The sequence below is a fragment of the Anas acuta genome, chromosome 8 (assembly GCF_963932015.1).
Source record: "Anas acuta chromosome 8, bAnaAcu1.1, whole genome shotgun sequence".
In the NCBI taxonomy this organism is placed as follows: domain Eukaryota; kingdom Metazoa; phylum Chordata; class Aves; order Anseriformes; family Anatidae; genus Anas; species Anas acuta.
The window spans coordinates 17,581,074-17,725,252 of NC_088986.1; the positions used below are offsets into that span (position 1 = coordinate 17,581,074).

Below are 144,179 nucleotides of genomic sequence, written 5' to 3' on the forward strand. Positions count from 1 at the left end.
CAGTTTGAGATGGTTTTTTTATGAGACAATAGTCACTTTTTAGCCTGTATGGATTGAAATCAATAAACAGAACGAATTTAAGGGTGAGGAATAGTGTACTTGGAAAGAAAGGAAAGACAAATATTTCTGATTTAGTAACATCCTGCTCTGTCAGACCTTTTCCATGGAAGATTTCTCCCTGTAACTTTCTGCCTCTAAAAGTCTGCTCTGTTTACAAACTCACTCACTGCTTATAAACTCAGATTGTGTATTCCACGCAACATGAGATTCTAGCCTAGTTTAAGTAAACCCATGCTCTAGCTTTGAGGCTTTCTTCTTTTAGAAGAAACTGATAGGACCCACAGAGAAATATTGTAATAGCCATTGAATGATGATCGTAGGGTCAAGGCTCCAGAGGAATTCAAGCTATGCATATCTATAGGTGTAAACAGCCAGCAGACCTGCTCCTCCTCGTCCTGCTGTTCAAGGTGTTCAGTAATGCCTGCAGTTGTGCCGAGTAGACAGAGGCTTCTGCAATAAAAACTTTCTCCTACCGATCTCGATAATACTATAAAAATAACATAAACACCATGCAGATTTTATCCTTCGTCTTCCACCTATCATTATTGCCTCATCTGTTATCTCCTTATCTAATCTTGCCGAGGCGATCTGCTCCAGGGCAGACGCGTTCTGCAGCAGAGTGGGGGAGCGGGCAGGCAGGGCTAATTTTTCCGGCACCGACGCCACTCGAGGGAGCCGCCAGGACCCGGCAGCCCTCGCGAGGGAGGTGAACGAGGTGAGAACGAGGCGTAGGCGGAGCCAGCAACGCCCCCTCCCCGGCCGTTCAAAAGCTGCCCCTAGGGAGCGCGAACAACCAGGACGGGCAAACAGCGCGTGGCGCGTCAGAAGGGAGTGGCGCGGCGGTTCGTGCAGGCAGGGCGCGCAGGCAGGGCAGAGCGTTCCCCCCCCCCCCCCCCCCCCCCCCCCCCTCACCGCCCATACGAACACCTCCTCTAACGGCGGTCTACCGCTAGCTCAGCTGCAATGGTCTCCACCAGGCACGGTGCTCTCTCTAGGATGTCTGTTCACATCCAGTCTTGACTGCCCGCTCAAAACTGCGGCAGTTCAGGTCTCCGAGTGCACATGGTAGCCTGTTGCTACCACCTGCGGGGGGCAAAGAGACTGTGTGCGTGAGGTGTGAGCAGGTGGACGACCTGGTCTGCCTCATGGCAGAACTCAAGGAGGAGGTCAAGAGGTTGAGGGATATCAGGGAGCGTGAGCGGGAGAAAGACTTGTGGAGCAACTCCCTGCGCAGCCTGAAGGACAGGTACCAGGGTGAGACACCCCAAATGGGGGTGAGCCCCCTGCCCTGTTGCTGTTGGGCAGAGGGAGGGGACCTAGGATTTGAATGGAAACAGGTCCCTGCTCAACACTGCAGGCGATGCCCCCACTCCTACCGGCCCCACCTTCCCAGGTGCCCTCATGCAACAGGTTTGAGGCCCTGCAGCTTGAGAGACCGGTAGCTGAGGAAGAGGTAGAAAGTCTACCCAGGAGGATGCTTAGGGTGAAGAAGTCGACTCCACGCCTCAGGACTGCATCCACCAGGACAGAAAGAAGGGTGATTGTTGTGGGTGACTCCCTTCTCAGGGGAACAGAGGGACCTATTTGTCAGCCTGACCCTACCCGTAGGGAAGTCTGCTGCCTTCCTGGGGCCAGGGTCAAAGACATTGCCAGAAAGCTTCCCAACCTGGTTCGCCCCTCTGACTATTACCCTCTTTTAATAGTCCAGGCTGACAGTGATGACACTGAAGAGAGAAGCCTGAAGACTATCAAACAGGACTTCAGGGGACTGGGACGGTTAGTGGATGGAGTGGGAGTACAGGTGGTGTTTTCGTCCATCCCTACGGTGGCAGGGAGGGGTACAGAGAGGACACGGAATGCCCATTGGATAAACACATGGCTCAGAGGCTGGTGTCAACACAGAAATTTTGTTTTTTTTGACCATGGAGCACTTTACTTGGCACCCAGCCTGATGACTGCAGACAGGTCCCTATCTCTAAGGGGAAAACAGATCCTAGGCCAGGAGCTGGCAGGGCTCATTGAGAGGGCTTTAAACTAGGTGAGAAGGGGGACAGGGCTGAAACAAGGCTTGTTAGAGCTGTGCCAGGGGGAACAATGGCAAGGCTGGGAGAGAAGGCAATGGCCCGACTGAAGTGCATCTACACTAATGCACGCAGCATGGGTAACAAACAGGAGGAGCTGGAAGCCATCGTGCGGCAGGCAGGCTACGACTTGGTTGCTATCACAGAAACGTGGTGGGACCACTCTCATGACTGGAGTGCTGCAATGTCTGGCTATAGGCTCTTCAGAAGGGACAGGCAGCATGGAAGGGGTGGTGGTGTGGCTCTCTATATCAGAGAGTTTTGAAGTCATGGAGCTTGAGGCTGAGAATGATAAGGTTGAGTCCCTATGGATTAGGATCAACGGGAAGGCCAACAAGGGAAGCATCCTGGTGGGGGTCTGTTATAGACCGCCGAACCAGGATGAGGAGACTGATGAGGAGTTCTACAGGCAGCTGACAAAAGTTGCAAAATCATCAGTGCTTGTTCTTGTTGGGGACTTCAACTTCCCAGACATATCCTGGAAGCACAACACAGCCCAGAGAAAGCAGTCTAGGAGGTTTCTGGAGAGCATGGAAGATTGCTTCCTGACTCAGCTGGTTGGTGAGCCTACCAGGGGAGGTGCCCTGCTAGACCTTCTCTTCACAAACAGAGAAGGACTGGTGGAGGATGTGGTGGTTGGAAACTGTCTTGGGCAGAGTGAACATGAAATGGTAGAGTTCTCTATTCTTGGAGAAGCCAGGAAGGGGACCAGTAAAACCACTGTATTGGACTTCCGGAAGGCTGACTTTGAACTATTCAGGACACTGGTTGGTAGAGTACCTTGGGAGGCGGTTCTGAAGGGCAGAGGAGTCCAGGAGGTCTGGGTGCTCCTCAAGAAGGAAATCTTAATGGTGCAGGAGCGGTCTGTCCCCACTTGCCCAAAGATGAGCCAGCAAAGACTGGCCTGGCTGAACCCACAAGTTGTGGCTTGAGCATAGGAGGAAAAACAGGGTGTACAATCTTTGGAAAAGAGGGCAGGCCACTCGGGAGGACTATAAGGATGTTGTGAGGCAGTGCAGGGACAAAATTTGAAAGGCCAAAGCTCATCTGGAGCTCAATCTGGCAACTGCCATCAAAGACAACAAAAACTGTTTTTTACAAATACATTAATGGAAAACAGAGGACTAAGGAGAATCTCCGGCCTTTACTGGATGCAGGGGGGAACTTAGTTACAGAAGGTGAGGAAAAGGCAGAGGTGCTTAATGCCTTCTTTGCCTCAGTCTCTAGCAGCAAAACCAGTTGCTCTCTGGATACCCAGTACCCTGAACTGGTGGAAGGGGATGGGGAGCAGATTGTCACCCTCACTATCCATGAAGAAATGGCTGGCGACCTGCTACAGCACTTGGATGTACGCAAGTTGATGGGGCCGGATGGGATCCACCCGAGGATACTGAGAGAACTGGCGGAGGAGCTGGCCAAGCCGCTTACTTTCATTTATCAACGGTTCTAGCTATCAGGGGAGGTCCCAGTTGACTGGCGGCTAGCAAATGTGACACCCATCTACAAGAAGGGCTGGAGGGCAGACTCAGGAAACTGTAGGCCTGTCAGTTTGACGTCAGTGCCAGGGAAACTCATGGAGCAGATTATCTTGAGTGTCATCACGTGGCACTTACAGGGCGATCAGGCCCAGTCAGCATGCGTTTATGAAAGGCAGGTCCTGCTTGACGAACCTGATCTCCTTCTATTACAAAGTGACGCACTTGGTGGATGAGGGAAAGGCTGTGGATGTGGTCTACCTTGACTTCAGCAAGGCTTTTGACACTGTTTCCCACAGCATTCTCCTCAAGAAACTGCTCGTGGCTTGGACTGGCATATGCTTTGTTGGGTTAAAAACTGGCTGGGTAGTCGGGCCCAGAGAGTCATGGTGAATGGAGTCAAATCCAGTTGGAGCCTGGTCAGTAGTAGTGTTCCCCAGGGCTCGGTACTGGGGCCGTTCCTCTTTAATATCTTAATCAGTGATCTGGGTGAGGGGATCGAGTGCACCCTCAGGAAGTTCACAGATGACACCAAGTTAGGTGTGTGTGTCAATCTGCTTGAGGGTAGGAAGGCTCTGCAGGAGGATCTGGATAGGCTGGACCCATGGGCTGAGGTCAGTTCTATGAAGTTTAACAAGGCCAAGTGCCAGGTCCTGCACCTGGGGCACAATAACCCCAAGCAGAGCTACAGGCTGGGAGATGAGTGGTTGGAGAGCTGCCAGGCAGAGAAAGACCTGGGAGTATTGGTTGGTAATCATCTAAATGTGAGCCAGCAGTGTGCTCAGGTGGCCAAGAAGGCCAACAGCATCCTGGGTTGCATAAGAAGCAGTGTGGCCAGCAGGTCTAGGGAAGTGATTGTCCCCCTGTACTCGGCTCTGGTGAGGCTGCACCTCGAGTACTGTGTTCAGTTTTGGGCCCCTCGCTACAAGAAGGACATCAAGGTGCTTGAGAGAGTCCAGAGAAGGGTGACAAAGCTGGTGAGGGGTCTGGAGAACAAGTCTTACGAGGAGCAGCTGCGGGAGCTGGATTTGTTCAGCCTGGATGAAAGGAGGCTCAGGGGCAACCTTATCACTCTTTGTAAGTACATTAAAGGAGGCTGTAGAGAGGTGGGGGTTGGTCTGTTCTCCCATGTGCCTGGTGACAGGACCGAGGGAATGGGCTAAAGTTGCGCCAGGGGTGTTTTAGGTTGGATATTGGCAAGAACTTCTTTACTGAGAGGGTTGTGAGGCATTGGAATGGGCTGCCCAGAGAAGTGGTGGAGTCACCATCCCTGGAGGTCTTTAAAAGATGTTTAGATGTTGAACTTAGCGATATGGTTTAGTGGAGGACTTGTTAGTGTTAGGTCAGAGGTTGGACTCAATGATCTTGAGGTCTCTTCCAAGCTAGACAATTCTGTGATTCTCTGTGTGGACATATACAATTTATAAGTCATATTCTTCTCTCTACTTACTTTTAAACCATTCTGTCAACTTTTTAGGTGTTGGAAATGTAGTAAGTCTATATAGACATCAAATGGCTGACGTACGTGTCCATCTGACCCTTACTACAGCAGCATGCTAGATCAGAATTCATTGCAATATTACTGCTACTCACAATACTCAAAGATCACAGAAAAGCCATAGACTAAGACTTTGTCTTAAAAGTAAGCATAAATTCTCTTCAAAATCAACTTTTTTTTTTTTTTTTTTTTTTTTCTCTCCCTAGAATCTAGTTAAATATGGAAATAAATTGTAGCCAGTTCTGGTATGGAAGAAGGTGCATGGTCATTGAAGGAAATGCAGGGAATTGTCCTTTGGTCAGTTACCAGATGGCCCAGAAGAATTAATTGTAACCCCATGCCCTCCCACATTAGGGCTTCTGCCTCCCCTGCATTGTTCTCCTTCCTCATCCCTGCAAGACAGAAAGCCTGGAAGATCATTAGCAAGAGTGTATCCACTACATGGATTTAAAAGTGTTTAAAGTGCTTTTTATGTTCTGTTAATCCACTTACTGAATTATCCCATACAGCACACAGGGAAGATAAACCTGCCCACAAAAGCAGCTTAGTGATGAATTTTTTATGAAAAAAGAGACTCTAAAAAAGAATATTTAAAGGTGCAGCCCCACAGTTCTGGAAATCCTAATTTAACTTTCAGGGTAAGTGACTTGGCTAAAACTCATAGACCAAACCTGCCTCAGAATGGGAAACCAACCTGAACTGATCCTCATTGACTTCCTTAATCTCCAAATAAAAACAAACAAAAGCCCTTCCCATTTAACCTTCTACCAGTCTTCCAAAAAGTATGCTCTTCTAAGTTAGTTTTTAGTGCTGTAGAGAAAAGCACTACAAAGAAGATTCATTTGAGATTTTAAAATATGTTTTGTTTTGTTTTTTCTGTACAGGTAACAGATCAAATGTGTAACAGCCTCAGTTTCCATGCATCACAAAAGTAAATGGAACCCACACAGGTTGATAAAAATCCGACATACTGTCAGATGCTGGTAGCTAAAATTGCATTGACGGGAAAGGAAGGAAAAACGACATTATCATTTTCTACTTGAAGTTCATATAACTAATGCTAAGGAATTAGTGGTCATCATGATCACCTAGCAGTCATTCAACTATAGCAAATACAAATGCTCTAGATGTGGATAACTGCAAATGAAATCAGGTCACAGCAGGTTAGGAAATAATCTCACCATTCATACTTTGCAACCCCATATACATCTTACCAATCCAATTACTTAATTCATAAAAGAAATGAAACAATACAGCCCTACCAAAATGAACGTATCTGTAAAACAAAATACTTGTAGCAGCCAGTCATGACTATCCATATTTTCAAGCTGTGTATGTACCTAATTGGCTTTTGATTTATTCATACTGCCATGTTACAAGATCACAATTAAACAGTTAGAGCTTATTTTTGTTTACTTTTTTATATATTTTTTTTCACCTCATGTAGCTGGCCACTATTAACTGGCACTCAGAGCTGTACTGACTGAAATGATACAAGTGATGAAATCTCCTTTAAAACAAGGATATCAAAATACACTTTACAATGTATATTTGAATGTTTAGCTTGATCTAACTATAAATTATTTAAGTTACGAGTATTTTAGTATTTTTCTTGAAAATCTAGAAAATGAAGTTGATTCTATTTAACTACCCTAACTTCTTTCCTGGGTTCTAAGTATCTACAGGTTTGTACCTTTCATCTTAATCCACAGAGTTTCTGTGTCAAGTGTATAGTCAGCTCCACTAAAGGCTGAATCAAAGCTCTTATTATGACAAAGAAAGGTAATGTACTTCCTCCAGTGTATTACCTTGAATAAACTCCATGAAATCTCAGGGCCTCAGGTTTCTTTTTTCGTATCGTATGCTAATAGCAGGAAATTATTGGCAGTGGGCAGAAGAGCTCAAATACCAGACTAATACTGTAAGTGCGCCCATTTAATACTTGTGTAAATAACTACAGAAACTTTTGCAAAGATCATGCATGTTCCTAGAGCAATAAAAAAGCACTCTTTTATTGATCAGAATTAATGGAAATGTTGCAGTGACATGAAAGCTATTAGAAATGTCCACAATGCAGAAAGATTGAATGAAATTGCTTCTATTGTGATAACATATAAATTACAAAGAAATTCTAGCATAAAAAAGCTATTCAGTCATTGGACTGAGCACAGAAAACATTTGAACCCAGATCTAAACCCATTATTTTTCAGAGATACCTACATTTTTTCTTTAAGTGTCTTAAGCCTAAGTGCTTAAGTTAAGTGCTTAAGTTAAGTGCTTTAACTTAAGTGCTTAAGTTAAGTGCTTTCCTCAGGTGGGATCAGTGTGAATTGTACATATTTGTTATTTTGGGATATTAAAGTTACTTTGGGATTCAAATAATAGCATAAGACAGGAGTAACAAAGCTCCCCGCCTCCATTTAAGTTAGTTTCTGTGTAAAGAGGCAGCCCCCAAGCCCTGAGAGTCAGGCCAACTGAAGTTTCAAAGGGAGTTGCCTTTGGCTCTGAGAGTGCCAAGCAGCCATTTCCAGTAGTCTGAACAGTGAATGGAGAAACGCATAGACCATTAAAACAATGTAATTCTCTTCCATTCATTCTGATGCTTTGCGTAGAATAGATACAATAAATTTGAGACTTGACTAAATTGTTTGATTTCTAGCCAACACCTTAGCAACATTTCCATTCAGCTTAGAGGAAAGCAACATATATTCAGTGCAGAACTGGAAAATTATTTATGACTAAGTGAACTGAATCTCAAAAGTTTTTGGAGAAGAAACACCATCAGTAGTGGATAGTACTGCATAATTTTAGGCTACTGTCACCTAAGTTTTATTTGACAGGAATGAAAATATACTCTGCATTTGCCTACAATGACTTCTTATTGCTATGCAATAACGTCTAATGCCTTCCAGATGCATTCAGGACAATTTGTTCATTTCACTCAGTAATCAAAATGTGTTTTGACTAGTAAGTCTATTTATTTTTTTCTGTAATCATTTTTCTTAATGGGAGTATTTTCCAGATGTTGTGTTAGTCTAGTCATCTGGGACCTCTTCCAATTCATGTGGAAAGTTTGCTGTCATAGGCTGTCATTGGCAGTTTTGTTTAACAAGCAGTCTAATTAGTTAACCCCAGCATAGTTACAAAGAGATATATAAGGCATTTGAACCATCCCTGAGGGCAGACATATTCTCTGTTAGGTAAGTGTAATGCCTCTCTCTACTCTGAGTGAATGCCTCTCTCTACTCAGAGTGTTCTGATCAAAGTGCTCTTCCTCAAAAGGAAAATGATGGTCTGGAAAAAAATACTTTTCCTTTTGAAAGAAGATTTACTTTTATCCTACATTTCCATTGACTTGCTTAAACACTAATATTTTGATGATAGATTATGGTTTATAAAAGTATGCTGCTTAATAATTGTTTTGACAGTTTAATAATTAATTTGACAGTTTAATAATTGTTTTTGACAATTTAAAAATATAATAGATCTATATTTATCAGTATTATAGCCTTAGGGACCAGTGTACTAAACTCCATCAAGGTTAAAATAAAAGGAGTAGACTGTGACTGTAGATTTTACCTAATACAGTTCTGCAAAAAATACTTCCATTATTTGTTAATAGTGAATTTTCCAAGTCCTATTACAAACCTTAACAACTAATCAACTAATAAGCATGAGAGAATTTATGGAATAATTCTAAATTACTAACTTGAATAATATTAATATGAATTTTATGTTGCTATGAAACTCATATTATGTATAAAGATATGCATTTCAAGTTTAATTGGTTCATTATTTAAAAAAAAAATAAATTGCATGTAGTGATGTGAAATTATTCTTTTTAGGGATGATGTCGTACCTGAAAGTAAATATCAGATGGAACGTACTTTGTGTATCCTTGGTGATCCTTTCATTGACCCTGATTCAAGAAGTGTCTTCTCAAGGTACTGTAACATACAAAGTTGAGGGGAGGGTGTCTAGGATATCTGACAAATAGTACGAAAGCTCCAAATGTGTCCTCATAAAAATACTAAATTCTAGAACTTAGTATTTATTTGACTGTCTATGTATTCAGACAGGCATTCTGATTCAGTTTTATCATCACTGATTACTTTCATACCTAAATTTTGGCACAGTGTGGTCCTCTTTTTTTTTTTTTTTTTTTTTTAGGAATAACATAAATATGAATATTATGCAAGATACATATAAGCCTATTTCTTTTTCTGTAGACATAGTCTACAGATCCTGTTGTTCTTAGGTTGACATATTTAACCAAAGTGATTGGCAATATGCTTCAAGGAGAATCTTGAATTATAACACCCGTATACTTTAGTTAGAAATGTTTGAATAGAAGAATGGGCTGAGGGAAAGGAACATGCACACCATGCTAAATTCTTTGCCATTAAATACACTGTTCTTATCACTGCCAAGGCAGTTTTCAGCATTTAGGTGTCTAATACTACAGAATTTATTTTACTCCCAATCTCTGTAGCTGACCTTTGATGAAAGTAGCACCATTATGAAGAAATGAAAGAATCTACAATCTGGCAAATCATGTGCTGTCATGGTTCTCAAGTGGCTCTCATGTCATTACAGTGATAACATGGTGTACCACTTGCTAGTAAATTAAAATTTATTACTGCTTGAGCGTAGAAGCATAACATTTGTCCGTCTGAGCAGCTCATCACAGAGCACAGGTGTCAGGCTTTACCTGCAGGTCAGAGGCGTCTGGTACTGCGCCTTCCACAGCCAGAAGAAACTTCCTGCTAGCTTAACAGAAACCAGACTCATGCCAACAGCAGCTAGAACCATTTGGGCATTTTCCTTACAAGTACCTTCACAACTTCCAAGTCATAAACTTAAAAAAATAAACAGATGAAAAGGCATTCTTTTCTGGATTTATCTATATTTTCTTCCCCCAAGGCAAGAAAGGTGCAGCATACTGAGCACATACCCAGGAATGAAGATGTCTAGCTTCCCTCTACAGCTGTCCTATTACGAGCCCATTAACTCACACCCACTGACTTCTCCATTTACTCCCCAACTCCCCTGTGCTGATGACTTGTTATCAGGGCCCCAGCAGTCCTCTTAAGAATGGTAGCACTTATTATTTGTAAAGAAATGGTAAAAAATGTTATACCTAACTGCTGAAAAAAAAACTATATAGATTAACAGGCTTAATTTTTTGTTATCTTAGGGTCTTCCTTAATACACACATGCAGAATGTGTGCTGTTATAAATTATTGTGTTTGGTGTTGTGTTGTGTTACATGTTATTCCTTGTTATTTTCTTGTTGTTCCTCAGTGTTTCAGCTAATTATCCAAAGTCTGTTTTAGCTTGCTGATTGTTCAGCTTCTTTGTTTGTATTTAGGGGCACTCTACTTGTGGTCCTGCATGTTTCATTTCCAGAAGAAGCTGTTAGTGCGTTACGTTAGCAGAGATTTCACATAGGAGGGGGAGTTGTTCCAGGCAAATATCTGATATGGCAGATATTGAAAACTGACAAAAATGGCCCCAGGGACCTGTATTTATCATAACAATGCTCACCAGTTTAAAAACTAAGCTGGTTTTGATATGAATAACTTTACCAAAAGTACAATTCGGACAGACCTAATCTGTCTGTCGGGTAAGCTGGCGCAGGTGCACTTCTATCACCATGTGTAGGGTCTTAAGACAGAAAATAAATCAGCAAAACAGTATAGTTTTGGCTGATATGTTGCCTAAGTCAAGCCTGAGTCTGTCTGGATGCTAGATGTAGTGCAGCCCCTCTCTCACCCAGAGGGGCCACTGAGCAGCCTGGGGCTGGGCCCTCTCTGCAGGCCACTGGGCGGCACCGGGCCTGCAGCTCCATGGCTCCCAGAGAAGAGACAGCTTTCTTTAGGAGAGGGTGAATCTTCCCACCTTGCCCTTCAGTGTTTCCTTGAGTAGCATTTTGGTTTGGCAACGTTCACACTGGTGTCGTGTGATTTTAGATTTATGGAGCTGTACAGGGAGATGTGGGGAAGGGTATTCTAGAGAGCATGGCTGCCACTGTGATTATAACTGCCAATACTACATGGAGTGCTGCGCTGACTTCAAGAAAGTCTGCACGGTGGGTAAGTTCCCAAACACAGCCAGCTCCTGTCAGCAAAGGCTTCTCCTCCTGCTTGCACCAGTGTCTCTCTGCCGAATGCTTAAATGTTTCTTCCACTTCTCTGCCTCCTTGTTCTCCTCTCATATGTGTGGTTCCCCCCTCTAAAAGCTTCAGTGATAACCTCTCATGGACCATTCAATGAAAATTTTGTATCTGCAGTTTATCACCAAGAAAAGTTTTGCTTTTTGGAAGAGCAGAGCAAAAGGGAGATTTTCCCAGCTGCTTGCTTTCTCCTTCTTTGTGCATTTGTACTGTGTCTGTTTGTCTTTAAAGCAACAAAACTGTTCAAAGCAAATTCAGGAAGGAAGGAAAGTTTCAGGGTTTTCCAGAGAGAAATTCTGGGACAATCCTATTCAAATGTAACAGATATGGAGACTGGACGGTCTAACCCAAAGTCAGAGGGAGTCCTTCCACTGACAGAAATTAACTCTGGGTCATAACCATGTCTGGAGCGTGACAGAAAAGATGACTGGACAAATATTATTTATATGCAATATAAAACTGTATAGTGTAAATAAACACAGGTATTCCAAACTGTTCTACTGAAGAATTTATCAAATATATGATATTCTTATAAATTATCAATATGTCAAAAATACCAGTGATTTAGATAACTGTAGTTTGTTACACTACACTGTAGTTCTAATAAGATTGATGGTGTAAGATAAGACTTCTTAGATGTAGCAATACAGGCTGAGTATTAAAACTCAAAAGCAGCATAACCTAAAATGCTAATTCTTTAAAAAATAAAAACAATTCTCACATAGGCATGTGGAACGAATACACTGGCATCAACAGATTACACCATCTCTACACTGGTCAGAAACTCTTCAAAATCTGCCTACACAGTAATGCTAACTTTGATAGATAATTACTTAATTATAAAATAGGATTTTATGCCCTGAGTGCCAGCAAGACGCTGACTTCAGAGGGACTCATGCACAGTAAAGATACAGGACAATAGATCACATGATAATGCTGGAAATACCAAGTGATAGTTAATTCTCAGCTCAATTCTATGAGATGCTAAGCATCTTAAAAGATATCCACTGCAGGTCTAAACGTACTCCAATTTAGCTATCAACTAAGTACCTATTAAAGATATTACTAAATTTCAAGAAATAGTTTGTAATGCAAACATTTAAGGGCAAACTTAATTCTTGACATATATAGCAAGCATGTTTTGCTCAAGTCTGTAATAGTTGCACACACACTTTCCAAAACAATCTGGTCATTATTTAGTACAAAACAGACATACCGTGGTCACTAAGGTTATCAGATGTTAACCACTAATGTAATATTAAAAACATGGTTATTAGTCATCAGTCAAAACATGGCAGATACTCCTCTAGTATTCATAATTTAAGAACTGTATTAAATGGGGATAAAACCTAAAAAATAGTGACTTTGTGTAACTTTGTAGTAATTCATATAACTAAGTTACAGTATTTGCCTGTGGACACCTGGTACACTTAGTCATAATTTACACAGGCCAATTCTTTTTCAGAAATACTTTGGTAGACTCATCTGTGTTGCTGCAGAGTGGTGCTCCGAAGCACCATCTTTTTGAAAATGTGGCCCAGAATTACTTTCTTACTGAATTCAAAAATTATTGAGATAGCTGCTGTTTGATTAGGGAAATGGCACAGGCTACCCACAGAGGCTGTGGGGGCTCCTCCTTGGGGAGCTTCCAGTGCTGCCTGGACATGGGGCTGGGCACCAGCTGGGGGGGCCCTGGTAGGGCAGGCCTGGGGCGAGGTGACCTCCAGAAGTCCTTACTGGCCTCAGCCAGTCTGGGAGCCCTTCTGTGATGGGGCCTATCTAAAGTGAACTCCGAGGCTGTTTCATTCTACTATGAATTCTAAATGGTCTCACTACATCACCATGGCAAAGTGCTGTTCTGGTTACGTGATTTGATCCAAAACTTGATGTCTCAACTAGTTAAGCAAGTTTTGGATCAGACCAGAGTAACCACCTTGGCAGCTGTTCTTTAAATCAGCTAAAGCAAGCGACTTCACTATAGAAAGGTCCCAATGTTAAATGTGAGCTAGACAAAAATACTAACTCCCTTGTTCTGCCTTAATGTAGCAGTCTCCTGCAAAGGACGTTGCTTTGAAGCCTTTGAAAGAGGAAGAGAATGTGACTGTGATGCAGACTGTGAAAGATACGGCAAATGCTGCCCCGACTATGCAAAACACTGTAAAGAAGGTAAGAAATTTCTGTATCGCAAATTTTTTCCTACATATATTTATAACTTACGTTGCCATAAAATATAAACCACATAGACTTTGTTCTTGGTATGATCCACATTAGTTCTCAGGTGAACCTTTCCATAAAATTCAGCTATGCTACTACACCCACAGCATGACAGCCCAATAAACAGGAACCAGGAGGCAGAGACTACGTAAATGTTTGCTAACAATTCCATACCACAGAGATCCTGCACAACTTATTGGTCTTGTCTAAAATCACCAGCACTCAGCATCAGCTATACATAGCATTAGCTGTACAAAAACAAAGAAAATGAAATGAAACAAAAATCATTTTAGAAATAAATTGGCCATTTTCTGAAGTGTGAACACTGAAGCATATAGGTAGATATACTGACATCCATCACATGATATGAATTCCACAGGGAAAGTTTTATTTTGTCTTAGCCTCTCTGGCACTCCATACCTTAGTTCACTATCAGAACCATTACTCAGAACAATACACATAAGGCCAGGTTTGACACGTGTATTTCCACTCATGCTACTAAAATTATATCAATAATATAATTCAAAGACAGAGGCTGGGCAAAAATGAATGATGCTTTGCAGTAAAAAGTCTAGGTCATATATGGAGAAGTGGTAAGGTAGGTCCAAACTCCCTTAAATTGCCCTGCAACCCACCCAGACGTGTGTAATAGCCAGTCCCTGCACTGGGGATAGCACTACTTGAACCTTCAGACCATTTGCTTGTGGTTGCTGCAATCACTGGAAGCACATGGGCAGATCGCCCAGATCTTTCCCATCTTGAATCCAAAACAGGAAGAGCAGCCCAACATAGAACCCCCTCCTGGGGGGGTGAGGAGGGCCTCCCTGATGAGATGTGGTTGCACGTTCACACTGCAAGTGAGACATTTTAAGAAAGTCCCCATTTAGCCTTCAGGCTGTGAATTCAGTTCACCGAATACTTATACTGCCCCACAGTCAAGTCACTTTTGTTTATCCAGCCCTTCACAGACTAGACAACCTAGAAGGCAGCCAATTTTCAAAGCCTGTCCTTTAGCAGACAGGAAAAGTGTTAGGGATTATCATTTGGTTCAAATTACCAACCACTCCCAGTCCCCAAGCCCTGTATAGCTGCTCGGTTTTGCTATTCAGTTGCATGGTAATTTATACTGAAATAGACTCTGTATTGAGCACTTTTGACTGGATGTCTACAAGATAATGTCTTAAAAGGGTCATGAGCTGAATTTGCTACCTTTGAGGTTGCTTCTTTCAGCTGGACCTACCAGGATGCCACTTGATTTAAATGACGTTATCTACTATTTTATCAGTGATTACATTCCTTCTTCTTTTTCTTCTTGCTTTCTAATCCCTGCTGTGAAACTCCTTCAGTTAGAGCAAGATTCCCAAAAAGGTGTACAAGTGTAACACTGGGACTGCAGTGTACAAAGATGACACTAGAGTACCCTGCTTAGAGCTGCCTGATTGACCAAGTATCTCCTTTTGGCTCAGAAATCCCCTAGGAACTTGTAGCTCTGCCTTCAGGGAATGCATAGACCCATCCTGGCTTGATACCTGGCTCTGTCTCAGCTTTAGGGATGCCCAGAGATCATTGCCATTACATTACATAGCATGACATTAGAAAAGAAAAAAGAAAAATTCTGCTGGAAATCTTAGACACACGTGTGATTTATCTGATGTTTTTCAAAAAAAAACCTCAGAGAACAGTAGCAGTGGCATTCCAGGCTCACGAAATTTCCATTGCACTAGTGCAACCAATTTGGAAGTTCAGCAGTTCAAGATGCATGAACACCCACAGGACATACTTAGCTGTGTCACTTGTTCTTCAGTTCAAGCATAAAGAAATATTATCCAACTGCGCATGGTCTTAGAAAGTTTCTTCTAGGATTTTAGTTTCTTAGTTTTTCTATTAATGTTTGTCAAAACAAACACAAAACCAGACACCCCAAATACACCCTACTCAGTACCCAGTACTTCAGTATTTTTGCTATCTCTGAGTAATTAAGGAACATTTTAAACTTTTTGGAATAATGTAATAACTTAAGGCATGCAGTTACCTTTCACTTTGCTCTGTCTATATATCATGACCACTTTTTTCTGGACAATAGAGCTAAGTTCATCTAGAGATCATTTTTATCTTTCCATTACTCCAAAAGCCCTCTACCCCAGAACATATACAGAGAATTAAGGACTGATCAAATATCCCTACATTGACTCATCTGAAAGCTGATTCAGCTCCCAGAGCGATTTTGTTCAACAATTGCATTTTCTCTCTCTTTCCTAATAAAAACTTCAGGATATCTGTGCAGAATTATCCCATGTCTGAAGAACTACATCATAACTAAATCTTCAAGGGAATATCAAAGATGGTAATACACCATCTCTCAGATACCCACTATAAAAAACACTCACAAGATAGCCCTAAGATATCTGTATTAAGGAAAAAAAAAAAAAAGAAAGAGAGAAATTCTCAGAGTATAAAACTCCACTCAGAATTCTTCTTTTTCCCAGCTGAAAATTCCTGTTAGCTAGGAATGCCTCACCTCACACTTTTGGGAAAAATATTTCTCTGATCTATGACAAACACTTAGGGATCCAAAAGATATTTTTGTCTTTTTTCACAAATAATATTTTAAAGAATATTATAGATGGGGAAAAAAATAAAAGACACGTGGAAAAGGGACACTGAAATTCTGTATCACTTTCTTCTTACACCAAACACCTAAAAACACTCCCATTAACAGATTATTTCATTTCTTTCAGCACACACAGAAAAGACAACACCCAAGACTCCTCCACCAAATAAATCAACATCTAAGAGGTCATCTGCAAATGAAGAAAAGAAGCCAGAGGAAGTAACACAGCCCCATGAAGTTATAGAAGGTAGGAAAGAACACAAATAAAACAGGATGGGTGTTACTTGAAGGAATATTAGAGACCATTTTCCTGCTCTGGAAATAGAAGGGCAATGTGAGACATTACCAGACAGTTACCAAGCTTGGAACCACTCAGTTTATAAACTCATTACCTCACCTAGTTCTCAAGAAAGACTGTACTGATTTTGCAGCACTCACTTCAGACAGATGTTAGATTGCGGTGATGTCTCCCGCGTCTCTATTTGATTTCCACATGTATCTTCAAAAACTACATTACATGCCATTGTCAATTTTGGATAAAATCCATGGCTGGAACAGGAAGGGTGTTGTATTTTGGGACAGTGAAAACTGGCAAAACCAGGCCAGGAAAATCTCCTAACAGGTTTCTCTAGCTTTAATCAAGCCCAGCCTCATGTGCCTTCAGAAAACATGAAGAATTTATTTTTATTTTTCAGAATGGAAAACATGTTGCATTCCTGTGTTCTTTGATATTCTATTCCAGCATTTAAAATGATAATTTGGGAGATCAATGTGAACTTGAAACCTGAAATAACAACAATGAAACAAGGCTAGAAGTCAATACTGGCCAATACTTAAACTCTTTTAGTATTATTATTGCTATTATTATCATCATCATCATCAATAATAATAAATTAATATATTATATATGTATTATTATATATTAATATATTATTATTATTATTATTATTATTATTATTATTATTAGGAATACTTACCTTTCTGCTGTGGTAGTTTCCTTTTACGAAATCAATACAGCAGATCAAATGAAACAAAATTAAGGAAATTCAATCAACAAAATCCCACTGGATTTACAGAATTACATACACTTTGGGAAGGAGGAATACTATTCTGTAATGCTCTGCTTATACTACACTGTTTCTACAATACATTTACACAGGAATTATTCCTCATACTGCAAGATCCTAAGTGTTTCCAGTCTGCTGAGAGAGGCGTTGCATCAGTACATTCATCAGGCCATGACTGTCAGCTCAGATCTTGAAAGATTTTTTCAGAATACTTGTTCAAAAGATGAACAACATGACCCCAAATCACATGATGCTGCACTTGATTTTCTCAGGTTTTCAAGAACCAAGTGTCAGCTCAGTGATAATGGTAGATAGTAAGGAACCATAGAAGTAAGAAGCAAACAAACTAACAAAAAACCTTGAAAACAGAACTAAATGGAAAAATATCACAAAGGTAACACTGAGAGATCAAAAGACTAAATGCAAACATTTAATGTTAGCTTCTGCTGAATATATCTGTAATTTCATTCAAGTTCATGTAACTACATATAAAAGTAGACTCTTAAAGCTGTAAATCACAAAGAGGAAAAATACCAAGGATATAGAGTATGAGATGTATGCATGTGTCTGTACTCAAAAAGTTTGTTTTCCTCCCGTTTCATTAATCCTCTCCTTCAAGTCCAGGTCACAGGTGCAGGCTTTGTTGTAATTACAGCCAAAGGAACAATTCAAAAGTACAAACTGGGAAGGGAAGTGTCCTATTAGAAGAATTATATAAGGTGGTTCCCCTTCCATGAAAAAGATAGAAACACTATGTGGTCTCACATACAAACACTGAATTAAAATCTGCTGTGCTGCGTTCATAGGTGCTACAGGTTAATCAAAGGTATTAGTTAAAACTTAGTGGACTGCTGTGAAGTCCCAGGAAGGCAAAGGAAATATACAGTCCAAGTTAGTCTGGATCTCTAATATATATATCTTTTGGCAGTTACGTAAATCCATAACTGGTATTTATCAAATTGAACTTGGGTTTCCATGTATTTATATAAACACACACACAAAAATTGCAATTTTACACATAAGGCTTTTTCTATTTTTAAGCAAAGACACAAAAACAAGATAACACTCCTATTCAAAAAATAAGAAGCTACTTCTAATCAGCATACTAGAAAAAAAACAAACAATCACCAAAAAACAGGTGTGTGCATTGAAATTAGAATGTCTTAACATGTATTTTTTCTCATAGATATGGGCAGTGAAAAAATGGTGACTAGTCCTCCTCCAACTACAAAACAGCCTGATACAACACCACCAATCAAAGCAACCACAATTAAACCATCTACTCCAAAACCTAGTTTAACACCTACCACAAGTATTACCACAAAACCAACAACTTCCAAAGCTGAGGAGACAACCCCTGAAGACACAGAGGCTCCAACAACTGAGGAATACCCTACCATCACACCCAAAGAGGAAGAGATAACCCCTGAAGCCACGGAGGAACCCCCGACTGATACAGACTCTCCTGTTAGCCCTGAAGCTGAGGAGACAACCCCTGAAGCAACAGAGTCTCCAACAACTCCAAAAGCCGAGGAGACAACCCCTGAAGACACAGAGGCTCCAACGACACCGAAAGCCGAGGAGACAACCCCTGAAGACACTGAGGCTCCAACGACTCCCAAAGATGAGGAGACAACCCCTGAAGCCACTGAAGCTCCAACGACTCCCAAAGCCGAAGAGACAAGCCCCGAAGCCACCGAAGCTCCAACGACTCCCAAAGCCGAAGAGACAAGCCCCGAAGCCACCGAGGCTCCAACGACTCCCAAAGCCGAGGAGACAACCCCCGAAGCCACCGAGGCTCCAACGACTCCCAAAGCCGAGGAGACAAGCCCCGAAGCCACCGAGGCTCCAACGACTCCCAAAGCCGAGGAGACAAGCCCCGAAGCCACCGAGGCTCCAACGACTCCCAAAGCCGAGGAGACAAGCCCCGAAGCCACCGAGGCTCCAACGACTCCCAAAGCCGAGGAGACAAGCCCCGAAGCCACCGAGGCTCCAACGACTCCCAAAGCCGAGGAGACAACCCCCGAAGCCACCGAGGCTCCAACGACTCCCAAAGCCGAGGAGACAACCCCCGAAGCCACCGAGGCTCCAACGACTCCCAAAGCCGAAGAGACAACCCCCGAAGCCACCGAGGCTCCAACGACTCCCAAAGCCGAGGAGACAAGCCCCAAAGCCACCGAGGCTCCAACGACTCCCAAAGCCGAGGAGACAAGCCCCGAAGCCACCGAGGCTCCAACGACTCCCAAAGCCGAGGAGACAAGCCCCGAAGCCACCGAGGCTCCAACGACTCCCAAAGCCGAGGAGACAAGCCCCGAAGCCACCGAGGCTCCAACGACTCCCAAAGCCGAGGAGACAAGCCCCGAAGCCACCGAGGCTCCAACGACTCCCAAAGCCGAGGAGACAAGCCCCGAAGCCACCGAGGCTCCAACGACTCCCAAAGCCGAGGAGACAACCCCCGCAGCCACCGAGGCTCCAACGACTCCCAAAGCCGAGGAGACAACCCCCGCAGCCACCGAGGCTCCAACGACTCCCAAAGCCGAGGAGACAAGCCCCGAAGCCACCGAGGCTCCAACGACTCCCAAAGCCGAGGAGACAAGCCCCGAAGCCACCGAGGCTCCAACGACTCCCAAAGCCGAGGAGACAAGCCCCGAAGCCACCGAGGCTCCAACGACTCCCAAAGCCGAGGAGACAAGCCCCGAAGCCACCGAGGCTCCAACGACTCCCAAAGCCGAGGAGACAAGCCCCGAAGCCACCGAGGCTCCAACGACTCCCAAAGCCGAGGAGACAAGCCCCGAAGCCACCGAGGCTCCAACGACTCCCAAAGCCGAGGAGACAAGCCCCGAAGCCACCGAGGCTCCAACGACTCCCAAAGCCGAGGAGACAAGCCCCGAAGCCACCGAGGCTCCAACGACTCCCAAAGCCGAGGAGACAAGCCCCGAAGCCACCGAGGCTCCAACGACTCCCAAAGCCGAGGAGACAAGCCCCGAAGCCACCGAGGCTCCAACGACTCCCAAAGCCGAGGAGACAAGCCCCGAAGCCACCGAGGCTCCAACGACTCCCAAAGCCGAGGAGACAAGCCCCGAAGCCACCGAGGCTCCAACGACTCCCAAAGCCGAGGAGACAAGCCCCGAAGCCACCGAGGCTCCAACGACTCCCAAAGCCGAGGAGACAAGCCCCGAAGCCACCGAGGCTCCAACGACTCCCAAAGCCGAGGAGACAAGCCCCGAAGCCACCGAGGCTCCAACGACTCCCAAAGCCGAGGAGACAAGCCCCGAAGCCACCGAGGCTCCAACGACTCCCAAAGCCGAGGAGACAAGCCCCGAAGCCACCGAGGCTCCAACGACTCCCAAAGCTGAGGAGACAAGCCCCGAAGCCACCGAGGCTCCGACTCCCAAAGCCGAGGAGACAACCCCTGAAGCCACAGAGGCTCCAACGACTCCTGAAGCCACTGACGCTCTAACGTCTCCCAAAGCTGAGGAGATAACCCCTAAAGCTGAGGAGACAATCCCTGAAGCCCCTGAGGCTCCAATGACTCCCAAAGCTGAAGAGACAACACTGAAAGCCACCGATGCTCCAACGACCCCCAAAGCCGAGGAAATGATCCCAAAAGTTACCAAGGCTCCAGTGACCCCCAAAGCCACGGAGGCTCCAACAACCAAGGCTGACTCTTCCACCACCCCTAAAGCCACTGAGGCTCCAACGACCCTCAAAGCTGCGAAGAAAACCCCAAAAGCTACCAAGGCACCAAAAACTGAGGCTGAGTCTCCCACCACCCCTAAAGCAAAAGAGACAACTCTTAGGGCCACAGAGGCACCAACAACCAAGGCAGGCTCTCCCACCATCCCTGAAGTTGAATTCACTACCCCTGCTCTCCTCAACAGTAAATCAGACACAACTACTTCAGGTGAGAAGTCTGCAACTACACCTGTTAAAAATGACAAAACAACAACTAAACCTGTAACAACTCCTGTAACCAAAGAGACAACAACTAGAAAGGAAACAACCACAGTGAACAAAGAGATAACAACACCCAAGAAAGACAAAACTACTCTACTTAAAGACATTTTAACAGCAGGTAGGAAAGACACAACCACTGTAACCAAGAAGCCTACCATGGCTGATGACTCTCCTGAAGGTACAGACAATATTCCAAGTATAACTCCTGCAGCCAAACAAGTTGTAACTACAGCAGCTGAATTAGAAGCAACTACTGTAGACAAAAAGACTGCAGTGGCTACAGAAAAAGAAGCAATCCCGGCTAGAGAAGACAAAACTCCCAAACCGAGAGAGATTTTAGCACCAACAGTTAAGGAAGAAGAACGTCCAGTGGGTACTGTGATTGTAACAACACCAGCAGCTACAACTCCCATGCGCAAGCCCACCATGCTGCCAACAACTGCCAAAACAGATTCAGCTCCTAAAACCAGGGAGATTGTGACAACAACTAAAAGTGATACAACTACAGAGAATAAACAGACTGTAGCAGCAGCACCTAATGAGTGTGTAATTACCACTAAAGAAACAACAACAGCTGGTAAAAAAGAGATAACTACCCTCACTGATGAAATTAGCTACACAACTGAAAAAGAAATAGAAGATGCCACTGAAAAGGCCCCTAGTTTTGACAAGAAAGAGGAAACTACAGTTACCAGAGAGAGAACTACAACAGATAAAAAAGATACAATAGAAGAAATGTTTATTGTTTCTAGAGGGACATCCAAGCCAGATATACATTTCCAGGAGGTTACTGACACACGTGATGAGCCTCATCCAGCCAACCCTGAAACCATGCCAGTAAAAGAAGAGCCTGATATAAACAAGCCTTTAATACAAACTGTGGACTTGCCAGTTCTACCTGGAGAAACACAAGGTAAGTGTATTCCAGTAGGTACAAAAACTGGGAGCACAACAAAACCTCAAGTGAAGGATGTGCAAGACCTTTCTATCCAGTGTCAGAAGGAGGCACACCTATCTCAGTGGTTAACTGTGACTGTGGTGATGCAGCTGTCAGCATCTTGAACACTGGTACCTTAATTTTCAGTTGTATTGTTACTGAAATTCTCCACCTCATTTATAGCATGATCTCATTTCAGCAATTGGTCCTGCTGAAAAATATTTGCTGTAAATACCGTGGTAGATGCAGACAAAAACAACAGAAAAAGGAAAAACAAGTTAAATTTCTAAGTCTCATGGAAACACTGTTAGAGCATCAGGCTGAATACCCACTATTAGTTATAGTACCTAACCTGAGATTTTGTAGGCTCATAAGAAAAACAAGAAAGCTTTTCCTTATATTCTTTCTCTGTGATTTTTGCCACATGTCCTATTTTTCATGTCCTCACTGTTGATTATATATTAAGATACAGCCCATGAGGTTCTTGGGCATTTTTTCATTCATGTTTTGACAGATGATTTGCAAAAACAAAGAAGGGGTCTTCTAGGTTGAAAATATTTGTATTTTTGTCTGAAACATATCCTTCCTTTACATTCAACCTAAAATAAATGTAAATCCATTAAGAATGAAGGAGGGGAAACCTACAGAAGCTTGGAGAAAAGAGTAAACATCCATAAGCATGAAGAAATTAAGTATGAGACAGCATATGATGCATTTATAGATATTTTTATGAATTACGTAAGGTAAACAATAAATGACTAGCTGTACCTAGTTATATAATCAGCTAGTCTTATGCTTCTCAGAACAAATCATGAGAGTTAAACTTTTTAACAATATATCTTGAATAATTAAACTGTTTGTATGAAAAAACCTCAGACAGATCTGAGGAGAGCCCTGAACACCATCCTACACACAAAAATCCCATTTAAATCCGGCCAATGCTGCTTCAAGTGGGCAGGGGGAGGCAATGCCCTTTTTTGTTTAAAAACAAACAAAAACTAATCTGAACTATGCTATTTTGCAGTGGGCAAGACCGACGAGAAGGACCTGTGCAGCGGGAAGCCGGCGGACAGTATGGTAGCCCTACCCAATGGCACCCTGGCTGTCTTCCGAGGTATGTTGGTCCCGCAGCCCTCTGCCCCGGCCTTCACTGGTCCTGGCCTGCCTCCCTGGCTGCCACATTGCCACCTCAGGGTGGAGGCGTGAGGAGCAGGGTCCTCAGGGAGGACTGTGAGGAGAGGCAACACAGGGGCGTCCTGCTTTCTAATGCTTTTCTCCGCTTTTCTCCCCATGTCTGTCTGTCCGCCTACGTGTCTCACCATGCGGGCTGCTGTCCACTCCCACCTGCAGGTCACTACTACTGGCTGCTGAATGGCAGGAGCCCGCCGACCACCAACCCCCGCCGGATCAGCGAAGGCTGGGGCATCCCATCCCCCATCGACACCGTCTTCTCCCGGTGCAACTGCGATGGGAAGACCTTCTTCATCAAGGTGGGGAAGTGCAGATAGGCTTTGAAATGTCGTCCTGCTGCACAGCAGCTCAGTGCAGCCCTGTGCTCCAAGGCCACATTGCTCATTTTATAGAATAAGCAGCATTTTCACACTTAGAATTGAGTGGGTAAACTGAACATATTCCTTCTCCAGCCCCACCTCCACTGACTTGGCATTGTGCTTCTCAAATAGACTTAATCCAGTGTTTTTTCCCCGTAATTGGTTACTGACCGACTAACTGATCATTATCAGTATGAGCAAGTTAAAAAAAAAAACCCACAACAAACAAAACCTTTAAAATCTGATTATTACTTTGTTTAGTAACCATTATTACAGTTCATTTCCAAGATTTTTCCCGTACTCAAAGGCACAGTTAGAAGACTGCAGAAATTTTGTGATGTTGTAATAGCTTGTTTTTGTGGACATAGGAATACTTGCAGCCAGTTCTACATGGTAGTTATCAAAATGCTAGCATTACCATTAATTCTAATGTCTGTATTGAAGCTCAGTTACCATGAATGAATTTCTTCTGAAGCTCGTCTTTTGCTTAAACCACTAGGGTAACCTATACTGGCGTTTCACTAATGGCGTGATGGACAAAGGCTATCCCAAACCTCTTGCAAATGGATTTGCAGGGTTAAATGGGAAAATGGTAGCAGCACTCCCTGTGGCAAGATACAACAGCAGACCAGAATCAGTTTATTTTATCAAAAGAGGTATGTACTGTAGCTCACAGACGATCAAAAGTTGCTTGAATTGCATTAGTGAGGAATAAAACACTGTTTCTCTTGACTGTTTTTTGTTGTCTGTTTTGAACAAAATATGTCTAAGTGATGTAAGAGGACACTAGGTAGTCAAACCATAGCCTGAGGCTTTAAAAAAATGTATTAGAATGTTTAAGCGCTTTTTAAAATTAGACCAGACCACAAGGGACATAATCTTTGCAAACAAATATTGAGGTAAGTTTTATCTGGTGGTATTTTTTTTTTCCAATCTCAAATTAATCTGAGATGGAAAGACTTTAAATAAGCTTATTAGTTCAGAACTATGCATGGAAGTCTCCTTCTGTTCTATTTCTCATTTCATGCTTAAAGTGAATGTAATTTCCTTACCTAATATGAATGATGCACTGCCAACATAAGAATGATCTAAATCAAAAAAAACTGAGGTTAATGAAATGCAAATCTTTTTTCTGGACTCTAGCCTTCCTCTTGTGTACCCCAAAGCTATGGTCTTAGCCTCCTCTTTGATAAATAGGTGTGACAGCAGTAAAAGCAGTTCCACTGGAATTGTACTTACTGTAGGAAATTTAATGAGGCTGGAGGAGTTATTGCTACATTTAGAAGCATATATTGGATTTAGAGAGCAACGCTTTTCCATTGCAAGATGTAGGAATGCATAGAAAATGGTGCAGGTTGCAACAGCATTAGACAGCTGTAGATGTATTAAAATGATGCTATTGACTTTCTGCCTGTGATATTGATGATACTGTGATCTCTGATTTAGCTTTTATTTTTTATTTTTTAATTACACTAATGTCTCTTTTAGATGGTAACATGCAACAGTATGTATACAGACAAGAGCCAGCCAAGAAGTGCCAAAGGAAAGCCCGCATTACCATAAGATACCCAGCTTTTGTCCCAAGACTTGTAATAAGGAGACGCTTTCAACGTGCAGTAGGATTGCCAACCGTTATTCAGACTGTCAGAATCAATCCATATCCATCCGGTATCTTATGTTTATTAAGTTTCTTTTATACAATTATTTTAATCTGAGTAGTCTCTGAATAACAACTTTGTTACAGTTTTATTTCCTAACACAGTACTTTACTGTTTTTCAATCTGATGATTCTTGCTTGCTGTAGATTGTATAAACAGATGACAGATTTTGTCAGTCATGCTGTAACACTTTCTAAATGTGACACTTTGTTTTGTTTGCAGGAGTTCTGCGTAAAGAAGTAAAAATGACTGCCTACTGGAGAGGACTCCCCAAAGTAATTCATTCAACTATATCAGTACCCAACTACAATAAGCCAGACGGCTATGATTATTACGCCTTCTCTTACAGTAAGTTTGAGCTAATGCAAGTTACTCTGTATTCCAAAATGCTCAGTGATAGGAAAGAAAGAAGCCCATGTACCTATGAGTGTTCTACAGCACAAAGTTACCACGTACTTATGAGTCTGCAAAGCTAATTTTGAGCAAGCACTATTAAGCAGTTCTGAGAAATAAACCATTGCCTGTAACAGAGATATTTCTGTTCAAAATCGAGTTACAGGACAGCTAGTAGCAGAGAGGTACAATCATTCAGAATAGCCCTTCATGGAATGCATTGCCATAAGAGTACAGGTTTATAAAATGACAAAAAAAACCTGACAACTAAATACACAATCGTATTAATGATAAAATGAGATCCTTGGACCATTATACATAAAAAGATTTTTCACTAGCTTCTACAGAACTACGTTTCTGACAAAACAACAATAAAAATACAGGGAGGAACACAAAACATTTAGTTTCCCAGGAAATAACTATTTCTAATTCAGTGTTAGGTAGATCCTTTCCCTCTCACCAGGCTCATCTAAAAGCATTTGTCAGAATTTTCTTGATTATTCAGGGGGGAAAAAAAGCTCAAATACTAGACTATTCAAATACAGGATACTAAAGTAAGTCTCTGCCAGTATGATAACTGTATAACCTTCACATCGGCTACTTCACACTCATGGACCACAGAGTTCTCATGTTTACAGTAGTGCAGGATTATTTTTAGTTTGATTTCCAAATACTTAAACATATTTCTGTGTTGTAGCAGTACAAGTGTAACTCTTCTGTACTCCCTCTTCTTGCAGCAGATTTATTTATTAGCAGCATTGTAAAACTAAGCTGAACACAAAGAAGAACAGATCAAACAGTTGAGGCCAAAAATGGATTTTTATAGCCTCTCAATTCCATATATACATGTGAAATGAAAATCTGCTATTAATCCCTAAATGTAATTAAAAGGCAGGCTTTAATTTCAAGATTCTTTCTGTATACTAAATGTAGCTTCTGGAATTTAATTTTGACATATCTTCATTTCAGATCGGTACTACAGTTTGGATGTGGGCAAAAGAATAGCAAGACCTGTTACCGCTCTCACAGGAAAGACTGTATCCAAAGACTGGTATAACTGTCCTGAAAAGTGATGCAGAGCAGAGGATTTTTTAAAAAAAAAAGATGCCATTTGAATGTTGACAGTTTGTCTGATTTTATTAATAAAGACATTGAAGTGTGTGCACACAAAACTAAGTATAAAATGCTGCTTTAAGCTCTGGCTTCATTACACTAAAGCAACCACGGGCAAACTGGCACATTTGTATACACAGCTGTAATTACTTCACAGATCATTTAACTAATATTGCCTCTGTTCAGGCCTCCTCTGCCTCCCATTGCATGAGTTACACCTGTGTTGGGAAAGAAAACAAATGCATTAAGAGAAATCCTTCTTACCCTTTTAATCAAATATTAGTACAAATGATATTCATCCTTCTGTAAAGAATTTCTACTGCAGTGGAACACTTCCCTTCTGTTAAAATTCAATCTCCTTACTCCCCTAGATCCTAGTGATACAGATAGCCTATGGTTCTGTCATTTAAGGGAATGTTGTTGACTTGTGATCCTGTCTCAGGCTCTATGCCAAAAGAACAAGTACAGGGCTCACGTCATATTTGAAATGAGTTAGCCCCCTCAATAAAGAAATGGTGATAGAGCATAGTGGAAATCTATCCTAGGTCATCTTCCTCATTACTTTTTCTTTCACTTTTTAGTTTAACAACTACACTATATTTCAATACTCATGTCAAATCTTATGGAATGTTAAAATAATGCTAAACTGAATACAATTAATATAAAGATTTTTCTGAATACAGGAATTGCAAACAATTTATTTTCCTGGTTTAACACTACATTGATTAAAAAAGCAACTGTAATGCTTACTTAAATTCCTTTTAAAAAACAAACAAATAAAAATAAAATCAGCATAAGACATGGTGAGATAACTGGAACTTCTTGTGTGCCAAGCAGGAAACTGATATATAATCTTAAAAACAGATTTATAATCTTATATTCTACTATTAATTTTTAAAGCTTCTTTTAAAATTTTGGTAAGGTCTACAGTGCCATTCACTTTCTCTCCACTGATAAAGCAAGTGCCACAGGAAAAGTTTGCCTATTATAAAAATGCTCAGAATAATATACTAAAAAAAAACAACAAAAAAAAAAAAACAGAGTTTTTAGGGCAACATACTGAAAGCTAGGGCAGGGTTGCTGTATTATTCAGTGTCTTACAAGCAAACACAAGCATATAAAGTACTGCATATATGGTCAGCAAAGAAGAAAGCAATAAAAACTGGTTTGAAAGAGAAAAGGAGCCTGAATTTGAGCAACCACACTTACCCCTCTGTCTGTTGAACTGACGGCCACGAACTCCGGTTCTTAATGTTGGTGGCTGAAGTCTAACACGTCGAAATGGTTTAGGCTGGTTACTACTTGTGTCTGTGAAGAGGTGGAAATACAGAAAAGAATGTATTTTTCTGGCGTGGTTTTGCACTGTTAATGTTTACATGACTTGATACGTGTTACGGTCTTGAATTTACCTTAAAATTATTAAGGTGAGCACTATTTCATTGACACTTCTGATATAAATAAAAGCCTCACAACAAGTAAGTGTGGCATTTCATTCATTATCTTGTGCTAGCTGGTAAATGGGTAACTGAACAGTCATTTACTTATATTCTGTGATAATTTAATTGAAAACTATTTTAAATCTGACATCAAATGTAACAGTTGATAGATTGATGAGATTCATGCATTGTTCATGTATCAGCAGTAAGTCTTGCTCCTTGAAGCATTATTCTTAATATGGATTACTGTAGTCCAAGTAAAAGTGATTTGCCATCAAGACTAAAGGCACCTAAACACGTTCTTCTATTCTGAGTTGATAGCTTCTGTTGCATACGCACAGCAGCAGCACACAATGCTAGTCCAAAGAAGTTCCTACATTTAATGATATAGTTGAAATAGTTGTTTACAGCAATTAACCAGTACCTGCAGATGAACTAGAGGGAGGATCTTGACTAGTAGAAGGAAGATCTGACTCATCAGATGCTTGAACAGATTCTTCTTCTTGCTGGCTATCAATCTCTAGGCCAGCTTCTGAAGTAATTCTAGAAGGGGGCGGCGGATTAGGATGGGAAGAGAGAGAATTGTATTTATACTGACAAAAAAACTCAGGGAAAGAAAGCATTATTTTAGAGCAGACAGATTACTTTCCAAACATCCTTCCACAGAAATTTTCATGTTTTCTTCAGCTTTCCCCGCCCCCCTTAATTATAACAAGTTTAACTGGCTTTTAGAAAAATAGTGATATAATCCCCTTGTTATGTAGGCTAACTCCACATGTACATCTAACATTAATCACCTCTCAGAGAAAGTTATATAAGCTATTTAATAACAACGACTAAAATCAGAACATGATAGTTGTATGCACATTTAGACAGGGGAAGGATAAAGCTGAGTGACATCTACTCAGTGGTGCAATATCTAAATTTTTTGGACTCTGTCTTTTGAAGACAAAAAAAAAAGCAGTATGAGGATGGAAGAGAAAAAGATAATTAAACATTCCACTTAGTTTAAATACAGCTTGCTTTTTGGTATACATTTAATAATAATAAATAATAAATATATTAAATAAAAAAGAATATATAAATAATAAATATATTTTACATAATAATAATAAATTTATATAAGAAATAAAATAAATAAATAATAGAATGATAAACTTACATAATAAAAATGTAAACATGTATAAATAAAATGTTAGAAGACAACTGAAACTCCTAAGATGCAGGAAATGCCTTTTCTGAACTACAAGCACTATTCTGTGAACCATTTAATTCATACGTGGATTTGTGTCTAACATGTCTAAGTGTTGTAGGAAACAATGTGATCTTAACATCAGAAAATCCATCCTCAGCCCTTGCTACTCAAACATGCAGACAGACGATAGTGATGCAGGTTGGTGCTGCATCAAGAGAACTACATGGCATATTCAACCTCCAGCAGTAACATTTCATTTACTTATGACCAAATCTCCTATAATCAGTACATGCAAGTTTGGGTAAATTGTGAGGCACACATCTTTTACAATTATGTAACAAATAAAATTAAAATATATCATAAAATATAGCCTCTGCCTCCTTTTAGATTTCTAATATATTTGATCATAACACATAATACAGTAATTATTATAAATATAAAAAATGCAATGGTAAAGTAGGAGACAAAGACATTTGTCTACCCCTTTTTAAAAAAAACATTAATTCCTCTCCCTTGTGCACTGGCTTAACTGAATGACTTCTGAACTCCTTTTTAGGAGTGATTTTTTCTACTGACAACCAGCAATGCTTTAGCCTTTATTCATTCAAACAGGGGCCTTTACGATCTATATTTGACTACAATGGAACCCTCTGCATTCTGAGCAAATGGGGAAAATACCTTTAAAGTGACAAGTATTAACTATGTTAAATTAGCAGAAGAAAAGCTTTGTTTTCACATGAAAAAGTCACAACACTTAGCAAAATTACTAAAGCCTGGTGGACTGAACTTTGTACCAGAACAGGTTAAATGGAAACTCAATGGATCACAGGCATACTTAAAATTAAAATTAAAACTACTATGAATTCAAGTCAAACAATGAAGGCACAGCTTACCCTTCAGATTCTGCCTCTGCAAAAACTTCATCCCCATCATCACCAGCTCCAGCCTCTGTAGTGGTGGACAGATTGCCAGTAGATGTTGTGACCATTGGAACAGACTGAGAAGCATGCTCTGAAGCATCAGCTGAGGTACTTTCAGTAAAAACTGTAACTGTACAGGAAAGGTAGTTCAATAAACAAAGAGTTTGCTTGGACTTCCATAGATTTTCTTTAGGAAATCTTAGGCCCATAAAGAAAAGAGCTACTGGAATGCTCCTGACAGTATATAATTAATTATAATTCCCACAAAAATGATCAGAGGCTGGAGCACCTTTCCTAGCAAGAAAGGCTGAAAGAACTGGGGCTTTTCAGCCTGGAAAAGAGAAAGCTCCAGGTGACCTTACTGCAGCTTTTCAATACTTAAATGGGTTTTATAAGAAAGATGGAGGGCAACTTTTTGGTTTTACTTAGATGATTGGACAAGTGGGAATGGTTTTAAACTAAAAAGGCAGGATTTAAATGAGGTGTTAGGAGGAAATCCTTCACTCAGATGGTGCTGAAGCACTGAACAGGTTGCACAGAGAGGTTATGGATGCCCCATTGCTGGAGGTTTTCAAGGCCAGGCTGGATGAGATCCTGGGCAGACTGATCCAACCCTGTGTCAGGGGGTTGGAACAAGATGATCTTTAGGGTCCCTTCCAACCCAAGCCGTTCTACGATTCTATGATAATTCATTTCTGGAAAACTGAAATTTCTAACCTTTACTTCAGCTTGCCAATTTCCTGCCACTTACCTGGTGCTGCTACTTGTAAAGGTGTTGTTGGAACACTACGACCACCTGATTCTTCCTCGTGAGCAAGGAAGAGTGGGGTTTCATACATTCCTAAACCTGCAACACACAAAGTTGTAGTGACAACTTATATAGCCAGAAAAAGTACAAATTAACTGCTTTCTTCTCTCTGTACACCTGACAGAATCCAGTGATAGGTTGTTAAGAATGGATATTTTTGTTATTACAAATGGTTTTGACTTACTGTCATAGCTAATTACAATTTCTTGAAAGGTATAAGCTTGATGAAAATACTACTACTAATTTTGATTTAGTCTTTTTCCTTACACCTCTGTTCTGCTGTCAGCTTTCTTCAAAAAATAGCAGACTGTTCCATGCTGACATGGATGCAGGGGAAAGAAACTGAGTCAGGACAATAGTAAAGACAATACAGATTGCCTGGCCATCTCCTAACAAGTAAGAATATATCTCAAAGATTTCTTTGCATTTGCAGATTTCCCCTGTTATTTATATCCTTCTGGACAAAATATCCAGGAAACAGCTAGACAAATACATAATACGGTGGGCAAACAATTGACTGACAGGTCAGGCTCAAAGAGTTATAGTAAGTGGAGTTGCATCAGGCTGGCAGACAGTCACTAGTGGGGTTCTGCAGGGCTCCATTTTAGTGCCAGTTCTCTAATGGTTTTAAAAAAACGGTCAGTATGCATTCAAGTCCTGCATCCAAATTAACTTTACTGATGATACTAAATTTAGAGGAACTGCTAAGGGTCGAGAGATCTTGCAAAAAGATCTTGATGAATTAGAAGACTGGGCAATCACCAACCATATGACATTTAACAAGAACAAGTGTTGGCTTCTGCACTGAGGCTGAGGCAACCCTGGGTAGGTACAGACTGTGGGACAAGAAGCTGGAGAGCAGCCCTGCAGAAAAGGAACGTGGTGTTCTGGTTGACACCAAGTTGAATACATGTCAAGTGTGCCCTGGCAGTCAAAAGGTTCGGTTGCATGCTAGGGTGCCTCAGGCATGGCACTGCCAGCTGGTCAAGGGAAGGAATCAACTCCTCTACCCTGCACTGGTACAGCCTCAGTTTGAGCACTGGGTGCAGCTTGGGGCACCACAACATTAGAATGACATAAAACCATTAAAGAGCATCCACAGGAGGGCTGCAAAGATGGTGAACGGTCTAGAGGGCAAGATGTCTGAGGAACACTGAGATCATTTGTTTTTTACAGACCAATGCAGAGCAGGCTGAGGGGAGGCCTCATGGCTGCCTGCAGCTCCCTCACGAGGGGAGCACGAAGGCAGACGCTGAGCTCTGCTCTCTGGAGACAGAGACAGGACCCAGGGGAATGGCATGGAGCTGGGACAGGGGAGGGTCAGGCTGGGTGTTAGGGAAAGGTTCTGCACCCAGAGGTGGTTGGACAATGGGAGAGACTCCCCAGTTCCAGTAGTCATGGCACCGAGCTGCTGGAGATCAAGAAGCATTTGGACAATGCTCTCAGTCACAGGGTCTGTTTTTTGTGTGTTCCTGTGTGGAGCCAGGTATTAGACTCAATCACCCTTGTGGGTCCCCTCCAACTCAGGATATTCTGATTATGTGACTTTATTGAGAGAAAAAAAAAAGAAAAAAAAAGAAAAAAAAAAGCTTATATCAACAGGAAAACTACAGTAAAAAGCGAGTCCTGAAATATTTCAGTTCTCCTTAAAATAAGTGTCTGGTGACCAGCAGGCAATTTGTCCTGTATAAAACTGCAGCTATGTTTCTTCAGTTCACAAGTCTGTCTCTTAGCCACAGAAGTATTCTATTTTTATTATCGTTTAAAAAAAGAAGTCTAGCATCTTGGAGGAAAACACCTTTTCATTTTACTATTAATCTTTCTGCTGACAATTATTTAGAAGTCAGAGGTTTCCACATTCCACATGTACCCAAAGGAGAACTGCATTTTAATGGCTGAACTTTATTCAAAACAAAACAAAACAAAAAAACTCAAACAACCCCAGAGGAGGAAGTATAGAAATGATTTACCTCCTTGTGATGCAAGCTGACCAAGGTCAGAGTGACTTGAACTAGTTTGTGGCATATCTTCAGGGGGTCCAAATCTGAAACGAGGAACTCCAGCTACCTGAGGGGAACTATGAAAATAAAGATTTTAATTTAAAAGAATTCTGCAATTTCCAAAGATCAGGGAAAAAAAAAATTACTAAACAAAACAAGAGAACAACTTACGTGTGAGACTAAATGAATTAACAGTAATAATCAAAAGAAAGCTAAACTACTACTAATTCAATAGTGATTAGTTTCTCAAACTTATTTGGACTGCATCCAAAAGCAATAAAAAGCAGTACAAGAGTCCTGAACAGAATATTATTTCCTTATTCATGTGATAAATCCTCACAATTTTAAGTGGATTAGTAGACATGTGCAGAACCATCCCAAATTCAAAAATGGAGGTGAACTTGTGCTACTGTTACTGGTCAGTAGCACATGTAACACAAAATTATCCATGTGTTACTAACTGTTAGAATATTAGTATGGGGGCTGAAGGAAACAAATATTGGAGGTGACCTGCCTCCTAATTTGCTGTTAAGTTTCATAATACATACTTCAATGTTTACTTAATAGAGATTAGTCATCTTGTATACATCATAGCATGTTACTCCCATTAGAAATTCATTTTGCTTGAATTTATTTTCATTCAAATAACAAGACTAAAAAAGATGTCAGAATTCTACTTGTTTTTTACATCTACTTACTGAATTGCTTCAGCAAACCCATCTGTACGATGTGGAACTACTAGAGTTGGTGTGCTTGGAACTGTTCTGTCCTCATCATCAAAGAAATGCTGCTGCTGGAAAAAAAGAGACTGATATGAGAGCCTACAATGTATTTCCAGTTCCTACCAAGCCAAGTTAAGGGGTCGTTTGCTTTTTCTACATTGTTGAGCAAAACAATGACAGATTTAACTGTAACACAAATTTTATGTCACCTCAGACATCTAAATCTGGGCCACATATATAGGTTGCCCTTACAAGTGACACACACACACACACACACAAAAAAAAAGAACACTTATCCATGACACCCAACATTTAAAGGATTTGTAGACATCTGCTTCAAGAGAAAACCCTGCCAAAGTGTCGACTACAAAGGAATCCTGAGGTGACTCATTCATAAACACATAGGAATTATCTGCCTTAGTTAATATACCTGGATTATGGGATTTTTCACAATGTGAATCAATTTGTATCTTTTGTTCCTACACTACCTACAAAGCCAGACACTTCCACTCCCTCTTCCCTCATCCGTTCCCAATCCATGAATCCTCATCCTCTTCATCTCCTTGTCCACATCTTTCAAACCTTTCCAAAATACCCAAGCTCCCTTCCATATGCTCAATTATTGTCTAGGCAAGAAAAACAGGTGGTTAGGCCAGTTCCAAGCAGCAACTGAATGCCAGGTACACGCAATGCAAGCAGAATAAAAATATACTGAGCTGATGCCTTTGAACATAGAAAGTATACTTTTTCATCACAGTCAATCTCTCCCCACCCTCAAAGAACTTGTACTTGTTCTGTCAAACATGGTTGAAATTAGATAAAGGGTCAGAATTAGTTGAAAGAGACCGTCAGAAATCATACATGAATTAGCATTGATCCTTTAGTATGAGGCTGAAAACACTTTTCAAATAATATATCCACTTAAGACTGATTCTAAAAACAAGTAATTAAATCTGACTTGGACAAAATCAGTTCAACATATTTTTTCTCAACGAAACTTTTCTAGTATTTGCATTCCATAATTAATATATAAACTAACAGCACTGAGATATTACTTGCAAGAATTCATCTCACTCCTGACCCCAGCAGCTACATTTTTTTTCCCTAAAGATGTCTAAGAGTTATGAATTCCCTCAAGTTAGTAGCAGTAGACTTTCATACACTTACCATCCCACCTATACCAGGAGTTAGCTGAAGTCCACGTCCCACTGACTGTCTTCGAGTCATCTGGATTCTCTTTATAGTAAAGAGAAAAAAAATGTAGTGTGAATGCCTCCCTGGAATTCTAATAGCACAGAGTTGTTCAATCATAGCCAAGTACAGTGGCTATATGAGTAAGAACATAACAATTGCATTTCAGTATAGAACACTGCTCAGTACACCATCACACCTTTTTAAAGAATAGAGCATGGCAGCAGATACCCAATAGCTCACATCTGCTGCCTGGCCTAACCATGAAAGAGAAGCATGTAGGTTTAAATCCTGGGTAAGTAACATTACGATTCTATTTTACTTTCTACTGAGGACAAAAAATTTCAGCACAGAAATTTCGTGGCTCTGAACCACAGAACAAGTTAATGGTAAAAGTACAGTTCCATAGTTAGATTATTATTTTATTTCTTGTAAAATTCAGGTTGTGACATTTGCATTTACAAAATCTATAAATCTATGTCAAAGCATAATCATCAGTCAGACACTTTTGTTGAAAGGTTTAGCTTAGAAAATGAGTAGCAACTTTCCTTTGCCCAGTTTGCATTGGGACAGAGACTAGTAAAAATCCCTACTAGTCTGAGTTACGTGTTTAAGAACTTTTTTTTTTTTTTTTTTTAAATAGTGGAAGTATCAGCCCGCATTAATAAATAACATTGGTATAATCATTTCAAGATATGAGTGCTTTACTGCTTTCAAATTCTCCAGCGATAATCTGTAGAATGAGACATGTTAAGTCATTTTGATCAGATTCCATTTTCAGGATGCTAAATAGATGTGATCTATTTTTACAATATGCAGAGTACTTAGACTTGATTTAGAAGAAATCATACACTTCTTCTGAACTCCTAGGGCTATTTTATACCTGTACTGGGGGACCCAGTTCTTGAGGAGGAGCATGAATAGTTAATCGTGGAGGTAATGGATGTGGTGGTCTGCGTGGTGACTGTGGGGGTCGAGGGGCCTGTCTCTCTGAGGCAGATGATGGTTGCTGTTCTCTTGAACTTTCATGAGGAAAAGTGGACTCAGCAGCACTTGTACTCCCTTCACCTAAAACATATGGAAATATGGAGCAGTAAGTTTATGCCCTCCTAATATTATCAATTCAGAAAAAAATTAAGGTAGATCTTCGAATTCCGCTACCACATTAAAAAGGACATTTTTACTCTTGCAGAAGTGGGGACAGCACAATACTGTTACCTCAAATCCTTTGAAAGGGAACTTGTGCCAGCTAAGCCAACACTAGTACCAAAACAAGCTACTGATTATTCAAACACTGATTCAGATTGAGGGGATTAATCTACTGAGCCATCCACAGCAGTTTCCACAGCAACCAGAGGCTGCAGGGTTATCGAAGGAATGTAGTATTATCTAGAAAAGAACATTTCAACAGAATCTACATTTCAGGTTAAAATGATCATTAGCACTTTGCCGTACATCCTTAAGAGCAATTTTTAACACATGCAATGTGACTTCTAGATTTTCCCCTTTACAAACAGACTTTGAATAAACATGAATCAACCATACCACTGTTTTGAGAATCTGCTGCCCTCTGGTTGCTTTCACCTCCTCCCAGGCTCTCCTCAGTTTCTGTTCCAGGATCTGTACCATCAGCACCCTAAAACCAACAAACATAGTGTGATTTAGCACCAAACACCCTCTGGCTGTAAAAAAAAAATATAGAAGCATTCAGAGAGTAAAAAAAATAAAAAAATAAAAAAAAATCAATGAAATCTTAAAATATTCCTGTAAATACCTATGAAGTTATGTACATGTATGCAACTGTATGAAATTTCAAAAATTTTGAGTATATGTGCATGCACAAATGTGAACAACATGGTCATCATCATTTAAAAACAGACAATGAAATATCCAGCTTTTGAAGACACTGCCTCACTAATGTGGCATCCACATTTTTTGATGCTGGCTCTTACACTTTCCATTTTCATTCAGTCTTACACATTCAAAGTTGATCTTTTTTGTGAAAAAATCAGTTATAACAGAAATTACTACACCTCCTAGCAACCTCAATTTTCTGGGATAAATGACTTTCAAGTATTCAAATGCATTACACCACCAATTTCTTCCAAGTAATTTAGCAGACTATAAAAAGGTACAAGTCTCACCTCAGCATCATCTGCTTCGTACCCATCATTCCCATCAGCACTACCAGTTCCTTCATTACTGTCATCACCTTCATCCCCCATCCCTGTGTCTTCATCATCATCCTCATCTTCCTCTTCCTCATCTTCATAATCCTGGAATAGTATCATAAAAATACATTCGGGAAACGCTGAAAGAGCGGCAGGAACACTTTGCATAGTCAAGTGGTAAGCTTCGCTTCATGGTACAGAGACCCCCTTTGTTTGTGGAACTCTTTCTGAAGACATTCAGTGTTTATTGCTCGTAGAGTAGACGCATGTATTTTTCAACTGCTGTTGTAGGTTTACCTCGGCTGGCTGCCATATACCCACCCAGCTGCTCTCTCACTCCCTCTCTTCAGCAGGAGAGGCACAAAATAATATAGAAAAGCTCAAGAAGCAAGACAAAGACAAGAAGTTCACTTACTGATTACTGTCACAAGCAAAACAGACTCAACTTGGAGGGGAAAAAAGTGTGAAGAGTCCTGTGGCTGGTATACTGTGATGGACAATTACAGACACTTTGGGAGAGACAGACAGGACAGATCAGGTGGAGGAGCAGCACTCTATGGAATGGGTTGGACTGTACAGCATTTGTAGTTGGGGACGACATGGTTGAGATCCATTAATCAGGATTATGAGGAAAGCTAATATAGCAGATTATGGGAGTCTGCTATAGATGACCCAGTCATGACGACAACATCAATAAAAAGTATTAAGGAAAATCTTTAACTTGTAAGGACAAGGGCAACTGATTTATTGAAACTTCCCAGACATTAACTGGGCTTATCATAGAGCAGACACCAACAGGGCCAGGAAACTCCTAAAGCACACTGAAGATGAATTTGACAGAGGGACTAAAGGAGCCAATAATGAAAGCTGCCTACCTCACTCTGTTGTTTGTGATCTTGTGGGTGAAGTGATGATTGGTGGCTGTCTTAGCCACAGCAATCATGAAATGGTTGAATTTAAAATCCTTTGGTTATACAAGGAAAACTATCAGCAAAACTGCTACTCTGGATTTGGGGAGAGCAGACTGTAGATTGCTCAACGAACTAGTTAGTGAGATCCGCTGAGGTCCACAAATGCTAGCCACCTGTAAAGAATGCAGGAGCAGGCAATTCCCATGTGTCTGAAGTGAAGGAAAGAGGGCACAAGGCTGGCCTGGCTGGGGGGGGGGTGTGAAATCTCCTTTTGGAACTCAGAGGCATTGTGGAATTTTATAACTTCAAAAAATCAAGTGGAATTAGCAAGTGTCTTTAAGACACTAAGTTGAGGCTACAGAAGTCTAGACAATACCTATACAGCCAAAAGGATGTTCCTAATTACACTGATTGTGCAAGATGAGCTTCACAATTTTATCTTTAATCAAATGTAAGTACAGTAACTGTTAAAGTAATTCTATGGTATACATACTTCCTGCTCGCCTTCATTTTCTTCATCATCATCTTCTTCATCGTCACTATCAATCACAATGACATCATCTCTCTTGGACTGACCATCCTGAGATGAAGAAGTATTTTGTTGATCTGACTGAAGAGGTCCAAGATCTATTGGTATAGACTGAGAAGTTTCTTCGCTATCCTCCATGGGAGTGTACTCTCCCTGTGTAACACCCTGTAAAATATAAAAGTAATAAAAGGAAAACAAAATGTAGCATATGTCAATCAAATACAGACAACTAAAAGTCTCCCCAGGATCAAGGAATAATCATTCCTCTTCTGAGCATCAACTCTGAGCTGCTGTTTTAGAGTTCTTTTAGTCTGGAGGAACAGTAAAGCAATTCGCATGATAGCCAGAGTTTTAAAATTTTCTCCTTTCATTCAGCACAAATGCATGTTCAAAACAGTTGAACTGAATCTGATAAATACGACCAGAAATGCTAAGTAAAAAAAAAAAAAAAAAGAAAAAAAAAAAAAAAAAAGCATCAAGAAGAAAAAGCCTCAAAAAATGAGAAAGAAATTAGGACTCTCCTAACATACTTTTTGTAGCATTCAGGACTTCTGGTTCAGGTAAGGTAACTAGTTTTTGTTATTTTCCAAACAATGTGTCGCTGTAATGTTTTAAATTCTGCTGTAAAACAGCGGAATTTAAAATAATCACATTGAGTACTAGAACTTTTAAAGAAAATTTAAAGATACCTGTGGAATAGACATCACACAGCCAGGATTTAGTGGGGGGGATAAACATCTAAATATATAAAGGTTATTGAGGGAAAATGCCTTACTAAAGACTCAATATCCACTACTACTTAAATGAAATAGATTCTACAACTCTACAGGAGACTTTGCTAATTTACAAAATTACCATAATTTGTACATGTTCCTTAAGAGAAAGATTAAATACACATTTTTCACTTGTATTTGGCTTCCTTAACTCTGCTACAATGTGCATTTTAAGTGGCTTTTATTTTAGTGTCTTTGTTTGTTGTTTAGCTCACCATGACCCATCTAACGCTAATCTTGCTCAAGGATTTGTGAAATCTTTCTCTAAAATTAAAGTCAGAAAGCAAAGGAGTAAATGAAGAAATGAAAATTCAAATTCTGTTTTAAGACTATGACACATTTAATCTCTACGTCTCAGTTTCACATCATAGAATTAATAAAAAGATACTCTGATTTCTAAACCACATTAAATTACATTCAAAATTGCAAAGCTCTGTTAACATTCCCACAGTTACTTATGTAGGTACATGCTGAGTCCAATAAAAATTCAGTATCTATCCTTGAACATAGGAAATTTAAACTTAAAATGATTTTAACTGCTTTCTATTGAAAATCTGCAAGACCCGATTTGAAATTTCTTTCAAAGACGTTGTTTGAAAAAAAAGCTTATTTTTGCTGAAATTATGATTTTCTTCTTTTCAAATATGCTTACTTCTCCAATCGAGTCTTGTGAGTCTTGATTGTATGTTTGAGCTTCTACCTCACCATCGGTGCTCTCTTCTGCTGTCACTTCCTCCTGAAAGACCATATATTTTTCTCATTTTAAACACATCATTAGTCCTAAAGTTTGATTCTTTAACATAGTAGAGATCATTATTATTATTTTATATAAAGCTTATCTTTTCCCACAAAGAAAACCGGTAACGTTTATTATTCTCCTTTAGCTCTGTTTTTATCTAGCACCTGAAGAAATACAGTTTTCCCATTCCAGTCCAGTGGACCTGTTCTCTTCTACATCTCTAAAATTTTTCAGAACCAGGAAAGAAGCCTTAGTCTCCTGCTCCATCTCCACCCTCCGAGCAAATTAAGTGATTATCTTCTTACAATCTTGCCCTTCTATGTTATGCAACATCTGTTTCCTACACAGTTAATGAAGTGCCTTTGTCTTGCTTAACATTTTTCATGAGTTGTCTGCTGTGAGGTATCTCAAGTTCAATCCATTTTTCCAGGATATCCCAACTCTCTCCCGTAGTATGTCACATGCATCTTCTCTAAGCTTTTCCATGAAACTTCTCATCTTTGATTTCTTGGCAGAATGACTGTAGATAATGACCTCCTAGACCACATTTAAAAATACTCTAAATTCTTCCTCTTAAATGCTAGAATATGGCCCCTCTCTCCATCCACACTACAGCCAAGATGTGAATCTCCCATTGCAACTGCAACAACCTCTGCCTTTTATGTTACCCAAACACACTTGCTTTCTTTACTGTCAGAAGAAAAAGTCATGTCAAAAATTAATTGACTTGCTTTGAAGTAAAACACTTTCTCTTCCCATTAAAATCAACCGAAGTGGCAGATTAAGTAGTAGCATTTTATGTTCCTACAAACCTCAGCACCAACTCTCTGCATGTTTCTCATTTTCTTTGGAAGAGGTACATCCACTGTCTCCTCTGAAATTTGTTCTGAGTTTTCCACAGTGTTATCCTCCTCTTCCTCTCGTGGTCGTTTAGACAGAGAAGAACTTGGGGTAGCTGAAACTTAGAAGAACCTCTCAGTTACTCTCAGAAGCAGAACTACAAATGCAGGAAGCAGAAAATCAAGAGGTTTGGTATTTTACTCTGGCAGACCACCTCTATTTCTGCACTGAAAGATAACAGAATCAATTTCATTTTGCTGTCTCCAACATCAAGGTTACAAGCCTTATGTTTTTGGATCCACATTCACTCCCTAATTGAACCCCAGTATAAGGTTCTCAGGATTATAGTTAAAATACTTATTCCAACATTTTTGCTTCTGACAAGGTCACCTAAGAATTAACAGAGTATCAGCTGGAAAACAAAAAAAAGCAGTTTACCAAAGTCTGTTTCGTGAAGTAAGTATTCTAAACCAAATTCTACACTGTGTGCAGCAAATAGACACACAACAATGCACCACACTGAGTAGTATGTGTTCTCTGTATTTCATATTCCAGCTTACGTAGTTTACTAATGACTCCTAAAATTAACCTTGCTCCAACAGTATGGTGGAAACAGGAGCAGAAGGGTTTAATGTGTTAAACCCCAACACCACTCTGAATAGATAAAGACGTGAATTTTTATCTTTAAGGAATATGGTGACATCAGAATTTCAGGGGTAGTGCTTTGGAATGTTCAAGAAAGGAGCCTACTTGTAAAAATGTGTAAAATTTGCAGTAAACTAAGGGGAAAAAAATCACAAGCAAATTCTTTTTCTGAAGCTAGGCCTGTTTTGACAGTAGAGCTACTTAAAATCAATGACTCAAAAAGTTAGACCTATAAAATGAAACCAACCTGTGCCAAACACTGCTGTAGAAGTGGAGGGCCTCTCTATTTGAGAGCTCTGTACAACTTCTACAATGGTAGGGGATGGCTCCTGATTAGCGGGCTCAATCTGAGGATGACTTTGCTGAGTGGGCTGCACAAATGCAGTCGCTTGAGTCTGCTGCTGAACAGTCAAGATGGGCTGAGAGAGAGATGTCTGAACATTAGGGCTGGTGGAACGCACAGACCCACTAGTGCTTCCAAAGACGGGAACGTGCTCCACGGGTCCTTCTGATTGCATAGCTGAAAGGCAAACAGTAGCACATTCAACTGACTTCATATTATCTAGCACAGTTCACTTTCTCCACTTCAGGATGCCCTGAACAGTCAAACTCAATGTTTCCTGGATTCAGTTAACATTGCTTCTCATAGCTGTCTTCAGGAATTGAGAACTTATGCACACTTCTGTTGCCTTAAAAAGCACAATATTTAAAAGAGATGCAGGGACAATGAAAGTACCTTCAAGTATCTTTAAACTAATGAGATTTCAAGGGAAAAGTAGCATTTATGTTTACTGTAGATCCCTGTACTACCCTAAAATGCTCACCTTCCTGAGTCTCCACCTGTGTTGTAGGCATAACTGTGGCAGTTGGAGTAGTGGTAGGATTAGTAACTGTAGCAGGAGTAACCATTGGACGGATACTAGCTCTTGGAGTAGACTTATTCCCAGCTATTGCTGCAGCAGTCACTTTACTCGGAGTTGACACAACCGGTGTTGGCTTAATATTTGCTGTTGGTGGATCTGAAGTGCTAGCACTGAAAGACAGGATTCATGATGGTAGCACACATTTTAAAGCAGATTTTAAAATATCAAGTTTAAATATATTATCATAACCATAGCCATTTTTTAACGGTTTTGAATTTAAAAACCTGCAAAGATGTAATGTCTTCCAAAATTTGCTATAGTTTAAAAAAGTGACCCACTACACCATTAGCAGCATTTTGTCCAGCTTAAAGGCTTGACAGATTTCTTAAAGGTTAATCAACTACAAAATCGTAAGCAGGTCAAAAGGTGCAGTGCATAGCTCATAACATAAGCTGCACCGGGTCTTTCTTATGATCAGTTACTAAAGCTAACTGGCTCATTCAATACAGAGCAACATGAAGTCTTGGTTGAGACAAAGATCAGCCAAATTATAAAATGGCATTTTTAAACATCACAGCCTTGGTTTAAATGAATGCTGTTATAAAAAATTAAAAGGGAGCTGTTTTTCTAAACTTAGTAATACAGTAATAATCTCCATTTTAGAGCTTCGTTGCTTTTTCATTTGACAATTTTATCTGTTAGGTGCCATCTATTTAGTGCATTTCTCAAGCTTGAGCTCTTTGCACAAGGAAGATTCCCTCCCTCAATAAGGGAAAGGTAATAATCATCTGTACTACTTAAAGATTCTTGAAGTCTGAAAACACTTAAAAAATATTTTATGTTCCACAAAAATCATGTTCCTGGTGATTAATGTAACAATTCAACACCTGACAGGATTGATTAAATCAATTTATTAATTTTTTTTCTTTATTGATTAAATGGGTCTAAGAAAGCAGGATCATGTCTCAACCAGTATCTTCCAAGTTGCTAAAGAAAATTTGTGAAAATCAGTAGTTTACTAAAAAGAAGAGTAAATAGATGAAGACAAACCCAAAAATCCCCAAATAGAGAAACTGCAAAATCCCTGAACCCTTTTAACTCACATTCCTCTTTCACCTGAAGCTGGAGTAGACTTGAGTGAGATCTGCCTCTGCTGTTCTGGGACCTACAATGTAAGATGTAAAAGTACGCTATGTAAATATGAAACAGAGTGACTTGGTGAAACACTTCAGCTAACAGATCTCTTCACTAAAAATTGGTAACATTAGTTAGATTTGATAATTACTGCAAGTTCTTCAAAATAAATCAAACCAATCATACCAAATATATCAACCCATTCAGTAATTTCTCAGATCTTTTCAGATATTTTTTGAAGCTATTGAGACATTCAGCACTGTCAAAACCTGCTGAACAGATGTATGAAAATAGAAAAATAGAAAACAGTGCAGTTTATTGGCTGATTCACAGTAAACAATACAACTGTGTGCTTGCTAACATTGGGTATTAGAATTTCCATCTGTTATTTAGGATGTTTAGAAAAAACATGTTCACGTAAATATTCTCAATAAATTAATTACTGTATAGATAAAAAAAACAAATTAATGGTGCTAGTGCTATGAGCTGTTTTTGTAGTTCAGTCATGGAACATTAAAGCAGTTTATTTGCTCTCACACAGCTTTCTAGAAGGATTTTGTACCTTATTTGTAGATTCTGGTGGCTCATCTCTCTGTTCATGGTGTCGCTCTTGCTGCTCTCTAAGCTCTCTTTCAAGACGGCAGATTCGACCTTCATACTGTGACTTGAGTGCACTCATCCGCACTTCCAGTTCAGTCTTCTGCTCTTCTAATGAACTACTCTTTTGCTTCCACTCTTCATTTTCTTTCGTTAGCTGTTCTTTTGTACCTAATTGAATAGGAAAGAATCCAGTCTTGTCACTGTAAAACTGACTACTCTGCATACTGGATGTCTGTCGGTTTTAAAAGGTTACTGAAGTATTTTGAAATCCTAAAAAAGTTAAGCTTTAGAAAGAGATCTTAAAAGTAAACTTCATGTGCCATTTTTCTATTTAATTGCAATTAACTAAAAATAAAAACAAAATATACAATAAACACATCCAAAAACTGAAAAAATGAGCAGTTATAGAATGCCAAGATGTTTTCAGCAAGTTCTTGCTCCACTGTTCCTCTCGACATCAATTAAAAATAGAATTGATATGTTTTGAACCTGTACATTATGGAAAGGCAGGAAAGGAGGGAAGAATTACCAAAGTAGTCAGTCTAATCAACAAGACTGCAAAAAAAAAATGGCTGGCCAAACTATGGCAAAATTTTAATTCCCCCAGCATACAGCTAGTTGTTCACTTGTATCATCTCCTTAAGGAATTTAAATTTCTAATTTTTAGAAAGATTCTGTAACATCCAGTCAAGAACATATTTTAGGGATCCTGTCTAAATACTTTCCACAGGCATAAATAAATAAATAAATAAATAAACACAAACAAAATCAAACAAACAGAAAACGACACCTTAAGAACATTAAAAAAAATACAATACCAGCTAACTGTGCAATTTTCTGCTTGGCTGCAAGCAAGGTTTTCCTAGTTTTCTCTTCCTTCTCAGTGATCTGCTGCCTAAGCTGTTCTTCCTGTGTAGCCTTCTCTTGCAGATCTTGATGAAAACGAGCAAGTTCTGATTGCAGCTGTGATATCTGCTCCTGAAGATTTCTAGCTTCAGTTTCCTTTTCTGCTATACTCTATAGAGAGAAATTGGCCACAATGAGCTACTCCAGCACATACAGTCTAACACGCTCCACAGTCCTATTATTAGCTGGACATCGTATAAAAAACTTTTAATCAACAACAACAAAAGGAGTCCAGTCCTCTCTGAATGCAATAGCTGAGAGAAGAACATTTTTTTCCCCCCACTTACTTAGTCCAAGAAGTCACTAGACACAAGACATAAGTCACAAGACATAAGTCACAAGACATAAGTCACTAGACACAGGATTTAAACCAGGTTTAAGGTCCATCTTTCCTGGCAAGGTAGAGGCATAGCTTGGTCATTTCACATTTGTGTGCACACAGATGTATGTGTACACATAAAAACAATGACAGCCTCGTAGTCTGCAGTTACTTATTTAAGATTCTAGTAGAATACAGTGTTTTGAAATTGCTCACTCTGATCTTACCTTTTGTAAACTTTCAACCTGATTCTCCAAAGCCTTTGTCTTCCCTTCAGCTTGGCCGAGAGAGTCTTTTAGCTCTTGTACCTCCTGGGCAGAAACTTGTTCTTCTTGTTGTTCTACTAAAGACTGAGTTGCTGCTTCGGCAACCATCTGAAATATGTCAAGTGGTATAAGGCTACAAGGTACTATCCAATTAGAATGTTATTGCTTCCACAAGCTGCTTCTGCATGCAAATGAATCACGTTTACTTAAACGAATTAAGTTCTGGGCAAAACATGCTCATGGAGCAGATCCTCCTGGAAACTCTGCCAACGCAGAAAATAAGGTGATTGGTGACAGCCAATATGGCTTCACTAAGGGCAGATTGTGCCTGACAAACCTAGTGGCCTTCTGTGATGGAGTTACAGCATTGCTGGACAGGGGAAAAGCAACTGGCATCATTTGCCTGGACTTGTACAAAGCATTTGACACTGTCCCCATACCCGCCATGATATCTTGTCTCTAAATTGGACAGGATGGACCACTCAGCAGGCAAGGAGTTGTCTGGATGGTCACACTCAGAATTGTGGTCAATGGCTCAACATCCAGGTGGAAACCAGTGATGACAGGTGTTCCTCAGGGGTCACTGGGACTAGTGCTGTTTAACATCTTTGTTGGTGACGAGGACAGTGAGATTGAGCACGCCCTCAGCCAGTCTGCTGGCGACACCAAGCTGTGTGGTGTGGTTGACATGCTGGAGGGAAGGGATGCCACGCAGAGGGACCTGGACCTTCACTCAGAGGTTGCTGAGGCACTGGAACAGGTTATCCAGAGAGGTTGTGGATGCCTCATCCCTGGAGGTGTTCAAGACCAGGTTAGATGAGGCCCTGAGCAACTTATCTAGTGGGTGGTGTCCCTGCCTATGGCGCGGAGGTCAAACCAGATGATCTTTGAGGTCCCTTCCAACCCAAACTGTTCTATGATTCTATGACAGCTTTGAGACGTGGGCCTGCGTGAACCTCATGAGCTTCAACAAGGCCAAGTACAAAGTCTTGCATCTGCTCCAGGGTAATCCTAAGCACACGTACAGGCTTGGCAGAGAATGGATTGAGAGCAGCCCTGAGGAGAAAGACCTGGAGGTACTGGTAGACAAGAAACTCGACACAAGCCAGCAACATGCTTTTCAGCCCAGAAAGCCAACTGCATGCTGTGCTGCACCAAAAGCAGCATGGCCAGCAGGGTGTAGAGATCTGCTCTCGTCAGACCCCACCTGTAGCACTGTGTTCATCACCAGGTGCCTCAGCAGAAGAAAGATATGGAAGTATTAGAACAAATTAGAATGGGAAGGCCACAGAGATGATCCAGGGGCTAGAGCACCTCTCCTACAAAGACAGGCTGAGGGAGTTGGGGTTGTTCAGCCTGGAGAAGAGAAGGCTTCAGGGAGACCTTATAGCTGAACTTCCAATACATAAAGGGAGCCTACAGGAAAGCTGTGGAAGGACACTTTTTCAGGGAGTTTAGTGAAAGGACAAGGAGTAATGGCTTTAAACTAAACAAGGGTAGATTTGCATTAGATATAAGGAGGAAATTCTTCACTCAGAGGGTGGTAAGGCACTGGCACAGGCTGACCAGAGAAGCTGTGGATGCCCCATTCCTGGAAGGAAGTGTTTGACACCAGGCTGGATGGGGCTTTGAGCAACCTGGTCTGGTGGAAGGTATCCCTGCCCATGGCAGGGGGTTGGAACCAGCTGATCTTTAAGGTCCTTTCTAATCCAAACCATTCTACAATTCTATGAAAACACAAGTATTTTAATGAACTCCAATGTTCTGTTAACAATGCTGCTAATAATTAAATGATATGCAGCTTATGATTTGTGGCCGTTTGAGCTAACAGTAGAATAAATTATGTAATTTTCTGCTTCTCTCTTTACAGATAAGTGTTCCTGTAGTGTTGTCATACTAAGTGAATGTGAAAATCCTTAGCCAGATTATACTTAACTCTAGATGAATTTCTTTGCAAACAAACAAGAAGTTTATCTACCTTATCATGCTGTGCTTTCAGCTCCTCATATTGAGTCTTATATCTTCGCCCAATTTTCTTGACCTGTGTTATAGTTTTCACTTTTTCTTGTATGTCAGCCACTTTAGCATCTAGTTCTTTCTGCAAAGTGTCCTTCTCTGTTCTTATTTTAGTTACTTCCTCCTTCAGGTTCTGAACAAGATTCTGGCTTGTAGTCAAGGACGCATTTGTTCTAAATAGCAAAAGATTGGAAGGAGATGCAAATAAGGTATTTGAAACAATACATTTCAATACTGCTCATTCATGTAATACCATGGGTATCATCTGTAGTGAACTGTGTTATTTAGGACTTCACAGTACAAACAGATAATGCACTTTAGAGCACGTTCAGTTAAGAGAGAACTTCAAAACAATTCATGTTTCATTTATGTATTATCAAGCTACAGTAAGAATATATAACAGCTACATTGGGATAGTTAGGAAAGTAAATTTCCAATTGGTGTTTCATTATAAATGAAGCTATGCACGGAAGTTTTTACTAATTGATTAAATACCATACCTGGCTATTTCTGCTTTAAGCCTGCCCGTTTCTTCACTCATTTGTTGTATACGCTTGGTGTTTGCCTCCTTCTCTGAAAGTAGCTTGCGATATTCTTCAAGATCAGTGTCCTTCTGTTGACTCAACAAATGCTGAAAGGTTGTCAAAACAGTTTGCATTTTCAGAAGATGACTACACAGTTACACACAAATTCATTTTTAATTAGAGTTGCTGGTTTTGTATTTTGACTTGGACTGCCAATGAACTAGAATAGCCTATTTTAAAACTGAATTAAAAAGCATTGCTCATGCAAATACATTTCCTTGGTTTTGACCACTTTTTGCAATATAGCTTACATTTTTTGTTATAAAAGAGCGAGCTTTTAGAACTCTTTTTCCCTCCCCAAGGGTTGATAATTTATTCTCCCCACCCTGCCCTCCCCCAGAACACCTTGTTTTAAGAGATGCATTTCCCACCTGTGTCCGGGCTTTCCAGCGTTTGACATCTTCTTCCAACAACTTTTTCTCTGCCTGCAACATTCCACTTTTCTCACTCAATTCAGCATTAGACTCCTGTAGAGGTAGAATGTCTGCCTCAAGCTTGCGTACCTGAAAAAAAGAATAGTTGGGGATTAAACTACCTGGATCTTTTAAGACTGAAGAAAATGGAATATGGTAAGCCTTGAATAATGCTGGTAAGAGGGACAGAGAGATCCAAAAAAAAAACAAACCCAGCACAAAACCACCCTCAAGAAGTCATGATATAGCTTCTTTTCCCACTCATTGCCCTTCAGTAGCCAACTGTGCGCAGGGAAAGCAACAAGGAGCAAAAGCAGGGTACAAGCCTACAGGGAAAAAAATTATAAGCACACCTTCACAATCTCAAGATTCTCACTTTGTACCTTGCAATAGTAAACAGATTATCAATTATGTATTAGAAGTCAAGACATGCTGCACTGGATTCTATCGAAGCAACTGGTATGCAGAAATGTGAAGAGGCAAGTATGTCCCTTTTAAATTCTTAGTAAAGCTATGGACTGCTTTGTATCTATTTCTGTGCCATTTTTCATTTACCTGTTGATATTGCTGTTATAACTTTAGCCAGATTTTCTCTTCCATTTAAATCAAACGGAACTTTCGACTTTCCAATACTCTAGGAGAAGCAGTGTCTTATAAAATTCTCAATTGAAATTGAGAATTGAGTGTCTTATAAAATTCTCAATGGAACATTTCCTCGGTTGTGTCTGATGTAAAGGAATAATCCCAGTTTAAATAACTAGCAGTGATATATCCAGACATTAACTGTCTGACTTGAATACACAGAAACAAGTGAAACACAGTACTAACCTTTGCTTGCATTTGTTGTAGCTCTTGTTCTAGCCTCTCCTTCTCTTCTCTTAGCATCTTGTTGGTTTCTATCAGTACGTTCATGGTCTCTGTTTTTTTCATTAATTCTTCATGCTGTGCAATGGTTTTTGCTGTTACCTTTTAAAAAAGATTGTACTTACTCATTTGCTTTGCTTTTGCTTACATACTTACTAGGATCTGTCTTACATAGCTATTGTGGCATTCCTTGTGTCACACACATGTTCAAAACAAGTAAATATCACTAACAAAAAAGGATGGGGGAAAAAAAAAATCAGAAAAGATCTTTATTTTCCCTATTTATGTGTTTTTGGGATTGCCACACTGCTTCATAGGACCCAGAACAAGACCATCCATTTGGCTACATACCAATCCCAGCTTAACAAAGGCAGTAAATGAGAGAAAGTAGAACACAGAGAATAGCCCTCTACTTACTGAAATCATAAGCAATAATATCCAGCCATACCTGCACCTTCTCTCTCTCAGCATTGAGACTGTCTTGTAGTTCCTGGAGTTCCCTTTCAAGGTGTTCCACTCTCTGACGATAACGCAAACTCTCCACCTGTGCCACCTCAAATCTAGTTTCTGCTATCTCCTTTTCTCGACGTATAAATCTGCAATAAGAAAATGAACAAAGCATTATGTCAATGAAAATGCAAGACAAAGCATTTTAAGTTGAAGTTGAAGCATCTTATATCTGAAAAATTACTGAGTTCAGAAAGATCAAAAAGAAAATCCTAGAAAAAAAAATATTCTAGAATAATTTAGATAAACTAAAAACAACAAGAAAATAATCCCTATGAAACTTGCTTGCCAATCGTATTTTTCCAAAATCTGCTTTAGCTTCTTGTCGAAATTGACTCTCAGTTTCTTTCTAGGAGTAGAAAGAAGTCTCCTTTATTGATGATGCAGGACAATCTCTACCAAGTTAAAGGGTACTTACATTTTACACACTGTGCTTGAAATATAAAGCAAGAAAGAACTATTTAATTTGGCAACTGAATTTATAAACACCACCAGAGGGAGCTTGGAGCTAAGTTTACCTAAGAATTTCCAAGATTTGTTCCTGGGATTTCCCTTCCTCGTTTAGAGAAACATTCAATGCAGATGGCATGGCTTCTTTCATAGATGTCACCATCTTGTCACTCAGACTTTCCAGTTGTTCATGTAATAATCGATTTTGTTTTTCCAAATCCTCGCAGCGGGATGCAAGTGTTGAAGCTTCATCCTACAACAAAATGGTTCAATGACTGAAACCTATATAGATTGGTAGATAAAAACACCTACTAGAACCATAAAAATGATCATACCTTCATCATTCTCTCTCTCTCTTCCCAGGAAGCTTTACACTCTAGCAACGCAGACTCAGCTTTCTGAGCAGCTTCTTCAAGCTGCTGCCGTACTGCTGTATTCTTGGCAACTTGCTCTTTAATAGCCTGTAATGCTTCAACATCAGCAGCATGAAGCATTAATTCCCGTTCATATTTATTTTGAGCTTCAGAAGCCATCTTTGCCTGCAGAAAAAAAGGAACAGATTCTGATATCCTTAACGTTAACATTTAATATGTACATAGAGATTCTCAAATGCTAGACAAAATTAGTGATCACTAATGAAAAACACTGGACAAAACCTCTGTAATTCTCAAGTATGAAAGAAACGGATATTCTTAGAATGGTTCCTTTAAAGGAACTATTATTTTTAAGAAAAGTTAGAATTTGTAATTATTTCCTTTAGTGGCTAGGAGGAGCTAGTCTACAACCAATCCTCCTGCTGCAGATTTTGCATGGATGCGATGCAGGAATTCTTTCAAGAACATCCACCGAATAGGCAAAGATATTTATCACATGAGGGTAAAAAACTTAAGACTGACTGCGGTCACAGTATTAGGTGAAAAAATGGAAATGCCTGCCTATTAAATTTTGGGTTGGGTGAACCAACAGCTAAAAGTTGTTCTCTATCCTTTACACTAATCAGTGTTGCTGGAGTTCTCACGTACAGTTAAGTAGCTTCACTGTGGAAACATGGCTAACAAGACAATCTTATCAGGTGCTGCTAAATACCATATTGCCTGCAGTTTTAAAATATGACAATTATGTTTTGGGTTAAAAAGGTATTTTCCCCACTGTTTCGTTGTGTTCATTTTCTTTTTCCTTCCCGCCTCAGAAGAGGGAACTAGAAATTCATTAAAAACAGTTAGCTACTTTCCACAATCAATCCTTTCATAATGAAATAGACCTTAGAAACAGTGAGTGGGTGGCACCCCTGCCCATGGCAGGAGTGTTGGAATTCGATCTCCAAAATCCCTTCCAACGCAAGCCATTGTGTGATTCTCTGATAGCACCTTCTGCTGTTTTATTTTTTTTCTTCCTTTTTTTTTTTTTTTTTTTAGTATGACAAAAACTATGCCTGCAACACTATATTATGTTCAACATCAGTTTACTCTGTAACACCAAAATGTTTGATAAGGTGAAACAACAAAGCATTAAATAAGCAGATGTTCACAAAATAGGGAAAGAATTTTAAGAACATCTTCTCTATCTGTCAGTCACTGATTGGAAACACAACCTTAGAAAATGTTTTGAGTTCTGGTAAAAAAAAAAAAAAAGATGATGAAAAAATTACATTAATTTTACTACCATTGGCTAAAGTAGTCAAACATTACAAACGTACTTGTTCCTGGCAGTCACGTCTGGCTTGCTGTTCGTTATTTAGAGCTGTACTGGCTCTCTGAAGGGCTTCCTGAACTTCTGACTGCATAGTTGTAAGACTCTTCTTTAGTTCCAATAGCTGTAGTGAAAAAAATGCAACCAAACAAAACAAATCTTAAAGACTAAATGGTAAAGTATTTTACAGAATGTTCAACTCTGCAATGCTTTGAATGTAGAGAGTTACAAATAATTTATAGCTTAAGTATTATTTTACAACAAGTTGAAATGTAAAATGAAATACTTCTATGGCTTTGACTTATAAACACTCAGAACTCGTTCCTGGCAGAAAAATATTACTGTTCTTTCAGAGTCGGGCTTGAAGCAATACTAGCTGCAGTCATCATGCTTCTTTTAAGACCAGTAAAAGCCCAAATGCAGAACAAATAAATAAGGGGAAAGACTGCTCCAGTTTTAGGGTATATGAACATTACAAATGCGTTTTTGGTTCATGTTACAAAAATGTTTTTCTGAAACCTTTCTCAAAGGTTTTTACTTGTGTTTTTTCTGCAACTAGTGCTCAAAGTTCAAGAGGACAGTGATATTTCTAAATTCACCACCACCCTAATGAAGCGATAAACTTAATGTACTACTCATGTTTGGTCATCTCATATTTAGTTAGGCTTTTGTATATTCTAAAAGATTTATTTTGGACACTACTATACCGTATTACCTCTACAAAAGGGAGCAATAATAAATCTATGTTTAGGAAGTTAAGTAAAAGCATAGTCTTGCAGACTCTTTGGAAAGGAGCTTAAGGGAGGTGGTATTCGATGCATACCTGTTGCTCCATATTCTCCACAGCTTTACGTTTCTCCTCTTGAAGTTCCTGCTTTTCTTTCTCTGACTCCATCAACTTCTTTTCCAGCTGTGCTTGATACTCTGAAGCTTCCTTCAGACGAGCTTCAACAGCTGCACGAACTTCTTCTGTCACCTTCATCAAAATTCATCATAAGAGGTCAGTATTTTTTGTCTTATTTTGCTTTAAGTATGGTATTCCAATGTGAAACCAACATTTCAGTGATATTTTAAAGTCAGAGCAGGTATTCTCAAGATCTAATTTAGAACATCACTGAAAATGTTGAAAACCACACATAGCACAGAAGAAAAAAAAAATCTGTTTTTTCAAAACTGCAATACAGCATGAAGTACATGTAAAAAGGAGTTTTAGGTGACTACATTCAAATACAGAGAAGCCAGCATACCTTCTTAGTACACACTAAAGTCTACAATACTTATAAAGCAAATGAAGTTACAATGAGATTTTTACAGAAAGAGAACGCAGATCAGAAGAGAACTGGATACTAGACTAAAAACATGCTGACATCTTCTGATGCTGTAACTTAAGCAGAAAATGAGAATTCTGTTTTCCCAACTCTTATTTTGACGTGCTGAACAGCTTAGAAGAAGGGGCCTTGTTCACCATTAACACGGTGAAGTATTTGACAGAAGGGAGACCACAAAGAATGTTTTCTTGCATCACTGAAGACCATAATATCTTGATGGAAAAGGTAGGGATTTAACTGCTTTTGACTGAGAGCTTATTAATTTTTTTAATCACTGATCTCAGTGTTATAGGAAGAATTTTTAAAAGATAATTCCACTCTTTCTTCTAAAGACACGGGCAGAGTACAGCTGAGTCAAATCTATGATCCAACATTTTAAAAATATGCTGCAAGAAGTATTTCTATCACTAGAAGTATTTTTAATCAAGTTTTTATTTTATTTTTTATTTTATTTTATTTTTTATTTTGGAACGCCTTCTGAACTAGCTTGACCTTCTTTGCAATGCATCCCATAATTCTACAGACTTCAATACGAACCAAAAATTACATCTTTCATTTTGCTTTATTCAAGAATGTTAAACGTTAACTACTTACTTGTTTTTCCTTATTAAGGGATTCCTCTAGACTAAGAACCATGGCCCTGTACTGTTCCACATTATTAGAACTAGTCTTAAGTCTTTCTCTCAGGTCATTAACTTGTTCGTCAGCTTGCCTTAGTCGAGTTAGAAGATCATCCACATCTTCACTTGTACTAGGCTGACCTGTAATATCAGAACATACTGTTAACTGTGGAAGACTAGTGCAGCTTTTAAACCACTGTTCTATTTAAAAGCTAAAGTCTTTCAAGGGTAACAACAAGAAAGAAAACAATAATAATTATAATAGTAAAAGACTCTCACAAAGTTTCTCTACAGAAAATTGTCATCCCTAATCGAAATAGAAACTTACAGTAAACAACTGTTTCGCAAAAAATGGCTTTTTAAGAATAGGTAACATTATAGATGGAAGAGCCTTAAAACAAAAATAAAATGGATTCTTACATAAGTTTGGCTTTAATTTTTTTCCTTTGTTAAAGTTGATCCGGGGTTAGATATTACTTTAAAAACTTATCCTGGTTATCTTTTGCTTGAATCTGTGGTTGCAATAACAAAGGTTTCTTATTTAGAGTAATGATCTTACTCTAAACGACAATTTTTATCGTTCTGCAGAGAGCAGCGTTTAACGTAAAAATTAAATGTAGGAAATTCAATGTAGGAAAACACCCTACCTTTCCCTAGAGCTCTCTGTGATGACTGAGATGCTAGCTGAGCCTCTGTATTATTAAGTTGTTGTTTCAACACTGTAGTTTCTTTCTGGGCATTCTTCAGAAGTTCCTTTGTGTTAATGTGACGGTTTGTCTCAGTCTCTAGTTGCCTCTTAAGATCCAGGATATGAACCTGAAAACACAAGATTTTTAGACTTGTATTTAATTCACACATGACATGAAGCCCCAACATGTTTGTAAATTTCATGTATGAAAAACAATGCAGTGTATGCTAGCACAAGCCATGCAACTCAGGTTTTATTTTCACTAAAGCAATTATTACATATTTATAATTATACTTGCCTCTTGATTTTTGGAAAGGGCATGTCTTTGTTCCACCTCATTTTCTAGTTTCTTCTTTAGCTGAGATATCTCACGCTCTAGCTTTTCTATCTGATTATTGAGTCTTTGTTTTGTTTCTGTCTCAGACCTCTCCAGTATTCCCTGATAAAAAAGCATCACACAGTATGCTTACAACACATTTCAAAAAATTTCTTCTGAATTACTGCAGTTCACAAAAGGTTATTGTCACAACAATTCTCTTATCCACAACATAATTACTGCACAGAACAAGAAATAAGAGGTAAACATAGAATACTATGAGAAGTCACATTTAAAATTTATGACTTGGTTTTGAAATATTCTTTAATAACATCAATACAAGAACTACTGCTAGAAGAAAATCCATTATCTAAGCAGTCTAATATTAGGGATTAAAAAAACAAAAACCGACTACAGAAATAAGAGTCAGTCACATGACAAAATGGGCAGCCTTCAATATTTACGCTGTATATAACTAAGTACACTTTAAAATAGAAAACAGAATTATAAAAAAATAGGTACCTTAAAACACTATAAAAACTACCAAGGTGGATATTTATTGTTATAAAAATTAATATATCTTGTTTTCTTTGTACTATTATTTCCTCTATATTTTACTGTGAAAACCCTGCTCCTTATCTAAAAATTCTCTATTTTATACGTGGATTAAGTCCTGAGTATCATAATTCAGGATAGGAATGACAAACTTGCTTAAACAAGTTACTCAAGTAATCTACAATCAGTGTCAAACTTGTAGTCAAAAAAAACCAACCTCTTTTCAGAACAAATGCTGAAGTCAATTTCAATTGGTATTTATTGCTAACTCAGACAGATAGACCAGATTTATCAATAATACCACATACCTGAATAGTTCGCAAATTAGTAAGTAGTAAGTTCTGTCCTCTTTGTTCAACCAGTAAAGACTCACGTTGCTGAGTCAAACGCGCATCTGACAACTTCAAGATATCCTTCTCTTTTTTTAAGTTTTCTGCTCTCACCTTTAAGATAACAATTAACAAGAACTTTGTTATCAATCCCAAATTTGTTTGTTAATTTTAATTTGGACAATACTAGTTTATAATCTGTTAATACTCATGAAAAAAACAAGCATTCTATGTAAGATTACAGATTGTAAATTAAGATCGCTCTCTACAGATACCTCAAAGGAGGCTGTAGAGAGGTGGGGGTTGGCCTGTCGTCCAAGTGCCTGGTGACAGGTCGAGGGGGAATGGGCTAAAGTTGCGCCAGGGGAGTTTTAGGTTAGATGTTAGGAAGAGCTTCTTTACCGAAAGGGGTGTGAGGCATTGGAACAGGCTGCCCAGGGAGGTGGTGGAGTCACCATCCCTGGAAGTCTTCAAAAGACATTTAGATGTAGAGCTTAGGGATATGGTTTAGTGGGGACTGTTAGTGTTAGGTTAGAGGTTGGACTCGATGATCTTGAGGTCTCTTCCAACCTAGAAATTCTGTGATTCTGTGATTTATGCAAATAGGCCAAGAACAGTAAGAACATAACTGTTTTACTAATCACTTTCTGTTTTCTCTATAGATACAAGTTTTGAAACACCTTGTACATTTTATTTCACTCCATCTTTAGTCAGTACTTAAGATTTTTTCTGGAATGTTACAAAGGCACCTATAAATACAATGACATACACGTACACAAACTGGAACAAATGTAATAGCCGGTACATTTCAAAAATCCACGCGTTCAGTTTTTAATTGTATGAAAAATTCTTCTACAAACTCGGAATATCTGAGACTATAACACAATATACTGCTCACCTCTGCCACAGCCAGTTTTTCATTAGCTCCCCTCAGGTCTTGAGTCATAGTGTTAATAATCTGCTCTTGCTTCTGAGTTGTTGCTGTGAGTTTCTGGGTTCTTTCATGCAGAGACGTTATTTCTCGACGATAGCCTTCAACATTATCCTGTAGCATCTCATAACTTAGAACAAAGTGAAGTATGTTTGTGATTTTTTTTTTCAAATTTATTTGTAAGAGGTCTAAGTACACACCTACGTATCATTTTCACGTGTATCTTTTCTGATAGCTTTCTGTGGCACACTCATCTAGAAAGTACGTTCTTGATCCCACCTTCATGATTTTGTGTTCTTAACAGAAATTGACAACTTTCCCAGAGAACCCTACATCAAGGAGTCAACGTGACTCTACTGACAAAGAACACACACATATGGTACTGCAATTAAATAACTGATTTACCGTTTGGATGCAAATTCCAGCTGTGTAGATATCTTTGCATTTTGTGACCTTAATTCTGTGACCTGCTCCTGAAGCTTTTCATTTTGTTCATTCAGCAGCTTGTCATTCTCTGCTTTTTCTTTTTTATAGTTCTCAAAAACTTCCTGCAACTACATTACAGAAAAGACGTTGAAGTGCTTACAAAAGTAAAAACAATGATAGTTTTCTACCATGTTTACTGAAAAGAATACCTGCTTAAGTGCAGCCTTAGCCTCCACTGTCTCCACTGACTCACTCATCGACACTGGAGCAGGAGTTGACATGGCCTGAGGTATGCTTGAGCGCTTTGGAGTAGATGTAAGAGAGATCTCCTCTGTTAGTATGCCTGATGCTAAAAAAAAATAAAAATGAAATAAAATAAAAAGGGTAGAAATGGGAGGGGCTTTTAAAGGCAACAATTGAATGAATGCTTGTCAAAGCATCATATAACCATATTTAAACATGGCTAACAACAGTACCACGTTTCCTAGAAAAGCCTTGGGCACTACTAAGAAAGCAAGTGGTTGTCCATTCTTTATAGTACAACATGCTACCAGATAACATATGTAGTCACCACTACAACTCAGTCGTTGTGTGGTAAGTTATTACACTGCACAAACAGAATCAGGTGCCGAAATCTAAAGTCATGGGTTTTCTAGCGAGTAAAAGTTGAATACCAGATTAACAAGTTACTGGTCACATTTCAGCATCATCACTGGAAGCTCATAACAAATAACAGTTTTAGTTCTATTTATTTTTTGAGTGGTACAGAAACGTGAAGCTTACCTTGCAAAGGAATGACAGCTCCTGTGGTCTGTGCCAACAATATGCGGAACATGTCACGCTGACGAACTATAGACTCAACGAGCTGCAGCTGATGATGACGTGATTCACGCAGTTTTTCTAGCTCATTGAGAGCTTCCTCAAGCTGACTCTGAAGCTCAGAAATTCTGAAACCAAGACCAGTTATTTTTAGTAGTATACACAGCAAGGTTTACCAAGATTACACATAATCCTTATATTTTGCCCATCCTACTAACTTGTAATACAGAATTATATTATCTGTGGGCTTTACAGCTAGTGAAACAGACGTGTGTGCATATACTCAAATTTTTCTCAGCTAACAAGAATGAAAACTTAATCTTCCTTGTTTGAAAAACAGCTCCGTGTGTAACTACATTCACTGAAATGAATATTCAGTGAAGTTTTTCAATAACTAATATTTTTCTTGAACAACACATTTTCGATTTTTTTTTCAAGGATTTTCACACAAATCTACTTCTATTATAAGAGACTAGCATTTCAGTGTGTGTTCTTGCATCTGTGGATTGAAAAAACAACGTTTAGGAAGAATTTTTGGAAGAAATATTATTTATCATTCCTTTTCATCAGTTTTTTATTTGGCTAAGGTATAAATCTATAAAGCAATTTTAATCTAAAAACCAAGACAATGTTGCTTAATTGCTGTTATGGATTACATAGTTGTTCATGAGCATACATGCACATGAATATACATAGTAAGTAACAATAAGAAGCAAAACGTACATGAATAAATCCCTGTTACTACTTAGCATAAGCACTTTACTAGAAGGAACAAATAATTTACTTAGATGATGTTGTTTCTTGCTCTTCTTTTTCTCTAGCTTCTCCCAGCTCTCTAAGAGCTACCAAGAGACGCTGATTCTGCTGCTGAAGTTCTTCAATATTTCTGTAAGACACTAGATGTTGAGATATTACTTCAGAAGAGCTACTAATGTCAGCAGAGCTCACTTCTTCATCACGAATCACATGATTGCCTCTAGCTTCTTCAAGTTCCATTAAAAGGACACGAATCTGGAAGAGAACATTCTAGCATAAGACACAGCTTTAGAAGTTTGCTCTGAAAAACAGTATTAGAAAGTGCTTGAAATTATATTTTTCTACAACACATGAACTATTGCTATCAACACATCCTTGTAAAATAACTGCATTATAGAAAAGTTTGGCAAAAGAAAACCACAACAGAAATGGACTATTCTTGGTGTTCTGTTCTTTGAAAATAGCACAGGACACTCCAATTAAGCAAACAAAACAAGTTACACTTTAGTTTTCCAGCCAGATGTTGAACAGTACTACGCTAAAGCAGCATCCCTTCCATCCATAAACTTACTCTAATTTAGCAGAAATGTAAATACATTGTCCCAAGGAGATTTTTTTTAATAGCATTAGGGCTCTCAAAAACAACTCTTCCAAGAAGACTTCATAAATACAGTATCATATTAAAAAAAAACTGTAAAGGGTACATTTTAAAGCCATAGCAACATTTGTTCTACCTGCTGTGAAAGGTCTTTTACTTGTATTCCCAGTCTCTGGTTTTCTCTTTCAAGCGTAGAAGCCTGCTTATTGGCTTTATCAGCAACCTCCTGCAATCGCTGGATTTCCTGCAATTCAGAAATATAAAGCAATTCATCCATTTCTTTCCATAAAGATATGTCAATAGCTCTCTTCAGTTAAAGCAAGTTACTTGAAGAAGTAAAGCTTTGGAGTTGCACTGTAAAGGTTAAACTCTACTTATTTAGGAATCAAAAGCCATAATGTTTTATGCTCTATTAGTGTGCTTATTAAAATTAATAGGAACTGTAGGAACTAGGCACCAAGGTGTTTTTTTTGTTTGTTTGTTTTATTTTAATTTTTTGACAAATACTGATATTTGCTTATAAAGAATTCTACTTTCACAAAGAATTCGAGATAAGTCACTGCATTTAAGCCTTCAATGTAATAATCGCTGAAGAATGCTGTTTCTGTGAAATACAGCGTTTCAGGAAAATAAATCTCAAGCTAGAAAGTTCAATGGACATTTTCCCCACAGCAACAGCTGACCAAAAGATCTATTTTATACATATAGGATTAAGGAAGGATTATATGCAGGATTAAGGAAGTACTAATCAATTTTTTCAATATTTTTACATGTTCTTTTCTCCTTCTTTTATACTAACCTTCATAGCTTGTTCAAGCTTTGCAGACAGACTAGCAACAGCTTTTTGGGAACGCTCAAATTCTTCACGCTGACGTTTTAAGATTGGTGCTTTGGCTTCCACCTCCTGCACTATTTCATCCAAATATTTATTAATTCTCTTATTCTCCAGCTTTTCCAAAAGCAACTGATCCTGAGTTTCTACATATGCATTGTACAGCTGCAAAAGATTTTTTTTTTAAAGACATCTGTCCAGATGCGTCAAAGAACCATTGGTAATTACACCATTAGAGCAGTCAAATTTTATACGGAAATAAACTAATTTCTTCAAATAAATGAATATGACAAGTAAAATGTTCCTATGGGTCATACCACGTCAAAGCAATTATCCCTACTAATTTTAAAACTGCAAACATTTATAGTACATCTGTATATAATAAAAGAAGAATAATATATATAATAAAAGATACGCAACTATATATAATAAAAGAATAATATCCCATAACAGGGATAAATTTCAAGCAAGTTTAAGACAAAAGAAATATAAAAAAAGCAGCAAAACCAGAAAATTATTTAATGGATGGACAGAATGAGCGATAACAGAAGGAAAATAATTCATGGATATGTTCATTTTTCTGCAAGAATAAGCCAATGCCACAGCAAAACAAATCTAAATTATGCAAATATGCATAAAAAAAAAAGAAAAAAGGAAATAGAAGAAAAGCTCCTATCAAAAATCCATACAGAAAGTAAGTTGATGTGCTCAAAACACAAACAAACAACCCTGTGAGTGTTTTGATATACCAGGGAAAATCTGTCATTTATGCCACATAAACATCCCAAAATCATAGCTAATAAAGCTAATAAAATCCTCAAACACAGGATTTCATTGGCTTCATTCAGGCATTACACCAAATCCTAGACTGTGCATGAAAGTCTATATAATTTTATTATTAGTGCATCTGTTGGCTATTCAAGGGCCTTGAAACTTGAAGAACTTCTCACTTACCTCTGTTAATTTCATTCCAGGCTTGACCACTTTAGCTACTGCCGCAGCAGTGGGAGACATAGCTGCCAGTTCTTCCTCAGACAAGATAGCTCCTGAATAAATAATCCCACCAATTACCATTAAAAAGTTGCAGTAATTTGCATCTTAAATATTCTTTATTGATATAAAAAGTGTCCTCATACACCTTTGCACTTTCTTAACTACTGTATGTTAAATGATCGTATTTTAACTTCTTAAGGTTACTGGTGCAAGAGTTTTCTGCATTCTATATTATACATACACATGTACAAGTGATTGATATTATATTTAATATTCTTTTCATTTATTATCAAGCCCTTTGACTAGTTTAATTTGAAACGATGAACAGTTTTTACTATTAGACTCTTAAGACTTAGATCATGCCAGAAGGTAAATAAATTGAGATAGCTGAAGCAGAGCTTAACATATTTCTTGGCAAACTGCAGGAGGTTTAGAGTGGCAGAGTGCTTGTTGACTTTCACTACATTAACATAAGAAGACAGAAAATTTACTTAATGCCTCTGTGTTCCTTTCTGCTCTATTCTCTCTTGCACATAATTACCTTCAATATTACAAACATTCAACAAACAGACTATTCTTTACAACTAGAGCAGTTAATACTGAGCAAGATTTAATGGTAAATAAATTTAAAGACCAGCATGTCTGGTGTTTGTTTATAAAGAGGAAAATAAGAACAGTTTACCCTCCCCGCTCCACTCTGCAGAAAACCATTACAAGCAGGATGATTCAGCCTTAAGGAAAATATTCTCTTTTCCATTTTCTTTGAAAAGGTATGTCAGACTAACAAAAGAACTTAATAAAACATTTTGACAGAAATGCATTTTTCTACTGGGGGAAAAATATATATTATAAAATATAAATATATAATATATCTATAATGAATATAAAAGCATAGTAATTTCATGGTAGACTGGTAAGGATAACATGCCTGAGGCTTCATGTATTTTAGCTCTTAATGTTACCTTTACGTTTCGTTGTGGATAGAAGATCGTTAGCATTCTCTAGCTCCTTTTCCAGCTTACTGATCTTCTCTCCCAGTTCTTTTTCCACTACAGCTTTGGACTCTTCCAACTCAGCCAAATGCTCTTGGGTTGCTTTATTAGCTAAAATTAACAAGCAATTTTTGTTTTTTCTTCTTAAGAAAGACAAAAGTTGGCATATGAACCTTAAACTCCACTTTGACTTTTATATAATCTTCAGATCACACTGAGAAGAAAACTCAGTAGTGTGACAGAAGTTAGAACTGCTGCCCATCCCCTTTTCATTCAAGTGGGATAAAAATAATAACTGCCCATTTATCAATGGAATCTAAAGCTAAAAAACTAAGAAAGTAAAATGAAGAGATATGCTTCTCTCTCCTAAAAATCCAAAGTAAAATTCCAGGTATGTTTGAAGATCCCCCTGCCCATAAATGCCTTCAAGTAAATTCAAACATAGTAAAATGGTAAAATTTCTGTTACAAAATTTGATCTTTCTATCCCCGAATCCTAGAGATTATCCCTTCAGAAATGCTCAATATCTATCTTTCAATACATCACCTTACTTATGAAGGAGAAAAGTTCTGCTTCTCCCATTTGCCATTTCTGACTCACAGCTTACCTTCACCTGCTTCCTTCAGAAGCTTGTGCAGCTCTTCTACTGCTCCTGTCAGTTCATTGCTCTTTGCCTCTGAGTCATCAGCAGCACTCTAAATAAAAACATTCTATTTAAGCTTTTATTACATAGTAAGAGCAACTACAGAAGAAAGCTTGAACTGACCAAAGATTATAAACATACAGATTTTTGAGTAAAATACAAGAGATTCAGCTGAACTAGTAAGTGTTTCCACTTGAATTAACTTGATGCAAACTGTCTTGAGAGCAAGAAGTGTCAGACACTGATACAATAGGACAAAACCAACTAATATGTATGTTTCTATGTCCTTTAGCTGCTTCACAGGTGGTACTAGGTTTTTCTTTATTGAAGGGCAGGAACAATTTGAAGATACTTTCAGTGTTCGATTTTGATCATTCTTAAAAATTTTAATTTTTCAAAAATCTTATGTAAACAGTCTATGTTTCTTTGCTACCAATTAAAGATCTCATGACTGCATGACTTCACAATACTTCAGCAGTTCTGCAAATCCATTGGAAATAACTGAAATCAAGTTGAGAAAAGTCTCAGAGTAGGCTCTCATGTGAGGACACTAAATCTGGACGCCTTTAGTATAAAGTCAGCGATTCCAAACATACAGCAAACCTTATGTTAAGTAGAAGGCAAATATTCAAGCCCCTTCAACCCAGTGCTTCTATAATTTAAAGAAAGCAGTAAAAAACAACCACCACTACCAAACGAAAAGATAAACGGTGATGCATGGGTAAATTAGCTATTGACTGTTAACTGAAGGGTCATCAGCTAACATCTGGTCAGACGCAGTATTAATGCAGAATTCAAGCATTCTATTGCACTTAATTTTAGGTGGGTATTTATGCATTACAACTCTGGAAACAGAACTAATTAGCCTGTGAACCTGACATGCGAACTAATGACCATTCAGTTGGCCTCTTTACCTATCTTTGTCTTATTCAACATACTATAGAGTATTTTTCACTCTGAGCTGACAAAACAATCAAAAATTACTTGCTTAGATACTGCTTGACACAATGCATGACATTCAGCTTTCTCAGCTGGATCTCTAACACTTGCAGTGTTTACAGAAGTAAACTTCTAGTAAACATAAAAGATTGCTTCCACTCATCTTTTATGTAACATTTAACTCCTAATACATCATAAAATATAGCTACTGATACAAATATGAAGCCCTAAGTCAGCATAAAGTTACTATTTTAACCAGGTTTGTTTAAACTACAAAATGATGCAAACATGTTGCCTAAGACAGGATGTTTTACAATGTTTTGTAATGGAGGTAGTCTTCCTCACATCCTCTACTTTGCAGAAGGGAAAAAAAAGAAACAAGCAAAAAACTCACAAAAATTGGCTTGCACTACACTTAAGCCTAAGATCAGCCACAAGTAATACTCTTATTGCTGAATCATTAAACTTACCTTATACAAATTAGATAATTTTATGTGGGCATTCAGTTCATTGTGGAATCTTTCCTCCATACTAGCTTGTTGTTCTTTTGCCTAGTAAGTGAAAGAAGAGACAGGGCAAGGGAACATTCAATCATTTCTATTTCATGCTTTTTTTTATTTTATAGAATCAACTGTAATGCTGTTATGCACGTACTTCAAGTTACCTTACCTCCTTCAGTTTATTCAAAAGGTCTTCCACGTGTTTCTGAAGATTTTCATTTGACTGTTTTAAACTGTTAACCTGTTCCTCCATTCTGGAAACCTGTTCAAACAGTAAATGAGGATACTATGTATAAATTTGTCTTTATTTTAGACAAATTAGTAATTAGTTTCGAAAATACCTATCCCATTGTTAGAAAATGTAAACTTTTATGCTCTTTTTGGCACCTTTGTTTGTTTATAAGTATAAAATAGTCTTGGCTCCAACACATTCAGCTAAATGAAATAGTGAGAATCCTCAAATTGCTCATATTATGTATACCCAAATAGCTGCATGATCCTCAACGCAGGTAAGCGCTACAACTGACCCGGTTAAAACAACTATTTAGGTATCTAAACAGAGGCTCACTAAAGTTGAATATTTGCAAAATACAGCCACTGATTCTAACACATATTTTGATTTAGGAAAACAAAAATATCAGCAACTCACCTCCAAAAGGAAGTTAAATCAGATTCTTCTGCCCCTTTCCCAATTAAGAATTATATTCCTGTACATTTTAATTGCATTGTATTGTTTTATCCTTTTGTTATCAGTGATTACAAAATTTCTAGCTTACCGTTAAAAATTTGACAGTCATAACCATTCGTATTCCTTTTAATTCTCAAGTTAAAAGAAAGAACTCCTTACTAATTGCATAAAACACATTATTTTTTCCTTTAATACAGCTATTACTTATTTTCGTTAAATTCGGGTAATCAGGAAATAAAACTTTAAAAAAATAAATGGCAAAAACACTCAGAAATTACATTACCTCTTCCTTCTTGTTCTCCAGATTACATCTGAGCTCCAAGATTTCATTGCCTTTCTCCCTGGCAGTATGTAGAAGTTCATCTGTTTTGGCTTTCAACTCTGTGTTCAGCCAGGTGTTTTGACTCTGTAGCAGTTCCTTCTCTTGCTCCAACCTTTTCTCACGGTACTAAAAAGAAAATCACACATTGTAATTGTACTGGTTCCCTAGAAAACAAAGTAGCTAACCAAGTACTACGATCAGTGTAAAAATGATGCATATTAATTTGGTAAATAACACCAAATTAAAGGTAATACATTGGCAATACTGAGTTACCAATCTCAGACTAAGAACTTCCTGACACATAAGTTAGTTTCCTCAATGGTTATGTCAGTTGGGAACATTAACTAGGTTAATATCTAGTTCAAAGAAATAAATTAAGGTATCAAAGTATTTCTCCTCTCTTCTTCTTTCACCCTTTCAATTCTTTATGGAGTTACTTCTGTCCACACAGAAACATTCACAAATAATCATTTTTCTCCCTTCTACCTGCCTTTGCAGAGCCCTTCCTCCTAGCTGGCAGAAGCAGCCACTGTTGCCACTGATTAGGCTTGGATAAGCTTGCCTAACTCAATGTTCCCCTCTCCTGCTTGTCTTCCATGAGTATACTTCTCACTTCCAGGCCCAACAATCAATTTTAAAATAAAGTCATTTATCTTAAGTAACAGAAGTAGGCTTGACCTACTTTCAAAGTCAATAATGACAAAATGGTTACATCACATATAAACAACTACTTACTGGTAACACTACGACATTAACAGGTACTACACACGTAGGAACTACTCACCTTCACAGTAATATCTGATGTTTGAAGTTCATCCAGTTTTAGCTGAAGTTTCACCTTTTCTGTGTTTGCTTCTGTTAGTTTTTCATTTAAGCGTTTAACATCCTCTGGGGGAAGGAGAAATGAAACCATTGTTAAAATCAAAACGTAATTGTAGAAGTAAACGTAGAATTCAGTTTTCATTACTGACCAAGTTTAAATGAATTGTAGAGAATGAGAACAAACAACATATATATATATATATATATATATATATAAAATGTATAAATAACATACATATAACAATATATAAATCATAAAATATACAATATCTCATTACACAACGTATGATTTTTTATCTGGAAAACCAAGTATCAGTTATCAAACTACTGTAGTTTTGGGCAGCTGGCAAAAAATTCCCGCCTTGCTTGCTTTCTTTTCTCTAAATAGCTTCCCGATAATCCATTATTTGCAGCTGCCTATATAGACTGGATATTCCATAGTAGTCCAGTCATTGAAGGAAGTGTTCTACTTAGCACAATCATATGAACCAATTCGTTAATATATTCTTGGTTATACCATTTAAATGTTCAACTTCCTGAGATCGTCTTTCACTTGTTCGAACCAAATCTCTCTTTTCAGCTTCCAGTTCTTCTTTTTCTCTACTTAATTGGTTCTGGAAAAAAAAATAAAAAAAAATAAAGAAAGAGAAAGCTGATTGCATTTAAGACAGTTCAGCCAGTATTTACACTTACCATAACAGGGAAGCTTGCTAAATGCTATCCCACCCAACTCCAGAGACTGAAAACTGGGATAAGAAGCTTCTACAGTGGACAAGCAAAACGGTCTAAACTAAAGAGTATGAAACTATGGCTGAAGTCCATTGTTTCCATCATGTTGGGAAAAAGTCAAACAATTTCAAGTTAACGTACCTACTCTTCTAGAACCTAAAAGACAACAGGTTTCAGTTCTTTTTCTCCCCCATAAATCATTCTGATACTAATGTCCAACTGGCCTTTTGTGCTTAAATGCAAAATACCAAAGATCAGACAGCAAAGCAGAAAGAATTATAACACAGCTTTCAAGACCAACATACTGAATAGGTAGTCTCCATGCCTTTGCATTTTAACTGACATTAAGGTCTGGACTTACATAAGACTCCTCCGGGTTCTAGCTGTATTTGAACAAAGACTAAAATGAAAAATTTCGTACATACAGCAGATAAAATGAACTGAAGGCCTAGAAAGAATACAAATCAAACAACAAGAACTGTTCAAAACTACATCTAATTATAACATGCTTTGAAATACAGCATTTTTAGATATGGTGTTCATTGAAACTGTTTTATTTGGTTAAATAAAAGATAACTGAGTAACCGAGGAACGAACACAAGTGAAAAAACAAATTAAAAAACCAAAGTCAATAGTCTTGGATTATTTACAGGCCATAGCATTGCCTTTGTTTTCTAAGGTGGCAATACAAACCACTTCAGGCAGACCCATGTAAGGCCCTCTGGCAAAACAATCACATCCGCCTTCTCATTGTGGAAGAATCAATATAATGATAACGTTTTTCTTTCCTGCTCTGAAACTAGTGTTCTGCTGGATCAGTCATCCAAAGTGACTCACTCTGTAACCCCACAACTTCTGCGCGTAACGCAAGGAAAACTGTACCAGGATAGGGGAAAGAATGGAAGAAAAACAGATCTCCACTTTAATTTGCAGCTCAGCATTAGATTAACCGTAACATGAAGTTTTTGTCTGATTTTTGAGGTTCATCTTAAAGTCACTTTGGAACAGGTTTCAGATGGGATGAAACTAATCTATTCAAAATGAATTAAGAACATCTGCTTTGACGTATGTTCACCTGTAATTTCATTTGCTAGAACACAAACTTATACTCAAATAAACCAACATGAGAAGCATGTGCAACTTTCCTGTACACATGTCCATCTGGACGTGTATATCAATACAAAGTTGTGCTGATATCAACACAGCCCAGCTTGAAATTTGATTGTGTTCTTCGCTGGCATCAGACAAACTGAAGTCTTATTGCCTAGTTCTTCTAGTACCTGGATGGATGCATTACGATCCTGAGCATCTTCAAGCTCTCTGTTTTTCTCGTTCAGTGACTTCAACTGCTCATCTGTTGGGTAAGAGCACACAGTAGTGAGGTGTCTGTAATAAAAATCCAGTAAGTGGATTGAGTGGACTAGACAGTATTGTGGCAGCCTCAAATAGTCACTGGGGGCAGAGGTGTTTATTGTGAAGAGAAATAGGTAAGCCACCATATTACTATTACAACTTTTTCCCCGTTAAAACAGAAAATTCCATTAAAAGACATACATAAGCATGAAACCTCCCTGTTTGCAGAAGTAATAATTGCATTTGATGGTTGAAAATTCAACTCCTATTTAAAACTTAATGCATTTCAACATAACATTGGACTACAGAATTAAAATCCCGTCCAGTCTTAAGAATGCACGGTTATACTCACGAAGCTTTTTAACTTCCTCACGGAGAGTTTGACATTCTTGTGTCTCAGTTACAAGCCTCTCTTGACTTTGAGCCAGTCGCTTTTCTACTTCAAAGTACTGTTGTTCTGAAAAATAACAATACTACCTCAATTCTGCTTCGAAGTTGTTATTCTTCTTTCTTATATTTATCGAGGATCCATACTTACAGACTTTAGACAAAAGCAGCATTTGTCAATAAAATATATTAAGAATACTAAAATAGAATTTGAATAAAAACATCTTTTTGAAGCTAAAAGATAAACTTTTACATATAATTAGCACTGTTTAATGCATTTTTAATATGGAAATATATGTTTCCAGAAATGATCCACAAAATAACAGTTTTGATTAATTTTTATACTTCTTCAAAATTTTTACATAGCTAGAGAGTTATATAAACACAATCACGTAGTGGGCTCAGTTGAGTCAACATAAAGATTCTTATGTCTTTAGATGTGAGAAGACAGACTACCTCTACACATATACAATGAAAGCCACATAAGTCTAGGTGTTGAGATTTAATTTGGAAAACGTTTAAAAGTTCTTAAAAAAAACAACAACTCTTGTGCTCTATGCTGTTTCTCGTAGCACTAAAAAAAAATAGATCTGAACTTTGATTCATCACCTGAAACACTCTGTCGCAGAGCTTAACTGTTAAATGCTTTGTTAAACCAGAGTTAATTAATCAGGCACAGTGGACTTCTAGGGAAGTACTGAGGGATTTTTTTTTTAAATGTATTTTATACTTCCTGCCACATTTTAAAATTCCAAGTAATGCTGCCTTCCAGCTACAAAAGAACAACCAGCACACAAAAGAGACTAACGCGCTAAAACTTGTGATTTACCTTAACTTGACATACGTCAAGTATACTTGCAGTATACATACCGTACATTTTAATCACTTACTGTAGCTAGGCTTTTATCGTGAAACAGATAGAAAGGTTGAAGGAAAAATAGAATGTTTATGCCTAGTAAGTAAACTAACTTATTTTGTCAGCCATGTCCAGGGCTTACACTCATCTACCCTCCTCCCACTTTACTCTAGCTCTCCACAGCCATCAGTTTCTCTATGACCATGTAATCTCCAAACCAACACAAAGACTTTGTTTGGATTAGGAGCACTTTACCCGGAAAGGTCGCAGTCTCCGGCGTGAAATTTAAAAGAGAAACTTGGGGAGTCGAGAGAACAAATCAGTACTGCTCCTCCACGAGGAGCTCTGCAAATCTAGCGCAGAACGCTCCATGCGCCCATTTTGGAGAGGTTCTGACCCCGTAAGAGACCTCGAGGGAGCAGCACCACGCTCCCCTCGCCGCCCCACAACGAGCGACCCCTCCGGTCCCGCTCCTCCCGTCAGGGGGCCGCGACGCTCCCGGCCCAGCCCCTGCTGCCCCTCGCCCCGCGCTTACCGCTGTCCACCTTGAAGCGCTCGTGCCTAGCCCGCAGCCCATCGATCTCGCTCTGCTGGTCGGCCAGGAAGCGCTCTAGCTTGCCCTGCACCGCCTTGGGCAGCTTGGCGAGCTCGGCCCGCTCCAGGACCTGCTGCAGCACAGCCGCCATCTTGGCGCCGCGCGCCGCGCCTCCCCGCCCAGCCACCGCCGGGCTGCGCGCAATCTTCCTGCGCGGCGGCTGGCGCGCTGACGGGCGCTTCCGCTTCTGGTCGGGCATCTCCGTCCGCCATCTTGGGTGAGGCCGCACCCCCGGTCGCCCCCCGAGCACGGCTGGAACGGCGCCGCGAGGCACTAAGGCTTTGCGGCTGGGCCCGTCAGGGAACGGCTCGCTTCCGCGGGGCGTCCCGTGCGGCTGAGCGCTGCAGCGGCGGGGGGAGGGCGGAAGAGAGCGGAGCTGGGGCTTCTGCCGCACACAGCATGGCGGCCAGTCCTCTCTCTGCGTGCCCCGTCGGCGGGAGGCGGTGAGGGGGCGGCCGGGGCGGTCCTGGGGAGCAGAGTAGAGCCGGGCCGAGCCGCTGTTGGTACGGCAGCGCGGGCTGAGGCGCGGTGAGGAGCCGTGAGCTGCGGTCCGTGCCCGCCGTGTGCTTCGGCCCAGCCCTCAGCAGCAGCCCCGCTGCCCCCTCTGCTCCCCGGTGCCCGCCGACCTCAGCCGCTCCCCGGCGGCTGCTGGGCCAGCCGCGGCACCTGGGGCCCTTCCCGGCACAGGGCTGCGTGTACGGGCGCGGTGAGTCCCCCTGTCCCCGTGCTGTCCTGTGGTCACTGTAAAGACGGCCTCTTGGAGAGTCCACAGACGCCTTGCTTTTAATTAATAATAATTAGGGCTAAGTTTTGCTCAGTGCAAACGTGCAGTGCAGCTGCTCCCTCCCAGAGGGGGCTGAACGTGGAAGCAAACGCATCGCTCATCTCTGATGCGATGTGATGCAGCAAGAAACTGTTACTTGGAAGCATGTTTTTCCTAGCATTTTCCTCCAGGGTTTTAAAAAGCTTTCTTTCAAGTAAGGCTTGTGTGTACTTTTCCATCTGTTTAGAGACTTATGTTTTTAAGTTAGAAAGAACTTGAAGTTCACGAAGATAGTTAATCTTTGCTAGATAAGAATTAACGTGTTCAGGATTTTTTCTCTGAGGCTTACTTTCATGTAACCAGTGCAGTTGCCAGTATATACTGTGACTTCATGTGTCTTGTTTTGTAGGCTGAAAATGCAATACTGAATCAAACCTGCAGCAATGGGTAGAACTTACTTTGTTGAGGAAGCTATTGGGCAGTATTTTTCAGACCTCAGCACGAAATTTAAACCTTATGTCACTGGCCTGTTAATAGGGCAGGTAAGTTTGTGAAGCTTGTAGCATACCTTTGTGTTAGTAGGAAAAATTACCCTTAGCTTTAATCATTGTTGTTAAGTCTACTAAATTGCATGACCATGCTATGATCAGAAAGGATGCTATAATGTGTTTGCAGCATCAACTGAGTACTCAAGTCTCCTAAAACTTTTTTTTTTTTTCCCTGAAAGATATGATACAAAGAAAAGAAACTAAAAATCTCAGTCGTAAAACTTTGCATTAAAATCTCGTTTAGAGTTAAGGCAAATGAATCACATGAAGGAAGTAGTTTTGTGGCAGGTTATTACAGAGTTTAGCGCTACATGCTGTAAGGCAGCTTTTAGATGTATTGTGTTACATAGAATATTACCAGATTTGATATAACCCTAAGGCTGTATTTGTTCATATTAATGTTCTTGAAAGTGTTCATCACAAAGAGACTATGTTATTCGGGCTGTTCGAACACCTCCAAAGGAAGAGCAGAAGGAAGGCAACACCAGGCCTTCAAAACTGGAGTCCATTGATGAAGAATGGATCACCGCACATGCAAGTCAGGTAGCACAGTGAGTTACTGAAGGGGATGGGAGAAACAAAGGAAGTGTAACGTACAGAAATTTCTATCACTTCAGTAATCTCTAGCCTCTTTCTCAAAATAAAGGAACTTTTTTAGGCACACAGTCTGGTATATTAATTAAACCAAAATACATGTATTTATTGTTTTCAAAGTTTATGATGAAACAGTGACCTGTTAGGGCTGAAGTGGGAAAATCTGAAAGATACTCTCTTCTTCCATTTCATAGGATGCTGTATGGGAAAAACAGCCTTGCTTATTTTATTTCTGCTCTCTGCATACTTCTCTCATTAGGAATTTTTGGTGTATAGATACCTCTGCTGGATATCTGATTTCTATTAATACATGTTCTTTTCTATTTTTAAGGTTTCTAGAATGCTTCCTGGAGGTTTATTAGTTCTTGGTGTATTTATTATTGCAACTCCAGAACTGTCAAAAGACAGTCAAAATGCTTTGCGCAAGGTAAGTAGAGAAAAGAGGAGGAAAGATGAGCATAATTTTAAGTGTGTAGCTGAGTAATTTTCTCTTATCGTCTTCAGTAATAATGGTTGTTTACGCTTTTAGAAATAAAGCAGCAAAAACGTTCTGTTCTGATTTCTGGTTTTGAGATTGAAACCTCAGAAACTGCTGTCCTTTGGGAGTGCATGGCAGCCCTCATTTGCTAGCTTTCTGTGTCTTACGCTGTTACTGCAATAGCAATTCTTCAAATATGCTATTTTAAGGTGCTTACTAAAAGTGGGCATTCTGTCTTAAAGAGAATATCTTTAGAGTTGCTTATATTGAGCTAAATCTTTGTAGCACAATCATTAGTAGCAGTAGCCTATTATCTTTGTGGCTGATTGAATTGTTTAGAGGTACTTATAATAGTGTGAGACCTATAGTTCTGGTTTCTTTTAAAGGAATATTTTGTATATAAATGTTGACTTAGTCGTGTGGGGGATTATATTTAAAAACTATTTGCTACTATGTCTAGTAACATGCCTTATTGTTACAGGATCAGAGCATCTAGTGCTGCATTCACTTCTTGTTCCCTAGATATAGGTTCATTTTATTTTTTTCATAAGACAAACATAAGTGATTTTAACATGAGTAAGATTTAAAGCCTTGGGTCCAAGACTGAACGTTGGCAGTAGAATATAGTTATAGTGCAGCAAAATCAGGTCTCAACAGTGATTATTGAAACTAGAAACCAACATGAGAAAATGATTTGTGTATAGGTGATCAGTGATTGCTGAATTCAAATTTGTTTATTGGCTTAGTAGCTGTTTTGCACAGCTGCCTTTCCTGATCCTTAACCCTAAGAATAAAGCTGTAACACTTTTTCTAAGGAGAAAAGCATACAAATTACATATGTGCTTGGTTCAGTTTAAGAGGAACCTGAATTAAGTTTGCACAAGCAACTTTTTCTTTGGAGTATTAGTCTATGAATCTTTGCTGAATGTTCTTTTAATGTGATAATTTGGTGATGTATAAGCTGTGTTTTCAGTTTATCTATAGTCATGATATTGTTTGGCTTACAACTTTTAATGCATTACAAGTTCTGGTAAATAGTCTTGCACTATTTATGTGGAAAAATCCATAATACTTAATACTTTTTTTTTAATCTTTAGATAATCTTCTCAATAGAAAAGTCTTTGACTAAAAGAAGGCTCTGGAAACCTGCTGAGGAGGAAGTCTCAGACAGAGCAGCCCTTCAAGTTTGTTCTGCTACAAAGAAGTATCCTTTATTATGAGGCCACTACCCCCCAGTCTGTTTTTTTCTTTTTCCAATTATTTTTGAATAAAAGATTGTGTTAAGATTCCCAGGATTCATTTGGCCCACAAGCTGTAAAAAGCAGTGTGTCTTCTGGTTTGCTCTATTCACTGCACCATGTCCATTTAACATATGTTGTCTGTGCTTAGTGTAACCAGTCACAAGGTTTGGTATGGCATGTGCAGCTCTCTTTTTCTCGGTATTCTGCATGAGTACCTAGGATAGGGTATCAGACTGCTCATACTAGAAACTATATTTTTCTCTGGATTAGAAGGAATGGGTGTGCTATGTTTGGTACTTTTAATGTGGAAACTGCCAGGTGAAACTCTGTGTTCTGTTACCGATAAACATAACTGTTCTTTCTTTTTTCTTCAGAACTGGAATAGAGAACAAAGTTTTAGACTGGTAGATGAATTGGGAGGGTAAATTTGTTTGAGTTTGGGTAGACCAGTAAATTGCAATCATAGTTTTCTGATTAGCCATAAGTAAGGCTGCTGGTTTTCTCACTGCCTTTCTGTGCTTTTCACCAGTTTTCTTGATTTGTATAAAATAAAGGGAGCATCTGAAATACTGTACAACTTAAGATTGCAGTTAAGTGGTGCTCTAATGGTAGTGGGGAAGTGTCAAGCGTGTGGACACTAGTGCTGCAGAAGGATGTTGTGTCCGTTGATAACAGGATAAGCACAAGAAAAAGCAAGGTTTTCCAGAGAAAAGTGAGAGAAACTAGGACAGATTGCAAATGTGTTCATTGGTAGTTGTAAAAACACGTTGATCTTAGTACTTGTAAGGGATGGGACAGCATCACTATGGTAGTTTGAATTTACAGTCAAATGTATTTGTACTTTTTTTTTACACTAATAAAAGATGCAAATTTTCTTCAAAGCATATACTGGAGAAGAATTTACTGTATAAAGGATAGAGTAATTGTTCTTACTTGCTTTTTACTTTTCACTGAATCTTTTTCTTTAAGTAGTGAAGAATAGTTTGCCGAACCTACGATGTACAAGATCCAAAGGTAAGTTTGACTTGTGTTTTTGCACAGCTTGTAATGCATGACAATGTTCAAAAAGGAACAACAAACAAACAAAAAAGGTTATGTTAGTTTTGTACTGTTTTGTATAGACACTTTCTTGCTTATTTCTTTGCTCAGAGTTCAGCTAAACCAGCAGATTGGAAATATCAGAGTGCTCTGTCTGCTTCCTGGTTGTCTTTGGACTGCACAGTAAATGTTAATATCCACATTCCACTTCTTGCTACTTCACCCAACCATGACTTGGAGAAGAATACCAAGGTAACTAACTGGCTGCACCAGCCTTGTATTTAATTTCCACAGTATTTTTTCTGCTGAAAATTACATGAGACAAAGATTTGAATACACAGTGTGAGTAGCTGAGTAGGGCTAGTAAGCAGGGGATGTTTGACACTATTATTCATCTTTTAAATGTTATCTGAAGTTACTGTGAAGCATTCCTAGTATGAAAAATGCTGACAGATTTTTTTTTCTGCTATGCTTAGTGTTGGCAGTTCCCTTTTCTCAGAATTATTGGCAAGGTCACGAGGATCCTAATTAAAGTCTCTTCCCTTTCACCTGGTGAAAGGTTGCACCCAGTTAAAATGGGTGGGGTGCTTTTAATACAAATTAACTTTTAATAGAATTTACAAAAATACAATCATGTGTTGCATCTCTGGGGTAGCACTTACCCATTAAGAAATGAATATTTTAATATATTCTGAATACTTTGTTTTTAAGATTTGGCGTAGAAAAATATAAAAATTTCAGAGACTTTAGAACCTCCTCAGAGTAACTTCTGAAACATGTATTTCTCTAGTCTTCAGCATGATACTGTCCAAATCCTTTAGTGAAGTTCTTTTTATGAAATTTTTGCCTTTGCTTTTCTTAAAGAATGGATTAAATCGATGGTCAAAACAGATAGAGGACAGCGTTTTCCTGATCAATGGACAAGTTAAAGATGATGATACAGAGCTGCTGGAAGGACAGGTGAGTGCTGTACAACAAGGAATTAAACTCTAAGAGATTTGTACTTAGAACTCCTTGTGTAATAAAACAGTGAATTGGAGGTCTTCTGTACAATGTTGGTTGATGCAATTGGCCTCTTGCAAATAAGTAATGCACAAGACTCCTTGTTTTCCCATCCTCACTGCAATAAATTGCCTCTTCTTCCTCTACCACAGTAAAAGCAATTATTGTGTGTGAAGTCTGACTAAACATTTTTCTATATGTTGTCTCTGGCTTTTTTGCCTCATTAAACAACCTGAGTCAGGTGTAAATGTAGGTGATGAGATTTCTAAGACCTATGTGTGTCAAAATGCTCAATAAGTAGTGGCTGCCATGTTCATATCTCCTTTTAGTTTTGTAATTATGTTCACATGGCTGTTTTCCGTAAGTTTCTGTCTCTTAAAGGCTATAAAGGAGGGCACATTTTATGTTATTGTGAAGATAACTGTAAAGTAGCTTGACATAACTGATTCAGGAAGATTTTTCCTATTTCATCTGATGTATTCATTTTCTCTCAGAAAAAGTTAAGAGGAAATACTCAATACAGCACTCAGATTTCTGATGTCAAGGTTCTGACACAGCTGGTAAGTAGTGCACTCTGATACGATACAATAAAAAATGAAAGAACATTTTTAATTGTTGTCTTGAAATCCAACTTAATTTATCGTAAGGTATTTTCCCCCTTGGATATTGACTGTGAAACTGACTATGGACAGATTGGAATGCTTTTTGTCTTTCAAATTTTCATAGTGTGATAGTCATGTTGTATAAGAATTGCACAATATAGTTGTGAGGAAAATTCGAACCGCTGGTTAGAGAAATTAAGTCCTATGAACTAATTCAGTTGATAGCAGGACACCTGTACCTCCCTGCATATAATATGTTCACAGTGACTGCATTCTGATGTTCAGAATGAACCCCGTGCTTTAGTTTGTCATGGCTATCTTCGGACGTTTACTTGAATGCTTTCATCAGAAGCTCAGTCACTGGTTTGGGGTTAAGATACAGATCCTGTGAGCTGAATCATAATCTGGAGCTGTTGGGTCTGTATTAGAAGTTTCCACTCCAGCCGAGCTTATATTGATGTGACATTTTAATTAGGTGCCCCAGCCATGTTTGTAAAGCCCAATGTATAGGCATTGTTTTATAGGCTTCCTTTTGTAAACAGGCCAACCTGTTTTGGCACATAGTATTCTCTAAAATTGCATCTAGAAAAGCATTTATAAAGTGTCATTTTTAAGACTTGAGAGAAACTAATGTACTTTTGTTGATACCTTGCTCCAATGGTTAATTGCTTCGGAGGAAGGAAAGCTTTTTATTTTGACATTATTGTAGACTCATAGAATGGTTTGGGTTGGAGGGGACCTTAAGGATTATCTGGTTCCAACCCCCTGCCATGGGCAGGGACACCTCCCACTACAGCTGTGTGCTCAAAGCTCCATCAAACCTGGTCTTCACTTCTAAGGATGGAGCATCTGCAGCTTCTCTGGGCAACCTGTTCCAGTCATGACATGAGTCAGTTAAGCAGTTCATGTGGAAGTTACGAATCCACTTGTTTCCAGCTATTGTCTTAACGAGTACATTCTAGAAAGCACTTTGTTTTAGTAATCAGGTTAACTATTTGTATGCAGCAGCAATTCGATACAGTTCTGAACATGACCAGATTTGTGACTTACTGCTGATTGATGGGATGGCTTTCAGGATACCCTAGGTTATGCTTACTACATAGTAAATGTATAAACCTCTAAATAATAAGAATAAAAAAAAGCCACAAGCCACTTCCCTGAAAGGTTTGAGAAATCCTAAAATCACAAAATATGGAATGTCTGGCAAAGTAAATACATCATACATAACGGAAAAGGAGAGAGATTCTTAGTTGTAGCTAACAAAACAAACAAACGAAACCCAAAAAATTATGAGGGAAGACAGATTATGTGTAAACTTCTTAAGGTATGCTATTAATTTCCTAGTTCTGTTTTTTTTCTTAATCATGCTGCAAGTGCCTAGGTAACAAGGTAAAATTGAAACATTTATTTTTCAGTCCCAGGGTTCAAGTCATAGATCAACGGCAACAGTCCAAGTCTGCAGTGGTTCCATAAATCTCAAAGGTGCCATGAAATGCAGAGCCTACGTGCATAACAACAAGCCAAAAGTTAAAGAAGCTGTTCAGGTAGTGAAAAGGTGAACTAGCAGTTCATCAGAGGTTTTTTTTTGTTTTGTTTTGTTTTTTTTTTCCAAAATACTTGAAGTTTATCATACCGTTTTTTCTTTTCCAAAATTGTAAGGTCTAAACTGGTGTTGCAACATTCACCTCTTGAACTTAAAGGTTTGTTTCTGAAATCAGTTGTGTGTGTGATAAATTCAATTCCTTTCTTGCTTTTAGCAGATAGGTCTTCTGTTAATGCTGTTCTCTGGTGAATCTTTACACAATTCATAAACATGATTAGTCAGTGACAATTCTTTTTTAAATTAAGAAAATATTTCAGACTGTATATTTATGTACACATAAATGAGAAAATCCAGTTTTGTTCAGTGTTTTTTCTTGTTTCTTATTAAATCAATGCCTTGATTTTCTTTTGTTTTTAGTAGTAATTTTTAGTTTTTAACTTAGAAATTCAGAAAAAAAATAGAAATTTTTAATTAAAAAAATTCCAGAAAGTTTTAGTTCTACTATTTTTTTGTCTGCTTTCATCTTTGCTTTGTTGTTTTCTGGTTTATATTGTTGTGATGTTAGCTTGTCTTTATTGTACTTTTAATTCTCTTTAGAGTGTTTGTTATCTGGAAAACTAATCTTTCAACAAGGACTTCATCTATGAGGGACTTCTTTTGTTGTTTCTTACTAGTCAAAAGGTTTGCAGATGTCTTTTATATTGCTCATGCTTTGTCTTTCTCTTTGCAGGCTTTGAAAAGAGACATAATAAACACATTGAATGATCGTTGTGAAATACTGTTTGAGGATCTCGTTATAAATGAAGGACCTCACAAAAAAAGTAGGAATTCATGGAAAAATCCATTTACATTTGCAGTGAATTTTGTGTTTTTGTAGAAGAATCAGCTGGCATACAGAATTTCCACTATACTTAGAGCAGAGTAAAAAGCAAATGGCACAGTTTCTATTCGGCAGCCCTTATTTTTTCTTAACTCCGGAGAATTTGGATAAGTTTGTATATGTTCATTTTCAAACAAACTTTGTGTTCGGTTCTAACCACAAAATGCAGTTTCAACCTCTTTCTCAGTGCTCGTGAATTCTCTATTTTTTTTTTATAATTCTGTAGTTGAAGCTCCTGTTATTGAACTCCTAATTGTAACTAGCACATTTGTGCTGTGTGTTTTTTTTTTAAATCTCCCTATGGTATTCCTATTAATATTGAAATTAAAGATACAAAGTTTGTCAAGATTAAAAAACGAGCCAGACATGGCTTTGTTCTTACATTATCCGTATTATGAATGCTAGTGGACGTGATCTTTGAAGTCCAGTAGTTCATTATTACATATTGCATTACAAAAATTTTACATAAAAATTACATATTGCATTGTATCTGGTCATTATGGTGTGCAAAAGTATCCTAACTCTCATTTTTTAATTAAATATGCAAATATATCATCCATGTTGGCTCTTCCCACAGAACTTCTAATCACTTCAGATTTCATTATAGGCTTGGTATCATTTAAAGAAGTAGATCGTACTTCAATACCACTAATAATTGCTAAATCACATTGGCTTGAATTTATCAGAGCATTCTAACAGAAGCCAGAACATGATGCAAGTTGATCTCATGACAATAAAAGTTCTTATCCTAATTATATTAAAAACCGATGGGATGTGTACAGAGACCAAATCTGCTAGCTCATGCTGGATGATTCTTTAAACTTCTTTGAGACAGTGTTATCACTATTATTTACTTTTTTTTTTTTTTAATATTAGTTGAAATATCTGTTTGAAGATCATATATAGAGGACAACCTTGTAGAAGATAGGATCTTTTGTAGTGTTTTTAGAAAAAATGGAAAAGAAATAGAAACAAGTTGATTGTATAAGGAAAAATAATTTCTGTTCAAAATTATCATTTACTTTAGGATAACAGTTCTTTTTGGTGTACTAGTAATGTAGAATGGTATGTTAGCTAACTTTTATCTGAATTCCGTGCTTTAAAGTTGATGCTTTTATTTGCATGCAGTTTTCAGTTTCCTCTTTAGATGGCACCCGTGCTTTGTGGTTGTGAACATGCAAAAAAAGCAGCCAAGTATTTGCAAATCCTCTGTTGTTGAAATTATGTGCTGCTCTGCTTATCTTAAGTCTTTCCCAGAGTTCTTTGGCTAGTTATTGTAAACATGATAAAAAGTCTGTTTAACATTTTATAGTCTATTTTGGAGGTCTCTCAGATATTTCTGGAGAGAGTAATGTGAAAACATAAATCAGTGTAATCGCAGCCAGAACTTTCATAAAATAGTAACAACTAAACAAACCATGCTTGAAATCAGGATTTTTACATGGAAACCTTGAGCAGTTCTTTTGCAATAGCTTTGTTTCTCTGTCAGAGATTAATTAAGAATCTTATCATAACTGACAAGGCGTTTATTTGGATGGTATTTTTCCCCATTTTCTTTTAGATTTTGAGAGGGTATATCATGTCTTACCTCAGAGACTGTTTGTCCCTTTTGCTGGATCCAGTGTGATGCTCAGTGATTATAAGTTCGGTGATGAGGCTGCTGTAGAAATTCAGGAACGTTTTGTTGAGATGTTGGACCAATCTGTGCAAGATGAAGATATCCATATAGCAGAAGAACTTAACACAGGTAAACAAAGTATCTGAGAACTAGGATAGAAGGAATCTGTGATTACTGAAATGTTGACTAATATCATAGGCCCGTTTTTCCCAGATATGGAATGTAGTATGTTTAAGGTTGGTTTCCTTGTCAAGCTTAAACATCTTGTTATATAAATCTAATTACATTTTGTATGTATTTCTGAAAAATGGTAAGGGTTCTTGCAGCTTCTGAGTTTGGCTTGTAACAGAGTGCTTGCCCTCCAGAAAAAGCTATGCTTTTTCATTGCTTGCATTATCTGTGCAACTATGGTTGCAGCCTATGAAGTTCAGACATATAGTAGAAGATGAAGCTGTTAGCAAAAAAAATAAAAATAAAAATAAATAAATCTAATGTCTTTCAAGAAGTTTGCATGATAAGACCCCTTCAAAAATATCAAGTCCCTTCTTTGTTCTGAGTATTGTAATTTATGTGCCAAATATGGTGCTTCAAAATTGAAGTTTTGTGGTTCACTTGAAAGGGAAAGAAAATCAACAGATTTTCATCTACTTATAAGTTTATGATCTGTCTGAGACATTTTTTAATACAGCTATTGTTATAACTGTTTATTTTTTTCTGAATAATCTGACTTAAATTGTTTCATGTTTTTTCCATATGAGTTTTATTTCAATGTTGAAACCAAATCTGTGAAATGGATCTAGTAATACTTCCTGTCACCTCTTGGAAGAGATTCCTCCCACATGTCGTTATGAGCTGCTGGTTAGAGTTTTGTAACATGAATACAAAAAAAGCCTCACTGATTCTCAGATAACAGCAGTAAACACTTTTTTATATTGATACTTGTGGGCAAAAAAAGGAGATGTTTATCCAACATGCGCTCAAAGTTCAACTGTGATTACTGATACTCTGTGTACTCAGGGTTTTTTTTTGTATTTCTTAATTTGAGAACTAATCACAAATTCATATGTCTTTTTGAATAAATCAGTATTCCTAGGTGTTAGCTAAACCTGTTAGCAATGAATGACTCCAAGTTGAGAAGTAAAAGATGTGCACAGCTCAAGAGCCTAAAGAAAAAACAGTAAAGCCAATAAAAATCTGCCTTGTATTATAAGAGTAACTTTAGTAATCTTAAAGCTAATTGTTAGTGAGCATTAAACAATTAGCATAACTTAGGGAAGTAAATTAATGTTGTTGTAGCAGCACTAAAGGTAGGTGTGTGTGGGGAAACATGATGACTCAGTTGGGGTATATTACTTATGTAAGGATGTGTGATCTGGAGGCAGGAGGAGAGCATAATTTAGAGTAACAGTAATGCATCACAAAGATTTGATGCCACTAATATGTCTAAAGTGATGTCCAGATACCCAAATTCACTTTGTCAGCTGTTCTCATCACTTGCTGGTTATAGAGCTAAGTACATGGTATTTTTTTAACGTGAATTAAAGTAAACATATAGAAGAAGAAAGGGGAAAAACATACTAAAAGGATTTCAGAAAAAAAAGGAGAGACTGACCTTGCCCCAGTGAACACCTAAATGTTTGTTTATAAGAGTGAGTTCTGTTAACAGTGGTGGTGGCAATAATGCTATGAACGCCCTGCTGTTTGATTCTGATAATTATTGTTGTGAAATTATTAGCTTGTCATTTGTTAAAATGCCTCTTCATTTTTATTAATGCTAGGAGGCCATTTTAGAAATCAGACCTGTTAGCTGCCTGCTCTTCCCAACCCCCCACTATTATCTATTTTAAAGAAAAGCATTCATTTTGCAGTTTGACTTTTTTTGTTACTTTGAGGTGAAGTTTTCATAGATTGCTTTAAACATGTTTTTGTGGCATAAATTTGGGGTTTCCCTTGTGTATTCACAGTGCATCATCCTAATATGGGTGGGATTTGTTGTTTCTCAGAGCTTGGAGCTGGCTTTAGTAATGACTGTCAATATTCACTAATACTATAAATTGTTTTGCTGTGAATTTTGATATCTTTCTGTTTGTATCCCAATTATTGTGGTTTTAGACACCAACCTTGAATTAACTGTGGGAATTATTTCCATTAGAAAATTGTGGGGAACCTTTGCTTTTAAAAAGTACTGTTTAAAATTCAAAAAAATGAGCAGGCTTTTCAAATGATACTCTTTAAAACAGAAAACTTGTCAAGAGGAGCATCCAGTCAATGCAATGTTAAGATTTTTTTTTTTTTAAACAACGTTTAGTCAGCACATATGACAAAGATATTTTGAGAGGGTCAGGTGTGCTTTCTTAATATGGTCTGCTGCTGTCTCCTGCAGTTTTATTCTCTCAGTTCTTTGAACAGCTCTCCAGTGAGGTCGCTATGGGCCATGCTTTAAAATTGTTACTTGGAAAAGAGAACAAAAATGACCTATTTGTAATTGAAAGGTATAAACGGCTCTAACACTGTGGTTTCAAGGTATTTAGTACTTTAATACATGCAATTGAAAGCTCTGCATTTAATATTGGCTTTACTAAATCCCTGTTCCTCCTTGGGGTAGGGGATGTTAAATACACTGAGTAGATGAGGTGGTGGTGGTAATCTCTTCCCCATCCTTGTTAGAAAATTGAAGATTTAATGAAGAATTAAGGATTCATATAATTGGTAATGGAAAGCTTCTGCTTTCAAAAACTCCTTGTGATTTATACCACAGCTGCTTCAAATACAAGCCTTCCATAACTTAATGGTATAAATACCTTCAGTAACTAAATAGCTTGTGTTTTTTTTTGTTTTTTTTTTTACTGCTTCATTCCTTTTTTTTTTTTTTCCCTGAGCAAGTGAGCTTTGTTGCCTTGATGTGCAGCTTCAACAGTTTCTTTCAGAGAGGTGTAACTGTCCTTAAAACAGTGGGTAAAAAAAAATAAAGCTAAAGGGCCCAAACTGCCCTACTTGCTCATCGGAAATAAAGGAGACGGTAATCTGCTGGATCTAGGCTTCAATGGGGACCCAAGAAATATGGTCAAGTTCTCTAAAAGTAAGATGCTATTTAGGGAAGTGAAAACTATTAAGTACTTTAGAGAGAATGTGATGCTCTTATTTTGCTGGTTAAGGTATTTACTTGAAAAGCTATCTTGTAACAGTTAATAACTTATTTAATGTATGCTTATTTAATATATGCATAAATATGTATGAAGCAGATATCTGCAAGTTGTTTTCCTTTGCACAGAAAAAATAATGATGAAATGACATCCTCAAATGGACTTTAAAGTGATGATAATTCCTGTTCAAAAAATCACTCCCATGCATTGAAACTTTTTGCCATTATTTTATGTATTTTGTGCAAGTTGCAGAGACGTCTTAAAGCTGTGTTTATGCTTGGTGTGTATGTGTGTGTATATATGTATATACATATATATACTGTTAAGTTTCATATCAAACAGTTCTTAACTGCTATGCTGTAGTACATCCTATACAAAGCCAGTCAATTCAGGGGTAGAAATGGCTAAAAACAGTTTGTAAAAGATGAGTTTGAATGCTTTTTTTGAAACTGAAGATCTTGTGCAAGTCAGACTTAAGATTCTGAAGATATATATACATGACTCATCTTACATGACAGAAACAGCCCATCTGATCACACACTTGGTTTATACATTCCCCCATATTTTATGATAAAGTACTTTTCCATGAATCATTAGCACATGAATCATAATGGGATGTGCCTTGTATTAGTCAGCTATGCAATTTGTAATTAAAGCAGATTGACAATCTCACTCTGGAAATGGGAGATCCATTTATTATTTAGATCAATATTTTGTAGACATGATAATTGGCACTGCTGTATTTTTTTTTCCCCTCTGTTTTCAGAACAGGAGCAGTTTGTTAGTCTGTCTCATATGTCTGGGGTAGCTGCTGTAGCATTTCTACTAGAATAAACTGTTGTTTCTAACATAAATATACTTTGTAAGTTTCTAACATAAATATACTTTGTAAAGTTGATAGTATTTTGCATTAACATAACTATGAAATGCAGATGTTAGCTTTTCACCTGGTATTGTTCACTTGATTTCCATGCAGTTGATATTTGTCCAGTTATTGAAAACACAGATGACACACAACAGAAACAACTGACAAAAGCAACGTTGCTGATGAAACTGCAACAAAATATGGGTATGTTACTTCACTGTTTCTGCTGTGGCAAATCAGAAATTCTAATGGGTTCTTTTCATTAAAGTTTGCTTCCATGGTGGTGGTGTTATTCTCACAGCTGGCAAGGTTAATTTAAAAATGTCTTAATCCCTCTTGCTGTCCTAATGCAACGGCTTTTTAAAGATGTGTCCTGATTTCACAGCTGTAGAGGCACGGTGTTTTGGGGGAGGAAAGAACTGCAAGCTGCTATTTGAACAAAACCAGTGCTTGCAGTTTGTTCAGCCTACAAGTTGATACAGAAAGCTTAAGTAGATTTTTTCTTTGTTGGAGAGCCATCACTTCTATAATTCTGTAGTTGGAAAAACAAAACTACAGTTGCGTGGCTTGTTCAAGTAGGCATATCGTGAAATTGGCTAGTGAGTTATTAAGGTTCTTCTTATGCTGATAAATATGTATGGGCTTGGGTGATAATTGTCAGCCTCAGAAACTGGGGGAAGAGCAGTCACAGAACTCCTCCAACTGCAACATCTCCATGATATCCCTTGGTCCAGCACTCATACATCTGGCTGCACTTATTGGAATTCTCTTTGCTGTGAGCTTTGACTACCTTTTTGTCTTATAATAATTACACTTCAGTCATCAAAACAGTATCATTTGCTTTCCATTAATTCTTAAGCCTAGAACATGGTAACTGGAAGATTAAAGCAGAAGAGTATTAATTTCTGTTTGTTTTACATATAACCATGTTTTCCTGTGAATCATCAGTCCTTTTTTTTTCCTGTACTTGGCTTTTGGGGTGGCTTTTACTGTTTTTCCTCTTGCTTGTCATTCATGTTGACCCTGCCCTCCACACCCTAGCTGCTGATGACTGTGCTGCCACTGCCACTCATTGAATTATATTCTTTTGTTGTTTTTAGGTGTGGTAATAGCAGCTGCTGTTGCAGTCTTTGCATCAATCTTCTCTTTCAATTACTTCAGCGACTGAAATCAAGAAAAAGAAGCCTCATTGACATATTGATCAGTAATCACACTTACACAAGACTGAAACGTCTGAGTTTAATACATTAGTAACTGAGAATTGTTACTCAAATGACACCAGTTAGATGTGCAATATAAATTCTAATGATACATTCAGCTACCTTGTTCCAGCACATAGTTACTATATCAGGTAGCCAGTGAATCAAGTTCTTAAGAAGCTAGCTCTGCTACTGTGTATAAATTAATTAATAGTAGTATGCTCTAGAAAGGGCCCCTAAACCAATACAGAACCTCAATTTTTCTCCGACTTGCTATTTTAATGTAAAATACTCCTGCTGGTGTTTTTCAGGCTATTGGTAATACTAGCAGAGTTTCCCAGTATGGGAATTCTTGCTTTAGAGGTTCCATTGTTAAGAGAAATCTTATCTCATTAAACTTAATCAGGGAAAAACTAGGTTTTATGAAGCCAACATCTCACCACATGCATTTTTAGGTAATATTAGTTAACTGTCTTACTAGGTGTACAAATAGTTTCTGGTATACCAATTCAGACTGTAAATACCTTAGTTTAAGACCCAGAGAACTCAGAAATCAGTAAAATATATTGAACTTCTGGGATATAGATATGCTGTCTCTTACTTCCTGACTTCTGATGACAATTTCTCTGTCCAGCCCTGATTCAGTCATCTTTCTCTTAAAATGTTAACTATTTCAGCAACAGCTTTCATCTAGTTAGCTCTAATTATCTTTTAGATAACTAAGTTGTCAAAATTTGTTTGCTAATCATGATTTATAGAATATAAGCAGATAATTTTTCATTATAAGATATTCTCCTGGGTATGTTAAGCGATAACATTATTGTAAACTTGCCATTAGAAAAGCAGGAGGAAGGAAAAACTCTAGTGAAATTAGTAAAGGCAATGCATATATAAAATACGATGTTTGTTTGGATCTGAATTACAATAGAATAGAATTCCAGATTTTAGGGCATTTTAATACCACTGCAAATTTCTTTTTAGTGTAAAGGTTCTGGAGCACTATGGAAAATAAACACTTAGGTTCTAAAGCATAATAAAGTATGTATTGATACCTTTAATAAAAGGCAACAATGAAAAGGATGCATTTTAAATCCTCTTGTCTCTGTATTCTGTTTTCACATGTTTGTTAAAATTATCTGCTTTGAGTGTTGAACTGTGTTTTGGGACACAGTGCTATCTTTTGTGCTCAGTATTGCTCAAGTAGAGCCTCTCAGGGAAAAGTGAATGTTATAATTGGAAACACTGCTTTCAGGTAAGTCCTTCAGCTGCTGCATATTTTATAGGTGCGTGTTGCTCTGTGCAAATGAGTGGAATCAGTATACAAAGTGACATTATGCAAAAGCAGTCAATTCCAGCACTCCTATGGTGGAAGTTGGGTGCTGTCCAGAAAATGAGATGAATTTACCGATGTGCTCCAAAACATGCTTGGTCTAAAAATTGTTCTACTACAGCCTCTATAAGAAGGTAGGGCAGGGTAATAATGGGAAGAAACAGTTGTTTTTTTTCCTTACCTGTCGTTCTATTTGTCTCATTCCTGTCTGGGTCTCTGGAGGACCAGGGCTTGATTTCATAGAAGTTCCCTCTTGCTTTTTTAAACAAGCATGCTCTTAAACCTGTATCCACTTGATATTTTCTTGCCCAAGTGTGGCTGTTGTCTGGCTTACTTAATGGTTAAATGATTTGGTATGAGATTAGAAAAAGCATGATCTTTGTACCCTAAACAACAACAAAGTCACTAAGTTGCACCCCTCTTGCCAGACTCCAGTTGGAGTTTGCCTGCAGTTTCTGTGGGTGTATTTTACTCAAAACTAAGCCAAGGAAGGGGGAAGTACAACATTTGAGACACTTGCACCCGAAAGGAAAATTGTCATGAAATACTCTTCCTGTAGCTCTTCATTGTGTTTAACAGCTCTGGTACAAAAAGTACAGCTTGTTTAGATGTTCTATGGATCCCCTTGCAAAGAACTCTATTCTCCCTTCTACATGCAGGCATATTTCCAAGTGTACTAAATGATCTTTGTGATGTTATCACATTAATTGTAAAATTAAGCCTTCAGTTTATAATTTACTAAGTATCAAGGATCTATGATAGTTTAGTATTGTAGTTTGAGGTTGGAAGAAGGTGAAGAAAGAAGTTACCCTTGATGAGCTTTCTGCTTTAATAAAGGAGAGTGCATTTTGTAACTACCTGTGCAGTAAGAAAACAATTTAACCCCATCAAAGCAAAAATGAGTAATTTGACTTGTATCTACAGATTGTGCCTTCCAGTCATCCTGCTGTGAGGAAATAGTGGTTGTAGAAGAAAGCAGGTTCTCACTTGTTTAAGAATTATGGAAGGGATTTCATTGTCTTCTTGCTTCCCATCCCCTTTGCACTGTTAGGCCATTGACAACCTGAGATAATGATTTATTTTAAGGAAAATTAAAAGGTATGTGTTAGAAAAAAGAAAAGCAAACTTCTAAATGTCTATTTATTGACTTATTTAACTTTTGTTCAGATCTTATGTAGGCACATCCTTTTCCTGATAATTAGACAATCTAAAGCTTTCCGTATGTGAAAATACCATTGTGACTGAAATAGAGCTTAATTAACTCATATCTATATCTGCAAACAGATTTTTATTGTAATGTGCAAGAGTCTAGAGGAGCTGTTGGAACTTCCATGTCAGAAAAATCTGTCTCCTCTAAATGTAGTTCTAAAATTGAAATTGTGGAATACTTTAAACAAACTTTATTCTCTTTGCTTGTCCCTTTAATTCATCAGTATTTCTTTTGCTGTGTTTACATCCAGAAGCTTCAATTCTAAGGGTTATCTTTCAGCATGTCAATAACTGACGTGCACCTACTAGAGCTTCTATTCTCAGTCTGATCAGCAGTGACGCCACTGATAATTAGGGTTTTTGTTTGTGTTGGTGTGTCTGAAGGTGTGCAGGGTCTCTGCTACTTTGAGTCAAACAGAAGAATAACTGTAGATGAGGATAGCAGGAAGGCTGCTCCCATGTGCTTGTTAAAACATTTACTACTTGTTATTCAAGAATCTCCTGTACAGTAGGATGATGTTTGAGTCAGGTCTTGCTTTTTGTTTTTAAGTTTCTAGTATGTGTTTTCTGTTTGTTTGTTTGTTTTCCCTGCAGAAATAAGGATGACTGCTGTGAGCACAGCTTTATATGAAACTTAGTCATGAAGTTCTGTTGAGGCTTGGTGTCACATTTTTTTTTTCTTTTTTTTTTTTTTAATTATAGGTGGAAAGAAATCCTGCTTAAGCATGCTTAATCTGTCTTTTAAATTGGATTGTCAGCTTGTTTCTTACAACTAGCTATTAATGTAATTTCTGGGTTGGTTATTGTTTCTAAGGGTTTTTTTGCTTTCAGTCTGGTTTCTCAAAAAAAATGAGACTTATGTGAGTAGACTGCTGGTGTGCATCTCTTCTGAACTTTTGAACCATTTTTGATGAAGAGGGAGAGTTCTCAAGAGTGTTAACCTCCAGCCAGTTATGTGGAGGTTTTCTGGTGTGTAAAGGACAAACTTTTCATACCTCCTGTTTCAAACATTTCACCCAGGACAAATATCCTGCTATTTAGGGAGCTATTTTTTTTCTGACGAACAGAAGGTAATTTTTTATTTTCTGTATAACCTGCTATATTAATATGAGGTTTTCAAAATGTTAGGTATACCTGCAAAGAGTAGCTTTTTGAAAATTTGACATGCTGATGCAAATGAAATACTAAGATTTAGGTGCTTTTAACTGAGGGGTAAGCATCAATGCTTGTTGAAGGGGGAAAAGGTCTGCTGTAAGGGAAGAGAGTGGTGCCAGCATTATTTCATCAGGACATCCACCAGAAAAGAACTTATATCACGTTTGTATTCATAAAAAAAAAAAAATATATATATATATATAACACTGAAATCATGGAATTTTGGGAAGGTACCATTTGACACTTCTTGGTGAAATGAAACCATGAATTACTTTACAGATTGAAAGAGATTGTGTTGCTGAGATACGAAACTTCATATTGCTTTATTTATGTGAGGTGGGGTTTTGAATGCTCCATTAAAGCATTAACCCATAACAAAACAATATTAAAAGTAGAAATTCAGTTCAGTAGTATTTTGATGGCCTTTAAAATTGGACAAATGAAAAACTGTTTTTTGTCATTTTTCAAAAATGAGTCATAAGTTGGGTCTTAATCATTTCGTTTAAAAGGCTTTATGGTGATTCCTACAGTAATTTTTTACACGGTCATATTTTTCAAAAATGTTTAGAGCATTATTATTTTGTTGTGCAGATCTTTTGGAAAGTAGTGACTTTTGGTTATCCTGTGAATTTTCCATGCAAAGGAGAAGTGGAAGAAAATGTGTTTAAAAGAATAATGAGGAGCCTGCTTTTACTGTGGTCATGGAAATTGAGCTATGTGGTTTGTATCACTGCAGCAATAGTTCCTTGATGCTAGTCACTGAATCCCAACTGATCCATGTTCAGAGTTTTCCATGGTGGGATCCTGACCTGAAGCAGAACTGGAAGCTTTTGCTCTAAATTGAGCAAAATTTGAAACTACCAAATCAAATAAAAACTGATAAGTGAATCAGTTAAGTCAAAACTCGTCTTTTAAGATTTTGGTAATCTCAAATGTTATCAGAAAAACTGTGATCAAGACGTAGATATTTTTTATCATCAGAGCAAGATACAGATATTTCTGTCTTCAAAGTAAAGTTTAGCTTTCAGCTTTGCCACAGTGCAAAAGTCACTGAAACATTATTAAAGTTTCACTTTTTTGTATCAGAACTGGAGGAGCTGGATGTCTTTATGCCTACAGGGAGGGGGAGAAACAGTGAATTTGTAGTGAATTTACCATCTATCTTCCTTAAACAGGTTTATAAACTGTAGTTCTCTGCAGCATCCCTTTTGCTAACACTAAAACTTTGAATAAATGTTTACTAATATTTCCCATATTTTTAAGGTTAGGGGTATGTATTGCAAGCATATTTCTCGCGCCTGATGGCAGGTTTTGAGAGCTGTTAAGTTTTATTCAGAGTTATTACATAAGCACAATATAATTTTTCAGTAACTTGCAAATATTTTAAATATTACAGTTCAAAACATACAGCAATGATAAACTGAAATTACCAGCTAATTTGTTTGTGTTAGCAGTTTGGATGACAAAGTTAATAAAAGCGATGAGCTAGCTTCTGTATTTTCACAATTACTAAAACTGAAATGCAGAAACATAAGATAATGTCCTGCCCATGGCAGGGGGTTGAAATTAGATGACCGTTAAACCCTTCCAACCCGAACCATTCTGTGATTCTATGAGATACCTAAGCCATTTAGGAATGCAAGGAATTCAGGCTATTTGTTTGTCCTTAAAAACTGCTGGATGAGGTCTTGCTTGATGAGGTCTTGTTCCTACTGAAGGTGGTTGGAGAAGTGAATCTTTTGAGCCAGGCCACTCCATAATTTCAGAGCCTGGGGATGGCTTTTCTTCTGTGCAGAGGGGTAGGTCGGTTCTGTTGCTGTTGAAATGCAGTAGGTCTTGTGCATGGTTGGGCCCTTACTTTTGTGTGTCCCTGATTTCTTAGAGATCACCGATGTTATCCCCTGTTCTTCCTATTGCTTGTGGCAGGTATGTAAATAAGTATGTACAGGACTGGCTGTTGTAGGTGTTTCCAGTAAAATTCACATGCTAACAGTTGAGGAATATTTATATGTGTATCTTAAAAATAAGTTAGGGAGCAAAGAGATCCTTCTCTAAATGAGATGGGTGTTACTGAGATGGATTTATAACATACTGAGGGGAGTCATAAGAGTGAGGATTGTGGCTCTCCAATTATTCAACATCTTGCTCATCGGTGTTACCATTTCCCAGTGCTGGAAGCTCCCTTTCAGGTAGCAACCCATACTCATTTAGGAAAGACTCCACATCCACAGCAAAGAATTCATCGTTGAATTGTTCAGAAACGCTAATGAAATTGCTCAGGAGCTCCCCACCCTTGTAGACAAGCAGGGTGGGAAGCACTTCATCTGAGAAGCGGTCTCCAGCCCCAGTGTCAGAGGCTTTGATTTTGCAGAACTTCACAGTGGCGTACTCAGCAGCAAGGCAGGTTAAGCTGTTGTTCAGAGCATCACAGCCCTTGATGCCGTCTTCATAAATGTGGACAATGACGGTGGTAGTCTTCCGTTCTTTTTCAATGGCTTCCAGGAACTGTTCTCCGTTTTGCAGCTCACACAGATAACCATATTTAGGCCCAAAACTTAGCCTCTGGTGCATATCCTGCATGCAGCGTTTGCGGTATTTTTGTAGGCAGCTTTCATCTTCTTTGTCATCTTGAATTAATTCATACTCCTGCATACTCATCTGTGAATATTGAGAGAATGCTGTATAAATAAGTGGTCATTTGTTGACACTCAAACAGGAAGAGAATAAGTTGCTGTCTAAAGAATGCTGCATAGAAAGCTTAGCAAGAAGAACAAATTTCTAGTGTTTCTTTAATGTCTCTTGAGACAGGCAGGAAGATCCCATATCAAGGTTTATAAGCACGCTAAAAAAACTTTTATTTTCCTTAACCAAGCATTGACCATTGAGGCAGGGAAGGAAGCATGAAAGGTCAGACTCACAGGATTGTGTGGTATGTTGTTGTGAAGTATTCTGTTTATTTTACGGAAGTTAGACCCTGCTGGAGACAGAGCTAGATAGACAGTTGGATCTGTATTTTAGATCAGGTGTTGCTATTTTCATGGTAAGCAAGTCTTTGTTCTTTGAATATGCTCTCGTTCAATGACACTACATAGCTGCATGCCACTTAGTGTTAGTAGTGTAATCTGTGCCCAAGGAGATGCTTTATATTAAATTCACAGTATTATACATGGAGTGGTAATTCCTGTCGAGAAAATGGTTGATAAAGAAGGGGGAGATTTGAGGGTGTGGCCATGGGGGTTGGAAAGCCCCGTGGTTGATGGTAACATCAGACTCTTAACGATGAGGCCATCAAGAATGTAAAAGAGTTTAGGGGGAACAAAGAAGGGTGATTCAGGAGACTCCATGCAGTCTCAGGTTTCTTGTTCTCCAGCCGTTAAGGCATGGAAGTTTCTGGGTGTTTGCTGTTGCTGTTATATGCAAAGTTGTTTGACCAATGAAAAGTTCTTTTGAAAAGAACTGCTGTGGGGAGAAGGATGTAAGAGGGGAGCCTGTCCTCAAGATAAAAAAAGGCAACACGATGAAGTTACGTCATCAATAAAGAAGCAGAAAGAAGGAATGAAAATGAACAGGCTAGCGGAATGGAGACCAGGACGGGAACAGGCACATTGATTGCCTCATGAAGATAGGTTCGGCCAGACTCAGCAAACCGCTCAGAGAAGCTCGTACTGAAAGTTACTGGAATCAGGCGCACCGGAGCTGGGAAGAAGCTCAAGCTGAGAGAAGTGGACCCAGCACACAACTGCCCCTCGCTGGTAAGCAGCCGGGCATTATGGGGAATCATACGTCCTTAGGAACAAAGACTGTCCTGGTAGCCTCACAGCTTATTCTCCTTGTTAACAATCAGACAGTTAATGATCCTGAAATATGGGACCAAATTGAGGTCAAGGTGTGGGACTCCGCAACTAAAACCGACAAGGTTGCAGTGGGATTGCTCGGTACCTGGTGAGCAGTCCCTGAGGCCTTGAAGAGCCCTGTGGGACCGCAGTCAGAAACGTGTGGTTTGCCAGACAGTGAGGGAGCTGCGGGCTCCTTTACTGATCCGACTGCTACGCCATGGGCCCCTCTGCTGCTACAGCCATCGAGGGCTTTTGCTGTTCCGCCCCCTGGTGACCTGGACGTGCCTTTTGACACAGGCCCTATTGGCCTTGAAAAGGGGATGGATATGCTTTTCTTCGATCCGGGAAGAACGGGATACATAAGGCCTGAAGACCGAGTTGCGTGGCAACTTAAAGCAAGACATATTGTTCAAAAGGAATGGAAAATGGAGACTGTTAAGTCATGGAACCTAAAGGATTGTTACCTTTCCTGATTGTATGTATGTATAGGCATACTCGGGTTTAGTATGTAAAGCAATCTTCTATATATTTAGGATGTTTGATGTTCTTGTGTGCGTGTTGGTGCAGTGTAGACTCCTCGCACACCCAGCGCTGTTTACTTGCCTTTTATAGCTTTTATACTTTTTATAAATATTTCTTTTATAAATATTACAAAATTCAGATTGAGTTGAGACTTCATTTATAACAACAGTATAAATACAAAGTAAAGTTAGTCAGTAGTTCTGATTTGTTCTGTCCATATGACAAGACCTCTCCTAAATTGCCAAGGAATTGAGTCTGGTGAATTCAGGATTTTCGTGTTTATAGACTTGTGCATTTTATATGGTATCAAAATGTATTTACTTAGCTTATTTTTCCTCTTACCTTACGACAGAATCTCTCTCTGGTGTCTTTATCATCCTTACTGAAAGACCTGTGTGGAGAAGACATCTGTCGAAGAATTTCTTTCTTGCTCAAGGGTAAGGAGTCTCTGTCTTCACTTTCTAATTTAAACTTTCTCCAGTCATTGATCACACCTTTGGGCCCTGAGAGAGAAGAAATTAGATGAAAAACTGACTGCAACAAGAATCTGTCTTAAGTTTCTGCCCTTTGTTGTCTTGTCCTTCTGTGCAGCAATTTATCCACCTCTTTTAATTTCAGAGCACTCTCTAGGAGTGCTGAAAACCAGAGTTTTGGAACCAATGTGTTGCATGGACCCCCAAAAGAAAAACTAATATATTTCTAACCTGCATCATTTAGGTGGTCTGGTACGTGTTATGATCGTATAAAAGGATTTTGGTGAGCTATGTGAATAGTTAATGGCAAATGAAAGCCTGTTAAAACTGATGTCTTGGCTAAGGCCAATGTTTTGTAACTGTACGTTTGTCTGTCTTTATGACTGGGGTCTTTGAATATGTACCATGCATAAGGAGTGGACATTGATAGTAAAGTTAAGAACATAAGACAGCCAAGATTTTTGTTTTTAAAGCCATATCAGTTCCCTGGGAATAATAACCTGTAACGCATTGGTATGATAATTCTGATTGTAATGCAGATCTTGTTCTTTGGAGCTGGTTGATTGACTAAACTGGGGGGGTGGGCAGAAGACACTTTCAGCTCAAAAATCCAGTGTTGTTTTTCAAAACAAAACACTTAAACCTGCACCTTACATTATAAAGCAAAACCAAGGAATATTTCAGTGTTTTCAGAGGTGAATGGAGGACTTAAAGGCTAGGTAAGAAGGTCACCACCCTCTCCTGAGATAGAGGAGAGAGTACTGCTGCCATTTTTCTAAGAGTCTGTTTTGGATTAAATTTCAGCATCTCAAAGAGGCAGCTAAAAGCACTATACCCCTAGGTGGAAAGGGAAGGTGAATTATCTTCTACAAATAAGATTCCAAGACAGGAATTAACCTGAAAGGCTTGGCATAGTGATAATGATTTAAGTATACAGTGACCTGATTTTCCAAATTATTTTGAAGACTAAGAGTGGATGTTGTGCCTACGTTTAGGTCTCTGGAGGGGGAAGGGGGGGTGTGTGTGGAAATCTTAACCAACAGCAGCAAGGCTGCTTGGGAAACTTGGGAAAGAACCCTAAAAATGGTTGTTATAAGAGCTGCAAGAGTTGTTACAGCACAAGAAAAAGAAGCTGTTGGAGCACAGAGAGGGATGATTGTCTTAAAGCGTACAGTGACCTGTTAGGGTGATAGGATGAAGTGATAACTGAAGAACTGAGTACAGTGTGAGTACTCATAAAAATTCATGGTGATTGAGGGCTGTTTTAAAAAGAATTATGGTCTGAGCAAGGATGCTTTTAAAGATTTTAAATGCTATGCTGTATTTGCCAAAAGGATTTATAGATATATTTTTAACACTGAATGTTCCTTCCATAAGAAGGAAAAATAATTTTTCTTTTTTTTTAAAGCGAAACCTTGTAACCTAATTCTAGTGCATTGTGATTCTTGTTCCCACTCCCCCTCTGCCTCCCCCAAAGAAGAAAAGCATTTTGTTTGTGACTGAATCAATAAACTATTAAGGTCTGCATTGGGCAGTTGCTGTCCTCAGGTGTCTGAATTTGTCATTTGTTTGAAGTACAAGGAGGACTGGTGTCAAAATCAGTTTGATGTTACATGCCCTTCTATGAGGGGCATCACTGAATCCAAAATATCATAGTCATAGAATATCCCAAGTTGGAAGGGGGTTCCCTTCCAACCCCCACAAGGATCATCGAGTCCAACTCCTGGCACCACACAGGTCTACCCAAGATTTCAGACCATATGACTAAGAGCACAGACCAAACACTTCTTAAACTCTGACAGGCTTGGTGCCATGATTGAGTCCCTAGGGAGCCTGTTCCAGTGCGTGACAACCCTCAGTGAAGAACCTCTTCCTGCTATCCAGTCTGAACCTCCCCTGTTGCAGCTTGACTCCATTCCCTTGGGGCCTATCACTGGTCACTGAAGAGAGTAGATCGGCGAATATTCTCACTGGATTTGCAGCATACATTTCTGTGCAAGGATTTTGGCAACCCAGTGAAAATACCTGGATTCCAGGCTTTCCCAGTGAGCAGAGACAGTTTAGCTTTCTTTTGGAAAACAAGTATAGTCAGTTTTCTTGCCTGTGTGTGTAGCTTGTCCTTCAAAATCTTCGTCCAAGCTAGTGTTTGCATTTTCTTCCATTTTGGTCACTGGTGCAGGAGATGCTGCAAGTTCAAAAAGGAGAGCAATTAATAACAGGATGGAAAAGGAAATAAGTATCCTTACAGCACGATACTGTGCAGTGTGTAATTTTCTGTAGCAGGTAGGTATCAGTGAAGATCAAAACACGTGATAATTGTAGAGCTTCTCATCAGCTTGTAAAAAGAAATTAGGATGATATGTCAATCTCTTCTTAAAGATCTCTGACCAAACCCTTACTGAAAATGCCTGGGCAAGGGTTTCTTCATTCTACTGTTTCTTCTCAGTCATCAGAGAATATAAAGAACTTACAGTTCTGAACACAGCATAGAAATAGTGCTAGTAAAGCTTTGTAGCTTTGTGCAAGGACAATGGTTTCCCCTTGGAAGTGGGAACCTATTCTCCAAGTCCTGCACGTGTGTCTATTTTTAAGGAATGCCCAAATAGCTCATTCTTCATATGGAGGATGGAGCTGAGTATTTGTACTTGTTGGGCAAAGAAGAATTCAGAAGATAAGCTGAGTTTTGGGTAATGCCAGAGCATTACAAAGCAGCAGGATTTGACCAGAACATTTGGTCTCAAACTCATCTGGTCAGGCTGATGTTCTGCTGCATCCTGAAACTTCTTGAGGTCCTGCAACTTTCACAAGCAGATCAATTTCCTATGTCAGAAGTATATACTGGAAGAGAAAAGTACTGATACTTCAAATACATGTTCGGTATCCTACATATTCCTCTGTATGAACTCAGCCACCACCTAGTAATGAGTGAACTCGCATTACATGTCAAGCAGAAATTTCCTTTTTAGTTTAAAATTTTAATTATAATAGCACATTGTCACTGTCCATAGAGGTCTTAAGGCAGAGAATTTGAGTGCTTCCATTCAGCTTAGACTAGTTTTTAGCTTTAGGTGTTCAGATGTTAAGATGGGATTTATTTGACTTCATGGCAAATCCTATCTTGAAGCAAATACTTAGATGTTATTATGCCATGAATGTCATGTTTAAAAGTTGGTGGCGAGTTAGACCCATATGACTTCAGTATTGTAGTTTGTATACACAAGAGGAAATGGACATTCATTTTTTACCTATCAGTGTCAAAGGATGAAGAGGAATAATGGCTGAGCAAGGCACAAAGAATCTGATGCTTGTGTGTATTAGACTAATTCTAATTAGTAAACATGGATATGTCATTTCATACATATATAGGTGGCAACTAATCAAACTTGTGGAAAGTCTTGCAAATTAGCTTTGGATAGAAGTAGGTAATGAGTTGGTAGAAATTCTATCTATAGATAACTATAGATAGTGTAGATCCCGATTACTGGGTCAATTGCTATTCAGTCAATTCTGAAATAGAAATATGGAGCGAATCCCTTCTCACATGTGCCAAACTAAAAATTGTCATGTCAGTGATACACTGTTACATGGATAAGTTGGGCCTTTTAAGGCATTCCTATCATTTACACTGGTGTCTACAGAAAGCTCTACTGTGTGCTGATGCAGAGGATTTTTTTTTCTTTCATGAGGAAAGAGAAGGATTAATTCTCTGTATGCTTTGCTTTTTCGTATCTTTTAGCCCTGAAAAACACTAAAAACACAGGATATGATGCTAAGCGGTCTGTTGTAGGCTTGAACCAGAAAACTGGCCATGTTTTATGTGAACATTAATGATGGAAATTGATTGCTTAATGAATGAAAAGTCTCTTTAAAATTTGTGTTACTGATCTGTTGTACCTAATAAATCTGAAAAGATTAGGTGACTCATAATAACACAATGTTGCATTTCACCACTGTTCTGAAGTATGACATGAGGCAATAATCTTGGCAATACACAGACCAGTAAGCTGACCATAGGCCTAGGAGTGGGGAACTCCTCAAATTTAATCCTGGCCCTCAGCTGAGTCAGTCTGTGAGCCTGGAGCAAGTCACGCAAATCATTCTCTGTTCCTCTCAGTGGAGTTATAAATATTTATAGTTTTTAGCTTGGTGCTGCAGGCACTGGGTTGTCCAAGCCAGGTGTTTCCCAATCAAGCACCTGAGGATAAGGGCACATGAACATGTAACTGCAAGGTGATCTGTGGGAAGCTCAGCTAATAGCATGAGTTGGCTCTCCTCTATACATACTCTTCTGTCCAAAAAAGCACAGTGAAAAAAGGTGTAAGGTGTTGCATTTACTGTTTTGTGTGGGCGATTTCCTACCCTAATGAGGGTAGGAGATTCTCCTGTGTTCTAGTGAAGGATATGGATGTGGTCTTTGTCGCTACTGTTCGTTCGTTTGTTCTTTTTCTTTCTTTCTTTCAGTGTAATGAGACAATCATACAGCATTTTCAAAAGAAAAAAATAAATCCCTAATATTTGGGTGCTACCAGGTCTGGAACAAGTTGTGTAAATGCCTCTAGGTAGAAAATATGCTCAGCCATCACTTGTACAAAGTTTTAAAACCATGCAGTCAGCCTAATGCTGAGATAGTGAAGCAGGTTGTGTAAAAGAACAGTTTTTAACGACCCAGCACAAAGTTCCTTGGACCTGAAGTTGCAACTTCCCCTGCTGCATAGGTGCACCGAGCTCTAGTGTGCCCAGGAGCAGGGGCAACTAAAGCTGTATTTTGAATGAGTCAGCAGCTTTCCGAAGAGTGACTGCACCATGCAACCCCATGGATGGACCAGAGTGTGTTCACACTCCCATCTGCCAGTGGACCCTAATTAGTGGTCTGACTGTACTGTCTTTCAGAAATGTAATGTAATCTGTTAGCACAGTACTATTAAACCTGAATCAGCTATACAGCCTGGTGGACTGCAGAGCTAGGAGGCAGCAAAGGAGTGGCACAGGTGAGGAGGATTATATGACCATTGGGGAATTCCTTCTTTTGTCACTCTTTGGTGCAGCTGTACACAGTGACACAGCTTCTGTTCAAACCTCTCTGGGTTGCTTTGCAACAGTTTAATTCTCCAGGCTTTTCAATGATGATGCAGGAGTGATTTCTGAGCAGAAGCTGACAAATGTACTCTACAGGGTAACTTTGTGTGTGGGAAATAAAGACTATGAACTCAATTTCACTTATCCTCTATTACAATATTTAGACTGATGTTCTCCTGTAAGCCCACAGAAGTTCCTAGCTTTTCCATTTTTGTTTCTTATTTTTGGGTCACAGGTATCCAGAACCTCTCAGGAATCCACGAATTGACACAGCATAGCCCATCAAGTTCAGTACTCTGTTTGGTGGAGGCTTCTGTGAAAGGCATCAAAACCAAGTATAAGAATGTGTGTGCATCAGGTGGTAATAGGACAATATATTTCTAGAGAAAGCTTTTTCCAATTTACATTTATAGGGTTGGACTTGCATGCTGGAGAACTTAAGTCCTAGTCCAGTTGAAACCATCTCATATAAATTTTTTTCTGCTTCAAACACAATTTTTTCATGAAAATGTGCCTTCTTGGAATTCTGCTAAATATTTGTTCTGTGTGGGAGCACATGGTGAGAGCCAGAACATCCTCAGATGATGGTCAAATAAAGCGATAACATACTGTCACTAAAGCTATTAGTTGTGTCAGCTAATTCTAAGGAAGCGCCAACAGACCTTTCAGGGCTCCAGCTGTGTTGCTGTTAATCAAAATTTTTCTCTTTGCAACATTTTAACAGCATGTGATGTGCCAGATGAATAAAATTCTTGGGGGAGGGGGGCATTTATTTAGAAGATATATTGCATTTTAATTGTTTTTTATCATTGCTTTTGACAACTGAAAACTGTTCCTTATGTTTTTATTTGAAAAATGCTGGGGTGGGTGCAGTTCCTAATCAGTTCCGTTGATCATCAGTGCTTTAGACGATATTCTGTAACATGGATGGTGACTTCCTGTATATATTTTAGGAGACTGGTGATTCTATAACTTCTTTACTTCCCTGCCTTACTGTCAAACTTTCTGAGTGAACAAAGCAGAAAGTAGCGTTTCTTGGTAGAGGGTATTTGGGACCTTTCTATGTCTCCACAGCCACATCTTCAGCAAAAGCAAAGCCCAATCCCCTAGCATATGCTTGAAACTACAAATTAATGCTTGAAACTACAAATTAATTTATGTGAGCTTTGGAGTTGTTGTTCAAGGATATGTTCCTGGCCATTCATATTGCTGGTGCTTATCCTTCTCTTGTGATAAGACAGGCAGGCCTGTCTTACTACAGTACAGAAATGACCATTTTTTAAAGTGTTTCCTTTTAACCAGTATGAAATAATTCTTCCTACTTATATAGTAAAAATAGCTTGTATTTTTGACCTTCATAGAGTAGATTTCTGTTTTTACTATTCCTATGCATACTGAGATTTCAAGGTAGCTCAGCAAGAAAGCATGTTGTTACCTTTGTATTTGTAATAATGGCTTATTTAATCCTGGTAAGATATTGCAGCTGCAAATGCAAAATTAGTATATTTTAGTAGTAAATTATAGTTACAGGAGAGAGGGAAATAAAAAAAAAATAAATTATAAACAAACTGTAAAAGGCAAGATGTGTTCTGTAAAGGACAAAGCCAATAAATAAAAATTGCTTCCTAAAAAAATTTTGCTAGTGGTCCAATAAGTAAACATGAGAAATATTTTTCTCAAAATGTAAACAAGCTCTAGGCACAAATTTGTTGCTCTCCATATGTGCAAATCCCACTCAAAATGCTGTTCTGTTTACATAAAGTTATAAATCAGCATCTTGCTAATCCCCAACAATCAGTGGAAAATTGCCTATGAACTATGAAATTTAGGGACTTGTGGAAATGGAAGAATGGAAAATAAATGATGTCTCAAAGCCATCTTCGTCAGTGAGATACGATTACAGGTTCGTATTCAGCTGTACGTGGGCAGTTGGCTAGCCAATGTGTGCACCCGGATTGCCCTGTTGTCTCCTCCCTCATGGAAAAAGTAATTCAATATTAACAGCATTTCCCTCTCTCCAAGCACTCATTTACATCTCTCCTCTCTACTGTTTTTTCCTGTTTTCCATTTGTGGAATTTCTTCCCTGCAAGGCTTGTCCTCTCTATCATTTGATGATCAACTTGGAACTTACTAGGAGGATGGAGAGTTACTTAAGCAAGCCAAGAGGAGTGAGTAGCTATGGACTTAAATGCTTAGGTTGCTAGAAATCGGAGGAAGCAGGTGAAGTCAGATACTCTGAATGGTATGTTAAGTGTCAGTCTACATACTACTCCAGATAGACTGGAAATAATACTGTAGCACCCATTCTGACTTCAGTTTCTGAAGTCAGTGTGTATTTTCCTGCAGGTGTTTGTGTTTTCCTATGGGCTTTGTCCATGAGAGAGTTGTGGAAATGCAGATACCGCTGTGAAAATCTCATGTTGGGAGATCTGAAGGACTGCTCCCTTTAAGTTCTGCGTGATCCAGTAATGAGATGTCAAGTTCCTCTTGCAGACTGTATTCAGTCCTTGCTCCCAGACGCCAGAATGTGACATCATCCACCCCTATGTAGGTGGAGGCAGTTTTCCAATATAGCAGAATCAAGAGCCCTTCATGTGCGAGACACTGCACCTTCTGTTGGGACAGGAGGCAGCGCCTTCTGTGCTAGCAACAGAGACAAATTTCTGAGGAGCCTAATCTAAAGCTTATCCATGTCATTGAAGCCTTGTCAGTAAATAAGTGCACTTTGTGTGCACCACAGGGTGTGATCTGCACCAGTGAACACAATTTGTGTGTTTGAGGTTGTTTGCATGGTTTGGTTAGTTAGGATATATGTGCTTCAGACCCAGATGTGATCTGTCGCATCACTCCTATAGTGACTCTGTAGTCACTACATTTGTGACAGATTTTGCATTCCATGTTCATGTTGTGTTGTTCTTGCTGTTAGCTAAAATGCATATTTGCTGAATAAGAGACGTAGGGGTGAGGGTAAAGCCCGTCTGTACTGAGTACTGTACCATCAGTACCACCAGCTGGTCCCTTTAAAAAAAAATAAAAATAAAACCTCAATCCTCGGTTATGTATGCGTTTAGATTTGCAAATGGCATTAACGTCATTACATAAGCAAAACCAATGTCAAGGTCTGAGGTCAGAATTTCAGACCCATTGCCAGAGCACTGCAGAGGCAACGGAAAGCCTTAAGCGCCTTTAATCATCCAGAGCAGATCACTGACGCTGGGCACCAAACCAGGTAGCTGCTAGTCAAAGTACCCGCAGCTCCTATGACCTTCAGTGATGAGTGGCTCACTCCCATTTGTTGTGCTAAACACCGGTTTCAGAGCCAGCCTTCACAACCTTGGTCGCCCCATTTGACTATTTGTACCAGTGTAGTGTTGCTGAGATATGTGAATGCAGACTTAGGGGGGTAGGTGAACATTTTGTGGGTTTACCTAGAGGATAACTTTGCTGGGGTATCACATAGTGATTAGATCACTGTGTTTGGAGAGGAAAAAAAAATCTCAAAAAGCTGGAACAGGACAATATTAGTTTAAAGAATAGGTCTTATGATAGGAAGAGAATATAAACCAGGACGGGTTGACGCAGAAAGCTGTCAGCTTCACTGCAGATCATTGTGACGGATGAGAGCGTCACTGGATTGGATTATTTGGTCTATCCGCTTTAGGAGTGTTATGCTGTTCTTTATTTGTAAGATGGAAACATTTTAAGTAGATGCAGTTCAATGTTTCATTTATCTTTAAGGCTTTGCCAATTAGGAAATTCCATAAATTCCTTATGTGATCACCCCTGGCTTCATGTCTTTGTATTAGGTTAAACTCCACAGGATAGACAAAATACTTCTTCCTTTTTATTTCTTTTTAAGAGTACTTCAAAATTCGACCTACAATTATGTATGAGAAATAATTCATATGTTATGGATTATGTTTTATGGGTTGCCAATTTCTTTTGTCATTCACTTATACAAGTGCAAAATCAGATTGCCTTGTAGTAGTTAAACAATTTATTTCTGGATTTCACTCTGAAATGGAGAACTAGCTCCACTTCTTTTACATCAATCAGTGCTTCTACCACAGTGTCACTGTGTCTTGTATGGAGAGGCAGAATGCAAACATTTTAAAACAGGATTTGTTTTGTTGTTTCAGGAAAACAAAAAATTAACATTAATGATGTCAGATTTCAGTTAACATTAACCAGGTTTAAAACAAGCAAACAAAACATCTAAGCTTTGTGTATTAAATAGTAAATGTCTTTTGAAATTCAGGATTTGACTCAGGGTTTGAATTTTTGGAATGTGTGCAGTTACACATTTGTTAGTATGGTGATGAATATTTTTACTCTTATTTATCTTGTTTTTAGTAAATGTGGATTTTATCAAATGGGGTACAAGGGGAGGATGGTTGGATACCAAGAAAACATCTATTTGCAGCAAAAGCAGAGCAGCCAACATTTTCAAATGCACATATCTGAGGCCACAAACCTCAATCCATGTTTAACCTCAATTTCTGACCTGATTTGTCCTTTGAAAGTCAGGACAGATGTTCAAGTTGATGTTTAAGTACGTATTTAGTTTCTGAACTCTAAGTAAACATCTGTACACCTGCTAGAATTGACATGTCCTTGAGAGACTTGATTGGAGCTTTTTGCAGGTTGGCAAATGCCTGCTGAATAGCACAAAGCCATGGAGAGTTGTTTTTTTTCAAGCCTGGTGGATGCTTGGTAGTGCCTTTCATCCCAGTAAGTTGTCAAAAATCACCTATGATAGAGCTGTAACTCTGACAGTGACCAGAGAGAGATGTTTAGAAAGGCTGATAGCCATTTTTTATGAAATTGTTGTGGAGTTCATTGAAAACCTAGAGGAAGAAGTACCTTGTAGGCACTTTGAAGGGACTCTTACTGCTCCTTTTTGGCAAGAAGAAAGGGCCCTGCAGGGAGGGCTGGGGGAATCAAAACTTGTGAAGTTGGGAGAACATCCACTAACTGCTCGGGGGTAGGGTTTCATCGTGAGGGCTCTGGATATGCAAAAAAATGCCTGCAGAAAAACAGCAAAATAAATTTGGCTGTGAAACAGTAATATTTAATTCTGCTGGTCTTCCTTAGCTTGGTTGAAAGTTTTTAAAGTGTATACTTGTATTTGTAAAAGTATATCAGTAGGCATTCTTGCTTTTGCTTTCTGCATATCTACAGTTTCTTATCATTATCTGCAAAAGGCAGGCTTGACTGAGCCACCAGGCTCAGTATAAATGCAGTCTACATAAACAGTTTTACTGTCAGATTTGATAGAATAAGGTAATTTATCAGAAGTTGTTTATGACAACTTTCGAATTCATGTATTCTTCATTCCTGGCTTTCTCTGACTGTTAATATGCATCCTCTGAGATGTGTGAAGATTTTGTTTGCCATGTTCCCATCATTTGAAAAGTTGTGTTAGCTTCCAGTTCTGATGCTTGATAACACTGGATTAGTACCTCTCTCTGCAGCTGGACCTGTTCACACCAGCTGGGTGTCCCTGTGCAACTTCTAATGCTTTGGGCAAGCTAGGGCAGTCACTCTTGACAGGGAGTATTTATTAACTTCTTGGTTGCTGTATTAGATTTACGTATGTCTTGTGGTGATGATTCTAGGGTAAGGTAAGTCAGAGCAGACCGAGAAAGACTGCTCTGGTAAGGAGCAGGGTTTTGATTTGTCTTTGACCTGTGCTCTTAAGAAGCTCTTGGGTCTTGCAGCTTGCTGCCTTGGAATTGTTCCTTTAGGACTGACAGAAGTAAGCAGACAGGGCTTACTTGTAGTTGTGAGGTACTTGTTATTCTTCTATTCCTTCCCCCCCCCCTTCCCCTGTTTTAAAAATTTTAATCATTTTGGTAGACAAATAAAACTGGCTATGTATCCTTAGAGTCTAACAAGTACATCTACATATTTTAGAAGAGTTGACAGATGTTAAACAGTTGTAACAAAATACGAACTTAAGGCACCAACAATGGAAAGCCATTTTTTTCTCAACGTGATCTAGTCAACATGTGGGGTTGCTTTACAGAAAACAAGCCTGCTGACTTTTTCAAGTGTCTTTGGTTTGTTGACCCTTCTAGGAAGCTGAAGAGACTAGCTGTGTAACACAGATCAGGCTGGGCTGGTATGAACCTCTCATCTTCCTTGCTGTTACGTTGTTGAGCAGATATTCTTTCTACATTAATAGCTTTCACTCACTATTAATATGGGAAGAGCCACCACCTAAAGGTAGGTTGGGTTCATGGTTCTGTTCTCTCTTCCCAACTGTCCACTAAAGTTTCTTAGGCGTGTGGAAAGAAGAATAGAAAAACGTTTTTCTTCTGTCCTTAATGCTTATGCTAACACAGTAGCTACATCTGCCAGCATTGGATTTAGAAATGTTTTCCCTTCACAGAACAAAAAGTGAAACTTGCTAGTTTTGGGATTAATTTTCATATTTATCTTAAATGAGTAGATCTGCATGTAAAAGTGATATATCCTTGATTTGTCAAAAGGCAAAAAAAACACTGAAGAGAACACAGGTAATCTTGAGTAAGATCCGGACATCTTAAGAGGGAGGAAAGTAAGTGTTCTCTTGAACTGTAGGGCTGTGCCAGTTGGATGTATTACAACAGCATGATTTTTACTCGACTATTTACAAAAAGAAAAAAAAGAAAGAAAAAGAAGAAGGTTATAATGGTTTAAAAGGTATTTGATTAAATGATGGATGTCCAAGTCCCATTTCAACCAGCTGCAACTTTACAGTGTATATGGCAGGATTGCCTAGCCCTATTACTCACGTTATCAGGAATAACATCTCTATACGATCCTGACATTCCTGTGGCAACTACTATTGAGTGAAACAAAAGCAGTAATAGGAATGTATTCCTCATGTTACTTTTATTAATGAGAAGATGAAAGCCAAAGCAGACAATAGCATGTGCCCACAGAGAACCCCGGAGAGCTGTAATTTCTACAGAGTTTACATTGCTTCTTGGTTTATTCCTTTCCTTTTCCTCTTTTATACCATTGGTATAATTCCAGAGGTTTTGTATTTTTCTTCAGCTTATTTATTCTTAACTATAAACAGTGAACTTTTGCCAGCTAAGTTGTAAACAACTTTACACATGGCTTGTAAAAATGCAGGAGATTAGAATTAACATTTGTATTTCCTTTACAGACCAAAACTACAAGTACACCTCCTGTTTTCCTATATCAACTAATGCATTTACACAGGTTTTCTCTGAACATGAAAAATAAATGTCACAACTTGGAGAAAAAGCTGATGACTTAAAAGACATGCCTTCCCTTCCCTCCAAAAACATAGCTCAGATAAACAGCATAGTAAGTCCTTTTCCTGGGACTTAAATTTATTTATGTAGAAACTGAGGTGTAAATTCTGAGCCAGATTTTCTGTTTAGATCTAGTTGTTCCTAATACTCTTTCACAAGGTCTGCCACAGCTTTATCATGAGATTCTGAGTATTTTACCCTTTCCCACGGTCAGGCTGCAGTTGCATCAACCCATAATAAGCCAGGCTTGTTGCAGTGATCTAGTAGTGTTTTTTATTTTTTTTTTTTCTTGAAGGTTTCCAAAATGTACCTCAACACAAAAGAACATTAACATCAAAAGAAAATGGCTTGTTGTAACAAGAAGTACAAGGAAGCTTATTTGCTTAGGGAAAGTGGGGGAAAAGAAGGGAAAGGGGAAAAGGAAAAATGAAGGGAACAAAATAATCTTATCTGAAAAAGATCTTACTGTGAATGCTTCTGATTCATTTCAGGTGCTTCTTTAGTGCACAGCAGCACAATGTGTACACCAATACAGTATTCAAATACCAATTTACCTCCCAGTGACAGGATTTGGAACAAAGCCCAAGTTCAGCATTACTTATCGCCTGCATGATACGGAAACAAGAATTGCTTATGCAAAACAGAAGAAATAACAGTATCGCAGTCCTAGGTATGGGCAAAGATGTCTGAATTCCTTTGGTTTTCACTGCTAATTTCAAGGGTAAACTGACAGTGTACTCAGCATGAATTTCTGGTGAATAAAATAGGAATTGAATGGCAAGTGTCTGAAAAGAGTGTTCTTTTCCATAAAACACATGTGTGGGCATCTTGTGCTACATCCCCCACCAGCTCTGCAACAGCATTACTGAGAGGTTTGGTGCAGCTGTTGTAGAAACTTGATGCAGAATTTAGGTACATTCTGTAAAGGGAGTAGCTCTGTCTCATTGCTGTTGTGGCTGAAGTGATAAAATTAGACAGGTCCTGACCTCTTCTCTTTGCAGCAGCAGGTCATGTAATCAAAGATGTAAGATCAAGAAGTCCTAAAGGTGTTCTGGTGATGTTTTTTCATCTTCTTCCAGTTGTGATTATGCAGCAGAGCATAACACTTGGTTAAACATGACCTGCTGTGGGTACCCAACTTCGCAGCTTTGGAGTTAACTGCAACAGACACGAGAAATGGATAGAATAGCAGCCATATAGAGTGCCATATGCATGACAGGAAAGGAATTCTGTGAGCCCTAGAAGAAATGAAATTGGATTTCCTAGCATATTTTTCTAGTGGGTTTGGTGTCTAAAAGTTTTTTTTTGACAGCTTCAGCATTTAAAGTGTTTCTAATTGCAGATTCTCCTGCATTAAAGGTATGAGTGCATGACAGAGCACTTTCCCTTCGGGAAAAGTAAGCTCAGATACAAAAACACAGAGTATCATAAACAGGAAAAAAAAACCCAAAAACATAATAGTATTATGACAGATTATCATGAGGTCAGTTAATTGAATTAAGGAAAAATGATTGCTACAGCATTAACTATCCCGACAGAACACTTGAGATGTGAATCAATTTGTTAGAGCATCATTTATTAATGTTACAACACAGTCTGTGAAGAAAATCAAATCATAATTCATTTAACTATTTAACATTCAGTAAACACCAGGTTGGTCTGTCTGACAGCAAATCTGTGTTAATCCTTCAATTTTAAATGTTGTAGAAGAGTCTTAGGTAGCATATCAATATTTATATGAAGTGAAAGAGTACCTTCAAATTAAGTTCTAAAATTACTGACATCTCCAAGACAACTTGGTTCAGTGGCCTGAAACCCTTTTCTGGACAAACTCAATTTTTTTATACAGAACTTCCATGCTATCTAATCTTGAGAGGAGACAGACATGGATAACTCTAATAAAATTTTGTATTCGTTGGGAGGGGAGACATGCTGGAAAGCAAATGGTGCCTGGACATGGCTGTAACCTGGACACCAAGGAAATCCCCAAGGCACTTTTAGAACTTGGATAAATGGCCAGCATATTTCCTCATCTAATACAGTCTGATTTTTCCTAACTCTTTCTGATGGTTTACTTCATACTGTTTGGCTTAAGTCTTAGCAACCAGGCTGTATTTTCAAATGTACTTCTTCTCTGTGACCAAATGCAATACATAACAAAATAAACCCAGACTGCATCCAGCATACATGAGAATGAATATGAACTGCTGCCAAATGCTGCCTTCTGGGATTTGTTTTTTTTTTTTTTTTCAAGAAAGAAATGAGGTTTCTCCAAGTCCAATTTTGCATGTCATAAGGTTTCAAAGGGCAATACTGCAGAACTTAATGGTCAGCAGCACTGTTATGCTTGGACTTAAAACTGGCAATGAAGGCATCAGTGAGATCCAAGGCCTTATCTCATAATTCCTTTCTTTCTTTGCAAACAGTCTCACTTTGCTTTATTTAAAAGTTTTGAAGGCCTTCCTTAAGGGATCTCTGTGAAAAGGAATAATTTTTATCTTCACTGCTTAAAGCACAGACAGCATCCCTGCTATAAGAAGAAATGGTAATCTGTGGTTATCTTTGACTACTGCTGAAGGCACAGCTATTTTAATAGGATTTCAGCAATTACAAAGGATAGGGCTCAGCTAAGGAATTAATTTATTTGATTCTTTGTGTCAAAAATGACAAGGCTATTATGATATGTTTTCATTTCAAATTAGATAAAACATTTACTTCCATGCAAAACAACTGTCCTTAAGATATCGAACAAATGGAATCATTTAAGAGTATTTTAACTGTGATGTCATATTATGAATTACTGTTATATTAGTGAAATGGCAAGAATATGCAACTATAAACCAATTTAATTTTAAGATGCCATTTTAATTTATTAATTTAATGTGTTCAAAACAAAGATACTGGTTTTGTGGATATTCTCATCAACACTGAAGCAATTACAAAAAAAAATCAATTAAATGATATTTCTTAAAAACCTTTTGAGTAACACATTTTCAGCTGGCTTTATGCAAGTCCAACAGTTCTGTGTGAGGCTGAGAATAAACAAGACCTGAACCTGACACTTAACATGGTTGAGTTTACTTTGAAGTTGCTGCTACTCTTAAAATTTATAGAGCCTTGTTCAGATGGCTGCCTTGGATAACAAGAGCAGTAGTTCGAAAATTGCTTGGCGAAGCTTTGAGCATGTAGAGATTGGCAATGCTGTAGGCATTTTGTTAGGAGCATCTGAGATAGCTCATTAAAACCCAGTGTAGCTCTCTCTGCAGGAATCACAGTTCCCACAAAGTTTCTATCCGTTCTTTTGACTGAATGCAGAGAGAAAAACTAATTGGCATTTGCTCAGTGGAGTTTCTTGTATTTTTCTTCTTTCTCTTCTGTTATCTGTGGCAGTTACAATGGAAAGGGTTCTGGGTCATCAAATAGATTCTGTTGTTATGTCAGGCAAGTATATAGAGTTATTTTATAGGCTTATCCTACTTCCTCTACTTCTTGCCCCCATCTTGCATGCCTATTTGAAATGAAAATACCAGTGAAAAATTGAATTGTTTCATTTCAGCTTGAAAAACTTAATTCGAGAGTTGACACGAATTCACAAAGTCTTTTACTTTTGGAGTAGTTAGAAAGGATGACTTTGGGTTTCAGTTTTTGTTCTTTTACCCAGGAAGTGCTATTCCCCTAGCCTTGGCCAGCTCTGCTCATACATGACATTGGGTAAACCCCATTTCTCATTTGTTTTACATTCTTCTAGTCATAGTTCTTGGATATCTTCTTTCCAGTAAGCAGCAGAGTAGGAATTGCTCTGTATCTAAATGCTGATTGTAAGAATTCCTCTCCAGCTCTCAGATGAACTCAGTAGGCATTGAGCATTAACATTTAAAGGCAAGAACTGTGGTATTTGCTCATTGCAATATAATGGAGTGCTGTGTGTTGATTTATAGCAGTTCCAGCTTGTGTCTAACATTTCCCTGTATTGAAACTCAAGCTAAGTCCTTTTGCTCATTCAAGAAACTCAGAGTTGAGGTTATAATTCAGTCTAACTGTGATTACTTGTATACCCTAAAATGAAGTCTGTTATGTAGCTTAGTCTTAGTTATGTTAGCACTGAAAGCCAGTTACTGCACTCTCCAGCTGAGTCTGCTGGATCCCATCACCATACTGAACAGACCAAATCACAGAGGCAACCCATTTTGCTTTCCTTTCTTTGCTCACCAGTATCTCATCTGACTGCTGTATGGTCTTTGGAGGGTTTTCTATCCATATGTGGCTTGTGGAATATGAGTTTGTCATTCTGGTTGTATACTATGTATGTATGGCTATCTGAAAGTGGTCTAAGAAGATAATAGGTCTATAAAATGGGGTGGAAATTTAAGGCTGACAGAGATTTTTTTTTAAGTCCTTCTGTCTTCTGCATTTAAAACAATTCTGAATTTGCAAAGCTTTTGCATATAGTAACATACAGCCCCGTATGTCTGCAGTTAGTTGCACAACTGAACTAATCTCTGTAATCCAGTCCAGTATCTGGTGCAATATTTATTGAAAGTTATTTCCCCATTGAGGTAGGGGTTCTGATTGTATTGGAGTCGGGCCCCCGCCCTTTTTTTTCTGAACTGATGCTCTCTCTTTTTTTTTTTTTTTTTTTCCCCAATTTCTGGAGGGGTGCAAGAATGTCCTTTAATAATAGGAAAAAAAAAAAAAAAAGCAGTGGTTGAGAGGAGGCTATGAACAGATAACATCATGAGAAATTTGAAGCTGTGAAATATCTGTAGGGTTTTTGCACTTTGTAAATTAGGAATAGGTAGTGCTCTTTGACAACACTAAGTCTGAGAACCTTATGATAGTTTCAAGATCCATTGGTGCTAGCGATGAGTTTTCTTTATCGCTGAGATCTGGTAGTTACATACACTGGTGTAGAGCAATCATCTTTAGCTGTGTAATTTGCTCTCAAGTTATATTATTTTTTAACTATCTTTCTTTCCCTAATGCATTTCCCTGTGATTTGAGCTGTGCTGCAATTGGAATTGGTAGGTTTAGACATTAATATTTATAACAAAGATCAGCTTAAAATAATTTTGAAACAGGATGAAGTATTTGTGTATAATTCTAACAATCTGGGAGATAGCAGCTGCAGAAGAATGACTGTTCAAACTGTTCCCTCCTGTCAAAAAAATTTCAAGTACTTTCACAGAGCTTTTAAAGCTGTTGATTGTGAAGATCATATTGATTGTGTAAGCAGACAGGAAACAAGAATCCAAAATGTGATTTTGCCCTGAGGTTTCTTGACCACTTAATATACAATTCACAACTGCTCATCATCTGGGGTTCTCAGCTGTAGAGTATCAAAAAATGGGGACATAATGAATTGTTATATATACTAAGTTTTCTGTTTGCACTTGTTATAGTGATTTTGTGAGGATTGACATGCATATAAAATACATCCTTTCTTATTAAGTCCATTACCAAATCTAAGTCTGAGTACAAATGAAAAAGATGTGCCATTGAAAACAGAAAAATACTGATCTGTAAGTGGAGCAGTCTCTGCATCATCACTGAGCTGTGAACCTAACATTTTTCCATTGAGATCAGTGACAGTGGCCTCAAAGCTGGTAGCCTAGCATCCCTGACAGGGAGGTATTTTCATGTAACAGGTCATTTAGACCTTTAGTTACACACTTGCAACCTGCCTAAAATTAATGCTGCTATACCATCTACATTCTTACCTAATGCATTTTTAAAATTCTTTTACATCAATATTTATATTTAATGAAATGCTCTTTGGCAACAAAACTATTCTGAGCCTGAAATTAGATACTTGATTAAGGAGGATTTATTCTAAAGTTAGAATTTAGAGTATCCTGGAGATTCTGAAAATGAGGAACCCAGATTCAAACATTTTGATGTGAAAATGTCATGTGGATTATCCCAAACATTTGAGCTCTTCACTCGCCTTTCATCAGTGTGTAAAACTCAATCCAAGTACAGGTAGTAGAAATGTCATGTTTATATTCTTTTGCACATTCTTATATATAGGTTAGTATTCAAAGATTGATTACATTCAAACCAAATTGCTTTTTTGTAACCTATGACAAAATCAAGTAAGCAGAGAGAGGATTCCATGCAATAAATATTAAAGCTCTGTTAAATTAGACATAGGTGTCAGTTCCTATAGTCTGGACACTATCAGCAGCTCAGGGGTCAGATTTCTAATGCACTTCCTCTTTGCCAAAATTACCCCCATCTGGAGCGATGCGCCTTTTACTATAAAACTAAAGTAAAGCCTACATTTATTTAAAGCATGAATAATGACAGCTCTTGTAGCTTTTTATTCTCACCTTATTCAAAACAGCCTGCCAGATGCATAACTGAAAATCTGGTATTAGTTTTTATCTCAGTTACATTTCAGTCTGATGAAGTTTTCTGACAGACCATACCAGTGAAGCTTAACTACTAGAATGTTTAATATGTTACTAATAAATATTTGCAGATGTGGCAAACTTCAAAAAACACATTTTATCCTCTCCTAAAATAAAACTTGAAAGGCAATTAACATACAAATCACTCTACCTGAGATGTTCAGTCGCTCAGCTCCTCTTTTTTCAAGTGTTGACAAATGCCCTTGATTGTTTCCAGGAGGGGAGCTGGATTACAACTGAACATAGATAGACCTCGTCTCAGATTTACATCTCTGTATAATGATGACCCTTGCAGAAATAGCTTTGGACAGATAATAGGATTATCATAAGGGAATTAGAAAATTCTGTTAGTTAGTTTGAGCCAATGAAGTTGCAGGCTGGATAGAGATTTAAAGGATTTAGTGCATAGATATTATTGGGAAGGGAGAAAAACAACTGAGCCTAAAGAAGAGATACAGATGGGCACCTTGGTATTACAAAGCAAGGTGTCTTGAAAATGATCAAGATATACAGATAGATTATAAGCACAGTATGATAACCCATTGCTGCATATAGGAAAGCTACCATTACAACCCTGATTGCCTTTTAAAGACTTGTGAATTGTGATAGGACTCCTGTTTAAAGAAAAGCATAAAACTAATTCTAGAAATCATGCTAATAATTGAATAGCCTAGTCATACCCATCTACTCATGAATTAAAAAAATATACAAAAGAAGAGGGGGAGAGATGTTTACTCTGTGGAAAACTGTAAATATAGTGCCTTATGTGGCTGTAAGAAACAGTTAAATTTGGAGCAGCTTCCAATGGAATACTTGAGTTTAAACATTTTGTGACTGCGGCTTTTTCTCATAGTTGGAGGTCTTGCAACCAAGAAGGTCCATCTCTTGCCCACCGTGCTGCGCAGACAAGCTTAAGCAGTGAGGCCCTGTTAAAATTTGTACAAGTAGTGACACCAGCAGAGAGCTGGGAAGGGACAGGGACCCTGACTCCCACGTCCGTGTCCAGGTGTCTCCTGGAAGCGCCTGGCTGGGCAGCGCAGAAGTGAGCTGAGCGTAGTGCGGTACCTTACCTACACCTTACCGGCGAGTAGTCGTGCTCTCCTTGAGGTCATCTCACTTTTTTTTAAGTAGTAAAGGAGAACTGTAGTACCCAGATACCCAGCAGGCTATCACCTGCCAAGCTCTACTCAGTCAGTGCGAAGTATATTCATATATTACTCTGTTTGAAAGTATATTGTAATAATATACTCAGTTCAGAGAAATCCTGTGAACCACATTTGAAAGAAGGCCTACAGCACCATGCACAAGCTTTTCTGTGCTCTGCAGCACCTGGCTTTGGGTTGCTTCTGTGCACAGAGCACATAGCTTGGGCTGCTATGTTTGTACTCCTGGACACTTTTGGAGGTCACAAGACAGGTAGGGGACTGGGGAAGTGCTGCCATCAATGCCCTGTCAGAGAGTGGGAACTGCTGTGTTTTGAGCTGTTTTCCTCTATCACATGGAGCATTTTTGTTGACAGTTCTTCCTCTCAAACTGTACCCTGAATTAGCTGGCAGGCTTATCCCTCTGTAAGTTCCATAACGTCTGCTTGGATAAAGCTAATCCAAAAAATTAATGCGAACTGAATTCCTTTAATGGTCAGCAGAGTTTTAGTCCATCAGCTCCAAGCTGACCACACACTACTGCCTTTCCCCCTCCAGTTCCTACCCCACCATTCAAGCCATATGCGCTCTTGTGCTTTTTCACAGCACTATCCACCTCCTCTTTTTTTATCCGTCCTCTTTTTCTTTAAGCCCACAGTCTATTGTTCTGAGAGAGCAGCAACTGTACAAAGGCCTCAGCTGCTTGCAGCTCCTTCAAAGTGCTTATGCAACAGTATGGAAGTAATTTATCTGTTGCACCAAAATAAGCAAAATTGACTTGGTAAAAAGCAAAATATGTGGAGAGAGAAATTGCCATAGACGTGCGATATGGGGTTTGCTGCTCTATGCACAGAGTGAGCAGGACACAGGTTGTGTGGAACTTTCAGAAACGTGGCTCTGAAGGAGTTTCTGGAGAGCCAGTCTGATAGCTCAGGTTAACTTTGATATTGTGTGATTTGTGACTAATGTTAGAGATAAAGTAATGACTAACTTTTAGTCAGTTTTAGATTTTGCATGTTCATGTGCCCACTGATGCCAGCCGGTTTGATTTGTGTATGTATTGTGCTCTGATTTAAAACAAACAAAAAAAGTTTTGAGAAACGTAAATAATAATACTATTTAAAATTATAAATTCCAATTCACTGTTGTTTCCCCCCAACTTCTAGCATTTATGTAGCAGTTTATATACATTTGTTCTTTTTCTTATTTTTATTTCTTGCTTGATTAGGTTTCTATTTGCTAAGATAGATAATGCCTTGAGCTATTTCCTACCTGATACACCCTAGCTTTCAGAGACTGCAGGTGCTTCAATTGCTTTGCTTCCCTGCACATTATTTAAATTACTTTTTATGAGATGGCTGTTAATTTTTAATGGAAAATCCCATTAAATTGGAATGTTCAGTAGCTCTATTCAAAAGGGCAAAAGCAAGACAATTACTTGAAGAGTGGTTCATACCTTATGAAAACATATAATATCACTGTCTCCAGACAACAGCATATAGGCAAAATTCATTTTAGCAATGAAGTAGTTGATGGGGCTTTTCCAAGGCCCAAATAGAGGGGGATGTATATATGGGAAAGAGGGCAAGCAGGGAATTTCTGACCATAAGTTTGTCAACTTCTGGTTCTTCTCTTTGAAGACATAGTCTCCTTACATTGGAGAGTGGTTTACCTTTGATAATCAGTATCTTTATTTTAAATTTTTGAACTTGCACTTTTATCTGTTTCATCCATTCTTTTACAGCTTGAAACTGTGGGCATTCATTTCTGTCTGTGGGAAAGAATTAATTTAGGAGGCTTGGATATGACAACCTCAGTCAAAACTCCATCCCCTTCTTAGCTTTTCCTTGCTGGAAGCCATTAAGATGTCTAGTCCCAATATGCCATACAGAGATAGCCTTTTAAATTAGTATGGCCTAATAGTGTGGTGAGGTCTATAAAGGCCATTTTGAAACAGTTCAGTTTTCTATAACTGATATGTTTTTCTTAAATTTTGATTTTGAGAAACTTGATTTCTTTTTTCCCATTTTTTTTATATCACTTCTACTGTTTTAGATTAAAAGATGCCCTTCATTTCTGTAATGTAAAATTGTATTTTATTTGCTAACAACGGCATGTGCCACAATTTCAGAAAGATAGATTTTTAAAAAATAAAAATAAAAAGATTACTAGTGTTATGCTATTATAGCTTTGTATCTAACGATGAATAGTTGCTTCTTGCAGAAGATTTACAAAATTATAGTTGTTAATCCACCTTTTTGCAACAAAGGGCTATTTAAACCAATGATGAAGTCTTGGCATGGAAACTGATACTAAACCAATTAAGGAAACTCTGCCTGTTTGCATCCTTGTCATTAACTTAAGGAAGATTAAAATATAAAGCAGGAAGAAGAGCAATGTGTTTCTTGTGTCTGCTTCATCACAGAGCTGCAGTGCCTTATCCTTTGCAGCTCTGAGGCACAGCAAACCTTAATTTTTTGTCCCATTTAATTGTTTTTCACAGCAGCTGTCAGGGTGGCCTCTCGTACCACTGAAGCTGTGGTGTAATGACCACACAGAGGCCAGGGTTCATTAAAGATCCATAACTCCTACTTCTTTACTGAGGACATAACTTTAACTCCTTTATTGAGGACAGCTCCCTTCTTATACCGTTCGCTCTACAACAGTACTTTTCCAGTAACTGTTCATTGGTCAACAGCTTTGCCCAGCAACTGCAAACAGCCAGCAACTTCCATGTCTTAATGGCTGGAGAACAAGCAGTCTGAGACAGCACGGCATCCCCTGAATTACCCTTCTATGTTCCTTCTAAACTCTTCACATCCCTCATGGCCTCATTGTTAACAGCCTGATGTTATCACCGACCATGGGGCTTGTCGACCCCCATGGCCACACTGCCACGTGAAAGTGATCTGGGGATAGCCCAGATGGTGTTGGGGTGAGATTTCTCCCATCTTCCCACTGCCCAGCCATGTGCTGTCATTTCATATTTTTGCATTTTTTGTTGTATTTTGTGTATTGGCTTTTCTCCCAGTGTAGTCCAGGTCTCCTGCATGCATCCCTGTGCCAGGGAGAGCCAGCTGTGCATAGACTCATGGCACCTGTATTTGAAGAGGACACAGAGAAGGCATGTTCCCAGGTGCCCATCCACTGTCACTCCTTTGCCCAGCTTACTCAAGGTGCATCCGCTGTGTTGTCTCGCAGCAAGGGCCGGATCACTGCCATGTGTTTGCCATCCAGAGTGCTGGTGTTAGCCTGGGAAACCTGTGTTTCCCATTTGTGCTCAGTGCCACCTGGAGTGTGCAAGCATGGAGCTTGTGATCTTTTGAGGTCACTTCCAACTTGGGCTGTTCCAAGTGGCAATTTGGAGTCATTCAAACATTGAGGATGTTGTGTTTGTGAACTGTTCCCTCAGGATTAGTCGTGCATTTTATGTATTCGGAATTGATTTATGGACAAAATCAGTTCCATACAAAACCAATGAAAGTTATTCTGGTGAATGAAAGATTTATATAGCTGTGGCTGAAGTCTAGCATTGTGTCCAGAGAAGGAATACTCATCCTACTTCAGTGTAATAGCTTTGTCTTAGAGAGGGCCACAAAAATTTCTGCTGTGTTTTGGTATCATACTTGGCCTCTCTTTAGTCATCTGTTTGGAACCATTACATGTGTTTACCCATAGAGGTCAGTGTTGGCCTTCGAAAAGGAAGAGAATTGTATGCTTGAAGCATTCTGTCACAAAGCACACAGCTTGCTTTTCTATCAGTTTCTACTGCGTGCCCTGGATTAATAATGTTACACCGATCTCTTTCTATTTGGAAGATGTGACTGAGAGGGAAACCATTAGTGTGTACTTTGGTACATTATTAAATTTTGCTGTCTTACATTTTAAAAGATGAAACATGATATTTGAAAAAAAATCATAAAATATTTGCATATCCATCTGAAACATTCAGAGGGAAAATCTATCACATCTGTGTTTATTGTATTACATTTGTTTTATGCAGTCATTTGCTGGCTGAACACAGGGAATGTTTTCAGAGACGTGCCTCTGAACCAAAACCCTCCCACTTCATCCTGATACCTGCACACTGCGGGTTGTCGATGGCAGCAACGGTTGTGTCTGTATGAAAGCAATTACATGAACTGCTTGCCTGTGATTATGGAAGATACTTTGGGAAATAAAGTCTGTAGAGTAGTTATGAGAATGCTGTATATAGTTTCTATATGCTTTCACATGGAAAGTGAGGTGAGAATTGTGTGGGTTGCACCATATTTAGTTACTTCCTCAGTTGTATTTGTAAACTACCCCTAGACTGTGTGTATTGTAGTTTACTTAATCATCTAAATGCTTTTCAAACAGAAGTGCAAAATGAATTTATTGGTTGCATAAAAATCTTAGCTTATCATATCGAGAAATGGGAAACTGCTAAAATAAGCATTCCTTTGCTTATGGAATGTGTGTGACAGGTGGAAGTGCTTTTGAGCAGTACATCTATGTCTAACTGCAAAATAGTCTGAATTCCTGTGTTTCAAGCCTGTTGGTAAAACAAATCCCTGCCATTAATCATTCTCTGTGTTCTTTTAATTGGCCCAATTGCTTGCTGAAGCACAACTATTTTTTTCTACAGAATCAAAATAAATTAATTTGATAATGTTTAGAATTCCACTCATTGTGAAATTTATATGAAAACTAGCTTATTACTAAAATGTTTGCAGAAAGCATGGTGCACCTAGTGTTTTTGGAAACGTATCAATATGAATGTTCAGCTGACATTGCTTATGCCTCTGTTCTGGTATTATTTTTTCCTCCATAAACACTGTTTTATCTCCTCCATGTTTTGGACGTGAGGTGAGAGGTTCTGATATGTTGAAATACCCACACCCAGATGCAAACAGGGTATCATTCATATGTGTATATATATAATTTTATGCTTAAGACGATGATGCACAATTTTCTGAATTTATATCTAGACAAAGGAGGTTACTTCTTTCAGACCTGTAGCCAGCAGGGAGCACTCTTACCTAAGGCATAGAGATGCTTCCCTCAGCTCATACGTCCTGCAATTTTGGTGTGCGTTGGCAGCACATTCTTTCACCAGAACAATAGGTAAAAGGTGAGGCTGGGAGTTTTCAGTGGCACACCTGTATTTTCTGTACTAATTTGTTGCCAGGTAATGAGACTTTTCTGTGTCTGTCATTAGTAATGGTAGCCTTCACTTGTTAAAATTGAATGAATGGCAGTTTGGAGTGAGATGGAGTTCTGCTACTGAATTCTTCTACAGATCTTTTTCCAAAAATGGTGGTTTTCCAAAACGGCAATGTATGTCCTTTTTACTGACTCTTAATATGATCAGTATGGTATCACCTAGGATATTACGAGCTTGGAAATGCCACTGTATTTGCCATGGGCTAAGTGTAAAAGATGCATTACAGGAATCTTTTGTGAATGTGTATAACAAGTTTAAAATATTTTGATGGAGAAGAGGGTTGGTTCGAAACCAAATTGAATAAACTCACCCATAAGTCACCCTGCTATTCAAAAGCTTTCAGCAGCCATGTGCAGGTAACTTGCATGCATTTGTTTTCTTTCCCAAGGATTAACCACTGTTCCACACATGGTTTAGAGAATATTTTAAAAGCAAACAGAAACGGTTTTTACCCCCTAAGAGAGTGCAAGCAATGCAAGTAATCTCATGTAGCTATTGATTTAACACACAGACAATTGTTAGGATGACAGTTAGCTGCAGGCATTACGCGGATGTCTGAATACAGGATTTTATAGTTCCTGGTCTGAAGAGACTGCACCTGAAGCATCTATGTCCTAGGGCCAGGTGACCTGGCTCCCCTTGGTTTAGCTAGTGTTTCCCATTTCAGACCTCTCTCCTTCTGGCCTGTCTGGAAGAAAACGCAAGCAAACCATTTCTAACAGAGAAGGAAGTGTGTTGCTGGCTTGTCTCCTTAAGCTGTGTCTCTGATTTCTCTCTAATGGCTAGTTACTCTTCCAAAGTTTATTTAAAGTTGAATGTCATGGATAGCAGTGAAACCTGGCTCAGATCCTTTCTGGTCAGCTCCTAACTAATTATGTGTGATATCTATCTATCTATCTATCTATCTATCTATCTATCTATCTATCTATCTTATTTTTTTTCCCAGTTTATCAAGGACGTCTTTTTGGCAGATCTTTGGAGAAAACACCACAGTAATGTCAGACCACTTGTGTTGGCTATCTTCATGCAGGGGCTGGGTGAAGGTTTGTGCACAAGGACATGGAGAAGATAAATGATTATAAAAGGAGAAGGATGGGGTGGGGAGGGGAAACAGGAATGTCTAGAGCAGATATACCAAGGAGGTGGGCAGTTATTCCTAGGTCCAGATACAATGCTGCATGCCATAAAGTGATTCAGATCCAAGTCTGACCCATGCGTTTTGAACAAAATGGGGAAATAAGCTGGCTGTGCACACAGGTATTTAATCAGCATATAATCACAGAAGCATGTTTGGAAGGAACCCTTGGAACCCTTTGTGGGTCATCAGGTCTGTTCCCCTGCGTCATGGAAGAGTTTAATTATGCTAAGCCACTCCTCCTCAGATGGATTCAAGTACTTATTATGTCCTGCAAATATATTTCTTGGCAGTTTGCTGCACTGTCCACGTCTTAGAAACAAAAGCACAGAAGTATAATGTTGTTAAACTCTGGAAAATGACAGTAAAAAAATGTGGGGGAGGAATAATCTGTGTTTCACATTTATTGTTTCTCAGTCACTTCCGCCTAAGTGTTTTAAGTGGCTAAGCTTTTAGTTTTGTTTCCTAAACAAGAGTCCTGGAAAATGTCCTCTGAGCATTTAAAAATGGTGTCTGTGTTGTACTTTTTCTGCGTCAGCTTTTTGCTAAAGAATGTCTGGCTCGTATATGTGTGTTTTATGTTGTCCTGTATGTGAGACGTATATACGTCACCTGTACATGTTTTGTCCCATGCACATTTACATATGGCAGAATATGAGTTCTTAAGTTGATTTTGTTTCTTTGAAGGAATTGAAAAATTACAGTAAAAGCTTAATGAGTTGAAATGACTTTTACTGTCAATATTTGCCCTTCTGCTACAATGAATTTTCTGAACATACTATGCTTTATTCATGCTTGCTCTATGATCAAACTTTGCAAAGAAGTTCTGAACTTTTGGGTCTGTTGTGCCCACTTTGCTTGAGGTATTTTGGAATTTAAATTTCATTTTTGTGTGCTTGTGATTGACTAAATAAATCTGATTCCTCCTTGACTGGAAGGGTATAGCTTACCATTCGGAAAGCACAGCACTGGCTTGGGCCAGCGAAATCATGGCAACCAGGAGCATAGAGAGGCATCATCTGTGCTAGCGTTATGGTGCTGGTGCTTACACCTCTCTTTCTACAAAAAGAAACAGAAAAATAGCACATGCAGCATTCCGACCCAGCATGCTCCACAAGGCTTGCTGTGTACAGTACACAGAATCATCATGTCTAAACTACTCCTTTTTCTTAGTTCAAATAAGCATCCCCGTCTTCTGGATGCCATTTTATATTTGTCGTGTCAAGTACCAGCCATTTTTCTGTTTGCTTAGATTCTCTGCTGTTGCACTGTGAAATTAGTGCAGTTTGAGTGGGTGAATTTTACATTCCAGGCATGTCTAACTTTTTTTTTTTTTTTTTTTTTTTTTTTTTTTGTGGACTTGCTGTGATGGCAGCTCTTGAGCCTGTCGTCTGGTCTCCCTGTCTGCCTGGTTTCAGCACCCTGTCAGCCCTCTGCTGCTAATCTAGGCAGCTGAACCCTGTCATCTCCACTTTGTGCTGTTATTTTTGCTGCAGACAAAATTATTTCCATGTTCTAATCATTGTACTGGGGCTCTGCTCTTTTCCTGAGTGAAAACTTCTTACTGGCTTTCTCAGGGTGAACTGCTTCTCAATATGAACTTCTGGATAGCTTCAAAATGGTGTTGACTATTTCTTTTCCTGGCTTCTTTTAATTGGTATGAAACACTTCATTTTTTGTAATAATATCCACTATAAGGCAAGTTTGTTTTAGGGTATGACAATTTTGAGAGTTTATTCTTAAAATGATGGAGCACAAGAGGTTGTTTCAGTTAGAATGAGATACTGACACAGCAGTCAGATGAGCTGGATGCTGTCTAGTGTAAACATATTAGTTTTAATCTAAACAACAACAACAACAACAACAAAAGTGAAATTCATAATTAGGTTTTGCTTTGAAAAGTCAAAATGCTTGGTGCTTGGTACTTGGTACGAAGTACAGTGATTGATCAAGAGGTAACACTAAGATTTTGATCAGTCCAAGTCACCTCAACATTTTATTTGCCTTTGCTCAGGTACAGTGGAAATAATGGACTAATTGACTTACTTGACTGACAGGTATGTTGGATTCACATAGTTAAAGAGATATGAAGTGGCTATTAATAGTCCCCTGGCCTTTCCTTGGGTATTTATATTACCTCATTTAACTTTGGAAAGAGTTCCTTTGTTAAAGTTGCCGAGCATTGCCTGGGGAGGAGGATTCTTGTCTAGTCTGGCATGATGTTAATAATGGCATTTAGCCCAACAGTATTATAGTCTGGCAGATTCCAAATTTTAAGGGAAAGAGATTGTTTTCTGTGTGTCCTGGGGGCTTTCACTTTCCCTGTTATTTTAAGTAATACATTTTTAAAATCATTTTGGCTCTGATTTATGCATTTTGCTAATTTTGGCTCTGATTCTTGCCTACTTTGTGATGTTAACATGCCTGTGCTGAAGGCTCTTTTCTAGAAGCCTCTGAGGGCTTGGTTTGTATCTTTTCTATACCAGTACCGTAGCACCTAGTCAAAATTATGTCTTACAATATTGCAGTTCTAAAAACTTATATGTAAAAAGAGATACTTTCGTTTCACTGGCTATATAGTTAGCTTTCCTATGTGAGAGTTACTATTTGTGTATGTCTCTTAAAAAAAGTATATTTGCTGAACAAAGAAATTACAGAATCACAGAATCACAGAATTTTCTAGGTTGGAAGAGACCTCAAGATCATCGAGTCCAACCTCTGACCTAAAACTAACAGTCCCCACTAAACCATATCCCTAAGCTCTACATCTAAACGTCTTTTGAAGACTTCCAGGGATGGTGACTCCACCACCTCCCTGGGCAGCCCGTTCCAATGCCTCACAACCCTTTCAGTAAAGAAATTCTTCCTAACATCTAACCTAAAACTCCCCTGGCGTAACTTTAGCCCATTCCCCCTCGTCCTGTCACCAGGCACATGGGAGAACAGGCCAACCCCCACCTCGCTACAGCCTCCTTTAATGTACTTATACAGAGCAATAAGGTCACCCCTGAGCCTCCTCTTCTCTAGGCTGAACAAGCCCAGCTCCTTCAGCCGCTCCTCGTAGGACTTGCTCTCCAGGCCCCTCACCAGCTTCGTCGCCCTTCTTTGGACCCGCTCAAGCACCTCGATGTCCTTCTTGTAGCGAGGGGCCCAAAACTGAACACAGTACTCGAGGTGCGGCCTCACCAGAGCCGAGTACAGGGGGACGATCACCTCCCTAGCCCTGCTGGTCACAGTGTTTCTGATACAAGCCAGGATGCCGTTGGCCTTCTTGGCCACCAGAGCACACTGCTGGCTCATATTCAGCCGACTGTCCACCATCACTCCCAGGTCCTTCTCTGCCTGGCAGCTCTCCAACCATTCCTCTCCCAGCCTGTAGTTCTGCTTGGGGTTATTGCGCCCCAGGTGCAGGACCCGGCACTTGGCCTTGTTGAACTTCATACAGTTGACCTCAGCCCATCGGTGCAGCCTATCCAGATCCTCCTGCAGAGCCTTCCTACCCTCGAGCAGATCGACACACGCACCTAGCTTGGTGTCATCTGCAAACTTACTGAGGGTGCACAAATTGGTGAATGCTGCATGTTCCTCAGCTCAGAAATTCTCCCATGTTCCACTGCAGCAGTCTGTTCTGCAGAAGACATCAAGACATTTAACTTAGAGGAGCGGTTACATGCTGGATTCAGGGAAAGACAGTGATTTGAAGTAAATTTCTGAGCATATCATTGGTTACTTAATGTCTTTAAAAATCGCAGATACATAAGAATAATTTTTTTTATAGATAAGTGGACCTGTCAATATCTGACAGAGGTTCTTCTAACATGACTTTCTGAAGAGGTTTTAGATTTTTGCATAAATGTCTTCTGTTATCAGTTGCAGTACAATGCATCCACTCAAATACTGAGAAATGTTACAGTGGTCATTATCATTTTATCAATAATTGTTTGGCTAATCACCCTAAGTGTTTCAATCTTCTTATCTGGCAGGGTGGAAAGAGTCTGGAGTGGAGGGCTTTACTTTTCATAGGCACTTACCACAATAGTTTCCTGATTCACTGTTGAAGACCTTTAGCAAAATAAATTGCTTTTAAAGCTGAGAGGAAAAAAAAAAAAAAAACAAAAAACCAACAGGATGTATATCACAAGAATTCTATTTGCTCATCTTTTTGTGGCTTTGGTCTTGCCAGGTTGAATGAGATCTCCACATCTCTCATTGGAGCTGCTTTTGGCCCAAAGAGCTCATAACACAAAATAGATAAGAGAATAGAGCATAAGCAAGTCGAGAACCTAAAGCCTATAACATAAGCAATATGTTAATGTGAAATATGTTAATGTGAAAATGTGAAATGACAGCCATTACAGGACTCATCAAAGATCAGAAGATGGGTATATAATATTGGTAGTGAGTACCCATCTATAGCCACGGTTCTGGCCACCTAACTCTGGTAGTCTCCCTGGAGAAATCCCAGTCCGAGGTAGGAGGGATGAATTAAAAGTTCATAGTCATTGGTTCCTAGATGAGAGAGGAACTTGCTTAACCCCTCATATCATTGTTGTTACTATAAAAAATAATTCATGGTTCATGAGGTATAACTGACTTTCAAGATATCCAAAGTAAAGTAAAGATCTTCAGAGAAATCTCACCAGGATACTAAAGTGCATTTTGGTGTGCGAAAGAGAAGGTCAATAGGTAAAACATGGTAGAGTCATACTGGAGTGCTCTGAATGGAGAAACCCAGTGAGGTAAGGTTTTAGTGTAGCAATGTTCATTTATTGCATATCTCACAGTAGCAAAAGGAAAGGTTCAGACCAGACTTCGGCTACTTTCATAGTTATGATCTTTTGAAAAGCATATCAGCCCTTAAGAAGGTATCAGCATCACTTGGATCAAGTGTGTTGAGAGCCTGGAAATGATTTACTAAAGAAATTAGACAGAGAGGAAAGTGTATAAAGTTCTGGCTTATCTGAAACATCTCAGGCAGTAATATATTTTTTCCTCAAGAAAAAAAAAAGTCAATAAAACTATGTTGCAGAGAAGTAGTTCTGACAAGTAATGAGGCTTCTAAATATCAAGTGAGAGGTAAAGAGGAAATACTGTGCAGATGATGCAAGTACCCCAAAGGAGGATGAAAGAGAAATGGAGGCTTAAGGTGAAATGAATATATCTTGCTCTTTCCAAATGAAACAAAGAATCACAGTTTTACAAGCAATTGAAAATAGATTAAATGCTCTAAAAAGACATCATCTTCCTCCTTCATTCTTTTTCCATTTGGCAACATGTACAGAGAGAGATGCTCCAAGGGAACACCTGCTACTTGTAATAATCTTCAGCAGCCCCCAAGGTCATACATAACTGGCTTAAATTATAGCAGGATGTTGTGAGTTATGTTATGTGACTGAATGGGCACATCTGTCCTGGGCCATGGGGACCGCAAAGCCATCTTAAAGCATCTTCTGCATTACCTCTCTCCAAGTTAAATCTGTCCCACAGCTGTTACTGAAGATTGTCGTCACTATCCTTTCCTGTATTATTTTCCATCTTTAGAATTTCAAAAAATGCAATAGTTTTGACACGGGGATTTGTTAGATGGAGGCTTTATCATATTTTCAGCGACCTTCCCCTAACCTCACTGGTATGGTTTGAGAATATTTTTCCAAATTGATAGATAAAACTCTATCTAGTAATGGAAAAACTTGTTAACATGTTCCAGTGGTTTAAGTCTGAACTCCTTCCAGCCCCATGTTTTGGCTTCTCTCTGCTGCAGCAAAAAAACAAACAGATGAAGGCAGCAGAACTGGCCATCTTCTCCAGTTTAAGGCTTTTGCTGAATATGCTTGCATATTTCAACAGGTTGTTCCAATATAAATACCCCTCCTGCACCACCACCCCCCCCCCCCCCCCAAAAAAAAAAAAAAAAAAAGGACAGGAAACCCCAAACTGAGTGGGATAGAGCTGCTTCACAGAATGCCTGTGTCAGGAAAGCTCTTGACTGTGAAGGCGTAGGGTACAGCATGTTGTCGAAAGATAAAAGATAATTGCTAAGAAAAACTGTGAAACAGTCTGGCACTCACGTCTCCTGTGCTGATATCCAGACTGCAGGAAAACGGGCTTGGTGTCAGACCATGGGGGGCTGCTGGAGAAGTGGTGTCAGGGATTTCGTTAAACCACAGTCCTTCCTCCCTGCTCCTCAGAATGTCAAATGCCAGAACTATTTTTCTTTGCTGTTCCATACCGCACGCCTGCTGCTGCTCAAAAATGAGTACCTAGAGCACATCACCGTCCAGTCACGTCCACGTGGCTCATCTGCCTCATAGCGATGCCTCATGCTGCAGTCAGTAATGGACAATGTGGGGATGAGCAGGGGCATGGGTCACATCTTTAGGACCTTCCTCCTCTTCTGGCTGACTCTTTTGAGGGATTTAAAATTGTCTGAACTATTACAAACTCCACAGGGAAGAAAAATAAGAAAATATAAGAAAATTGTAAACAGTGCTATAATTCTTGTATGTGAACATTGGGCCAGTTATCACCGATTATCAATACAAGGCTTTGATACAACTTTATGCTTATAGCCAAGGAGTACTACAATAACAAAATTTCTACTTTACTTTCTTGTGAAGCATCATCATGGTGTTTTAGGAATTCAATGCAAGGAAGAATAGCGATTTTTATTTTTGTTTGTCATCTTACTGAGCTGCTATGACTTCATTGTCTGAAATAAAAGAAGTGCTCATGATCTGAAAACATCTTTTGCATTTTTCTTTTTTTCCAAGACAAGTTTAATCTCATAGGTTGCTGAGTGTGTGTAAAATTAAATATCTTCAGAAAACAAAATGCAATCCATCTTAGTTATGAATCCAGTCTTGCATGCCAGACTGATATGTGAAGAAAGCCTATGAACATATAATTTTCTAAAATAACGAAATGTAATTCTCTTTTTCTCTTCCCCTTCTACTAAACTAAGTTTGAACTTCTGGAACTAAAACAACACTGATTTTATTTGCTGTAAAAACCCTGATCCAATCTGTGTTTGCACCATTAGTTGCTCTCATCTGTATGCTGATGTGGACTTCACATGACCTTTTCCCGTAAAGTTGCGTAGAAGAGAGATGTGGTTCAGCAAGGTAATTGAAATGTGGAAAAAAGATATATATTTCGTTTGAGTCAAAATAACATTTTCAGTGCTTTTTGCTGAAATGAGTACATAAAGTTATTTTGGCTTAGCTTAATACTGTACTAGGATGTTTTATTTAATTTTGAAATTGATGTCTTTAGATAATATTTTCATTTTTAATTTTAGTTCATTTTAAATTGTTTCTTGATGACTTTGGTACGTTGAAGTGCAACTTCTGAGTTACAAATGTCCAAATCCTTTTGAAATTTCTTAGTTCTTTCCCCCCCAATTGAAAATAACTGACAACCAAATCAAAATACTGGGCATTTTCTTAGTCTTCCCCTCACCCCAAAGTTACTTTACGTTTGGTTCCTGGGGGAAGCTGAAGGAAGGTGGAAGTTGTGCTACTTTGTATACAGGCTATTAATGTTTGGCTCAACCCTGTTCTGTACTGACTTTCTTTTCATTGGCATTTGAGGTCTGGCATTTGAGGGCTGACCTTCTCTGAGACGTGCTGGAAAGCAGGAGGGATGCACGTAAGGATGTGATGTGTATCCAGAAAGCAACCTCTGGTGTGGTGCTAAAACTACAAGTGCTGCATCTCCCTGTGCTGCATGAACCTGAATTACAGCCCAAAATAGGTGGAATTTTGATGAGATCAGTGAAATTATGCTAATTTATGGGAGATGTGACTGTAGTTCATAGATTTAGAGGCACTGTCTCAAAAGTAAAGTAATTCTTTCTGGTCGTCAGACCACACTACCACCAATCCTCAACTTGTTTGTGCGGAGCCAGAGATTGATGCAATTACCTTGAATGTTTTGGCAAGATAGATGTTTGCAAGAGCTGGCTGCTGGCTGTGGTTTTTAATGCTTCATGTACTAAAGGTGTGATCCACATTTTCATTTTCTCATTCTAAACACTCAGCTTCAGCTGCACAAATAGTCACGTAGGTTCAAAATGGTATAAGCAAAACGTGTTCAGACTGCCTGCTTTTTTTCCAGCAAAAGTAATTCTCTAAACTTTCCTTCCCTACTACAATATCATTGGTATTAATAGGAAAAATGGTAAATCCTTTCACTTCAGACCTGGGTGCTATTAGTTAGCTACCATCCCTACCTACAGCATGCCTCCTCACTTCCTTTCATCTTGCTGGCCAACACATATACTGATAAGTTAATGTGTACCTCTACTCTATTCTAGGCTTGAAATGAAAGGATTTACCTATTCAGGTGTCAAATGGGGCTTGAAGAATCTCTAGACCATGTTATTCACTGTGTTTAACATTATCCTGAGGAATAAAACATTTTGCCTAATGTCTAGGAGAAGATTCCTGTGGCCAGAAGATGACTTCTTCGTCTATTCTTTCTTACATTGTCCTCTTATTTTCCTGTTGTATTCATCATTATGGCCTCAAAGCACCTATTTAGTGAATGGAGCTCTGAAACCCAGTGGATGTGTCATGGTCATTTGGTGATCCATATGCTAGTCTGGATTTCTTCTTCTACAATCTTCCACTTAACAGTGCATCCTTTAGAATGGTGTGAATGCATGTAGCAGCAAAAACATGAATCACAACCTATTGTAGTATTTTTTTTTTACTCATTTTGTTTCTTTCCAGCTTACTGATTCATTCAAGCAGAACAAATTTCCGTGGTAAAATTTAAGGTGTCAAAATATCCACCCCTATAACTCAATGCTTGGTTATCTTGGCTGCTGTAATTTCCTTTTGCAAATGTTTTGGCTGGAAACAATTATGGTTGACCAAATACTGTTGATTCATTTTCGGAGAAAGGGGATTTGACTTCCTGGAGTTAGAGGAATTATGTAAAATATCTCAAAATTTTCAAAAAAGTGTAGTGTGAACCAGCCAGGTGGTGACCATTAACAGGTTTTAAAGAGCACAGAATCACAGAATGGTTGGGGTTAGAAGGAGCCTTAAAAATCATCTAATTCTACCCCCCACCCCCCATGCTCTGGTCAGGGACACCTTCCACTAGACCAGGTTTCCCAGGGGCCTATCCACCTTGTCCTTGAACACCTTCAGGGATGGGGCATCCACAACTCTGGGCAGCCTATGCCAGTGCCTCACCACCCTCTGGGTAAAGAATGTCTTCCTAATAGCTATCCTAACTCTCCCCTCTTTTAGTTTAATGTCATTACTCCTTGTCCTATCACTACATTCCCTGACAATGAGTCCCTCTGCAGATTTCCTGTAGGCCCCCTTTAGACACTGGAAGGCTGCTGTAAGGTCTCCCTGGAGCCTTCCCTTCTCCAGGCTGAACAACCCTAAATCCCTCAGGATGTCTTCATCGGAGAGGTGCTCCAGCCCCTCTGTGGCCCTCTGGATTCGTTCTAATACTTCCATGTCCTTCTTCTGCTGAGGCCCCAGCGATGAACCCGGTGCTACAGGTGGAGTCTGATGAGAGCAGAGCAGAAGGGGACAATCCCCTCCCGTGCCCTGCTGGCTGTGCTGCTTTTCACAGAATCACAGAATTTCTAGCTTGGAAGAGACCTCAAGATCATCGAGTCCAACCTCTGACCTAACACTAACAGTCCCCACTAAACCATATCCCTAAGCTCTACATCTAAACGTCTTTTAAAGACTTCCAGGGATGGTGACTCCACCACTTCCCTGGGCAGCCTGTTCCAATGCCTAACAACCCTTTCAGTAAAGAAATTTTTCCTAAGATCCAACCTAAAACTCCCCTGGCGCAATTTAAGCCCATTCCCCCTCGTCCTGTCACCAGGCATATGGGAGAACAGACCAACACCCACCTCGCTACAACCTCCTTTAAGGTACCTGTAGAGAGCGATAAGGTCGCCCCTGAGCCTCCTCTTCTCCAGGCTGAACAAGCCCAGCTCCTTCAGCCGCTCCTCGTAGGACTTGTTCTCCAGGCCCCTCACCAGCTTCGCCGCCCTTCTCTGGACCCGCTCAAGCACCTCGATGTCCTTCTTGTAGCGAGGGGCCCAAAACTGAACACAGTACTCGAGGTGCGGCCTCACCAGAGCCTGAGTACAGGGGTACGATCACCTCCCTAGCCCTGCTGGTCACACTGTTTCTTATGCAAGCCAGGATGCTGTTGGCCTTCTTGGCCACCTGAGCACACTGCTGGCTCATATTCAGTCGACTATCCACCAATACTCCCAGGTCTTTCTCTGCCTGGCAGCTCTCCAACCACTCATCTCCCAGCCTGTAGCTCTGCTTGGGGTTATTGCACCCCAGGTGCAGGACCCGGCACTTGGCCTTGTTGAACTTCATGCAGTTGACCTCAGCCCATGGGTCCAGCCTATCCAGATCCTCCTGCAGAGCCTTCCTACCCTTGAGCAGAAGTGATGTTTTACCAAAGGTGAGTAGGCTGGCTGGGCAGCATTTCTGAGATGAGCAGCCAATGCTTGGAAATCTTTGAGCCACAGCCCTCATCAAATGGGTCCTATTCACACAGAAAAAATGGCTTTAATCACTCATTGTCTCCCAAGGAATGTCTCAAATTTCCTTAGGAGCTCCTGGTTGAATTTTCTGAAATGTCAGAATGTCAGATGTTTGCTATTAAAAAATAGGATTAAGATAAATGTGTTTCTCCTAATAATTTTATTCTGTATCAGGTTTCATTTCTTGAAATTCTGATCTCCACTGAACTTCTCACAAGAGAGCTGGTAGAATAGTCTTCTTGGTGGACTTAAGATTGATTCTCAGTCTAAATTTCAGTCAGTTTTACAGATTAACTTTTGCTTTTTTCTTAAAATCCTAAGACAGCTTTGGTAATGGAGACAATTGGGTTTTCTAGGTATCTGTACAGAAGTTCTGCACTGTACCTGTAAAAAGGAAAATTCATGTTCTGACTAGCCTTTTTCTGTTTAATAGTAACTGAAAAATTATCCAGTATTATAGCAATTTGCACTTATTCTTCGCCTAAATTTATGTGATTTTGAGCAATCCTTCTTGTTTTAATCCTTGTTCAAAGGCAGAATCTGCCCTGACAAACCACACTCGGGTGGGTTTTTATAATATTCCTTACCGTGGGAATGAATTGTTCCAGAATTGCAGCCATTTGGGTCTGAAACTCGATTTATAAGAACTGGAGAGAGAGGGACTGTGGGAGAAGGCATGGATAAAGCAGAGTAATTAATTCAATATTCATCTTCCTGCCTAAGATGGAAGGATTTATACTCTAAATCCCTTCCTGAAATACAACAAATGCATTTTAGTAAGGCTGAATTAATCCAATGATATTTTTCAGCGAGGAAAAGTTGTGAAGTGTATTTAATGCAACTCTGGCTGTAAACCTGTTCTCCCTAATACGTATTTTTAAACTGCTGTGCTACAGATACTTAACACCATATTCACAAAATGGTGTGTTTTTTTTTTTTTTAAATATTATTTATTTATTTATTTATTTATTTCTCCTTTAAGTGTTAGAGAACCGCTGTCTGCAATGAAAATTGTTACTGCAGCTGCTATTACAAGGGGCCACTACTTGTACGTGTTTGTCCTCTCTGAAGGACACCTGTACCTGGTGGGTTCCCCATGAAGAACAGTCTGCTGTGTCCTTCAAAGGTTTGTTGATCTGTAGATAGCCCACCTGCACAGAAACGTTCTACTGTCATAACTCATATATACTTAATCTTGTCTCATATTTTCTGGACATGTAACTTAGAACCTCATTGCTCTGTATTTCATTAGTCATTGCTCCATGACACTTTTCCTTCCTCATGGTCTAGGTGTATACCGCCCCCCTGTTCTCCTTCTGGGCTGTGATTCTTTGGTTTATGTATATATACACACCACATATTTATCACATAAATGTGGGAAAGAATCTACAGTCCAGAAGCGGCTGCTAGTGGAAACAGTGAAAGCATCTTTACTTTGACTACAAATACCATTGAGAAAACAGCATGCTGAAAAATATCACCACCAACTCATCACTTGCAAATCTTCCTTCCCCTCCTTACACATGGGTGTATGCATGCAAACCCACACGCTCCCTTCACAAGCTTCAGAGCTCCAACCCATCTTGTGCAAATAGGGCAATAAAACTACATTGCTTGTTTTACCCCCAAGGCAGTATGTATTTTTCCATAGTATATGAAACACTGAAAGTTATATTTAAATACTTAATTATTCAACGAACTACAAGAGTGTCTTCTGCTCACGTGGCTGTGCTGGTAGTTTGGTGAAATGTCATACCATGTTAGCTGGTGGCAATGTTTTCTGAATGCCTCAGTCCACTGATTGATTTAGATCAAACACATAGGAAGGATTTCAAGCTTGCTTTGAAAGAAAAATATTCCTATTAGTTTTGATAATATTTTCCCTCTGAAATTTTATCAGGAAACTAACATGGCCTTTGTAGGCAGGCAGAAATTGATTTTGAATGAATTCTAGAGAAGTGAGATGATTTTCTTCTCAAAACTCCAATACAGGGCTGTCCCTGGGTGTTACAGAGCACCAGTTTCACTACAGCTGTCCTTACTCCTCCTTTGATTTCAGTGTGAATTCTTTCATGCCAAATGGCATTCATATTTGTAAAGCACAATGAATGGGAACAAAATTTGTTTCACCTGCTGTTAGTCTATTAGTAGTCGTCTTAAATTAGAAATAATTTTTAACAGTATAATTTTTTTACATCTCATCTTTTTGCCATTGGATATATATATGACATCTATGTAATATATGAATAACATCTTCATGAGCATATAGCAAACAAAACTTTCAGGTTTGCTTCTTCATCTGTTCACTTCTTGTTTGCTTAATTGAAACTGATGGAACTTACTTGGAAGTACTTAGCAATTCTTTAATTGCCACTCAAAGTAAATGGATTTGAAAAAAACAAAAACAAAAACAAAAAAACACTCTTCAGAGGTATGAAAACATTAGATACTTTAATATTTGTGTGGGCACCTTAATTCTCCACTAATGAAGCAATCCTCAGCGTATAATTTTGGAAATGGTAGGAAGAGCTAAATGTGCATAGAAGAATTAAAAGACATGGAGATAAAACTTTAACAGTGGTATCTTTGTGCTAACTCAACATCTAGAAAATAATAGTTCCAAGGACTGTAATTACAAATCTATTTTCTGTTGGCTTCTTGAATATAAAGAGAGGGGATTTAGAACAGAGAAATTTTGTGTTCTGAATAAAAATCTTAAGCTATTTATACTTCAGAGGCAATACTTGCCCCAAAGGTATAATAGTGTTTCACTTAACTGTTTTTGATTGTTTGCAGCTTGTTTCAGTGGATAGATGCTACATTAAAAAAACAGTATAAATGGAAGTATTCCTTCATTTCTTAATTTATGTGTGGTTTGAGCCAGCAGCAATTATAACAATTTGATGAGTTTTTCTCATGAAACACAAGTAATTGAAATAGATAAAGATTAAATCTTTGGCAGGTCATTTTGCAAATGAGAAGTTATTTTCAGGAGCTTCCCCTGAAGAACTTTCAAGTTCCACTGGAATAAAATTGTATTTAAAAAAAATACAACACAGGAATTGCTTTATAATGATGAAATGAAGTCAGCAAGTCAGTCCTGTTTTGTAACAGAAATCTTATCATAAGTACGTAAACAGAGTGGGGGTGGAGGGTCAGTTGAGTGCTCAACATTCCTTTCATTCTCCCACTCAAGATACAAGTGTCATGTATAAAATTGTGTATTCTAGAAAAAGATTAAGAAATGCTGTATGAAGCCTGGATGTAATTTTCATTTCCATGTACTCTTACAAGTCTCTATGCAGGGCTTCCTTTTTATTTCAAGTAATTTAGTTTATCTGGTATAACAGCTAAATAGTCTCTAGACTATCTTTTTATAAGGTAGTCAATTTTATTATTAGAACTAGAAACCATATTGAAAATTAATGTGGTCAAAATCATCACTAGCCATTGGATTTCATAACCGAGATGCAACTGGTAGATACCTTGACTTTACCCTGACTTTACTTGATTCTTTTTATTTTTTGTAACAATAAACAATAATGCAGCTTTAATCCATATAATATAATCTTAGTGATTTTTTAAATTTATTTATTTATTTTTTTAATTTTAAAAGAGCCTGCAATAAGTAGTCTGTGACTGCATCAGTCTGAATGTTTCCTGGTGCCCCGAGACCAATCCTGTTTTCTTAGAAAGGACAGGGAGGTTACCACTGGTTACTCTGTGAAGCTGTCTTGTGTTCACATCTGCTGCTCCATTCCAAGGACATGGCAATCTTTTTCATATTGAAAAATGTCTTAGGGATAAAGACATTTATTTCTCAGAATTTTTCCAAAGATTGATATGAGTTGTTTTTGATCACTGGACAGAATGGTCTGCTGAAGTGCTCAGATTATCAGATTATCAGATGTGGTGTCACTAGACTTGACTTTTCTACCTTGTTGTAGTGGCTTTTTTGTTTTGTCACTTTGGGGTGAGCAAATCTTAAAATACCTTTTATGCCTCTGATCCCAACCTTTAAAAAAATAGAAGCAAAATATTGGCCAGGGAGAGACTTCTGAAATTTTCAGTTGTCAAAAGTGTAGGGGCACCTTTACAGAAAGTTTATTTATTTATTTTTAATAAAAATCCATTAAAGTTTGTTTCATCTGGAAAAAAATAAATCCAAGTTAACAAACAGAACTTGAAGTTAACTTAGTATTCCTTGTAGTTTCTTTAAAATACTTCAAATTAACCTGATGTCACCGTATGAAGAAGAACCAGAAAGAAATTTTCCCCTAATTTTTTTTTGGGGGGGCACTTCTGCTCAGCACAGTGCCTACCTTCTCCTTCTTCTACACTGTGAATGTCTTTGGTTCTACTTATGTAATTTTGTAATCCCTTTGTGTATAAAGCCCAGAGATGCACAAATATTTACTTGTTGGGACCAAATCACCAAAACCATCATATAAATGTTTGCTTGGAAGCATCATTGTTGGCCTTAAATCCTCAACCAAAAGCCACCTTTTCCTCTCTCTTCTCCCCAGACCAGGCCACTATTCTCATAATTTTGTATGACAGTAAAAGTTTGGATCAATTTGAAGAATCAGAGACAGTCGTTGAGATTATCATGTATTTTTGACTGAGTTCTTCCATTCTTGGCATTTATGATGGCTCTTAAATTTTGTTTAAATATTCTCTCTTACACCAATAGATGGGGCAGCTCATCGTGTTTTGCTAAAACAAATATTTGCATGCATATTAAATACAGCCTGATTCATATTTCATACCATATGCTCTGTGCCAATACATGAGTAAAGGTATAAGTTTATGGTAAAAGAAAGATCATAAGGAAACTATTGATCATATATGATAATGAATCATATGGGAAAGGCTACAATGTGGGAGCAAGTCCCTGGGTCCAAACATATATTTTCTTAGCAAAGTGAGCTATGATCCTAGAGTGGAGACACCATGCTTTTGTTCTCTCAAGTTTGTCCTGTTTGTATGTGTTGCTTTTCAGGTGCAGGATATGACTGTTTCTATGTAGTTGTCTCTCTGGTTATAAGGAATGGACAGGTAGCCATTTTCCCATCTCTTGAAAATTTGTGTATTTGAAATTTTTCATCTTCTACGTAAGGATGCAACAAATTTTTGGGGGGGATTTTACTGTGTTTTGTTTCAGCTGTTAAAAAATTCACATACTCTAAATATGTGCTCTAACTTTTGGGTCTTTTCTACTCTTGTATGGCTCTGATTTCTGTGAAATGGTTGGATTTGAGAAAAGCTGAATGTACAGTGTATCAGTTACAGTTCTTATGAGGAATACAGAAACTATAAATTCAGGGTATTAAAGGTATATATTCTTGCTTCAGCAAATGCTTATTTAAACATTTTGGAACAGCTCCAGTAGAAAACTTGGGGTAGACTGAGCAGAATTCCTAAGAGCTGGTTACAACCAGGAGCGATAACCCTGGCAAGGGAAGAAGTTATTTTTGCCATAAATGATAACTTAAAACTGATTTATTTATTTATTTATCCTGAAGATTGGCAGATTTTGGTGAGAAGACTGCTTTTGATAAGTTGCTTTTCTATTGGAGGTTCTGGGAAATTTTTGACTTGTTCTTATTACTCATATATTCACATTTATCATTTTTTGTAGAACATTTTGTCTTGAAAAGCTTATGATCGAAGATGAAGTTGTACATCTTAGCAAGAGTGTCAGAAGTTGTAATCAGTCCTCTTTCAGATTTTGAACAAAATCTGAAAAGTTTAAAATGTTGTGGTACAGGCAGACAAATTATAGGCTAAACAGGGAGAAGAGGAGAAAAAAACCTGTCATTATTTGGTGATTCTGACATGGAATTTAATGCCTGCCTAGTCAGTGGGTTGTCAGCAAGTTGTAGTGGCAAGATCTTCAAAGAGAGAAAAAATATAGTAGTGGAAAACAAATTTTTGTGGAAGAAGACATGGAATAAATTCTCTTAGCTAATAGATGGAGTCACTCTGCGAGGTGATCAGCTCTGGGAGACATGTTCTGCAGCAACGCAAGGGACCACAGCCTACAGGGGGGTTTCCTGAGCTGAGGCTGCCCCAGGGCAGTGCAGAGACTGCCCAGGGTTACAGCAGCTTGCTCAAAAGCGGGGTGCTGCCATCAGTTCTGGATGGGGCCAGAAGTAATGGTAGCCACCCCTCAGTGCTCCACAAGCAGCCCCTGGGGAGTGTGAGTGACCAGGAGCACAGCTGTTTGCATAGCAGTGTGAGCAGAGAGGATGCCCTGTGAAGAGGGCACCCCTTGAGGGAAGGCACCCTGTGAGGAGGGTACCCCACGAGGGAGGGCACCCTGTGAGGAGGACCATCCCACGGGCCAAACGGGAGGCACCAGGTATACCTTAACCCCACACCCAGGCCAATGGCACACACCTTTCCTGATCCTTAAGGCAGAACAGTGGGCATTCGTCTCAGGGCAGAGGCTGCAGCTCTGGCTGGGCAGTCTGCATCGTCTGCCCCAGCGGTGGCTGATGCCACCACCCAGACAGAAGAACTGCTGAGGGGTGAGGCTTCCATGCAGACTGCAGGCTGATGAAAGTGCCCAACAAGCTGCAGGAGACAAGACAGTCAGAAGGCCATGTAGCATTAGGGAGGCTGAGGAGGAATTGGGCACCTGGATCCTACACAGTCTGCAGGGGACCAACAGCCCATGGCCAAACACCCCAGAACTCCCTCACCACCACTCACAGAAGGGAGGGGGGCTGGTAACACTGGAGTATGGAAGCTGGCAACAACAGGGAGCGGCAGGAAGACATTTCCCCAAAGGCGGAGGGGCCCTTGCATATCCAACCGCCTCACCCCCCTGCAGACTGAAAAGGAAAGACCCATGGCAGGAGTGTGGAGCCCGGTCTGCTCCCTGCATAACAACCAGTCCCACTAAGAAAAGGCAAAGGCTGGTAGTAGGAGAAGACTCCGTTCTGAGAGACACAGATGCACCCATCTGCTGACCCAATCTGCCCTGGGGGCTCATATCAGGGCTGTCACCAAGAGACTGCCAAGCTTCGTACAGCCTAAGGACTATTATTCTCTGCTGCTGTTTCACATTGGCATTGATGATGCAGCCAGGAGCAGTCTGAGGAGGGATTACAGAGCAGCAGTAAGGGACGCAGGAGCACAGGTAGTGTTTTCATCAGTCCTGCTGGTCAAAGGGAAGGGGATTGAAAGGACCAGTAGAATCTGGCAAATCAACAGGTAGTTGCAGGGCTGGTGTCACAGGCAGGGGTTTGGCTACTGAGACCAAGGGACTCACTTTGAGAAAACCTGGTCTGCTGGGGGCTAATGGGGTCCACTGTCAGAGAAGAGGAAGAACATCTTCAGTCGTAAGCTTGCCAAGCTGGTGAAGAGCAAAAAAGAGGACTTTAAAAAAGAGTTGCTGGAGGAAGGGACCCTCAATTCATCCCACTCCTCTCAGCTGGATATCAGTGTCAGTGACAGATGTCAAGAGCCTGAAGAAGGGCCATGGGTCAGCAGGAGAGCACCTGAAGAGCAGCGCAAAGGAATGCCAACCACTGCAGCAAGTAAGCCAGCTTCATCAGGGGCCCAACTCAAATGTCTCTATGCTAACACACATAGCATGGGGAATAAACAAGAGGAGTTAAAGATGTATGCATGCCTGCAGGGCTATGACCTCCTTGGCATTACGGAGACGTGGTAGTATGTCTCCCATGGCTGGAGCATTGGAATGGAAGGATACAGGCTATTTAGGAAGGACAGGCAGGGGAGGTAAGGAGGGGACATTGCCCTCCGGTGACAAGGACAGTGAGATCAAGTGCACCGTCACCAAGTTTGCCAATGACACCAAGCTGTGTGGTGCAGTTGACACACTGGACGGAAGGGATGCTATGCAGAGACCCTTACAGACTTGAGAGGTGGGCCTATGCAAACCTCATGAACAAGACCAAGTGCAAGGTCCTGCATCTGCTCTGGGGCAATCCTAAGCACCCATACAGGCTGGGTGGAGAATGGATTGAGAAGAGCCCTGAGGAGAAGGACTTGGGGGAGCCGGTGGACAAGAAGCTTGACACAAGCCAGTAATGGTGCTTGCAGTATGCAAGCACAACCACATGCTGGGCTGCACCAAAAGCAGTATGGCCAGCAGGGCACATGAGGGGATTGTCCCCCTCTGCTCTGCTCTCACCAAACTCCACCTGGAGCACTATATTCAGCTCTGGGGTCCCCAGCACAAGAAGGACAGAAGAAGGAGGGCCATGAGGATGATCACAAGGATGATCACAAGGGCAGGAGCACCACTGCTATGAAGACAGTCCAAGGGAGTTGGGGTTTTTCAGCCTGGAGAAGGGAAGGCTTTGGGGAGATCTTACTGCAGCCTTCCATTACCTAAAGGGGACTGCAGAAAAGCTGGGGAGGGGCTCTTTGTCAGGGAGTGTAGTGACAGGACAAGGAGTAATAGTTTTAAATGAAAAGAAGGTAGGTTTAGGTTAGATATTAGGAAGACGCTCTTTACTCAGAGGGTGGTGGGGAACTGGCACATGTTGCCAAGAGAAGCAGTGGATGCCCCATCCCTGGAGGTGATTAAGGCCAGGTTGGATGAGGTTTTGAGCAACCTGGTCTGGTGGGTGTCATCCCTGTCCACTGCATGGGGGGTGGAACTAGATAATCTTTAATGTTCCTTCCAATCCAAACCATTCTATGATTCTGTGGTTAACAGAGAGGTTTACTGGGTGCTTCAGGCAAAATAAGCACAGCTGAGTATGAACGACTTGCCAGGTTTGAAGTAAAAATAAGTATTTAGTTCTGAGTGAGGAGATGGTGAGATGCTATGCCACCATCCAGTCTCCTTGCCTCACGTTATGCTTAGAGGTCAGTATATTGGAATACAAAGGGAACTTGGACTGGACTTGAACCTTCAGACTGAGGGAAGGAACTTCCAAAGGCAGAAGAGAAGCCAGAGAGGAGAGATGTGTTTCGAAGATCTGTTCACAAATTTCACAAGAAATCTCATTGTTGAGGTGGTGGCTGCAGCCTGCCTCATTGCACTGCTCTGTCAGGTCCTTCCTGCCCTTGAAGTGGCACCAAATATCTCTTCTGAATTTTGGGGGTCCATTCCCTGCTGCAGGTAAAAAAGCTCTGGAAATGCCTTTGAACAGAGAATATTTTAATACAAACACTAAAAGAAAAGGAGGGCAACTTCTCCCCCAGCCACTTTATCTAGCATAATTGTCCGCAGCATGATAAGTCAGCCAGCAAACAGGCAGCAAATTAAGATTATATTTCCTGTGTTACAACATCTAATACTTATTTAATCTCAATTAATATCTGTTTAATAGCTCTTTAATCTCCTGGGATATTTTCCGCCCTGAAAATTTTGTTGACACAGGTTGTATGCTGGAGGGAACTGGTAAAAATGACTCCACATTTGCACAGCTGTATTTTGAAAGTCTGGAGTCTAATATAGTTTATTTATTTATTTTCCTAAAAAAAAAAAAAAAAAAAAAACTTTTATTGTCTTTAAAGAAAAGAGAAAGATTGGAAATTTCCAAAGCTATTTATGTTGTGACTTTGGTGCATTGTCAAAAAATGTGAGTTTGGTGAAGATTCCTGTCTCCTGTATAAGGAAACCTTCTCTCATCAAACTCTTATCACATCATTAAAATGATTTTCCAGAGGGGTTAAAGAGCCAACAAAGCAGCAGACTTAATTAGAAACGGTGAGTTGGGATCCCTTCTCCTCTTCTGACCTTGTTGTTCAAGTGAAAATGCCAGGGGCTGGAAAACCTCTGTACTGAATATAAAAGAGGCTCTCTAAACAAGATGCAAGAGGAGATAACCATTCTTCCATGGGTGGTTTCAAGGCCCAGCGCAGAGGGCTTTGGTGGGCAGGATTCTGCAGGAGTTAGGGGATATTTGGGAAACTTGCTTAGACAGACAGTGTCGCTTCTGCTCCCAGAAAAGCTCAGGAATTGGAAGCTAAGCTGAATCACCATCCCAAGAAGCCATGGATTTTGTCAGAAGTGTGATGGGGTCTTACTACTGTTTCCGCTACCTAGTTCAAAGCCGGTTTTCATTCAATCTATGTGCAGTAAAACATGATCTGTGGTAGATCTTCACTTCCATGCAATTCAGTGGCTTGGACAAAAGATTTTAAAGGGTTAGCTGGCCTGGGGGACTCTATGTCTTAACTTGCTACAGTTTTTAGAGAAACATTAATATGATGATGATGGTGCATATTTTGTGCATATTTGTGTGATATCCAAATAATATCTCTATTCACAGTGAAAGGCAAATTAGACTTTCAGAATTGCAGTTTAGAACTAGTCTAGCAAATTACTGTTGGAAGTTTCAGCACTTTAAATTCAAGATTTTGAATATTTAAATATCAAAAGTCAAAAATTTTTGTCCAGCTTTTGAGGCCATGCACACAACCTGCAGTCCATGTGTTTGTAGTTGTGATGGATGTTATAGGTCTTAAATTATCAAGGATGGCTATTTTCCTCTTCAGTCATGCTGGAAGTTTTGTTATTCATGTACCTATTTTTAGTGAATTAATTGCAAAGACTTTATTTAGTAGGTAGTTGGGTTGTAGAGGGAGATCTAGAGGATTTCTCCAATGATTGTTTAATGTGAGAAGAAGAAAATTCATAGCTTTAGAGAAGGCTGTGTGCGTTACAGAAATCCAGTTCTTTTGCCTTTGCAAGAAGCAAAAAGCAGAGCACTTTTTCAGTGCTTTCTGCATAGAAAGTTCTTTTTTTAGTGATTTTCTCACATCCTATTTGGATACACAGGCCCACCCTGTGTATCACATATTACAGTGCTGCAGAGTAGCCAGTGACCTTTTTTTTTTTTTTTTTTTTTTTTTTGAGGGTAACTATAAATACTACCTTTGGCATAATAGTTGGTTGGCCTTGTTTCAAGGGTGATGTGCCAGACTGTGTTTTTCCTTTCTCAAATTAGTAGTTAAGCATGCTGCTGGAAGCTCGTCCAAGACAGGAAGATGCTCCATCCCAGGCAGGTAAGATACTTCCAGACACTTCCCAGGTGGCACCTTGCACCACAGCCCTGCTTCTCACGGATCCCATATCAGGAGAAAAAATGCAACACTTCTGCTTTTAACCCAACGCTGCCAAAAGGTACTCAAAAATGCATGCAATCTATTTTTTGGGGTATGCATTGGGGGTGCTGCCTCTGCTGCAGTGCTCAATGAGCAGTGCCTGCAGGCATGTGAAAAACCCAGTGCACGGACATGGGCTAAGTGGCTTTAAATGAGAGTTTAGTTCCTTATGCTTGGTGCAGCGATTCTATCTTTGGAAGTTTATTTGCTCAAATGGCTTGCTGAGATGTGTGCAAACAATATATCCCACTTCTTAAAAAAAAAAAAAAATAAAAGAAAGAGAAAAAGAAAAAGAAAAAAAAAAAAAAAAGAAAAAATAGTTTTCCAGGGAGGAAGAAGAGAAGGGTGTTAAGATGTTGACACATTCAAATTGATGTTGACACGGCTGTATGTGATCGAGGACTGTGCGTGCAGCGTCTCCTTTCATGCAGAGAACTGGTCTGAGAGCTGCTTTGCAAGTCAAAGTGGTCTGTGTCAGTGATCAGCTACACCCGGTGCTCGTGTAGCTGGGGAGTTCAGCAGGAAATAAGATCATTCTGCATCATTTTTCTTAGCTTTAATTCTTGAGGTTTTGAAAACATTAGGCAAGATGAATTGCATAACAAGGAAGTTTACTTTCTACTCATGCTAGCTTTCCCTCTGGACTTTCTTATTTTATGTAAGAAGTTGTTTATTTTGCCTCAACTCCAACATGATTCAGGAATGACATTCTTGTTTTCAACAGTTAAAATCTTGGAAGGCTTTAAAAAAAAAGGCTTACTGACTGCCTAGGAAAGGATACCAGATTCTGCAAATGTAATACTCAAATTATTTTACATGTTTTTGTTCATATTGGGAGAAATAATATTCATAGTTGTTCAGAAACAGTGAAATTGAGAAAGTCCTCACCCTTTCAGTGTACAAAGCATATAGAAAGGTGGGCAAGAAGCCAAGAGACATTTTGGAGCAAGGAGGGAAAGTGGAGAAACAATGCACCTAACTTACTGTGTCTCCAAATAGGCAGCATTCATCTCTGCCTTCCTGTTTAGAAAAGAGAACATTGGTGTAGGGAGGGGTAAGCTGTAGGCTCAGGCACGTGTGCCTTCTGCATATGCCTATGATGCACACAGGTCTTCCAGCTGCAGCCCTTGCCCAGGTGGACCTCTGCACCTGTCTGGAACTGGTCCCAGAAACCTGTTTGCACCCTGTGCATAGGAAAAGCAAATACAGAGTTAATTGACGTTAGCAACAAGTTTACTCTTTTGCTACAGATTCTAGAAATAGGGATGTCTGAGGCCTCCTAGTCTGCTCCAGGACTGATTTTCTTGAATTAACGGATGCATTTGCAGGCTGCCCTGGGGGGAATCATCAGGAGATGAGGTGGTTCAAGAACTGATGTGCTCCAAGTGAGAGAAGGAAAGTGAATGAGGTGAAGATGATAGTTGCTGAAGAATGTAAAGAAAGGGAGAAGAGGGTCAGAATGAGACATGACAGCCAGAAATGCTGGTGTCTAGGGAAAAAGTCCGCCTTGCTGAGGAATGTGGTGGTTCCTCTATAGCACAGTCTCCATCCTAAAACTTGAGAGCCTTGCATATTCTGAGACATTTCTTTCCCCAAAACACTGTCCAAATGAATTATCTTCTGAGGCACAGGTGATGCCACTGTAGAAAAAGGGAGCTGCTCTTTCAGTTAATTTCTAGGAAACTGGCTTTTTGGCATCCTGAAGTTTCTGGTCTCTCTGACCAGTTTGTGCTACTTGGTAGAGCATGTGTGATCCTCCAGATAAGTCAAACAAACAAAAAATTGAAATATTCTCAATTCATTAGCCGCTTTTACAGGTCTCTGAACTGCATGGCTACTGCTTGTTTGTGTACTTTCATTGGTCCTCCAGGATGGCTGTGTCCTGCAGGCAGCCTGGTGGGTGGGATGAGACAAGCTGTCGCGGGTGTTGTTCACTCTGAGCACTGACTGCTAGGAGAAGCA

At 39.0% G+C, this 144,179-nt stretch overlaps 4 protein-coding genes and 1 long non-coding RNA gene across 12 annotated transcripts; 3 read left to right on the top strand and 2 right to left on the bottom strand.

Moving 5' to 3' along the window:
* Nucleotides 1–7,435: 7,435 nt before the first annotated feature.
* PRG4 (proteoglycan 4) lies at nt 7,436–26,848 on the top strand. Its single transcript, XM_068690775.1, has 10 exons — nt 7,436–9,058; nt 13,336–13,455; nt 16,242–16,361; nt 18,368–22,051; nt 23,100–23,189; nt 23,426–23,565; nt 24,125–24,281; nt 25,114–25,293; nt 25,506–25,631; nt 26,646–26,848. The coding sequence occupies exons 1-10, from the start codon at nt 8,962–8,964 to the stop codon at nt 26,747–26,749; spliced, it is 4,818 nt and encodes a 1,605-aa protein (XP_068546876.1). The 5' UTR covers nt 7,436–8,961; the 3' UTR covers nt 26,750–26,848.
* On the bottom strand, nt 26,774–70,388 carry TPR (translocated promoter region, nuclear basket protein). Of its 4 annotated transcripts, none has more exons than XM_068690657.1 (51): nt 70,238–70,388; nt 68,812–68,916; nt 68,387–68,460; nt 66,895–66,991; nt 66,340–66,443; nt 65,517–65,681; nt 64,715–64,807; nt 64,516–64,596; nt 63,071–63,158; nt 62,434–62,574; nt 61,433–61,524; nt 60,446–60,643; nt 59,783–59,890; nt 59,077–59,303; nt 58,257–58,420; nt 57,683–57,822; nt 57,453–57,601; nt 57,015–57,177; nt 56,096–56,230; nt 55,215–55,355; nt 54,876–55,044; nt 54,203–54,369; nt 53,104–53,256; nt 52,288–52,404; nt 50,927–51,130; nt 50,660–50,844; nt 50,083–50,230; nt 49,599–49,736; nt 48,729–48,860; nt 48,274–48,404; nt 47,736–47,946; nt 45,719–45,865; nt 45,085–45,283; nt 44,229–44,434; nt 43,636–43,697; nt 42,494–42,702; nt 41,917–42,189; nt 40,997–41,139; nt 40,098–40,181; nt 38,637–38,837; nt 37,206–37,337; nt 36,607–36,697; nt 35,945–36,129; nt 35,038–35,106; nt 33,847–33,956; nt 33,119–33,225; nt 31,092–31,187; nt 30,314–30,470; nt 28,650–28,768; nt 27,999–28,097; nt 26,774–27,007 (listed from the first exon to the last, which is right to left on the bottom strand). In XM_068690657.1, the coding sequence occupies exons 1-51, from the start codon at nt 70,386–70,388 to the stop codon at nt 26,952–26,954; spliced, it is 7,116 nt and encodes a 2,371-aa protein (XP_068546758.1). In that variant the 3' UTR covers nt 26,774–26,951. The 4 variants fall into 4 exon arrangements, with proteins under 4 accessions (XP_068546758.1, XP_068546760.1, XP_068546759.1 ...); XM_068690659.1 differs by having other exon boundaries at nt 33,847–33,938; nt 40,997–41,145; XM_068690658.1 differs by having other exon boundaries at nt 33,847–33,941; nt 40,997–41,145.
* Nucleotides 70,378–86,902, top strand: ODR4 (odr-4 GPCR localization factor homolog). 5 transcript variants are annotated; one of them, XM_068690669.1, is made up of 14 exons: nt 70,378–70,514; nt 71,470–71,602; nt 72,020–72,151; nt 72,534–72,629; nt 73,778–73,884; nt 74,899–74,935; nt 75,071–75,211; nt 75,824–75,919; nt 76,456–76,521; nt 77,979–78,107; nt 78,837–78,927; nt 80,548–80,733; nt 84,724–84,816; nt 85,713–86,902. In XM_068690669.1, exons 2-14 carry the CDS (start codon nt 71,504–71,506, stop codon nt 85,778–85,780), a joined length of 1,341 nt encoding a protein of 446 aa, XP_068546770.1. In that variant the 5' UTR covers nt 70,378–70,514; nt 71,470–71,503; the 3' UTR covers nt 85,781–86,902. The 5 variants fall into 5 exon arrangements, with proteins under 5 accessions (XP_068546770.1, XP_068546769.1, XP_068546772.1 ...); XM_068690668.1 differs by lacking the exon at nt 70,378–70,514 and adding an exon at nt 70,521–71,003; XM_068690671.1 differs by lacking the exon at nt 70,378–70,514 and adding an exon at nt 70,521–70,740.
* A 4,733-nt stretch (nt 86,903–91,635) lies between these two features.
* On the bottom strand, nt 91,636–96,498 carry PDC (phosducin). Its single transcript, XM_068690673.1, has 3 exons — nt 96,438–96,498; nt 94,206–94,366; nt 91,636–92,163 (listed from the first exon to the last, which is right to left on the bottom strand). The coding sequence occupies exons 1-3, from the start codon at nt 96,496–96,498 to the stop codon at nt 91,636–91,638; spliced, it is 750 nt and encodes a 249-aa protein (XP_068546774.1).
* LOC137860432 (uncharacterized) lies at nt 92,099–107,457 on the top strand. The gene is made up of 3 exons (XR_011098906.1): nt 92,099–94,300; nt 105,494–105,641; nt 107,176–107,457. It is a non-coding gene; the product is annotated as an uncharacterized lncRNA (long non-coding RNA).
* Nucleotides 107,458–144,179: the final 36,722 nt, after the last annotated feature.

What these genes read in the sequence shown, in the direction of transcription:
- PRG4 (XM_068690775.1), top strand. Translation starts at nt 8,962, where the DNA reads ATGATGTCGTACCTGAAAGTAAATATCAGATGGAACGTACTTTGTGTA. An exon ending in GGAAGACCTTCTTCATCAAG is followed by an intron (nt 23,566 to 24,124) that starts GTGGGGAAGTGC and finishes TTAAACCACTAG; the next exon opens with GGTAACCTATACTGGCGTTT. An exon ending in AGTTTATTTTATCAAAAGAG is followed by an intron (nt 24,282 to 25,113) that starts GTATGTACTGTA and finishes TGTCTCTTTTAG; the next exon opens with ATGGTAACATGCAACAGTAT.
- ODR4 (XM_068690669.1), top strand. Translation starts at nt 71,504, where the DNA reads ATGGGTAGAACTTACTTTGTTGAGGAAGCTATTGGGCAGTATTTTTCA. An exon ending in GTCAAAATGCTTTGCGCAAG is followed by an intron (nt 72,630 to 73,777) that starts GTAAGTAGAGAA and finishes TTTAATCTTTAG; the next exon opens with ATAATCTTCTCAATAGAAAA. An exon ending in CAGAGCTGCTGGAAGGACAG is followed by an intron (nt 75,920 to 76,455) that starts GTGAGTGCTGTA and finishes ATTTTCTCTCAG; the next exon opens with AAAAAGTTAAGAGGAAATAC.
- TPR (XM_068690656.1), bottom strand. Translation starts at nt 70,388, where the DNA reads ATGGCGGCTGTGCTGCAGCAGGTCCTGGAGCGGGCCGAGCTCGCCAAG. An exon ending in CACCAGAATCTACAAATAAG is followed by an intron (nt 43,698 to 44,228) that starts GTACAAAATCCT and finishes CTTACATTGTAG; the next exon opens with GTCCCAGAACAGCAGAGGCA. An exon ending in TACAGCAGTGTTTGGCACAG is followed by an intron (nt 41,146 to 41,916) that starts GTTGGTTTCATT and finishes GGTTCTTCTAAG; the next exon opens with TTTCAGCTACCCCAAGTTCT.
- PDC (XM_068690673.1), bottom strand. Translation starts at nt 96,498, where the DNA reads ATGGAAGAAAATGCAAACACTAGCTTGGACGAAGATTTTGAAGGACAA. An exon ending in AGGACAAGCTACACACACAG is followed by an intron (nt 94,367 to 96,437) that starts GCAAGAAAACTG and finishes CTTCTCTCTCAG; the next exon opens with GGCCCAAAGGTGTGATCAAT. An exon ending in GAGAGAGATTCTGTCGTAAG is followed by an intron (nt 92,164 to 94,205) that starts GTAAGAGGAAAA and finishes CAATATTCACAG; the next exon opens with ATGAGTATGCAGGAGTATGA.